Raw genomic sequence first — 144,179 nt, forward strand, 5'->3', positions numbered from 1 at the left:
CTTAAGGCTCAGATTTAAGAGTTATTGGATCGTGGGTTCATCCGCCCTAGTATGTCTCCGTGGGGAGTACCAGTACTATTTGTAAAGAAGAAGGATAGATCCATGCGGATGTGCATTGACAACCGACAACTGAACAAGATGACCATTAAGAACAAGTACCCCCTACCGAGTATAGGTGATCTGTTTGACCAATTTCAAGGAGCTTCGATTTTCTCCAAGATTGACCTACGATCTGGATATCATCAATTAAGGGTAAAGGAGGCTAATGTTCATAAGACGGCATTTAGGACTCGTTATGGTCACTACGAGTTCCTAGTGATGCCATTTGGACTGACTAATGCACCGACAGCTTTCATGGATTTAATAAATCTAGTGTTCCAGCCTTATCTGGATCGGTTTGTGGTGGTATTCATTGACGATATACTAGTTTACCCAAGGATTGAGGATAATCATGATGAACACCTTTGAGTCGTTCTTCAGACTTTGAGGGAAAAATAGCTCTATGCTAAGTTTAGTAAGTATGAGTTCTGGCTGCATGAGGAGACATTTCTTCGTCATGTAGTTTCGGCTAAGGGGATTCAAGTTGATCATCGAAAGATTGAGGCTGTGTTGAGGTGGAAGCAACCTAGGAACGTGTATGATCCGCAGTTTTCTGGGACTGGTGGGATATTATCAACGATTTGTAGAGGGGTTTTCATTGATTGCAGCACCCTTGACTAAGCTACTACATAATGGTGTGTCGTTTAACTAGACTGATACACAGCAAGAGAGCTTTGAGAAGCTCAAGACTGTACTGACTTAGTCCCCTGTTCTTATACAGTCAGAGCCTGGAAAGGATTTAATGTTTATAGTGATGCATCACATGTCGGTTTGGGATGTGTGTTGATGCAGGATGGTAAGGTGGTAGCCTATGCATCTCGTCAGCTTAAGACCCATGAGGCAAATTATCTAACGCATGACTTGGAGTTGGCCGCTGTGGTATTCGCACTGAAAATCTAGAGGCATTATTTGTATGGTGAGAAGTGTATCATCTACACTGATCATAAGAGCCTCAAGTATCTCCTCACTCGGAAGGAACTTAATCTTAGGCAGCGCAGATGGATTGAGCTACTTAAAGACTATGACTGCACCATTGAGTACCACCCTAGTAAGGCCAATGTGGTAGCTGATGCACTGAGCCATAAGGCTATGACTGATTTGAGGGCGATATTTTCTTGCCTAGGTTTATTTGATGATGGTAGTTTATTCACCGAGCTTCAGGTTAAGTCGCCATGGATTGAGTAGACTAAGGGTAAGCAGTTGGAGGATGAGTCATTGGGTCTTCAATTCTGGCATATTGAGGGTGGTAGTACTACAGATTTTAGACTGAACAGTGATAGGGTACTCTATTTCTGTAGGAGAATTTGTGTTCCAAATGATACTAATTTGAGATAGGCCATACTGAGAGAGGCGCATAGTAGCCCTTATGCTATGCATCCTGGCGAAAATAAAATGTACCGAGACCTCCGTGAGTTATATTGGTGGCCAGAGTTGAAACGTGAGGTTATTGATTTTGTGGGTAGATGTCTGACTTGCCAGCAGGTTCAGGCTAAGCATCAGTTACCTTTAGGTTTGCTGCAGCCAGCTAAGATTCCTCTTTGGAAATGGGAGCGCGTAACTATGGATTTCGTTAATGGGTTGCCTCTAACACCCACTATGAAGGATTCAATATGGGTCATTGTGGATCGATTGACCAAGTCCGCCCACTTCATATCGGTTCGTACTGATTATTCTCTGTAGAAGCTGGCGAAGCTTTATATTTTGAGATAATGAGACTGCATGGAGTACAGATTTCGATCACCTCTGATAGGGATCCTCGTTTTGCGTCTCAATTTTTGAAGAAGTTACATGAGGCCCTAGGTTCAAGGTTGGACTTCAGTACGGCATTCCATCCTCAGACCGATGGTCAGTCTGAGAGGGTGATTCAAATATTAGAGGACATGTTGAGGCTACCGCTCTGATCCTACTCATATTGTCCCTGTTGAAGAGATCGAGGTTAGGCCAGATTTGACCTTTGAGGAAGAGCCGATTCAGATTCCGGATCGCGACGTTAAGGTTCTGAGAAGGAAATCCATTCCACTAGTAAAGGTTCTATGGTGTAATAATAGCACTGAGAAGGCCACATGGGAGCCTGAGGATGCGATGTGTCAGCAATGTCCTCATCTGTTCTGATCAGGTAAATTTCGAGGACGAAATTTTCTTTAGGGGATAGAATTGTAACGCCCCAAAATTTTGATTTTGGGTATTATGAATGTGTGACATAAAATATCTATCTGTTTTAGTGGCTGTGTGTTTTGGGTGTGTTTGGGAGGTCTCAAGTTCAAGCCAGGGCTTGGGCAAATTTTGGTATTTTTATGAATAAGCCCTATCTTTGGTCAGTAGGCTTTTAAGTAAAAGTTGTCAAATAATTAACAGAATGGGCCTGCTGGTGTAACACCCCTAACCCGTATCCGGCGCCGGATTAGAGTCACGAGGCATTACTAAACATAAGTATAGATCTAATTATTCACACAAATAATAATCATATAATTAAAACAATTGACTAATTAAATATTAAAACATACGTTATTACTCATATTACATAAGAATGATAACTCAAAATTTAACTGAATCCGTACCATGTATGTAAACATATTTTCAAACAAATAAATATGCCTCAAAGCTATACCATATGTATACCTACTTTACAAATAAATAACTTAAATCATAAGCACATTACCTTAATAATATTCGAACACCTAATATAAGTTAAACACTTTACTTCATAATTCAATACATGCGTATACATGGCTTAATGTCTGTTAGCAAATGTGGCATTAACAACACCATAATATGATCAAATATATTTCATTAAACATAAAAAAAATTCTTATGCGCATTTTACCACATCGAATTAAACCACTCAAGCAAAATCATGTGCACTCATTGCCATTTATTCTATCCTATAATCGGCTAGCAATTACCATATAAAAACTATACCTAACTCATGCACAAATCATTTAACTAATATTAACCAACAATCCAAACATTAGCAACCATGACATATGTGCATATATATATACATTCAATTAACCTAACTTTAGCCGATTTTGCATGTGCATCATTTACTAACTCTAAACCTATTTCCAAGACAACTATACATCAATTTATAATACCAAAACATACCTATTTACTCATTACAAGTTTGTGTGTATATGTATACCTCAATTGAGCCATTTCCGAACACCCATACTAAACATATCACTTTACATATACTTTATAGTTCTATTAGCCGAAGATATTGAATAAATATTATAGCCTTTCCACTCCTATAATAAACATCAATCATGTTTCATTTTCATATGCATAACCAAATCAAATAACTCTATTTGCAATCATCAAACTTAACCTCCAAACATTTGTACCATTCCTAACTTGATCCGTACCTAAAGTCTCACTCATTCAATCATAATATATATGCATACTCTTTCATTTCCAAGCTGAATCAAAATTAACCAATATACAATCAAATATAAATTCATCATTTTATCTCATTTAAAGTCAAATTATAACCTAACCATAAATGCAAATCTAACCATGTAACAAGCATACTCGATGAGTTATTACAACGCATTCATGACATATGCTAACAAATCATATAACCAAATTACCATTCATGCAAGTTATGAAACATACTTACCATAATAAGATTAAACCATAATCAAACATAATCGGACTCAAGCATAATGATCAAGCCATTTTTGCATGGCTTATATATATATATACAATTTCAAACTCAAACACAATAAGACTAGCTTATACATGTATACACTTTCAAATCCAACCAAAACAAATGCTAGCCTATACATGTCATAAGTTCATAGTTCAAGCTTTTAAAATACCAAAATAGCATTCGATAGTGTGAAAAATTTCCTTGCTGATCCCTGAGCTCGTAACTAGCTTTCAAAAATCTATAAAACACCAAATGAACACACAAAGTAAGCATAGAAAGCTTAGTAAGTCATAAGCAAATATATCATCATATGAACATTAGCATTATAATATCACTTGGCCGAATATGAATAATCACATGTACCTATAAATCACCTTTTATAACATGCATAAATTATATGATTATTTCAAGTACTAAACTTACCTTATTTTCATGAACATTTCACTTCGCGCGTACCTGAACCATTTAGCTTGATTTCACATTTGATATTAACTTAACATTGCTCATTGAACCATTCGGAATTAATAAGGATACTCAGATAGCTCGAAAAGATCGTACAATGCTAACGTCCCAGACATGGTCTTACATGAAATTGAATATTGATTCCACTATCCCAGATAGGGTCTTACACGAAATCATATACGATACCAATGTCCCAGACATGATCTTTCACGAAAATCTCAAATCAATGCCAACGTCCTAGACGTGGTCTTACACAAAATCACATATCGAAAACCTATGTCATGACATATGTATCCTAACTATTCCTAACATTCGTACAGGGCTTTCGGACGTCATAATTCGATCGATTCAAACTCGTAGTTACTTCTCCCATACTTATATCAATTCGACATACACATATAAAGTTACTAAAATTCAATTAGGCATAATTAAATACATTTTCATGTCAATTTAACAACAATTATTTACTTATAAACTTACCTCGGACGAAGACAAACAGACCGGGACGACTATTCAACAACATTAGTTTTCCCCCGATCCAAATCTGATTTCCTCTTTTCTTGATCTAAATTAATATAAATTAAACTTATCTAATCACATATGTACTAAAAAAACCATAAGAGTGTGATTTTCACTTTAGCCCCTAACATTTCACATTTTTCACAATTTAGTCCTTAATTCACAAAACACAAAATATTCAAAATTTCACCACACCCAAGCTTGGCCGAATTTCACTAAGGTCCCTAGCAGCCCATTTCTTTCATTTATTTCACATTTTAACCCTTAAATTTATGAAATTCACAATTTAATCCTAAATAGTCATTTTTACTAAAAATCACTTAATTAAACTTGACAATCTAACAACATATATTTATTTTTCATCATCAAACACAAAAATCATCAAGCTATCAACAATGGCAAATCTCAAATTCATCATCCATTCAGAAAATTAAAGCATGGGCTAGCTAAAACACAAAGCAACAATCTCAAAAACGTAAAAATTATCAAAAACCGAGCAAAAACGAACCTTAAATCAAGCTTGGACCAAGGCCGAACGTAGCTAGCTTATTTTATTTATTTTTCCTTTGAAGTTTCGGTAAAGATGATGAACATAATGCATGGTTTTTATTTTATGTATTATTATATTAACATATTTAACTAATTTACAAAACTAACCTTGATTATTTTAATGATAAAACCTTATAATATAAGCCCATTACCATCCCTGCATAATTTCAATGGTTAAAATTCCATATAAGGACTCCACATTAAAAGAACACATCAATTTTGCACCTAATCAATTAAACCATAGCTTTTACATTTTTTGCGATTAAATCCTTTTTATAAAATCGAGCACACAAACGATAAAATTTTCATACGAAACTTTCACACATATTAATTCACATACTGTAAACGCCAAAAATAATATTAAAATATTTTTCTAACTCAGATTCGTGGTCTCGAAACCACTATCCGACTAGGGTCTAAACTGAGCTGTTACAGCTAGTCTGGTGGATAAGTGGAGTGTTAGGGTGAAGGAGGTCCTATGTTTGAATCTTGGCGTGGGAATTATTTTTACTCGTGCGTCCAGGAGAGTTGAAGATGGACTAAAAATCTGAGTACTGGATTTAGTGGGGAGTTTGATGGAGAGAAATAAAGGATTAGGGTGGTTATCAAATATTCTGTTCATCTTTTTTTTTCATTTTTTTTACTTTCCCAAAAATTCCTCCACCCTCTTGCCATTTTTCTCTTCATTGCTGCCGAATTTCTGCTCTCTTTCACCCTTCATCTTCTTGATTTTTCTTCTCCCACTCTGCCTCGTGTCGTTCCACGTTTGTCTGCGATCGTTCGGTAAGTTTTAGATAAGTGATTTGTCTCGGTTTGTTAACTTTCACCTGAAGTGTTTTGTTTATGCCAATTAGAGGAGGATTCAAGGGCTCGTAATCACCAATCAGAGTCTTAGTTTGTGTGGGCATTACTGTTCATCTGTTGAAGGTAAGGTTTAGTCGCTTATGGATTAAAACCTTGATACGAGTTCGATTTGGGATCACGTTATGCGAGATTAAATTAGTGTTATTTGTTCAATTATAGGCTTTGGAGCGCTCAGGGACTATTTTAGCATAAAAAAACTAGGTTTGTACCCGAAACGCAGAAAATGGGCTTCAGCGAAAAGCCGAAATTGCTTCCTATTTGGATAACAGCAGTAGGCTAAATTTGAAAAATTGCCATAAATTGTGAAAATCAAATTAGAGGATGAAAAAAAATATGGAATTAAATCTTATTGAGCCTAGTTTCTCATAGAAGAAACAGTGTAAGTAATGGAATTATAAATCGTGAGATATAATAAATTTTGTGAGACAAGGTAAGAATGAATTCGGGTTTTCCTGTTCTGACTTTGAAAAATCATAAAAAATTGAAGAAAAATAATTATGGGTTGAAATTTACATGTTTAAATTATTAATGAATCTATTTTCAATAGAAATAAATGGAAACATCATCCAAATTTTGTACTAACAGATAATTAATTTTTAGTAAAGAAAGGTCGAAGCTGTCAGACAGAAGAACAGGGGCAAGATTGAATATTGTACTGTACTTATTGGCTAAACCAAAAATTCTAAAAATTTTATGGTAGAAATCTATTTGAGTCTAGTTTCAAAGACATCAAGCAGATCTTAATTTGGAACCTTTTAGCTCAAGATATAAATAATTTAGTAATAGTGACTCAAGTAGACTGCTTTGAAGGAACATATAAGTGAATAGTAAAAACATAGATGAATATTTAGCTGGCACGGGTTACATTAAAAATGGACCACGTGGCTAAGGCCAATTTGGGCCGAGTGGGCCACACAGGCGTGTGCGCCCACAAGGACAGACCACATGGGCGTGTGAGCCCATTTTAACTGAATTGATTGCTAAGGTTGCACAGGTCACCCAAGTCGACTGTGAACCTACTGTAGGGTCGGTAAGCATCACTTAGACCCCTAATTGTACGAATTGACTGTTTGGTTTATATATGTGTTGAGCATGATGATAATATGCTTGTATACTAAAATGGTTATATGTACTGATGTCCTGAGATAGCATGTCATGACTTCTATGTTGCATTGCATGGGGTTGGGTTGATTATATTTGGAGGAAGTGTACTGAAAGGCTCTTAAGCCTAACATACTGGCAGCTCAGTTGCAAATTACTGTTTTGTGCCGCATTCAGTCTTATCTAGAGTGTAGGGATAGGCGGGTTGATTTGATCCCCACATGGAGTGTAGGGTTGGACGGAGATGGTGTGTAGAGCCTGGTTGGGCAGGACTTTGTTACTGAATACTGCATGATTGCTACTAATACTGTGATGGGTAAGGCCCTACTACGTATTTGATATTGTACTGAGATGGGCTAAGGCCCAAACTATTACTGATACTGAAAAAGGGCTTAGGTCTAGGACTGCTTTAACTGTGCACTGTGATTTGCTATTGTTTATTTTCTGTGGGATTACACACTAAGTTTTCCTAAACTCACCCCTTTTGTTTAAATGTGCACAGGTAATCCCCAGATCTAGATGGATCGGTGTGGCGGAGGACTCAGCGGTGATCACATTTTTGGACTTTAATGGTTTTTAACCCATATTTACGACAATTGGTTTTATTTCTATTCTATTTTTACTAGCTAAGTTTTTGGGTTGTAATTGGAATTTCAGACTTTGGTTTTGAGTTTTAATTATCTTTACCTTGTGGATTACAACTGCTAGTAGTAGGAAACCTCGGTTTTCAAAAGAAACAACTGTTTTTCCTAAACGCACGATTGTTTAATCTGTTTTAAAAGCTTCCGCAAACAAATAACGTTTTGAAAATATCGATTAAATGAGCAACACAATTTTGGAACTAATAAGATATTAAGATAAGGAATTCAATGGAAATGGTTTAATGTGACAACAGGATTTTCAAACACCCTATCATGTGACATCGCTAGATCTGGCCACAATATCTGGGCCGGGTTTGGGGTGTTACACATTTGAAGTGGCCAACCTCATCCTCATCATATCACCAAAGGAGTTTGTGAAGAGTATGGAACTTAGATTTTTGGTTATATAATGGCATGTACATAGGGTTAGAATCATATAAATTTTTGTTGTAAATTAGTCATGTGGTTCTAAAACTATGTTATGCATGTTTAATCTTATTTTTTACTTTGGAATGATCTCCCTTAGATGGATATACTTATGAGTTAAATGATGTTTCTGAATGTTAAACTGACATAATTTGAGTTCTAAAAGTGTTTAGATATGATATAGAATGTTTGAAGGTTGTTTAGATTTAGTTTTGGTGTTTTAGGTAATATGTCTCCGATGTCACGAGATTCAATCTTTAGTGTTCTGACATTCGAAGCCAATGTCACGACATTCGAGTTTAGTGTTACGATATTGAGCACACTACTTTTAGTGTTGCGACACCCATTTTGCAGTGTCGTGACATTGACATTATTTATCTTGTTTTGATTCGAATAAGCCCCGAACGACACCTATTTGTAACCAAACTTTAAAGTAAGCTTAGAAATTACTTAAATAAGTCCAAATGAGTATAGTTATGTAAAATTGAATTCTTGAAATTGATGTTCGAATTAAGTTACCTTTTGTGTCCAAATGTGATATCTCCTGCTCGGGACGTATCAGTTCATTCCGGGTAAGAGGTGTTATAACAGAGGGGTTTTGTTAGCCAAAAATATGTTCATGAATAACTAGCTAACTAATCGAAACTACAGATGAGCCCCTGTAAGAGCAAAAAATACCACTTTTAGGCAATGTTGGAGAAATTCATGGAGAAGGCTTTGCTTTTAACTTCATCTGAGGCCGAAGTATGTTCTTATGTTTGTTGTAGTGGGCAAGATGGTCCTTCGGGTCTCCTATTCCACTGTAAGATAACTTAGAGAATTTAAAAGTGGCCAAAGGTTATGAACCAAGACCGACGAGGCCAAGGGTTCATTGGCATAAATCCATGAAGCTTTATAAGACTTAGAACCCTTGATCTAATGCAACAACTCCAACTTGAGAGCTACTATTTTTTCTTCAATAGAGGCTACTTTGTTGCGGACTTGACCGCGCCCCGGCGTGTATGCATCAAGGCTGAAAATCAACACAAAATATTCAATAATAGGGTGGTATACTGCAAGTGTGACAGGTCAAGTTGTAATATTTTTAATGTTAGAATGGAACACTTAAGCATTAAAAGGATCAAACCCAAGAGAGTTTGAGGACAAAGTGATTCCTAAGCAACAAGCATGCAAATCGAAAGTCCAGCTAACTATTAGCTAAGTATCATATTACAGCAATTCATAGTCAAGGGTAATTTATACTAATCGGCTACCCAACACTATGTAGAACCAAATTATAAAACAAGGAAAATTACATAATTAAAAATTCAAGAAACACAAGTGGTTGATTGACTTCGATGTTGTTGATTAGTCTTTGGATTAAGGATCTAAAAGGCTTAAACTTCTAATTGGTTCAATTTTACCTCCCAGTCACCATTTTACTAAATTAGACGATTTAGTCTATTCTATCTCTCAATCTCACCAAACTAACTCGGGCTAAACTTGTAACACCCCAAAATCGACCTAAACGTTATGGTCGAATCTGGCGATGTCAAATTAAACACCCCTTACCCGTATTCGATGCCGGAATAGGGTACGAGGCATTACCAGAACACATACACTTATAAACGTATTAAATCGAGTTATAAAATTTCATACAGATTCAAACTTTCAAATTATTGTCTTCGAATCACTAATTAGGGCTTACGAGGCCCAATATATACTCATTTGATCCAAGCCTTATAGCTACCACCATTGTAATATATTAAATATTCAATATCTCGTAACGAATCGCTAATCTATCCCATATACTTTCACACAGATTAATTCACAATTCACAAGTCTTATCATTTCAAAGCTTATAAGACACATGTACATATCAATACTAACTCGTATGAGTCTCATACTCATTCATATGCTCAATAAATCTGTTAAATCATTTCAACATCGAAGAATCCACATTATGTCGAAATAATACTAATAACAATCATAAATCTTTTCATATTAATTCCATGTATCATTTACGAACTTCAATTATCATTTCATAAATAGGTAATTCACTAATACATCTTGCCATATACAATATCCAATTGGTGAAATCACTTAATTGAATTCAACTTCAACAATCACAATAAATCTATCACTTGAATATGAGTCCATGTACCACTTACCAACTTTGTCAAATTAGTGAACTTCTTACGGAATTGAGTACTTATTTTCTTGATGCCATAGTCCAACTATGGTCTTACACGTAATCACATAACATATACCGATGCTATAGCCCAGCTATGGTCTTACACGGAATTACATATCACTTATTGCCATGGTCCATCCATGGTATTTTCCAATCAATTCGTCTTTATCAACGAAGCGAAAGTACTCAACCTGCGTTCTACTCAATTTGAACTTTCATTCCAATTTATCTATCTTTCTCAACAATCATAATTCAACCATGAATATATATATATAGAATAATAAATTATGTCATGCATAATACTAACAAATAATTGTTTGGTTTCAGCCAAATGAATTTACAATTCAATTCATAATAACTAATTGAAATGAAACATTATATCATTTCTAATTCAAGGTTTATCAAATATAATCGAAAATATGACCAACTTATATACAAATCATTCATATATTTTATTTTTCCTCCTCCTCCTCTCCATTCCACATCCTTAGTGTACATAACACTCTTACAAATAACATTTTCACTCATACGTATACTCAAAGTTGTCTATCCGAGTTAGAGTCACTAAATTATTTTTATTCAGAGCTACAGAGCTCCAAATTAAGATCTGTTAATTTTCCCTGAAACTAGATTCACATATATTCTTAACATAAAATTTTCAAAATTGTTGGATTAGCCAATAAGTACAGTTTATTCTTTAAAGTTTCCCCTATTACACTGCTTAACAGTTCTGACCTCTCTTCACTAAAAATTAATTATCTCACTGTACAAAATTAGGATGGTACTTACGTTTATTTCAATTGAAAATAGACTCATTCAGGGTTCTAAACATATAAATTTTAGCTCATAATTATTTTTGTACAATTTTTAAAAATTTTCCAAATTCAAAATAGGGGATTACAAACTCATTCTAACCCTGTCTCACTAAACTTAAAATATCTCAAAATATATAATTCTATTGCTTGATCTATTTCTTTTATGTAAAAATGGACTCATTAATCTTTCATTTCATATCTTATTCACTCTCTAATTCGATTTTCACCATTTTGGTGATTTTTCAAAGTCACACAACTATTTCTGTCCAAAACTATTTTGTTGCTAATTCTACTATTTCATAATTTCACTTTTTCACTTTCGATCACTATTCAATTCAATTCCATACATATATTCATCATTCAATTACACTTAGTCGTTACATGATCTCATGTATTTTCACTTAGTCAATTTCCCGTTGAACACTCGGAATATACACGGATACATAGAGAATTAGCATATAAGTGTCACACTGATATGTAGCCGAAGCTACCACTGATACGTAGTCGTAGCTACCACTGAAATGTAGTCGAAGCTACCACTGATAGGTAGCCGTAGCTACCACTGAAATGTAGTCGAAGCTACCACTGATTAATAACACTGAAAATGTCCACGGGCCTGCTCACATAAGTTGTTTGGTGTCTACAACACATGTTAGATCACTCAGCACCCGGGACTCACTGTAACACTGTAACACTGGTCTCTAGTGACATGTCACTTGTATCCACTTCTATTCCTAAGTTCAACCGGGAATTTACACTTAACACTTTATTTTAAACACTTTATCACTTGAATAATTCATGAACAACTTTCCTTCTAGATTCAATATTAATTCACATATCAAATATAATTCACAATTTATAAAAATATATTTCTATTATTTACACATAACTTACTTTGGTGCAACAATATAAAAATTTAGCAATTTAGTCTTTAATCTTTTTTTTTCTCCTATCAAGGTTGATTCCACTTCTTTATTGATCTATAATAACACATTTGACTTATTTAATACTCACATTTATCAAAACAGTCCTTGACTCAAAATTTGGAAAAATTACAATTTTGCCCCTAAACTTTTGCATATTTACACTTTTGCCCCAAAGCTCGTAAATTAAACTTCATCCCTTATTCTTATGTATTATAGCATGATGAACATTTTTCCCTTCTATGGCAACATCAAATTCCCACTCTAACACTTACTTATGAACATTATGTATTTTTACCGATTATATTGTTTTACTCGTTTTCACTTAAAATCACTTAGCAAAAGTTGTTTAACATAATTTTGAAGCTTCATATTATACCATAAAACATCAAAATAAACACATTTCACCTATGGGTATTTTTCCAAATCTAAACCCTAGGTTAAATTATTGCCAGAATAAGCTAAATCAAGTTACCAAGACTCTAAAAAACGTAAAGAACATTAAAAACAGGGCTTGGAATCACTTACTATAGAGCTCGGAAGCTTGAAAACCCTAAATATGGCTTTCCCCATGGTGAAATTTGGCCAAAGCTTGAAGATGGACAAATTTTTGGCTATTCTGCCCTTTTTAATTCTTTTAATTACTAAATGACCAAAATTCCCCCAACGTAAAAATATCCTATTTCACTTATCTCATGTCCATTTTTGTCCAACAAGTTAACCAATGGTCTAATTTCCATTTAAAGACCTCCAATTTAAAATTTCATAACAATTGGACACTTTTAACATGTAGAAATCAGCTTTTACACTTTTTACAATTTAGTCCTTTTTACTAAATTGAGTGGCCAAACGTCGAAATTTTCAAACTAAATTTTCAAAAAATAATTCCGTGAAATCGTAGACCATAAAAATATAATAAAAATAATTTTTTTTCTCATCAAATTTGTGGTCCCAAAACCACTGTTCCGACTAGCCCAAAATTGGGCTGTTACAAAAATTATCGATGTTCAAAAAGATCTCTCAATCTCACCTATCTATATGTTCCCTTAAAGGAATCAATTATAAGTTTTGAATTTTATTTAATTTATTCCAATTTTTACAATTTAATCCTTGTACCAAAAACTAACCAAACAACATTTCCATCAACCAGCCACCATAAATTTAGCTACTCACCATCATTCCAATATAAACAAAAACCCAATAAACATTCAAACCATACATTAGATCAAGCACAAAAGTAAGGTTTAAAAAATCTTAATGATTTCTTGATGGTTGTTTGGAGAAGATGAAGATGGCAACAATGGTGGTGAAAAATAACAGTAAAGTTCAGACTTTCATCTAAGAAAATGAAATGGAGCTAAGCTGAGCTATATTAATGGCTAAGGATTAAATTGAAAATACAAGTAGAGTTGGAGTGTTAAAGTGCAAATAAAACCAAACTATAGTAAAAGCTAACTAACTAACATCAAAACCAAAAAAAAAAAAAAAAGCTTAAACTAAACCCTAAAAAAAAGCTTAAACTAAACCTTAGAAGACAACTAGAAAGCTAAAAAGATGAAAGGAAAAGTAAAAAGTGAACAACCACTTTAGTTCTCAGCTAAAAGGGGCATTTAACATCTAATTACAACCCAAAATTTTAGACCAAAATGCCCCTAGACATAGTATTTTGATTGGTGTTGGTGTTGGACAAAAACTACCCTTGCAGTCAATTTTCTCCTCGTCAAGCAGTGATATCACAATACCTAAAATAGTATTGAAATTGGGAGTCTTAGGGGTCTCAGTGTCATGATACCTATCATTGGTATTGCGATATGATTGGAGTTGGCCTCAATTTTCTTCACTTCAACACTGTCAGGGTTATCACGACTTCTATGGCCTCAATGTCATGATACGCCCCTCTAAATGATGATTTCTTTGAGTTCGGGCCATTATCGACTTCCTACACTAACTCAATCATATTGTTAGGTCCCTATGGTGCCATTCGGCCAATTTGGATCTCAAAAGGACATAAAACTAACAAAAACCATTTATTAACAACAAAAGCTAAAAATTGAAAAAAAGTAAAGAAAAGACATTTAAATTGCATGAGAATAAGCTCCTCGAGTGTAATGAATAGCCTAATTTGATGTATCAAATTACGACAGATCAGTACTCCTTGGTCTGAATGGATAACTGGTCGAACATTTTCCATAATCTCATTAGTATTACCATCATTTTGCTTTCTACAGACAATTGATTGAGTAAAATCTTCTGGTGGATAGGATCAAACAAGATGGTCTCATTAGTAGTGTTTTTAGCTGCACACAACTCTGCGATCAATTAATCGTTGTAGGTATTCTAGAGGCCCAACAAGCGTTGACGCTCTTGCTATTCCTAAAATAGGTGTTGTTGGGCCAAGAGTTGGTTTTTCATAAGACACCTCTTCTCTTGCATCTTATTGACTTACTGTTGAGGGGCATATATTTGTTGTTGCTGGGATGTCTGATTTGGGGGCACAGTAGACACAGTGTCGTGAGATTGGAAAGTATCTAGACTGGAAAAATATTGGCGCAAGACCTAGTCATTAGGATCTCGAAGAGAAGTTTCAGGCAAGATTTGAGTGCTTGGGGCAATCAATGGTACAACTACGGCAGTATCAGGATCAATCAAATGAGTGGAAAGAGGGATGTTGAGGGAAGCCATGAGCTAAGTAAAAGCCTTAAGAAGAGTAAAAACTGGGTGGTTCATCGTCTAAGTGCTAGGAGGAAGAGTTTGGTTTGAAGGGAGCTTAGTGTTGGCAAGGTCTTTGTCGTTCCCTTAAAAGGAATTGGTAGGGTTAGCAGAGTTGGTAGGGTTAGAGAAGTTGAGAGTAACATCTTTTTGGGTCTAAGACATTGTTCAGTTCACACTCACTGACCGTGCCCCCGCGTGTGTGCACCGAGTCTGAGAATCAACACAAAAAAATTATAATATGGCGGTATACTGCAAGTGTGATAGGTCGAGTTGTAATAATTTTTTAGTGTTACAATTGACACTCGAGTTTTCCAATGATCAAACCCAAAGGAGTTCAAGGACAAAGTGATTCCTAAGCGACAAGCATGTAAATAAGAAGCCTAGCTAACTATTTGCTAAGTGCCACATTACGGTAATTTGTAACCAATGGTAAATTACACTAATCAACTACCTAACACTAAGAATGACCAAATTGTAAAACAAGAAAAACTACACAATTAACATTCAAGAAACACAAGTAGCCGGTTGACTTCCATGTTATTGATTAGTCTTTGGATTAGGGATCTAAAAGGCTTAAATTTCTAATTGGCTCAATTTTACCTCTCGGCCACCATTTTATAAAATTAGATGATTTAGTCCAATTGATCTCTCGACCTCACCAAACTAACTTGGGATAAAGAAATTGACACTCAATAGAATCTCCTTTAGGTCTCACCTATCTATATGTTCCCTTAGAGGCATCAATTCTAAGTTTTGAAATTTATTCAATTTAGTCCATGTACCAAAAATAAACCAAGCAACATTTCAATCAACAAACCATCATAAACTTAGTTACTAACATCATTTCCATACAAAACACAACCCAATAAACATTCAAATCATACATTAAAATAAGCATAAAGAAATCTTAAAATTTTCTTAATTATTGCTTGAAGAAGATGAATGTGGTAACAATGGTGGTTAAAAACAACACTAAAGTTCAATTTTTTATCAAAGAAAAGAAAATAGAGTTGAGCTATATTAATGACTAAGGATTAAACTGAAAATACAAAGAGAGTTGAAGTACTAAAACGCAAATAAAACCAAGCTATAGTGAAAACTAACAAACTAACATTATAACCAGAAAAAACTTAAAACTAAACCTTAGAAATGAAGAATAAGCTAAATAGAAAGCTAAAAAGATGATAATAAAGTAAAAGTGAACATCCTCCTAGTTCCTCATCCAAAAGTGGCTTTTAACATCTGATTACAATTCAAAATTTTTGACCAAAATACCCCTAGACGTCGTATTTTGATTGGTGTTGGTGTTGGAAAAAAACTACCCCTATAGTAAATTTTCTCCCCATCGGACAATGGTATTGTGACACCCAAGCTTCAGTGTCGCGATACCCAAGACAATATCGAACTAGGCGGTCTTTGGGGCTCGATGTCACAATACCCATCCTTAATGTCGCGATATCACTAGAGTTGGTCTCAATTTTCTTCGCTTCAGCACTTTCAAGGGTATCACAACTTTCATGGCCTCAATATCGTAATACCCACTTTGAATGAAGATTTCGAGCTCCGGCCATTATCGACTTCCTACACCAACTTAATCACATCATTAGGTCCCCCATGGCTCCATTTGGCTAATTTGGGTCTCAAAAGGGCATAAAACTAACAAAAAATCATTTATTAGTAACAAAAGCTAAAAATTAACAAAATTAAAGAAAAGACACCTAAATTGCTTGAGAATAAGCTCATCTAGTGTAATGGAAAACCTAATTTGATGTATCAAATTACAGTAGATCATTCACCGCACCAATTATTGATATTAAATACAACAAGGGAGGAGGTAACGAGAAGTTATTGGTGGTTCTGTGGAAGTCAATTCACCTAATGAGGCCAAGAGTCGAAAAGGAACAATAAGATAGGCTGACAGAGAGAAGAGGATTTGCTCAGAGTATATTTAGGGTTGAAAAGTTGATCCATTCTTCATCATTGAAGTGGTACTTATATGAGAGGTCCTCTTGTCCTCTAGCATGACATGGCAAGTTATTATAAGGAAAGTTGTCATAATGCATAGCGTGAAAGACGTGCACTATGAGACTCATTTCGTTATGCACTTAATTAGTACGAGGTTGTTATGTCTAAATGAGCCCATTGTTGAATTGAGAACATGTTCACACTTGAGGAGTGTTCATACCTAAAAGTGGGTGCCTCAAAAGCGAGTGCTCATCTCATTATCTAGGAGCAGTTGGGCTTGTCGAGAATGCTTATCTAGTGAATGGCCTTGAAAACAAAAAGGTGTCGCTCCTCTAGTCAAAATGGATAGTCAACCAAGACATCTCTTCGAGTGAAGTCAAAGGGGAAGCCAACACCTTCTGTCCCACTGACACATGTCCAAGTGGAAAAAGCAATTAATAAATAAAGTGAATAAATTTTAATGATAAATGGACATTTTTCAAACTTTAGGAATACTTTTTCTTTTCTTTTTTGCAAAATGAGATATAAGTCGATTGAATGGGTTGAAATTGAAACCTTGGTGGATTCAATAAATATATTAAAATTGAGTAGTAAAAAATTAGATTGGATAGATAAAAAATAATTTCATATATGTTTCCAAAATTTTATTTAAATTAATAGTTGATTTTAATTCTAGCCCCCTATTATTAACTTAAATTAACTATATAATAGGAAAACAAAATAAATATAAAAACAGCGTAGAAATGTTTTAAAATAAGAAATTAAAAATTAAGTAGTCTAAAATTAGCATGTTGCAGCGGGGATGGTGTTCTGGAAGCCGAAAATTGGATGATGAACTGAAAGGGAAGAAAGCCACTAACAAATGGATAAATTAAGACAAAAGTTGAGTTTCAGGGATAGCAACAACTTAAAATAACAAGGAGAAGAACATAGTTGGAAGTTGCTAATTTACAGACAAAATAAATAGACACCAATGTTGGTGTATGCATTAGATTAATTGAAGCAAAAAGGTCATAGGTTGTTGGGGGTGAAGGGATAGAGAGAAGAAGCAACCAAATGAGCCATAGCCAAGAATTCTATACCAAAGGAAAGTACAAGATAATCTATGGCATGAGAAACGAATTTACGATATGTTATAATGAAACCAAGCCTATTGTGAACAATTACTGGCAATCCGTGAACCCCATGATGAAAACGCTTCCCATCTTTTTGCTGCAACTAAGTGTGGTCATAGCCATTGGTCGTGTTTTTATGATCGTCCTCAGGCCTCTTCGCCAACCTCGCTTTCTTTCTCAGCTTCTTGTATGTATATGTATATATTTTGGATATTTTGTTTTGTGATTAAATTAAAAAATAGCTAATTACTTGGTTCATGCATGCATGTAGGCGGGGGTTCTGCTAGGCCCGGGTGCGCTGGGAATATCGGGCAGGGTAGCTAATGATCTTACTCCTTTTGAAGGGAGCATGTTTCTGGAGACAATGGCCAACCTTGGGGTAACATTCTATATGTTCCTCGTGGGGCTGGAGATGGACTTGACCCCAATTCAAAAAATGGGAAAAACGGCCTTGAGCGTTGCCATTTCTGGTATGCTTTTGCCCCTGGCTGCAGGAGTGGGATTACATTCCATGGCGCTGCAACGACAAACCGTACGCGCACCAGAGATGGGGGCATACTTCTGGTCCATTGCCCTTACCCTAACAAGCTTTCCCGACTTAGCTCGAATGCTTTCAGACCTGAAGCTCATGTATACGGATCTTGGTAAAACTGCCTTGACAGCAGCCGTTGTCAATGATCTCTCATGTTGGTGTCTTCTGGTGGTAGCTGTAAGTTTAATCAATGGGGAAAAGGAGTTGTATGTGGCGATCCCAGTGTTGGTGGGCATGACAATCTTCTGGTTTTCGTTGCGTCCGTTAATCCGTAAGATACTGAGATATATATCAGCAACCAGCAAAGAAGCAACAACTTCGGATAAGCACATATATTTCATTCTATCATTGGTGTTCCTGTCTGGATTTGTGACAGAATTATGTGGGGCGCATTCCATTTTTGGAGCTTTTATGTTTGGACTGATGATACCCGGAGGAGAGCTAGGGACGACCATCATGGACAAAGTTGAAGAGTTCGTAGTGGGGATTCTGCTGCCCCCTATATTCTTGATTACCGGCACCAGAACCAATATCCAGTACATTTTTGCTGACTATTCTGTTGGACTGGTCATCGCAGTTGTACTTCTGGCTTCCTCTGCCAAGATTATAAGTGCTCTTCTTGTCTGCCTCTACTTGAAGTGCCCTGTGCGGGATGGCTTGGCCCTTGGTGTCCTCATGAACACCAAAGGTGTTCTTGCCCTCATTATTCTTAATGAAGGACGAAACATGAAGGTGGTTATAATTTTTCCTCTTTTTCTTTTATCATCTAAGACAGTCATTAGTTTACTTATAGGATCCATCTCTCTCTCTCTCTCTATATATATATATAAAATATTATTTCAGGGTTTTGACCAACAAACATTCTCTTGGATCGTGGTTGCCATAGCGTTTATGACCGCCATTATTGGCCCGATTGTGAGTTACACTCACAAGTCTGAAAGGCATTTAAAGTACATGGATAGGCACTTAGAGAAATGTAAAACAGAAGCACCAATTCGAATCCTTGCATGCGTTCATTCCACCAGAAATTTGTCGGCCATGATTACCCTCTTGGAGATTTCAAATGCTACAAGAAAATCCCCGGTTACAGTGTTTGCTGTTCATTTGGTTGAGCTGGCAGGGCGGGCTTCTGCAATGCTGATTTTCCATGATAAGGATAAGACGGCTGAAACGGGACACACTTGCAGCCGAGAAAAAGCTGAGGCGGAGCAAATAGTGAGTGCCTTCGAATCCTTTGAGGACAACAACCATGGGGCCACTGTTAAGCCACTAACAGCAGTGTCCCCTTACGCCACCATGCACGAGGATGTCAACCATTTCGCACTAGACAAGATCGCCAATATCATTCTGATCCCATTTCACAGGCGATCCGATCCAGTCGGTGGATGGACGGAAGAAAATGTTCAGCACAAGCTAGTGAACCAAAATTTGTTGGCCACTTCACCCTGTTCCATCGGTTTGCTTGTGGATCGTGGTCTATCGAGTTTCGCGGAATCACAAAAAGACACGCAGCAGGAATGTCGAATTGCCATGTTGTTCGTTGAGGGAACTGATGATCGTGAAGCATTAGCTTATGCGTGGAGAATGGCAGGCACTCCAAGCGTAACGCTTTCCGTAATCCGATTCGTACCAGGAAAAGATGGTTCGGAGTTTATGGAGAACTCAGGAGACAATGAGGAGGAGCCAGATATTTTCACAGCTATGTTTGAGAGAGAGACGCAGAAGCAGCTTGATGATGATTACATAAACCAGTTCAGGTTCAAGACAATGCATGATCAATCTATAGCTTACGTTGAAATACAGGTTAATAGTGGAGACCAGATTGTATCGGCCATAAGTAGTGAGTTCTACGATTTCGATTTATACGTAGTAGGAAGAGGACATGGTAGCACATCCCAATTGACAGCAGGGCTATCAACCTGGAGTGAATTCCCTGAACTGGGAGTTATGGGCGAGACATTAATTTCAATGAATTTGGAAACTCCAGCCTCAGTTTTGGTAGTGCAGCAATCTCATCCTGTATCATCTGGATCAAAGAAGTTCACCTCCAACTCCACCAAGGATGTTTTTGGAAATAAGGGGGTACCAGCTTTCGTGAATCACAGAAAGTCGGTTGATGGTTTTTGATCAAAAATCATATGATGGAATGACACTCCACTCACTACCCATTATCTTCTTCCTTTTGCTGCTGATTATATGAAAATGAGAATTCATGCTTCACAAAGTTTCAATGGTGGATACTTCATACATTATTTCTTTTGCATTTAATAGTTCATACCAAAGATGAAACTAAACATTTCTGATTTCTTTCTTTGTTTCCTACTCTTGTACTCCCCCTGATGTATCCCTTTCTTTAATTTCCCACCCCTTCATATGTGTGTATATATATATATGTAGGTCCTGGTAAAACTTGGGTTATAAATAAATAGTTGGTTTTCTTTTATTAGAAAAACTTGTTGTTAAATGTGTAAGATGTGGCAGTGGCATGCATCATTAATTCATTACCGACAGCTTAAGAGTGAAGACAAAAGAACCCAAGACCAAACAAAAACACTGTGTTGAAAACATGATTGATATTTTAATGGTAGGCACTTTGGTTTGTAGTTTGGTCAGTGCTGTTTGCGTATGGATAATTATCTCTTCCGGGTAGGTTGCTCTGCGGCCGATAGTATCATCTTTTTACTACAACTAAAGAGGTGTCTCTTTAGCAGCCAATTCCATGTTAAATTTCTCATGAACGAGCGGTGAAAGTGTAGTTGCAGTATTCGTAGCTTTTCTTTTATTTTTTGTATATTGTTGGCATTTTATAAGAAGACGAAGCTTTGAAGCAACAAACTTTCTCTTCTTCTCTAAAGATTGTGCTGGAATCTCCTGAATTCGCCCAAATACTTTCAACCAAAGAACACTGCAAACCTCAATGACACTTTGTATTTAAGAATTGAAGGTAAAAATATCCCCCACTTCCATTTTTTATTATAAACCAGTCTTGTGTTTTTGCTGATTCATCAATTTTCTTCCATAGTTTATGGCTCTATTCATTTCTTGCATGAATTTAGCTCGTACTTGAAAAAGAAAAATAGACTGCTAGACAGTTTTGGATTATTGCTATTATTATGGTTTTTCATTGATGAAATAATTTGTTGCAAATCCTTGATTGAAACGATCAATCAATTTAGTAAACAGGCTCTAGCTAGAAAGTTTCTTTATCTGCTTTTTCTTCTTCTTTATTTGTAATTAAACTGTAGGTAAAGTGAAGCTTTTGCTAAGATGTTTCCTTTTGCTGATAATCAGAGAGCAAATTTTCTAAGCATGGAAGTAGTCTCGCAGCATTCCCCTCCATGCTGTCATTTAAACAGGAGATTATTAGTAAAGAAAAGATCAAGTAGACAGCAAGTAAAAATCCCTTTGTGTAGAAAACGAAGAATTTTGTGTAGCAAGGTTCATTACAGAACTGAGTCACGGGCATTATCTAATAAAGATCACTCTTTGCTGAATGGGAAAGTTACAAGGCCATCCAAGCCTGTTGAAGGGTTCAGTGGGGATTCTAATGGTTACGTGATTGGTAGTGAAGATGAAGTTGGAAGCATGTCAGAAACTGGGGATTCAATAACCATGGTTTTGATTCCAGGGCTGCCTGATGAGTCCAATGGTGAATGTGGTGCTCCAATCAGTAGTTGCTTCTGGGAGTGGAAACCTAAATTTAATGTGCATTATGAGATATCCGGTTCTCAAAATGTGAATTCTCCGCCGTTACTCTTTCTTCCTGGTTTTGGTGTTGGTTCTTTTCATTATGAAAAACAGCTCAAGGATTTGGGTCGTGATTATCGGGTATGGGCAATTGATTTTCTTGGGCAAGGCATGTCATTGCCTACTGAGAATCCCACATCCTCCTCCAAGGAGGAGGATCTTGTGTGGGGATTTGGGGATAAAACTGAACCATGGGCTACTGATCTGGTTTACTCTATGGACTTATGGCGGGATCAAGTTCTCTATTTCGTAGAAGAGGTACTAATAGACTTGCATTGTAACTTTAACCCGCTCTTCTTTTGTAACGCATAGCTTGTCAAGCATACAGATCATATATCTTTGTTGCATGCATCTTTATTTAGATCATAGTACTGGTGCATTTGAGACTTCATGCTACATTTGCTTATTGCCATGACTTTTTGTTTGTGCATTTTCTCAAGGTTACACCAGTTTAAGGGGAAGTCGTCCTTCAGTTCATGTTTACAAAAATCTCGTTTTATCGTAAGGCTGTTTTAGTTTGTGAGTGTGCTAATTATTGCATTGCATGGCGATTCAAGTCTTTTTCTACTTTCTCACTTTCAAGAGAACTGATTGATGGTTGTGAAAAATACTATTAATCCAGGAGCACGTTAGTTGCAGGAAGAGATCCACATCCTCGTATTTATATCTGAGATTGTGAGCAATCTGCAATGGCACTTGAACATCTCACCTTAAACAAAAAGACTAGTCTAGGGATAAATTCTCGCATTCTAGCTAAAGTGGCTTTAGGATTTTGATATAGTAATCAAGTAACTTTCTGGTTCAAATAAACGAATGCATTGATATAAAATAAAAGCTGCAATATTGACCTTAGCTTCTCTCTCACAGGTCATAGGTGAACCAGTTTACCTCGTAGGGAACTCACTAGGAGGATTTGTTGCTCTATACTTTGCAGCACGTAATCCTCAATTAGTGAAGGGTGTTACACTACTTAATGCAACTCCTTTTTGGGGATTTCTACCTAATCCAATAAAATCTCCTAGACTAGCAAGGATATTTTCATGGTCTGGAACATTTCCTCTACCAGAAAGTATCAGAAAGCTGACGGAATTTGTGTAAGTTCCTTATTCTTTGGTATTAGATTATATGGAGCTCTCATCATGTAACCACCATATTCCATCAGAGTTTAAACCTAGCAAGTTCATTTTAAACCCCATAGATGGAGCTCCCCACCCCCCTCCCCCAAACCCAAACCATGTTCCTAAGATTTTATAATACTTGTGTAGAGTTCGATTGTATATAAGTTTAGATAAGCACAGAAGTATAACTTCCCTAAAGTGGAAGATCCTGGTTTGGTTATGTTATTGAGGTTTTCACTTGGAAAAGAGGTGAAGTTATTTTGCAGTAGTTTCCTTCATTTTGAGAGAAAATTTATGGGAGTCTCAGAAAGGTTGTATTTGATATCTTTTAGTACTCCAGTCTAGAAGCAAGTTGCTGCACTTTACTTACTTCAAATCTCTTATTGCTCTTACTGGGCTTCTTCTCCCACTTTTTGATTTCAGCTGGCAAAGGATAAGTGACCCTGAATGTATAGCAGATGTACTTAGACAGGTATATGCGGATCATTCTTTAAATGTTGACAACGTGTTTCATTGTATTCTTGAGACAACACAGCATCCTGCTGCTGCTGCATCATTTGCTTCAATCATGTTTGCTCCTCAAGCAGAGCTTTCCTTCAGGGAGGCTTTATCAAGGTATGTGATATGAGTAGCTTTGAACTCTTGTATGGAGAAATCATGTGCATTCTATGTCGAAAAGGTAGCTATCAGCTTCAAATGATGAGCTTTGAGTATCTTGTTACTTTTAGGTGTGATATGAACGGTGTGCCTATATGTCTCATGTATGGAAAAGAAGACCCCTGGGTGAAGCCTGTGTGGGGTCTTGAGGTGAAAAAGCATGTTCCTGAAGCTCCGTACTATGAGATCAGCCCGGCAGGGCATTGCCCTCATGACGAAGTTCCTGAGGTATGTTGTCACTGGTTCACCGCCTGCTTTTCACATCTAATCCCTGATAATAGAATCTTGTAGCATTCTTTTCTTTCAGCGGTAGTCCATAGGTAATAAGGTGGTGATTGATACTTGGTTGTTGGAAAGAGCAAATGGAATCTCAGCGCTTGTTATGTTTTACCATTTTGGTTAATACAGGTGGTAAATTATTTGCTACGTGGATGGATCAAAAGCCTGGAGTCTCAGGGTGCAGCTGCATTACCCTTGCTAGATGACATGCAATCTGAAAATATTCAGAGTAGCATTGCCAAGGACTTGGAATTTGTGAGGCAAGGATCAAACAAATCTGTGATTGTGCGATTTATGGGATCCAGCTTCTCACTTTGGAACAGGATGGAATCCTACTTTACATCTTGCTTTGCCAAGTTGGAAACCAAATAGCAATAACAGACTAGTTCATTCTTTTTCTCTCTCTTTTACTTTTATCCATGAGATCATGTAAATTTCATATACATTCTAACGTGGTTGTATGTGTGATTTCATATATGATGGGTTCCGAATGAACCCTGAATACGGATTTTGGGTTCCCTGTGTGTGTGTGCACGGGCTTGAAAATATAACAAATCACGGTTTACTTCAAGTTTCATGGCAATTGGAAAAGAATTGCAGCAAAGGCTTTCGGAAGATGACGTACTTGAGAAGAAAAACACGTGCGTTGCTAATGTTATCCCTTCATTAAGATCCAAATGAAGCAGCCACCAATGGGTTCTCCGGCCAAAGGCTTTGATCGTTTGGTTCCTAGGCAAAAAATTAAATGGCCAATAATAGTATAAAGTTTTAGCTTGAACTTTCCCATTATTTCCTCCCCTTTTTTATCCCTTTTCAACACTATTTCTCTACAAATGGGGGCAAATAGTCCGGGAGAAACCAACTACCAAAAGTAAAGAATCTACCAGGTTAAAAAGAGGTAATAATAATAATAATAATAATAATAATACCTTAAGAATAGTGTGTAGTTGTCTTAAAGCAGAAAAGCAAAATTATTACTTATACCAGTGCATGTTTATTTAGTTTGAATACCATTTGTAGGTGATAAATGGATTTAATATCCCGTGCAAAGATGTAAAGGTATTTAAACTTCAGTTAAAATTGAATTAACTGACCAAATCAATCTAATTTGATTAATTGATCTAGTTCGATCGGAGGTCAGTTAAAAGTTTGTTAAAATATCGTTAACAGTTAATTCAGTTAAAAATCAGATAATTAACCAAACTTAATAAATAATATTATATATTATTTGTTTTGGACTATTATTAGTTCAATTAATTGATTAATTCGATCAAATGAACATTATAATTTTTTTTACATGCTTTATACTTGGTTTAACAAAGAAAACACAAAATATATAAATTTCAATTAATTCGATTAACCGACCGAATTAACCAAATTATTTCAATTCAGTTAAATTTTTTTGAAAAAATTTTGATTCGGTTAACAATTAAAGAATTAAAAAATTCGATCAATTCTGTTAATACTAATTCTATTCGGTTAAATTGGTTAACCGTTTGAACACCCCTATAAAGATGGGCCATGATTTTTGTCTTTCCCACGAGCAAGCACTCTAAGGCTTAAAAGAAATGCCACAAAAGAAAATGCAGAAGAGAGTGCTTAAATACAAATCAAAGAAAAGGAGTGACACTATGGAAACACTTAAAAGTTTCAAAAATGCAGATCACTTTCAATGAAATTATAAGATATTAAAACTCTGTTTTGCGTATTAATAATTAAAAAAAAAAGAAGAAAAAGAAAGGAAAAAGAGCATATAGGTTGTACAACTAATGGCCATGCAGAGACCATCCCACCCACCCCCCACCCCCCAAAAAATAAATAGCAACAACAACAGGAAGTCAAATCCAATTCAGTCATAAATGGAATTTTTGGCTCCGAAAAAAGGGGTTAAAAACTGAAAACTGAACTAAGCAAACTCTGCTTTTCAATACTACCAAAATGTCTAATGAATATAATCAACAGTATCCTGAAAACTATTTCAATACTACCAAAACAATGTGTCAGGCAAGTCAATATTTAGCAGGACGGATGTAAAAGGACCAAAAGAACTGAAGTCCTGCAGCATCAATTAGGAGGAAACCATTCTTGTGTACATCAAAGGGTGCATCAGTTTCTCCAGTGTGTCACCAGAAAAGGAAAACATAAGCAGACTCGGGATTCCATACTTGGAGATTTTTTGCCTTTCTATAACTTACCTTACATTCTGCCTTGTCTTAATCATCCGCTTTAGAGTTGCAAGCCAAAAGTTGCACTCATCCCACTCACTAGTAGTAAGAAGAACCTATTCCAAGGAAGAGGTTAAAAAAAAAAATTTTGAAGCACTTTGAATTGCCAGCAATCATGAGGAAATCAGCATAATATTATTTTCCCAACCATACCTGGATTTGTAGAGCTGTACCAAAATCATTATTGTCCAAAGCCTGGCAGAGTTGAATAAGCTTATCGGAAGCATTTTTTGAAATGTCTCCACTGTTGAGCTTGGCAAACAAGGCACCGATTTTTTTTGAATTGTCTTCCATTTCACGCTTCTTAGCTGGGTTTGCTCGTGAGCCTCCCAGTGCTTGAGATGTTTCATTGAAAAGTCTGGTTAAGGTTGTGATTACAGGTTTCTGGTGTGCTGAAAAGCAAACAAGGTAGTCATTACCAACAGCACTTTGTATCAGCATAAATATGTGTGTGTATATCTTCATCAAAAAGTTGCTGCCAACCATGAATAGATATTTATTATATTTCTTAGTTATTCTTCTTCTGAAGGTTAATTATGTAAAGTCATCATTACTCAATTTTTTGGATAGTAAATCCTCAGTCTTGAATAACCTATATAATGTGGTGGATGGATCACATGCCTAGCAGAGTATTTGATAAACCAATAAAAATGTATGAAGTATGATATTAACATTAGCAACTAAGAAACTAGCAAATACCAGGGACATTTGAAGTATCAACAGTCTGCATGGTTGGTGGAGGAGCAGCAGGTGCTGGAGCTGGTTGTAGTAATGCTGGCTGTGTAGGGCTGGATGGTTGCATTGGGCTCATCCCAGGTCTTTGAACAACAGATGCATTAGTTACTGGCATAAATCCTGTAGATGCTGGGGGGGGAGCAACAACTTGGGGCATTTTGGGGCCAGGAACTGATCCCATTTGTGATGGGACAGATGCAAGTGAACCAGAAGCAAGGGGTGCAGGATAAGTAGGGTTGGCACTACCCTGGAAGGCAAGCAAAAATAATTCATTATACCAGTCTCAAAAAAATAACTGGTATTAAACATGAAACTAAATGTAGTTATACAGACAGGATATAACTGAGAAGCCAAGGTAGTTGGCTGCTGGTATTGATCTGCATTTCGTAGAACAGGAGGATTAGAAGGAATAAAGGGTCTAACAGCAGGCTGAGTGGTGCCAGATGAAGGAGCGAAATTTGCCTGGAAGGACAGCAGAAACTATTTAGTCAAGCATGAAGCAGATAATAAATGCAAAGAACATCATGCACATATGAAATTAGAAAGTCAAAACAGAGTGCTCATTTGGACAGCAGAGAGCCTCGTCTACCAAATGTCTTATCTTTTTTCTAAATTTGTTTGTACTGCTGCTTGGGTCGTTGATCAAACCAAGGTATGGATAAAATTAAATCCAAGCAAACAGATGAAGCTGGTTTAGTTCGGATTTTATTTTGTCTAGTTTTCTCCACTCCCAGTGGGTCTCAGAGAAAACTAAAGGCTCTTTGTAAGTTGAAAACAGTCAGGATAATGAATACCAATTGAAAACTAAAACCCCCAATATTCCATGACATACCAATCCCATGGTGTCCTAGTTAAATGCAACCTTTCACTCCAAAAATCTCCAAACAAAATTCCCTTTTTCCTCAGGAAACATACAATTGGATGGTATGACAGATAGAGAACAACCCAAAATATCCATTTGAACTAAATTATCTATAGGTGTTGAGATCACATATATATCAGGATAAAAATAAAATCAGAAGAAAAGTATCATCAGAACTTAGAAATTGCTTAAAGTCTACCATCAAATAGAATGCCATGCACCAAAAAGAAACTCAATATAACATACCTGGGATGCATGAGGAGGAGCAGGGGTTGGAACAAAGATATTGGCAGGAGCTTGATACGAGGCAGGAGGAGCATATCCTCCATATGATGGAAAAGAACGCTGATAACTTTCATCATAGGTAGTAGGAACATTTGGCTGAATTTGCGATGTGGCTGACTCCTAAGCAATGAGAGAAAGTAAACAAAAATACGAAAATCATTCACAGCACCAAAATAGATTATCTAGGAGCAAAACAGATATCAAAGACCATTATAAAAAAGAAAAGGACAAGAAAAAGCACCGGATATAAATGTCGCGAAGGGTCAAAGACTGGTCCACTTGTTGGATGAGAATTACCAAAACTAGCAGATTTAGTTTCTTTCTCTGCAATAGTAAAAGTACATATAAATATAAATACATATTACTTACCAGCATGACCTTTTTCATATGAACTATTTGCATAAATATAAAATAGCAGTGGTAGATAAAAAATGCAAATGTACCAGCACTATAGCAGTAACATACCAGGTTCCATAGAGAGTGCTATACGATCTTTTAAGATCTCGAGTTCGGGTGACAGCTCATAAGACCCCAAGAGTTTCAGGTACTCCATTGCTACCATTAGAAGCCCCTGACTAGCCAAAATTTCAGCATATTTCTCAACAAGCTTGCATAGAGATGCACTAAATTGTTTCTGTCCAGTTGCCAAAGCCAAGACAATGGTCTTTTCCATCATATCCTAGAAAACAAAAATTTAATGTCAAATTACTAGACAAACTTAATTTTGAAATGCATTGGTTCTTCAAATTGCTAACTAACCTGGAGAAGATCAATGTAAGATTTCCCATCATGTTCAGTTGTCAGGCACCTTGACCAAATCTCTACTGTTTTATCAATGTTTCCAGCGCATATATAACAAAGAGTTGCTGCCAGAGTATTACCAGAGGCCATTAGTTTTGAAGCAAGCGAATCACAAAGTACAGTCCACTCCTCTCTCTGGGCAAACTGCTCATCAAATATGATAAATAAGTCCATAATAATAGCAACAACAACTTAAATATTTTGTTGCTACACCACTACACATCCACTAACAAATAGAAACTTACTGTACAGAAGAGAGCTAATGTTTCTTTCCAGAATTTCAAAGGTCTGGTCTTGACAAGGCTCATGAGATCATTGTTCACCATTGCAGAGACAACCTAAAGACAAACAGAATATTTAATACACTAAGAAGAACATGGAGTTAATAGAATATAATCAGCAGAAATAGTTCATATCTTGGTTCCTTTTTTATCAAGATAAGTGATAAAATCCTTCAGTAAGCAAGTATATAAACTTAATTCACCTTCAGGTATGGTGAATGGCTAATCTTTAGATATTGGTCACATGTGCTCTCCCATAATGAAGCACCACCAACATGAGCAATAACTAAAGCATCAGACATTTTATTTGCTGCAATGCACTGATTAACAGCCCCTTTATAGTCACCCACCACCAAAGCGCGTTGAACAGAATCATTAAATGATTGATCTACACTTTCCTCCAGTCCATCTGATTCTTGAGGTATTAACTCTTCGCTAGGAACTCCACTCTCAATGGCAAAATTATCACCAGATGGAGAAACAGGCGTATCAGTTTTGGGACTTGGAAGATTATTGAAGAAATCTTCGCCATTATCAGCTGCAAAGAGAGTAGCTTCTTTCTCAACTTCATGGCCTACTTTTTCTGCAACTTTATCCTCAAGTGTAATATCATTCAGACTACATGAGAGGTCATCTTGTACAGTATCTTTTTCTTCTGCAGGTAGACTAAAGCCAAGATGCATAAGCAACTTTGTCCTAGCTGTTCCATCATCTTCAAACATCACCTTCAAGAAGCCCCATGTTTCTCGATCATCCTGAGATCTGCAGATGATTTTTCAAAAGAACCATCAAAAGTATTCATTGGAGGAAGTAGAACAAATTATTTGAAGGAAATGAAAGAAAGTAACTACAATTTCTTAATTCAGACAACATACTCAGACTCTTGAGATTTCTTTTCGCATAAAACCCTTAGAGAAGACCTCTCCCCATTCTGTATCGCAGATTCAAATTCAGATGAACGGCTGACCAGGCTTTCTTCGGTAACTAAGTAATGCACGAAAACCTAAAAATAATACATAGGACCAGAAGATCCCAATAAGAAGAATGTTGGTGGCATTTAAATAAAAGAGAAGAAAAAATAAATAACCTTGCTGATATATTACCTCTGATGATGCAGAAGTACCTACACCAGATGCCCGAGGGCAAAAAGAGACCATTTTTCCTCCAAAACCAAAAGAAGCCCCAACAGGACGTTTATACCATTTTGGAGCTCTCAAAGACACTAAACAAAAAGACATCAAAACTAATTAGAAAAAGGAGTACCAATGAGAACATATATTATCCCAGAAACTTGGTTTAACAGAGATAAATGGTATAGACTCTTTAAGCAGAGTTGGTCCATGCCTGTCTATCTTCCCCAACTTATATTGGCAGTCATAAACCATGTCTCCTTGAATGCCAAAGCTTAGTTCTACTAAGGTCAAATTATGACAAAGGAGGGAGGAAAGATAGCCTAAGCTCAATCCAAGCCTATCCAACCCAGTCTACAATAATACATGGAGAACATCTACTTCTACCAGAAGCAAATTGAAGGCAACCAAACCAACTGCTGTGTTCGAACATATAATTATGTTTCAGGAGTTACCTGCACCAAAATCACCCTCCCCAACACCATATCGGCAGCAACCCTGCAGAATAAAGGTAAAAAATTACCCAAAAGAAGTGCTAAACCTAAGGTTCAAGGAGGAAAGCTGAGAGATCTGACAAGTATCATTTTCTTAGACAAACAAGCAATAATAATAGGCTTCAAACATTTGCCAGACTAAACTACAAAATAAACACTTCTCTCAAAAAGCTACATAAAATCCCATCCATAAACAAATAAATGATAATCATAGGCAGAAAGCAATTGATCGATCATATAAATGTTAAATTTCTTAGAAATTTCTTAACATTAACAGTGATAGGAAAGATAAACTGAGCAAGGTTGCACCTCAATATTGTAAATTCCAATCTTGCCATCAAAGGAAGATGCTGATATCACTCCAGGTATCTTTGGATACCAGTGAACATCAAAGTTCCAGTTCGTACCAGCAGGCAGTTCACAGACAATCTATGTCAAAAAAAAAAATTAAAAGAAAAACTCATATTCTAGAAATAACTTTTTTGATAAGGAATAGCCAGAAAAAAAAAAAAAACTGAACCAAGTCAATAATTAACTCATTCCCCCACCTCTCCAGTAACTGTATCCCAACAAATAGTCCTATTATCTTTGGCACATGTCAGCAAATAAGAGCTATCAGAGGGACACCATGCCATTGCAATTACACCTGCAACAATACATGCAGTCAAATATAAGAGTTTAAATAAAACAACTGTGATTTAACATACGAAAAAAAACTACCTAGAAAAATAATGCATAAACCTATATATGAATAGGGGAGGGATAACTATCAGAAAAATTAAACAACAGAAGACCTATACCAAGAAAGAGACCCAAAAGCAAAGAGGTAATTTGCAAGCTTAAGCAACACATCAAGCATGGTTACCTTTTGTGTGCCCTACAAACTCCTTCACTGGTGACATTATGTTCCGCATGTCCCAAAGCTGCTCACAGAAATACCAGAAGTCAACAAATTCTGAACATATAGTAACCTAAATAGAAGCCCTATTAACAAGATCATTACCCTAAGTGCAGGGGAACCATCTTCATCAGATGCAACAATAAGTTGAGTGGCAACATCAGGATGCCACTGCAAAACAGAACTTCTTCTTCTAACTGAATCTGCAAAGCTGTCAATTAAAAAAACAAAAGATAGAGATTAGATCAAATGAAGTGTCAAGGTCATAATGCAGATAACATGCTGACAAAATATTCACTAGGTAGATAACATGAATTTACCTTATCACTGGTTTTTGCTTCTTCAAGTCCCAAACAACTGGATAAATAAAAGCATACATATTACCTTCCCTGATAAACTTAAATGACAAGACAAATAGACAAGTTCATTTCCTCACCAGTCGTTCCATTGTATGAAGTTGATGCCAATATATGTTGAACCTTGCTATTCCAAGAGAGAAATGAAATTTCACCTTGAACAGCAGAACCGCTACCCTGCACCATGACCACAAGAACTGTGTAAAATCGGGTATTTTTTATAGATTGTTTCCTAAATGAACCACAAAAATATATATATGGAAAAAGCAAGCTTCCCATTTTAATGATAAGGCAGATACATGGAAGGAAAAAGCATTTAGTAGAACACTGGCAGCATAATAGACTCATGACATTGTTTCCAATTCAAAAAGTTATGGATGATTGGTGCACACCCTAAGAGGCGGAAAATGAGAGGGTTGTGCAGGTGTTGCCAAATCCCAGATGCAGATTTCACCATCATCTGCCCCAGACGCTAGTAAGTTTGGAGCAAAGGCATTGAACTCAAGACCACGAACCTAAAATATGGCAAAACAAAATGAAGTAAACAGACTATGCAATCCTCAAATGCTTGATGGAAGTATCAAATATGTAAAAAGATATCAAACATTTATTAGAGAAAAGGGAAACTCACAGGCCCTTTGTGCCTTGAAAGATGTCCAATCAGAGCTTGTTCACTTGTCTCGGAGCTGGGGAAAGAAAGCAAGAACAAATTACTATAACGTTATCATATATAGTAAAATATCTAAGATGATGTCAATTGTTTTCAAACCGTGAAAAAACAAAGCTAATAAGGAAATCAATGTCCCAAGACATGATAAGATTGTTAAAGAAACCACAGTAGCAAAAAAGTACTAGTACTTATTAACAAAAATAAAAGAAAAAAAATCTTAAAAGTGAAATGTGAAAGTTATCAAATCCAATAATCTAGAAAACAAAGTCCATAAGCGAGGAGATGAAAAAGTCAAAAGGTTACTCTTCCCAGTCAAAGGGTCCCAATCAAGAACCATTTTAGGAAAAAAGAAATCCCAAAAGATGAAGATATTCGTTTAATTTTTTGATAAATGCAACATGACACATTGTAACCAGCAAGACCAGGGAACAAAAAATTTCCAGTGATTTAACAAATATTCTTTATTTTTCTATAAATCATCCAGTCATAACCAGGCACAAAAGAACCAGCCTGACTTACGATTCAAATACTGAACAATGAACCTCCAAGTTTCATTCACTCTCGCTACTAATTCCTAACAGCAAAACAGTACCATTGACAAATCAGACCAAATGCAAACCACTCCTCTTGACTACTCAAAGACAGTGCAAAGATCAGACACGGCAAACTAACATTCATTTAACTTATAACAGCTCAACACAAACAAGGCAATAGAAATTTACTTGGGAACTGAATTTCAAAATATTTCAGCCAGAATTAATTCCGTCCAACCATTCATCAAATAATGTAATAATAAATAATCTAAAGCTCATAAATTGTGGGCGCATTATTACTAAATCAAATCATAAAAATTCTAGCCTTAAATTAAACAAGCTCAACAGCTTAAATACCAATTTTTATAGACCATATGAAACACGAAATTCCCTTCGGTACCCAATTGATCCACTCCAAAGAACCAGGCAATTCAATGTAAATAAGTACCAAAAAGTATAGAAAGCTGAGATAGAAAGTGTATAAATGCGCAACAAATAACTCCATAGTATATAGCAACTTGCTAGAAGGCAGTCACCCTTTTACACAGACATTATATACAATTAAAACCCGCAATATACCCAATTACCTTAAAGATTAAGAAAACTGCCTTGCAATTTACCACATTTCCAATTCAACTGAAAATTAAGGTGAATTAGATAAAGCAAACTAGATGCATATTATAGAGAGAGCTTATAAAAATCCAATTTACCCAAGCAGGGTTAAGGGATTCCAAAGATCGATGTTGCCATCAACGAGGCCACCAGCAATGAGCCCGGGTGAAAACTCATCGGAAGCGGATCCGTTCTTGGCCCAAGTGAGGCGGTTAAAGCGCTCTGAGCTGGGATACTCGCCTACGACGGTAAGCTCACGATCGTCATTCTGGAAATCAAGCTTAAAGATCTCTAGACTCGCCGATGAGCTGAATGATAGATCCACTGCTCCAGCCATGGTCCCCGCTGCCATATATGGCGCGTCCGGCGCCAGTGCCACTGACGCCGATCTATTCACCCCTTTTATACACGCCATTTGATTAAAGGCAAATTTTTTACGTTTCCTTATCCCAAAAATGCCTATTGTTTTATCTTTCGGTACTAGTGGAAAAACAAACAAAGAGTGATAGTAAGTATCGGCGGATATATGAACTGAAACAGAAGAACTCCAACGACAGATCTGATTTGGATTAAAATGGTGATAATTTGGACAATTAGGCTTGATCTAATTTTGGGAAATTATTAAGGGAAGAAACAAAAAGAAAGAGCTCGATCAACGGGCCAAACAGAGGAAGATTTTGTGTTCGAAACACAGTGGAGTGAGGGCTTTTTTTTCTTCCTCTCTTCTTTTTCTGCTGGCGATGGAGGAGGAGACAGGAGAGTGGTAAACCGGTAATTTTATTTTATGTTTTGTTTTTCAATGATGAGAGACTTGGAGTTTTATCAGCACATCGAATCAAAATATGACAGGTGGATCCAAGAACCAACCAACTTAAAAAGACCCTTCATTTTGTAAACCGTTAATGCGAGGGAAACGCATCCTTATTTGGTTTGGGCTATGAATCTATCACACCCACAAAAGTGGGCATAATGAAATCATCCAAAAGCACCCATGGATAGAGTCCAATCCAATTGGACAAGGAAAATTTAAAAGTGCTTTTAATTTTAGGGCTAGTTTAATATTATTTTTGAAAAATGCTTTAAAAAAACAGTATAATTGAAAAGTATTTTTAAAAAGTTTGTTTAAAATTTAAGTGTTTAGTATTGCTGTCAAAGAGTACTTTTGAGAAATAAAATATCTATTTTAAACATGGTATTATACAATAACAAATATGCATTTAATTAATGTTTAAATTAATTAATATTATGATATTTGAGTATGAATATAAAAATAATTTATTATAACTTGCTGTTAACATTTTAATATATGAAATATAAATTTTAAATATTTTTAATCAATTAATATTAATTATTTATAAAATTTAATTAGAATATATAAACTATACTTTAAATATTTAAATATAATCATTAAATATTTGTAATTATATATTAACATATTTGTATTATTTTAAAAATAATATTGTGAAATAACGAGTTTCTTCCTTCTCTGCAGCCAAAAAAAAGAAGGGAAAAGGATGAGGGATGAAAAAGTAATTAAGCCAAAAGTTAAAAATTTTAACTTCTCCATTTGGTCAAAAATGATTTTAAAAAGTTAAAAATTTCATCCAAAAATTATTTGTTCAGCACAATTTTTCGTTTAAAAGTGATTTTCAAGTTAAAAATGCTTCTCCATAGCATTGCTAAACACAGCCTTATTAGGCTAACATAACATTTTAGTGGTTGCTTCAAAATAGATATATAAAGGCCCAGCATTTATAAAAAAAAGTTCTCAAATGAAGGTTAAACATTTCAAAGTTATCAAATAATGTCTAAATATTTTCAAAAGTGCTCAAATAAAGGTCAAACATTTTTATAGTGCTCAAATAAAAGTTTTTAAATGTTGTATATTAGGTTTCAAATAATGTTTTTATTATTTGATTTTCTTTTCAAGCAATATATGATTCAATTATTATATGTTTTATTCTAAACACAATATTCATCATTTTTATTACAAAACTACATTGACGTGCATAAAATCTTTTATTTGAGCACTTTTATAAAGGTTAAGCCCTTATATAACCATTTTAAAATATTTGACCCTTATTTGAACATTTGGCCATTTTATTTTCCTTTTACTAGTATTTGAGACAAACATGTCTGAAAAATATTTATCTATACTTATATTTTAAACTCTTGGGCCCTTAAACAGTTGAAAATTTATTTAAAAAACATTCATTTTATAAAATAAGTTTGAAGATAGTTTTTGCATTTTATATTTTTATAAGTTAATAAAATTACATGTGATGATATTTAAATATAAAACATAATGAATCTTAAATTTTAATTTTATTCTTTTAACCAAAACTTTATTTATTTTTACATGAATTTTAATAAGTATATTGATTTTTCTAGAAAAAACCCAAAAGAGATTTTACTTCAAATAACCAAAAGGCTATCAGCTATACATATAAACCAAAGCAGTAACAATATAAACACAGACAGAAAGAAAACTAGCCAATGAGAAAACAATAAGTGCTTAAAGTAACAACCTAAACAAACAAATAAATAAACAAAAAGATAACAACTAAATCCAATTGATTCCATTGTAGCAAACTTGATAGTAGTAGCAGCGATAATGTCAAAAACTGTCTTAACCATATTAGACATCAATTAAAGTTAACCCCCTCCTTTGGTTGAAGAACCCAATTAACCTTCACCACATAGAGGGGTCTTTTAACTCATTTTGAATCTTCTCATACATTATTAATGTCGAGTAAATTTAAATATAACAGGACCCCTTGTGTTACAGGTCACATAAAGGAGCTTGTCATCAAGGCACACTTGGATGATTCATCTTGTTTACAATGGTTCATTTGGCCCAACAAGATTGGCCGTTGCTTGAAAAAATTAAAGGTATCATCTACTTATTCTGATGAATATGTAAAGTAACTTCTATTTTACCATGGTTAATATTTATAATCCTCAAGGATAAGATTGTATAGAGTTTAAATTTTTTAGGATTCTCATCTTGTAGATAAACTTTAATCTTGACCGTCAATGTAATTTAAATTATACTATTGGATCTTGGGGAGCTCAAATGTAAATAGAGGTATTCTTCATTATTTTTAATCATCAAATTCATAGTTATTAAATACATTTGAGAGCATTTACTTAAACACCTTGTACGCATTGCATTTTTGTGGCTTTTTTGTTCAATTCGTGCTCCTTTGTTTTTTGTGTTTGCTTTCGCTTTATTTCCTTTGTGAATTCTCACTTTCGAGAGTAAAGCTAACTTAGGTAGACTTGAAGTTAAGGAATCGCCTAAGGCCGCACAGTTTGTGAATCTAAAGTTGTAGCCCTGTGACAGTTGGTATCAAAGCTAAGGTTCAAAGGCACCGGTCGAGATAGCGAAAGGAGAAAATGAGCAAATTGAGCCTAGGAAAACCTGTGGTGGGGGCAAGAAAGTTAATAAATCAAGAGATATCAAGAGATATGCTATCAACTTTAGAAATTCAAGTGGTTAAGCTTGAGGAATCCATGAGGGATGTGAAGGAAATACTCAAGGTAATTAAAGGACGCACCACAGAGTTGGACCCAATAAAAGAGCAACTTAAGGAATTGTTAGAAAATATTCATTCAAAAGCAGTTTTTTTTGCCCAAAGAAAAAATAAGATTTTGAAAACCGAGCTAGTTTGTGATATTTATAGTAATAATTTTTTTTACCAAAACTGTACCTGTGTTTTGCGTTAGACGGATCATTGTCGTTCCTGGCTTTCAACCGAATGATTTCTCTGTTATTCTCATATCATGAACTACTTCAAATGTGAGATTGAATAAATCAGTAGAACTATTATTCTCGGAAAATAGAATTTATAGTTAAAATTAAATTCTCACTATTTTCGGACAGAATAACAATATCTCAAATTGTTATTCCTAGACTTTTAACCTAACACTTTATAATTTAATCCAACCCAGTACATGTTTTTCTATTTCTCAAAATAGACATTGTTTATTAAATTAACTTAAATTAATTAATTTTCTACTTAAATAATTTTCTCAACCAATTCTAATTTCGTTAAAATCATGATAACTTTACCATAAAAGACTTTATGATAAAATATATTTAATTTACGCACTCAACGAATTTCACAATGACCAATTAATTTAATTACATTTTTGAACTTCAAAAAATTAATTAATAATTCAAAAAACCATAAATTAATTTTCTAGGTCATTTTCATTTAGTGAGAAAACCACATTCATTTCCAAATGTTTATCATTTCTCCAAATTTACCATTTATGTTCATTTAATTCAACATGCAATTCACTTCTGGTTCCATGAGCTAGTGGAGGGACCGATTGGACATGTGTGATTAGTGCTCATATTATTTATAATTAAATTCCAAGTTTTCACCAATTAGTTATAAACTCATTTAGTCACGAAATTATTTCACTATAGTATCGTGACTGAGCTCTCACTAATGGCATACCATTACGAAAGCAATTGGATTAATGTTCGTCCAATTACCTTGTCATAAGTGTGTTACCCTCATAGGATATCCTTAATTTCTTTAGGATAAATTCGCTTTCCTAATATGATCATATTTTATCTCATGATAATCATTACATTTTCCTTCATGAAAAGTCAATTACCATCAAATAGTAATCAAGTCATTCATCACAAAGATGAACAACCCGTAACCACATTTACTTTCATCTATAATGTAATGCCGATGAGAGTATATCATCTACCCGTGTCTTGGGCTATGAATTCCATCATTGTGAATGATGCTACATACTACAGAAGTTGTATACCCAACGCACTAGCTTTCAGTTCATTATCTATTTGAACTCAGGTTTTTACTTACACTAAAGTATACGAGTCACGCATACATAGTCCATCAACTACTCAAGATTATGGTATGCCACACTTTAAACGTCACAAGTGAATAAATCCATAAAACGGATTTAGGATATATTTTTCTTGGTCGAGTCCAATGTACTGTCAGTTTATTCAGCCACATTTATGTTTCTATCTTCTGGGAGTCATCCGCTCCGATGCCCTAGACAAGGCATCTCCCCAATTGGACTTGATAGACGACATATTAGTCATTCAATCAGTTTTCTCATTTCCATTTAAACTAAGGACATATTTAGATTCGTCTTGTAATACCCTCAACCCGATCTGATTAACCAGATCCATATCTTGGATATTACCACACAAATACAGACACAAGCTTAATTTTCTTATACGTTTTACAGATAATGGCAACTTACTTAACTACAAAATTTCAAACTAAAATACATAAGTAAATACAACTACAACACGAGGTAATTAACTTGCAATAATATCTAATTTAAAAACCTAATCTATTACAGATACCCTCAAAGTATGGATTTCTAACTAGCAATTTAGACTTTAAATGCGCTATTAACTCGCTTTGTATGCATAATGACCCGATACGCTGCTTCTTGGTGTAATCCTGGCATCGTCCCTCCTGGTGCAGACTCGGATCAATTTACCTATAACATATCACACACAGAGGTAAGTTTGTAAGAACTTAGTGATGAAAACATCATTTACCTGAGTTATATTTACGCATCGCAACTAGCAACTTATACAAATGATCTCATCGTTCTTATCCTTCAACTTAGTCTCTTGCGAATACTTCCTCAATTACTATTCTTTTGTACTCATCCATTACCATACCTTACTCTGAGGCTATTTCCTTCTCTTCAATGTCCTCAATACTTTATTTACATTCTTCAATATTCAAGCCATCACCTCATCATGGTTCAAGAAGAAACACATACGCAGGTGACAGACACTTCCTTCGATCATACAAATTTTACGTCCTTATTCAGAATACATTTTCAATACTAACTCATTACTTCATTGTATCTCTTCAATTCACTATCTCCGACTGAGTCTTAGTATTATAAAATACCTTACCATATATCCCATACATACATATCATACTTATTGATTTCACTGTTTATGTTTAAGAGCCATACCAAATACGCTAATTACTTAATACAGAGCCCGTACAAAGGGCGTCCTTCATAGTTAACCACTAAGAGCCTTATTAAAACACGTATCAAGAGCAACCTATCCGAAGTGCGCCACAAAATTTTTTCTTGTAGGACCCGCCGTAGAGGCTGTTCCTTCATAATCCGCCACAAAGGGTATTTCCTTTCATAATTCGCCACGAAGGCTGTTCTTTTCAAGATTCAGCACAAAGGTTTTCATTTCATGATTCGCCACAAAGACTTTTCTTTCTTGACATGTTTACGATATGGATTTTCCTAACCTCACGTTATGTGAGGTTTACCCATCATTGTCTGGGACACGCAAAGAACTCCATTGGGTAATCACCGTCCTTTAGTTCCTTACGGAAGGTGCCATGGCCATGTGCTTTTCCTTCAAGATTTATATCAGATATCGTGTTTTTAGTCCCGACAGAACCCTTTAAACTTCACCGCAGTGAACAGACATAGACTCACTTAATAGACTCTACATACACTGACATCGTTTAGGACTTATTGCTCTAATGCATTAACATACCCACAAACTAATTCACATCTCTTCGCATATTTACCAGATATACCCATACGACCATGCTTCAACTTTATAATACTTATCACATACTAAAACTTGACAGATTCTATACAACTTATACATGTTATTCCCAACAAACATTCTTACTGTACTTTTTTCTAGTTTCTATTTCATAGTACAATCAATTTCCACAAAGTATCTCATATGAACAATATACATGCAAGATTCAACTTAGGGACTCACCTGATTCTCACCTACTGTATTCTAAAACTCCAAACTACTACTTAACATGGAGTAATAACTGGTGAAGATCCAGATTTACAACTCCAAATTGAAGGAGAAAGAAATATTGTAAGTTCTTTAATATTCAGGTAACAATACTTCTTAAGGAATGAAGAAGAAAAACTCTATCGTTTCTAACTTGAATATCTATAAAAATAACCCAAGCCCTTATTGGAAGTTGACACGTGTCTCAAAATTTTAAGGCTGCCTTTATAAATGGTTTACAGATGTAAATGGAAATCCAATATTTTAAAAAATTTTGGTTCATCCCTTCGTCCCTTCCTAACTACCTCGTTAGAACGTAACTAGCATAATAATTCAATAAATTGGGCGTACGATACCATTAGTGATAATCCAATTCACCCAAAAATCTTAAGTACTCTTATCAATCCCTTCTTCTTTACAACTCAACACATTCAAAGAAAAATTCTTACATAATACTCTGCTATCAACTTTGTGTTTGACCTATGTGTCGAAAGTATCAATTGGGCGAATAAGACTACGTCTCACAGATTTCTCTCATTCTACTTGCTCGTATCTAGGACTCGCTAAAATTAGGTGTTACACATCTACTAATATTATTTGTCTTTTTGTATTACGATTCGACCACATAATACCGTTTTGTTGGAAAAATTTTGGTTAGAAAATAATTTTCTTGCACAACAGAAAATTAAAATTTTGGAAATCGACCCGGTTTGTGACATTTATAACAATAAACCTTAACTAAATTCATACTTGTGTTTTCGGCTTAGCGGACGTTCGTTGTTTTTGGCTTTCAACCAAACGATCTTCTTTATTATTCTCATACCACGAATTGCTTCAAGTGTAGGCTCGAACCAATTGAATCGAAACACAGAACTAGAAAAACTCTTCTCTTTTATTTAGGGTGAAAACAAAAATTCTCTCTTCTTTAATAGAAACCGGTAGAATTGTTGTTTTGGAAAAATATATTTGATAGTTGAGAATTCTCTTTATTTTTTGATAGAGTAACAATCTCTCAAAGTTGAATGTAATACCCTACCGGTGTCATCTATTTGTAAGAAGAGAAGGTAGAACCCTTATTGAATTGTAGTGGTTTATTTAAAATGGAAAAACAACTTCCTACTTAGAGTAGAATTAGGGTGGACATCACACCCTAGTATTCCTGCTAGGGCTGCCGTCCCTTTCATGTTATATGAAGGGTTTTGGGCCTCTCTCACATTGGGCCTTATTACGAGTACTTCCTAGGCTTTTTGAACCAAAACTCTGTAATATGATCCAACTTAAATCGATTTTTCTATTTCCCAAAATAAACTTTAATATTCTATATTAAATAATTTTCTCATCCCTATTTTACTCCTAGTAAAATTTTGATAATTTTACCCCCGATAAAATTTTTAACGATTTTATCCCAGGTAAAATTTCGAAAAAATATGTCCAATATTACATAACTCAACATGTTCACTGTAACCGAATGATTTATTTTCATTTTTGGGCTTCAAAACAGCTCAAAAACATTAACTCATTCTTTCGATCATTTTTAAGTAATTCATATAGAATTGCAAATGGATCATTTCCATTTCCATTTTTGTAAATCTACATTCACTTCCAAATGATTCAATTTATTCATTTAAAAACAACCATAATCATTCCTCAATGTTTTCTATTTCTTTTTTCCTATTCATTCTGTTTATTTATTTTCAAAATCCCAATTCATTTCTGGTTTCAACGAGCTAGCGGAGAGACCGATTGGATATATGTAATTAGGGATCAAATGATTTATACTTAAGTTTCAACTTTTCGCTTATTAATTATAAACTCATTTAGTCATAAAGTCATTCCACTATAGTATCATAACTGAGCTCTCCCTAATGACATACCATTACGAAAGTAACAACTCAGTGCTCATCCAATGACCTTGTCATAAGCGTGTTACCCTCATAGGATATCCTTGATCTCTTTGAGATAAAATTTGTTCTCCTAATATAATCCTATTTTATCTCTTGGTAACCATTACATCTTCCTTCATGAAAAGTCAATTACTATCGAATAGTAATTAAGTCATTCATCACAAAGATAAAAGATCCATAACCATGTTTACTTTTCATCAACAATGTAATGCCAATGAGAGGATATCGTTTACCTATGTCTCGATCTATGAATTCCACTATTGTAAATGATGCTATATATTTTAGAAGTCGTACACCCAACACACTAGCTTTCAGGTTCCTTATATATTCGAACCCATTCTTTTACTTACATCAAAGTGTATGATCACACATATGCTTTTACTTACATCAAAGTGTATGATCACACATACATAATCTGTCACCCACTTAGGATTTAGGAATGTCATACTATGAACATCATAGGTGAATAAATCCATAAATAGATTCAGGATCTATTTTGCTTGGGTCATGTTCGAAGTACTGTCAGCCTAATCAATCACATCTATGTCTCTATCTTCCGGGAGTCATTCGCTCTGATGTCTAAGGTAAGACATCTCCCAAATTGTACTTGATAGATGACATATTAGTCTTTCAATCGGATTGCTCATTTCTGATTAGAGTAAGGACATGTTTAGGTTTGTCTACTAATATAAGTTGTCTTTTTATGAATAATTTTATTAACCAATCTGTTCGAAAAATTACAAGTGTACTTAGACGAAAATACTTCACTTAGGGCACCAAATTCAACAGTCTCCCACTTGTTTTAGTGAAGTAGATGAGTCATGTTTCGAATTCTTGTGCCCTTCCATATGTTTCCCAAAGAGCTCTCTAGCTCGTAGAGTCTTGGCAAAACATATCCCTAGGGTTTACCCCCATATGCGATCTTTGACTATATCCAATATTTTGTCAAACACGGTCATCTCCCTTATACGTTTTGTCCTTATGTGGTTTCTTTTAGGTTTAGCTATATTCGCACTATTATGGTGTCATAGCTTTTCCATACCTCATATTTTTCCATCTATAGTGAAGTTAGCAATGCAATCCTGCTTGACACTTATTCACACTATCGACCTGCCATTTAAGACAAAAGCATAGTCCGATGTCGATTTTCTTAAATCCTGATACGTTTGGAAGTCAGAATCAATATATCCAATAGGAGTGAGATCTCCTCTGGAGTACATAAGGATATAATCCATCATTCTCCGTAAATACTTGAGTATATGCTTACCTATTTGCCAATGTCTTGGTTTTGGATTCGCCTGATATCAACTCACTAACCCCACTGCAAAATAAATATCTGGGCGTGTGTAACACCCATAACCCATTTCTGTCGCCAAAATAGGGTTATAGAGTATTACCGTATAGTTTAGAACATTTTATAACAATTAGCATCAATTTATCAGTCAATTAACAATATTCATAAATAATTTAGAATGAATTAAAACATTCATTTACTGGACTTAAATTGAGCCTACGAGGCCTCAAAATAGTTTAGGAACAATCAGAGACTAATTCGAAACAAAACATGAGATTTGGGACAAAAATAAAAATTTTCAAAATAAGGGTCACATGGTCGTATGTCCAGGTCGTGTGACAAAACTAGACATCTGGCTCTGGACATGGTCGTGTGGTTACTCCACACGCCCGTGTGGTTACTCCACACTCTCATGTGGTTACTCCACACGCCTGTGTGGTTACTCCATACGCTCGTATGCACACCCGTGTGTCCATCCGTGTAACTCACTAACTTGGGTCACACAGTCGTGTTATAGGCCGTGTGAACCTTGCACCTAACACATTTGGGATACATGCCATGTGGGTTACCCGTGTGTGACACACGGCCATGTGACAGCTCGTGCCTCAGGCCATATATGCCCAAAAATGACCCAAAACATGCCCATTTCACATCCAAATGCTTAGGTACCTAAACACATCAAAAGTACAAGCATACAAGCCCTCAAAGCACATTCAAAAGCATTCAAAGCATGCTAAAACAATCAATCTATGTGCCTAGACAATATGCCATCATTAACACCACAATTAAAATGCATACATTTCATTATCTTAGTTAAAATGCACAAGCCACAACACACTCAAATTGATTTACATTTAAACCCAAAAATACCATACCTAACTCATACCAACTTACCATTTCATGTTCACCCACTTATGCTTAAACTTAGAATTAGGCTTGCATATAACCATTAGTTATTCAAATCATTTAAACTAGATTCACAATTCACAAGTATAGAACCTAGTGATTAGCAATCACACAAATATCATACCATATTTAATGTTAAGACTTACACTTTCCTATTTCCAATCAACCACAACTTGCATCATGCATGCACATATCAATAGCTATTTAACTAAACAACATAATAAACACACTAAGCTATATAACATGAGTACTTGTGAACTATTACAAAACAAACTCAAATCCTATCAATCACAGCTCACAACATGTGAGTAATGCTTAGTACAATAGTACAAATCAGTTCCACATTTCAATAATTTTCAAAGATCAATAAACATAGCCCGATGAACGATAAGTGGATGCGAGTACACGGTTAACCATCCAACACACCAAATGCTCATAAGAGCCAGTACCATCCAGCACACTAGATAACACTGTAATATAACATGATAGCCCGCAAAAAATGTAGGACCTCGGCATATCCAGTAAACGGAGAATATACAAAAATCATCTTCACTACTTAGATCAATCCCGTACCATACGCATAATAACCTATTGGCATGCCAATTGTACTTTATCCTACGTTCATTGGTTCAGAGACAACATATTTTGGGACTAAAATAAAAAACTTAGCAAAATTCTTTTTCAATAATTGAGAGTGAAAATAGATTTTTTTAAGATTAAATTTAAATTCTCATACCTCACAATACAATATTTTCTTGCCATTAACTTAAAAAGGATTTTATCCTTAATGAGATCCCTTAAATATTAAATATACAAAAATACGTGATAAATAAAATTACTCAACGGACTACTATTCACCTTTTTTTTTGAAAATAACACCTGATGCAACCTTATTAGGAAAGTTTAAAGGTTTAAATACAAAGGAAACAACAAAAATGAAAAAAAAAAACAAAATAAAAGCCTCAGCACCATTTTACCATGCCAGCCATTTGTCAGCGTAATAATCGCTGCAATGGGCGGTGCCTCGAGAATCCCTAAAGAATGTTTACCTAGACTCTTAAACAAAAAGGAAAAACCAAAACAAAACCATTTTCCACAACAAACCATATCAAATCCTAAGGAAAAAAAAAATCTAATTCCCTAAGACCTTTAGTCTACCCATTCATCTCGTCCGCTCCGATGCATTGGAAAATCCATCTATGGGAGTGGAAATCCCTTAGATTTCTCGATTAGTTCTCTTTTCATTTCCCCACTCCTCCGATTCACTAAGCTCCTCAAAGTTTCTCTTGAAAACAGAGACCATACCCTCCGGACTCAAAACAAAAACCCCAACTTACCTTCGTAACTCGTTTAAGATGATAGCCTCAACTTCTGGAGGGGCTTCTTCCACCCAGTATCTCGGGCTTTCACATTGTCTCCCCCATCTCACCATCTCGTGAGCCATTATTCACCTCGTTAAGAGAAAAGGAAAAGTGTTAGATAGAAAACTTATATTTAAATCATACATTGACTTATTTAAAATAGCAATTACTTAAAATTGAAACATTGTAGTTTCAATCATTATGAATAACTTAAACTAACCAACGTCCCACGCATAAACCTCAATCAAGGCCGACGTTTGCTATTAAGACCACGTGGATCGAAACTTTAATATCATATGGTATATGAAAATGGGATGAATCTTCGAGCAAAATTCAAAGATGTCCTTATTCAATGAATAATAATTAAAAATAATTGTAGAGGCACACTTAAAATACGTACTCGGAGTCCCAATTTCTTAATCTCTTCTCACGTTTTTTTATTTAAACATAATAATTCATTTAGCAGTTTAATTTTATATAAAAATTATTTTAGTTCATTTTAATTTTATTTTCATTTTAATTTTTTAAATTTATGTTATTTATCAAATTATTGTAAAATAAGTGGAAAAATTATTTTCCACTTTGCTTAATAAATTATTATACCTTTGATTTAAGACTTAAGTGCTGTTGATAAACTAAAACAAATTAAGTATTGAAAATTTAAATATTAAAATATTAGATAGTAAATTTAAGTTGTGAATTATATTTGACATATTTTTAAAATTAAATATAATCATAAAATGAAATATAAAGAATTAAAAAATAATATTAAAAGAAATAAAATGAAATATAAAGAATTAAAAATTATATTAAATAATAAGTAACTCTTTATCTATTATAACTTTCCACAAATTTTCATTGAAAAAGTTAACTTAATTTTTTTATTTTGAATTATTAAATATGCTTAAAAAACTAAATCACTACAAATTATTTAACATGAATAGGTTATAGTATATGATGCATACGTATACATTAACAAATTAAGAGTCTTTTGAATGATGATACATTTAGTTATAGATAGTGAAATTAAGTACTGTAATATGAGAAAAAGCTAAACAAGTCACCATTTAAATGACTTAGATTTGACACTGCTTAATTACTTGCAATAGTCATAATTCAAGAATAAGTAGTTACGTAGCAAGTAGTGGAAAAGGAAAGAAACAATCTGGTATTAAAGCTGCAATTAAATTACAATCACTGGACGATGTATTCGTAATTAATTAATATGAGTAGCTAGGGTTGGAATTTGCATCCAAATCCAGCGGCGGATTGTGACGATCAAATGGAAGCTTTATCCTTCCCATAGATCCAGCAGGAACAAGCTTAAGATTCTCGCAATTACATATTTCAACCATGAATCCATCTGGGTCGTTGAAAAACAGCTGGTCGATCTTAGTTCCACTTTCGTCCTCCATTGTCCTCTTTATGTACTCGGTGTTGAACTCTTTCAATCTTTGCTCCATTTCTTCCATATCTTCACACTGCCATACATGCCATATATGGTTTAATTAAAATTTTAAATTACACATATATATATATATATATATATATATATAGATTCCAAGGACAAAAACTAGCAGCAGTTAGCATGTAAGTAAACCTGGAAAGAAATATGGTTGTCCATGGGATCCAAATGGTGGGAGTCGGAAGGCAACTTATCATCGTCCTTGGACTGCACCAAGTGAATCCCTACCCCATAATTGAACAACCAAGCACCATCAAAGTCTAAAGCTGGAGGTCTTTCAACTAACACAAAACCAAGAACCTTGGTATAGAAATCAATGGACTTCTTCACGTTTCTACACAGCCTAGACACATGATTCAGTGCCAATAGAGGAGGTGCTGCTGCACCGCTCTCTTCTTTTCCTTCTTGCATTATCCTCCCCTGGCTTGCGCGCGGCAACTGTTGGACCTTTCGGCCCAATGGGGGTATTAAATAAAATGGCGCCTGGGTAACGGCGGATACACGTGGTGTAACCATGAAGTAGAAACGAATGTGTACTGTACGTGTGAACAGCTGCAGGTGACGCCTGCGCTATGCCTATATGTCAATGTCTGGTACGTAACCGATGCGGTCTATGAAAGCCCAAACTAATAACTAACAAGATTCGTCTAGCGTTTTTAGCCCAATAGGCTTTTTGTTGATTTCAAAATTAAATTTGAAGATTAACAAATGGTTTGGTGTGTGTGGGTTTACCAAATCCAAACCATTTGTAATAAAATTCAAGTGCAGCAAGCAATTCATTTATCATCAATTTTAAGCTTTGGAAATTATTTTGTATTGCAACTCGTCCGACGGAAAAGTAAAGAGTGGAAACAGTGAGCAACCTTCTCTATCCCAAATCCGGTAAGAGGGTTAAAAAGGTTTTACCAAAAACAAATGGACTTATAATGTAAGTAGAAGAGAAGATTTGGAAACTCAATAAGTGCATTGCATTGGATTGCATTTATAGCAAATACCCCTCAGTAAACAATGGTTTACCCAATGTAGCTGGTATTAAATAAATAGTACTAAATGTAGAATGGCATGGCATGAGAAAGCCATTTTCAACTTATCCCACCCATCTCCAATATTAGGAAGCAGGGCGTCAGTCAATATAGCAACCGACGCCAAGAGCTACCAAATCTAGCAATTACCCATTAAAAATAGGGGTCTATTATGCTTAGTATATAAATAAATAAAATGTTAGGCGATTCCCTCCCCAATTTTAGCACTCCCATTTCCATTTCCTTCATTATCTAAAATCTAGCTCAAAAACAAGCCTTCTTTGGTGGACCCTACAAACACCCAGCAAGGAAAAGAGAAGAGCAAAGAGCCGGAGGAGGCTTCCTTTTTTTTTTTTTTATCGTTTAATTTTATTATATATATTACCAAATAATAATAATAAAAATAAAAAAGGAGAAGGAGAAGGAGAGGGAAATATGAAACTCCTAAAGTGGGATCCACCAGGGGTGGGGTGGGGCCCACAGGTAGACCCCGATGACCACCAAATAAACTCTCCAAATGTGGCAAAGGAATCATGCAAAAGCAAAGCAAACTCTCTAAATTGAATGCAGAGGCAGAGGGATCAGCCATGCAAGCAAACTTTGCCGTTTCCTTTCCAGTCTCCAAAACGCCTACCCTTTTTTTATCTCCCCAACCCCATTCTCCATATTTAGCAATCCTTTCTTTTTCCAAGTCTTTTCCAAATTAAGTTCCTTTCTCTTAATAAACAAATCATATATTTATTCAAATTCCTATGAAAATAGTTGTTGCTCTTTGTTTTGTTGTCATCAAAGATTGATTTACCTGCTTATTCTTGTTTTCTGGGTTTTGGGGGTTGCCAGAGAAGCCAACTTGTGAGAATATGGGTAGGGGGAAAATAGAGATTAAGAGAATAGAGAATGCTAATAGCAGGCAAGTCACATTCTCCAAGAGACGTGCTGGCTTGCTCAAGAAGGCTAAGGAACTCGCCATTCTCTGTGATGCTGAGGTTGCTGTCATCATTTTCTCCAATACCGGCAAGCTCTTTGAGTTTTCCAGCTCTGGGTATGCAATGCACAACTTTTTATCTTCAACAAAAACCTCTTCTTCTTTTTTTCTATCATTGCATGAACAATTTTTTTCCCCTTGATTATTTCTGAGAATTTTCTATTTATCATCCATGAACTTTATTGGCCTTTCTTGTTTTTCTATCTTTTTTTTTTTTTGGTTGAGGACTAAAGAGTGACTCTTTTCCTTTTTTTTTTTAATAGAATAGGCTAAGGGTAACTTTTATTTATTTTGATGAACAGAATGTTGTTTACCAGGATCATCGACTATGAACTTTAGAGGGATTAGGTGGGTCTTAAGAATTTTTGTTTGTATTCTTGCATGTTTGTTTGGATTTTATCTGCTGATAATTTTGATGTCTGGTCTACTTTCTGTCATTTTATTATGAACTTCACCCTGCTGATCTTCCCCGGCCCTTTTTCAAAAATTGCTACATTAACTTCTTTTTAATGGTGGAGAACAATTACTTTTATTATCAAGGGAAGAAAAGGCTAATTTTTGGTCGATTTATATTGACTTCAGCAGAAACTTTTTGGTAATAGAAAAAAGTTTGATGGTAAATAACTTTTGTACCGTGTATGTTATCTTTTGTCTCTTAAATTGTTCCATGTTTTTTTGGATAGCATACGTCCATGAAAATTTGAAAATTTATTGGGGTTTCTTTTTTTCCTTAAAAAAAAATTTCTCTGCGTTATATAATATTTTATTGTTTGGATTTGCAAAGATAGAATTATTCTCAAATTCTCAATATTTGTTTGCTTGTGTTTACACCTACTTGAATTGAAAAGCCATATTCTTTTCATATCCTATCTGAGTTTCTCACTAGAGTTTCATTAGAAACTTGGTTTCAATTGATGTAAAAACGATTGATTTATCTTTTGGATAGTACTATATTTTGAAGTATTGGTGAGAAACTGGTGGCACTCCTGCTGTAGGAGATGTGAGATGCTCTGCTTTCGTAAGAATAGTTTGTTTCTGTGGGTTGATAGGTCCATAATCTAATTTTATGAGATTGAGAGTTTAAGTTAGAAACAGCTATAGATTGTACAAAAATGGAAGCGATTGTATTTAAGGAGTGGTAAACTAAAGAGAATGAAGTGCTGGGATGGCTGGAAACATGTATAAAATACAAAGATTTGCAGCAAGAAAATTTATTTTGGAGGAAACCACAAATATTGGAATGTATGTAATTGATAGAGGAAATCAGAATTATAGGAACGAGTATCTGAAAGAGAGACAGAATAAGTACAAAAACTCATAAGCTTAAAATTGCAGGGAGAGGTGCCTATCATTGTGTATTCTAGCATATTGAGGTTGCTCCTTGTTTCTGCATGCTATAATATTGAAGTGAGCTAAATGCTCTAATAGAAAGAATATGTGCCAAATTTCTCTCTGTGAAAGAGTATTGTCTTAATCATTTGTTCATTTTAGCAGCATGAATAAAACAATTTCTAGATACAAGTCTGCTCAAGGTTCTCCAGCGATTGCTCAAGTGGAACATAAAGCAGAGGTGATCAGCAATTTATGCTTACATAATACATTCACAAATCTGGTTTTTCTTTTCCATTGAAACAATATATTTCAATTTCTTCTTCTGCATTTTGGCTTAATGTTGAACCTCAAGATAATGGTTAGAACCTAATTTAGATTTTAGCATGCATGACATGTGTGTACTACCAGTTGAAACATAAATTTGCTATTGGTAAAACATGTTGATAAAAGTTTATTTCCCGAATATGTTTCTGTTTCATTTATTTTTCCTTACAATGTCGTACACTGAAAGTATACATTTGGATGATATCATGTACACTTTTGTTTTCAGAAGCAAGACTCTAAGGAGGCAGACCATCTGAAGGATGAAATCGCAAAGCTACAAATGAAACAGTTGTATGCCATCTTAATTGTCAGATATGGTTTATGTATTACATTCTTCTCCAATGCAGACTTTTTACTTTTCCTTGAACTAATTCTTGTTCTGATTTTATAGACAGCTGCTGGGTAAGAACTTGACCAGCATGAGCTTGAAAGAGCTTCAGCTCCTAGAACAGCAACTTAATGAAGGGTTGTTATCAGTGAAGGAGAAGAAGGTTGAATGACATTTTGTCCAATTCATCTAATCTCTTAGCTTAAATTAGGATTCTTGTTTCTAGAAATAATTATTTAACTTGAGGCCTTAATAGGAATCATACCATTGCAGGAACAATTGCTCATGCAACAATTAGAGCAATCAAGATTACAGGTATGCTTGGTCCTACCTGCATGTCATAGTTTTGTACTTTGTTTTGCCAGTGTCGTTCTTTTGTCTAAAAGCGCATCTTGAAAAAAGAGGATGAATGTTACAGTTATCTTTGTCTCCAATAATAAGATAATTTTGATAGGAAATAAAGCATCTTGATAAGGAGACATGTCACAAACTAGAATTACATTTGGTTAGACTTGAATGGTGGAGGTGAGGTCTCAATAACTTTCAACAGATTGGTTATAAACGCTTGAAATTAAGAATAGCTAGCAACTACGTGTAGTAGATTGAAAATGGTGGGAAATGGAATTCGTATGGGAAGTCATTTGACATTTGAAATATTGCACCTAGAGATTCCATAAGGTTCAAGTTTCTCATGCATGTTTCTTGTTATATCAAGGAGGTCACATGATCTAAAAAAAGAACAATTAAGGAAAAAAAAGGATACCTTTGAGGTAATTAATTCATTTTAATTTCTGTTTGCAGGAGCAGCGAGCTATGCTTGAGAATGAAACTTTACGCAGACAGGCAAGTTACGTTTTTCTTGATAAAACTGAGTATATTATTATGATTTGGGTAACAGACAACTTGTTTTATTTGTCTACCCATGCAGGTTGAGGAGCTACGAGGTTTCTTTCCAACAACTGATCACCCGATCCAACCCTATCTTGAATGCTATCCAGTTGAAAGGAAGAATTCTCTCATGAGCCACAGCATTCCCAGTCCAGATTTGACCTGTAATTGCACTGTTGAAAAGGGAGATTCAGACACTACCTTGTATTTGGGGTATGTATTTTTTTATATTTTGGTTAGTCTGCTCTGGAAATGCCCCAACTTGACTAATTTTTTTTTATATTTAATCATTTGTTATTAGAAAGGATAAATCAAGGTTGTGTCTTTGGCTTTGAACTTAATTCTACACTCATTTCAAAAACTTCCGACCACCCTTGTAAAAGGCAGAATCCTATAACAGTGGCACTGCTTCCTTTGGTCCCTGTTAAGTGATTTACCCTTGTTGGCTTATCTTGACAAATGATTTACTCTGGCTGCATTAATGTAATTCTACCCACTATTTCAAGGCCTTCAACAGCATCAGAAATAGTAGAACTAATCAATACTTCATTCAGTTCTTCATCTCTGTTGCCCTTGCAGGCCAAAATGAAGTCCCTCATTATGCTATTATGTCCAAATTTTTTGTTTTTCTTTTTTTAATATTTTGTCAGCTCTCACATATGCTCTCTCTATATACTTATCAGGTTGCCAAGTGATTATCACAAGAGAAAGAAACCTGAAATAGAAAGCCACTCCAATGAGTCAGAGAGCCAGTTGGGGCTGCTGTGACCCTTTCCTTCAAGGTATTTGCTTTGCCTTCAATAGGGAATGGCAGAAACTGAGATATGGTACAGTTGAGTCTAGTTTGGTAGTTTCTCAAAGCACCAGCTGTCCAAATCAATGAAGGCAACACAGTGAAAGTATAGATGTTTCTTTGCAGGATGAAGAGCTAAGTTTTCTGCTGATGGATATAGTTTAGTCGTGACAGTTATTGGGAAAAAGGGTGAGGGTATTGCAAAAATAGGCTTTAGTTTTTCTTCTTCTTCTTCTTCTTCTTCTTCTTCTTCTTCTTCTTCTTCTTTTTTTTTCTTGTTTGTATTAAAATGGGCGTAGCTTTGCTTTCCCTTGCAACTTTCTTTACCTATTAAATTAGTGAGGTTGCAGTTCATGTTTCATTTGGTGACCGAGTGAATCTTGTTGTTGACATATCTTTTTTTTCTTCTTTCTGCTACTTAGAAAGTTGTAAAATTTTCCTTGGTTCCTGCAAGTTTTGTGATACTTGATTGCAAGATCAATTCATTAGCCGGTCGCAAACTGAATCCTAGATTCAGTTAAAATTTGAATGATACTAAAATACTTTGGTTTGTTAAAATTTGAATATAGACAATTCAAAACTTGAAACTGACATGATGCAGTTCTATTTCCATGGTTAGTTTTGAAGATACAAATACAATTACTGTCATCAAACGAATGTTGTCCAAAAAACCATTTAAAAGTTGATCAGAAATTAAGGTTATTTCCTGCATTGTCGAACACTAAGAAGCAGTTCTTTTCGGGCTGCGAATACTTTGGAGAACAAATAATGGACCTGCTTCTCCAAAGCTTCCTGCTGCTTCCCAAAAACACCCAACCTTGTCTCCAAATCCTTGGCTGCATCACTGCTTTTCCCAGAGACTATGGCTGATGCTAGGGAAGCTGCTGCATTATCTCACCTTTCTCTACTATAACGTCAGAAATACATGAATCTACTAGGTTTAACGAAGCACTATTGGAGGTGGCAATCAATTGCTTGATCTCCAAGTATGGTTTAGCCTATCCGACAGGGTAGCCAAAACAACGCCACATACCCAAAAGCCAATCTTCTTTATTTCCATTAAAGCTTGATTACTAGCTTTTCCTTCCAGGGGAAGGAGCTGAAGTTGCTGTACTTGTCACCGTCTTCCCTGTCTTGCTGTCCTCTATAGTCCTTGCTTGAACCTTGAGGCTGAATTGCTTTGAGATGCTTGATTGCCAAAGAAGGTGAATTCTGGAGGAGAGTGAGAGCGAGAACAAAGGAAAGGCGAGCGTGCGTCAGATGAGAAAGGGAGGAACTAACAGATTTTAGAAGCTCCAGCAAATGGAAGCTGTAATTGAGATACTGGTGAAGAGAAGTAACTTCCCAGCAGTTGACGGGGTTGTAACAACCCGGTTTTGACCCTAATTGGAATAGTGATTTCGGGACCACAAATCCGAATCAGAAAAATATTTTAATATTATTTTTAGTGTCTATTATATGTTAAGTTATAGGTGTGAAAAATTCGTGTGGAAATTTAATCGTTTGAATGTTCAATTCGATAAAAATGGCTTAATCGCGTAAAATGAAAATTTGATGGTTAAATAAGAAAGTACTTAATTGTTGTTGACTTTATAAAATGGAGGCTTTATGTGGCAATTAGACCATTTTATTGGTAGTGGGTGACAATGGTCAAGAAAGACCTTGAATTATATGTTATATATATATATATATATTATATTAAAGGTTAAGTTAGTAAACTAATAAATTGTTAATATATATGTTATAATAAAATTAAACAAAGCCATGGTTATTATTTTTCTTCCTTAGCCGAAACTAAACAAGAGAAAAAGAAAGAAAACATAGTTATATTCGGCAATATTGAAGCTTAATTGAGGTTAGTTCTTTGTTCGGTTTTTGATAATTTTTACGTTTTTGGAATCGTTACTTTGTGTCCTTCAAAACCCATTTTTCAATTTTGTGAATTGATGATGATTTTGGAATATGCCATTGATGAATGTTTGAGTTTTATGATATTAGTTGATGAAATATGAAATATAGGTGTTAGATTAATATGTTTTGTCTTTAAATTTTTGGTGAAATTGAATATATAGGGTTAAATTGTGAAAATAAATTTTTGAGGGACTAAAATGTGAAATAAAAGAAATGTGTGGACTTGTATGAAGTATAGGAACATTCGGCCCTAGCTTAGTGTGGGCAAATTTTGTGTATTTTGTGTTTTGTGCAAAAAGGACTAAATTGCAAAAAGTGTAAAATATCAGGGGCAAAATAGTAATTTGCTCATTTATGTATTTTTGGATTTAATTGGATGTTTTGATGAATAAAAAGGTTAAATTTGAATATGTTTAGATCGAGAAACGAAGAAAACGGATTTGGATCGGGGAAAAACGAAAGTAGTTGAATAGTCGATCGTGTCCGCTGATATCCGAGGTAAGTCTATTAGCTATTTAATTTTATTAAATTAGTATATGTGTATGTATATCAATTTTATTTTTGTTGAGTTAAATTTAAAAGTATAAAATTCGAATTGAAAGTATGAAATTATATATATATATATATATATATGTGTGTGTGATAAGTTCGAATGACTATGAATATGCAAATATGCATATAAATGTCCTTGTAATAAATTTAGGTATGAATATATATATATATATATATATATATGTATAAATTATATTCGAATATACGTGTGTATACATGTAAGTTTTGTTGTATTGAATTTAGGTATGAAATTACAAAGGTATGAGATATATTCGAACATATGCATGTATGTGTGAATAAGGTGTGAATTTAGTATAAAATATTTGTATAAGTTGGAGCAAATAAGCATGTATACTTATGAATAAATATTTATATTGAGTATAAGTTGAAATTATATTTATACATATATATATATATGTTAAATTTGAATATGTATGAGTATATAGGTATATATTCTTGTTTGAATATAAGCATAGAGTAATATATATTTGTTAGATTGAATATGTATATATGTACATGTATAAGATCTTGTATTGAAATGGTATATGAAATTATATAGATATATATGGAATTCAAATGTTAAAAGTACATAGTATATTATAAGTTAAATCTTATGATATTAGTAGTGGAATCTAAAGTATGAGGTTATATATATATAAATGTGTTTCGGTTGAATTATTGAATTATTTAAGTTAGATTTGATGATTGGGATTTATATATATCCATGTGTTTTAAAGATATAAGTTATGAATATTGAACTGAATTTTATGTGGATTTTATATACAAATATGAAATACAACTTCTGTGAATTGAGATTCTTTTGTTAAAGCTCAGTACCAATCGAATTTATTGCCAGTGAAATTATTCAGACTACACGTCTAGCAGGCTAAGTGCCGGTGATCTGAATCAGGTTATAAACCTAGCAGGCTAAGTGCTGGTGATCTGAATCAGGTTATAAACCTAGCAGGCTAAGTGCCGGTGATCTGAATCAGGCTATAAGCCTAGCAGGCTAAGCGCCGGTGAATCTATTAAATTAAGTGATTATATGCATTTGATATATATATATATATGATTTTGGTTATATGTATAGGCTAGATAATATTTTGGGAGTCGTACTTTAATGTACTGTATATATATATATATATATATAATTAATAGCCATACGAAATTAGCTTATTTTTCTTATGGTTTAACTGAACAGAAATGTTATGTTTTGTTATAAAAGGTTAAAGTAGAATTTATAATTATACTTACTTAATATTTGACTAATTTAACATAGATGTAAAATTTTTGAATTCTACTGAATGTCTGTGTTAAGTTGTGTTTTGTCAGGTAACGCCTCGTAACCCTAATTTATCGACGTATACAGGTTAGGGGTGTTACAGGGGTAGTCTATGTCCACAACTAGCTTTACAAATGCGGTGTTGATAAGTGATAGGAGCTCATAACATTGTTGAATCCATAAGAAGGACGAGATTTCTAATCCAGGTTTTAAATTCAAGGCAATTGGAAACATCAGATCGAAAAGCCCGTACAGCAGCTGACAAAACATCTGCCTCTGATTGTTGGCGGTGGTTCTTAGAGGTGCTCATGGGCCGGGCGGCTCGGCCCGGCCCGACGGCCCGCCCGAAATATGGGAGGGTTTGGGTAAAAATATAGGCCCGAAATATGGGCTTGGGCAAAAAAACGAGGCCCGTTTAGAAAGCAGGCAGGCCTCGGCACCACTTTTTGCCCGGCCCGACCCGCCCAATTTCAACCCGATATAATAAATATATTTATTTTTTAAATTTTTTTAAATTTTTAAATATTTTTAAAATAATTTTTTATTATTTTTTAATTTTAAAATATTTTTAAAATACTTTTTAAAATTTTTTAATTTTAAAATATTTTTTTTAATTTTTAAAATAAATTTTTGGTATTTATTAAAAAAATGAGCCGGACAGGGCTGGGTCCGGGCTTATGATTTTTTCCCGGGCCGGGTCTGGGCAAAATTTTAGGCCCATATTTCGGGCCGGGCTGAAATTTTTTATGGGCGCGGCCCGAACCCGGCCTGGCCCATAAGCACCTCTAGCGGTTCTCCAGCTTGGAGTATAATTTGGTAAGCTTTTCAACCAAGAGTAGCATTGCCTAACACAAAAACAACTTGTCCTGATGAGCTAAGAGGGTGGTAAGCTTTTATTTATTAACGCAAGAGAAGGGGTTTTGCTTAATTGCATTAGCTGGACAGAAGAGGCGTGTGCTGCACTGCTTTCTGTACCATTGAAAATTCGAACCCAAGAAGAAGGTATCAATTTTGGCGACGACGTAATCAATGTGCTTAGAGTTCAATAAATATAAATGTTTATCCAACGCGGCTTTTGGGGTTGGAAGCAATCCTGGCTGAGGCTGGAAGGATGGAGGAAAGTGCAGTGCCAGCGCTATCAAGTATGCTTCTGAGATGCACTTTTCTGCGTATCTGGCTTCACCTTATGATTTTATATTATGGTGTTCGTCGGCTAAAAGATGGTTGTGATTGGTTGAAGAAGGCCCATATTGACCCATGTTGAAGCTTCTGATCTGAATAAAGGCTTTAGAATAGTATTCAAATTGAATTTCCATGGAGTGAAGGCAGCCCAATAACATGGTACGGGTGGGTGGCTACACTCCTAAGTCTGCTCTAATTTTTCACTCGTATATGGGAACAATCCTTTAGCCCATTTCCGAAGATATTATCGAATCAAACCAATTGTTAGCTTAGATTGACATATGAATATTGCTTGGTATTGTTTCTATGAGGTGGGGATGGTCATTGTAGACACACTGGATATGTTTTAGGACAGTTTGGACTTAAGAAAATCAAATACAAAAACAAAACAAAGCAACTCTGAACAATATTGCAAGTGGGCAATTGGCAAAGAAGGATTTGAAGTAGTACCAGCGAATCTGACTACTTTCGAATTCACCCGGATTTTTCTTTTTGAAAAATTGGGCTCGAGGTGCGTCGAATTTTAGGTAAATTCGTCCCATTCCATTGTGGGATATTTATAAAAATACTCTTTAACTTTCAATAAATAAATATATTAAATTTTAAGTTTAAACTAAAAAAAAATTAAATTTCATATGTTTCAAAAGAAAAACAAGGAAATTATTTTTTTCTAACTGTAGGTTTGAATGGGCGATTGGGTGCGGTGCGGTGCGTTTAGTTTACTTTTTGTCTCATGCTACAGTATCTAATCTCACCGCCACCGCTGTTTTTACACTAACCGCAGGTAAACGCACTGCCCATCCAAACTCACCCTAAGTCAGGATCATATCGGCTGCCCCACCACGTTGTGATCCCTAAATAGGACGGTGTGTAGCTGTACAAAGAGGAGCTGCGATTGTAGAGAGGGGTTTCAGCGGATGCTGCAATTTCATGCCCTTATTGCTACTGTCGACTCACTTTTGTTTTGCATATTATAAGAACAAGTAGCAAAGTTAGAGAAGTAATTAGATAAAATCTCAAGTTTCCTAGTAACTAGAGAAGAATATGTCGAAACCATTTTTTTAAAAGTTTTAGGTTGTCGACTTTAAAAAAATGAAAATTGGGAGTCGCCACCAATCTTTTATTAGGGTGTGATTGGATCACCTAAAAACAGCTTTGGTCTACGAGTTTAGAAAACGGGTTTGGGAGTCAATTACGTACGAGGAAGGATTAGCACCCTCGTAACGCCCAAAAATTGGTACCTAGTTAATTAATTAATGTCTTAATGTCGAAAATTTGAAAATATAATCTTTAAAAAAAACTTAAAACGTTGCGTATTAAGACCCTTCTCAATTTAGAGAAGCAAAAATGCCACACCCAATGCGTTAAGGCATAACATTCTAATTTCCTCCAAAATGAATTGGGCCAAAATACTAGTGCAATAAAACTTTAAAAGAACATCCACTTATCCAAGATTTAAGAAATCACATCCAATACGTTAGGGCACGATTCCTCTAAAATCCCAAACTCAGAATATTTCCTTTACTTTAAAAGAACATCCACTTATCCAAGATTTAAGAAATCACACCCAATACGTTAGGGCACGATTCCTCTAAAATCCCAAACTCGGAATATTTCCTTTATTATTTTTAGAAAAAAAAGAATCTTCATTTCGAGAAATCAATGCGTCACATCCAATACGTTAGGACACAACGTGTTGAATTCCCAATAATGAACTCTTATTCTTGATTAAAGAAGAATGCTCGAATGTTAGATTTAACGAAGAAAATCGGAACCCAATACGTTAGGGCTCAATTTTCTTGAAAACCCTAAATACAAGCATTATCCCTATTTTGAAAAAGTTTGATTTTAAAGATCGAGTAAAAAAATGTAATGTTATGCTACATTAAATATATATTGCAATAATAAATACTAAGATAGCATAGAAATAATGCAAATATATGAACAAATAAATAAAATAATAGCATGCAAAATATCAAATAAATGGGCAAGATAATAATAAAAATATGTAATCCTAAATTAATAGACAAATGATTGAAATAAACAAAAAATGTATACATGTACCCATAAAAATATATAAATTTAAAATAATATCAAAATTAATTAAATAAAACATGTGTCTATAAAAATATACGAAAAATATTAGTTTTTTAAGGTATAAATACCTACAAAAGAAACATATTTATATATATAAATAATAATTTCAAAAAAAATCAGAAATACTGATTTTAAGAAAATATGGAAAAAAGGACTAAATTGGGTCGCAAGTAAAAAAACAGGGGTGAATCCGCAAATAAATAAAGTCTGGAGGACCAAATTGAACGCTCGAATTACATAGAGGGGCTGGACGGGTAATTTTCCCTTCTCCTCTAAAACGGCGCCGTTCCAAAAGGATTAAATTGGAATTTAAAATAAATTAAAGGTCGAATTTAAAAAAATAATAAAAAAAACCTACTTGAAAATATGTTAAAAGGCGAAGGGCTAAAAGCGCAATTTGCCCTCCGCATAAAAACACGCGGACCCTAAAGTGGATCGGGTCGGACTTGGGTCGGGCACTCAAACGACGACGTTGCGTGTCCGAGGCTTTCAAAACGGCACCGCTTTTGGTACCGTATATATGCCTCCTTCCTCCAAAAAATCATTTCGAACATTTTCAAAAAAAAAACAAAAACCTTTAAAACTCTCTCAACCCCTCGTCCTTCTCGCCATTGGTCATCATCTGATATTATCGACCATCACCCTTGCCGCCGATCTCGGCCAAGACCACCGTCTCGGTGGTGGCGAGAAAAGGGAAAATCTCCTTTTTAGCCTTCTCAACACCCTTATGCCCGAATCCGGACTTAAATCTTGCGAAACAATAAAGAAAGAGCCCCTAAAAGCAGAGAAACCTTTCGGCTTCCGGTCGTCAATCTTCGGTGACGACTTACTCGGCCATCCACGGCGGTTAGGGCTCGAAAACAGGTTTTTTCCTTCCTTTTATATTTATATTATTTATATAAATAATAAAATAAATAGATATAATCGGAAAAATAAAATAGAAACGCAAGTATTAACCTTTATTCGCTTATGTCTCCGTTTGTGTTGTAAAAATAGGGCCCTTTTTATTGATTTCGAAAAAAATCCGATCCCGTTACAGTGTGTTTATGGCTTTTTATAGCCGAAATAAGAATAAATCTAATCCAAAATCAAAAGAAAATCTGTTTGATCTGCAAATCTTTGATTTTCTTTCTTTTTGTTGTTTGTTTCCTTGCAGGTGAAGGCGAACGGGAGAGGCGGCTGCGGCGTAAGGCTTACCCCAGAAACCCTAGGGTTTCTGAAACTGCTTTGGGCCTGGGACTAATTTTGGGCCTCTGTTTACTTCATTTTGGGCCCTTATGGCCTGTTTGCAATTGGGCTCTGTATTTATTTTATTTATTTGGGGTTGGGTAAAAATTAGGCATTACAGCTGCCCCTCTTTGCTCGTTATCGTGTAACGGGAACAGAGCAAAGACTTTAAAACGCCCGATTTTGCCCGGTCATTCTGGATCTTGGTATTCTTCTTCTTCAAGTAACCTCATTCCTTCCTACTGCATCTTCAGAGGTATAGGAATTAGTGTTTCAATCTACTCCTCTGCAACTTTAGGGAGATAAGACTTGTAGTTTCAACCTTCTCCACTGCTGCTCAGGGAGACAAGGCTTGGTGGCTTTAATCTGCTTCCCACTATCTTGGAAAGATAAGATTTGCCATATTCGATCTGCTCCACTGCAACTTAGGAAGATAAGATCTATAATCTTCAACCTTCTCCACTGCTGCTCAGGGAGATAAGGCTTGGTGGCTTAAATCTGCTTCCCACTATCTTGGAAAGATAAGATTCGCCGTCTTCGATCTGCTTCACTACTGCTTAGGGAGATAAGATCTATAATCTTTAACCTTCTCCGCTATTGCTCAGGGAGATAAGGGAGATAAGGCTTGGTGACTTAAATCTGCTTCCCACTATCTTGGAAAGATAAGATTCGCCGTCTTCGATCTGCTCCACTGCAACTTAGGAAGATAAGATCTATAATCTTCAACCTTCTCCACTGCTGCTCAGGGAGATAAGGCTTGGTGGCTTAAATTTACTTCCCACTATCTTGGAAAGATAAGATTTGCCGTCTTCGATCTGCTCCACTACTGCTTAGGGAGATAAGATCTATAATCTTCAACCTTCTCCACTACTGCTCAGGGAGACAAGGCTTGGTGCTTAAATCTCCTTCCCACTATCTTGGAAAGATAAGATTCATCGTCTTCGATCTGCTCCACTACTGCTTAGGGAGATAAGATCTATAATCTTCAACCTTCTCCGCTACTACTCAGGGAGACAAGGCTTGGTGGCTTAAATCTGCTTCCCACTATCTTGGAAAGATAAGATTCGCCGTCTTCGATCTGCTCCACTACTGCTTAGAAAGATAAGATCTATAATCTTCAACCTTCTCCGCTACTGCTCAGGGAGACAAGGTTTGGTGGCTTAAATCTGCTTCCCACTATCTTGGAAAGATAAGATTCACCGTCTTCGATCTGCTCCACTACTGCTTAAGGAGATAAGATCTATAATCTTCAACATTCTCCGCTACTGCTCAGGGAGACAAGGCTTGGTGGCTTAAATCTGCTTCCCACTATCTTGGAAAGATAAGATTCGCCGTCTTTGATCTGCTCCACTGCAACTTCAGGGATATAAGACTACTGGTTACCGATCTGTTCTCTAGGGAACATGACCTGTAAAAATCTGTTCTATGAACTTAATTATGCCTAGAGATTAGGATGTCATGATCAGAATGAAACAAATGTTCCTAACTAGACGTGTATGAATGACATTTGAATGCATGCAAAATGACATTTTTCGAGAATTATCATTTCTGTTTTGTCGCTGACGTTTTTTGCTTGGCTGATATCTCCAAAGAAATACTTAATCAAATTGCCTCAATTGTGCACTTTTAAAGCACAACCCTTTAGAAGGCAGAATTTGTACTACATTCCTTCCGCCGTAACTTAAGAGTAGGAAAATTTGACTCTTCTCAATCTTCTCCTATCGTAATTCAAGGATATAGATTATGAAATTTGCTTACACCACTCTCAGGGTGTCTTATCAAATGCTCATGCCCAAATGAATAGCTTTCTTTCCATAAGGGATTTCTTCCTACCCCCCTTCAGACTTCCTGCTGTCTCATTCACTATCCAAATCTGAAAAGGCGGTCTTAATTTAGACTTTTGAATCTTGGGGCGTTTTAACCAATAGTCCTGTTTCAGGTTACTAAATTATTTAGAAATTCCCAAAGTAATATACAAAACTTCTTTTGTGAAAGTTTATTAGTCCATCAATCATTATTCTAATGCGACATGTTTGCGCAAAAATCAAAAATACTAAGTAAGAGATGAATTAATTTAAGAATTTATTGATAGTAAGTGTCCTAAAAGAAAAAAGTATTCAAGAACAGCGAATAATGAAGTTTTTACAAGAATCAACAATCTTGACACAAATATTATGAAGGCTAGGTGCTTTAGATATCGCCGCTTGAACTTCTCCCTGCAAGCCAAGAACCATTCTGAACTTAACATGTGTTTAGGGGATCTACAGTACTTTGTCAATGCCCCCAAGACGTCGTACATCTTTTTATTGTTGACTTTAGCGAAGCAAGATCACCATATGCCCCCAATCTGACAATGTTTGAGCCGCCCTTTTTAGGATTTCAACTCAAACCCCCTTTGGTCTCAAGGTGCCCTTTTCGAGTTTTCACCTTGGCCTCTCCTTTTTTTTTTGGAAATCAGTGCGCCCTTTGCGGGTTTTCACTTTGATTCCTCCCTTTCTTCAAGTGAAATATTTCTTAACTGAGTTTGAATTTACAAGATTCGGAAGATTTTTGCTATCCATTTCACTCAAAATCAAAGCGCATCCGGAAAAAGCCTTTTTTACAACATAAGGTCCTTCCCAGTTTGGCATCCATTTCCCTCTAAAATCCTTTTGTAAAGGGAGGATCTTTTTCAGAACCAAATCCCCTTCATGAAATTCTCTGGGACGAACCTTCTTATTATAAGCTCGCATATTCGCTTCTGATACATTTGGGCATGACGAATGGCTTTTAATCTTTTCTCTTCAATCAGGTTCAGTTGATCATACCGAGATTGGATCCATTCGGCCTCATCCAATTTTAATTCAGCCAAAACTCGGAGAGAAGGAATTTTAACCTCAATGGGTAATACTGCCTCCATTCCATAAACCAACGAAAAAGGTGTTGCCCCAGTAGAAGTCCTGATAGATGTTCGGTAAGTAAGAAGAGCGAAAGGTAACTTCTCATGCCAATCTTTGTAAGTTTCAGCCATTTTCGCCACGATTTTCTTGATATTTTTATTTGCCACTTCCACTGCACCATTCATTTTTGGGCGATACGGTGATGAATTATGGTGTCTAATGTTGAACTGATCACAGACTTCCGCTATCGTGCTATTATTCAGATTCAACGCATTGTCAGATATGATCCTTTCAGGCATTTTATATCGACATATGATCTCCTTCTTCAAAAACCTACTGACTGCTGACTTCTTGACATTAGCATATGAGGCTGCTTCTACCCACTTAGTGAAATAGTCAATAACCACAAAAATGAAACGATGTCCATTAGAAGCCTTCGGTGATATTGGTCCAATGACGTCCATACCCCATATGGAGAAAGGCCATGGAGAAGTCATAACATAAAGAGGAGAAGGAGGCGCGTGCATTTTATCCCCATAAATTTGGTATTTATAACATTTCTTGGCATGATTGATGCAATCTCCTTTCATAGTGGACCAGTAATACCCGAATCTCATAATCTGTCTAGCCATGGTGAATCCATTAGCGTGCGTTCCACAAATACCTTCATGGACTTCTTCTAAAATTTCCTTAGCCTCTATAGCGTCCACGCATCTTAACAGTACTCGATCCTTTCCCCTTTTGTATAGGATCTCCCCATCTAAGACATAGTCAATAGCTAGTCTCCTCAATGTCCTATTATCATTCTCCGTTGCCTGATCAGGATATTCGCGATTCTTTACATATAGCAAAATATCTTGGTACCAGGGACTTATCATTCTCCACTTCTTCAATGCTATAGCAGTGGGCTGGGATCTCATAAATACTAATTGGAATGGGCTTCATGTCCTCCAACTGATTCACTTTAATCATGGAAGCTAAAGTAGCAAGAGTATCAGCCATCTGATTTTCTTCTCGTGGGAGATAACAGAAGGTAATGTTGTCAAACTCTTTGATCAATCCCAAAACCAATCTCCGGTAACGAATAAATTTAGGATCCCTCGTCTCCCATTCCCCTCTTAGCTGGTATATTACCAATGCTGAGTCTTCGTACACCTTTAATGTCTTGATTTTTCGTTCTATGGCTACCCGTATACCCATGATGCAAGCTTCATACTTAGCCATGTTATTAGTGCAATCAAAGTCTAAGTTACTGGTGAAAGGATGATAATCTCTGTTCGGAAACACCAGGACTGCCCCAATCCCATTGCTTAATGCATTCGATGATCCGTCAAAGTTTAATCTCCAAAAATGATTCTCTTAGGGATCTTCTTCAGCATTCGCCACATACATCAAATCTTCATTCGGAAAATCAAAGTCTAGAGGCTCATATTCTTCCAGAGCCCTGCTAGCCAAGAAATCTGCTATCGTACTTCCCTTGACGGCCTTCTGACTTACGTATACGATATCAAACTCAGAGAGCAAGATTTGCCATCTAGCCATTCTTCCATTCAATGCTGTTGACTTCATCATATACTTCAAAGGGTCTAATTTTGAAATTACCAAAGTCGTATGATAGAGTAAGTATTGCCTCAACCTTTTGGTCGTCCAAATCAAGGCGCAACATAATTTTTCAATAGGCGAATATCTCATCTCACAATCAGTGAATTTCTTGCTGAGATAGTAAATCGCCTTTTCTTTCTTTCCAGTCGCATCATGTTGACCCAGCACGCATCCCAAGGAGTTGTTGAACACCGTTAAATACAAAATCAAGGGTCTATCTGGGCTGGGTGGTGACAGAATTGGGGTATTGGATAAGTATTGCTTTATCTTTTCAAAGGTTTTCTGACATTCTTCATTCCAGACATCAAGATTATGTTTCTTCAAAAGGCGAAATATGGGATCACATTTCTCGGTCAACTGTGAAATGAATCGAGCAATGTAATTCAGTCTTCCTAAGAAACCTTGAACTTCTTTCTGGGTACGTGGTGGTGATAGATCTCGTATTGCCTTGACCTTGTCTGGATCAATCTCAATTCCTTTTTCACTAACTATAAAGCCCAACAATTTTCCTGACCTGGCTCCGAAAGTGCACTTTGTCGAATTAAGCTTGAGTTGAAACTTCCTTAATCTTAAGAATAATTTTCTCAGGACCTGCACATGTTCCTCCTCTGTTCTGGATTTGGCAATCATATCATCAACATACACCTCAATTTCTTTATGCATCATGTCATGGAACAAGGCTACTATGGCTCTCTGATATGTTGCTCCTGCGGTCTTTAATCCGAATGGCATCACCTTATAGCAGAACGTTCCCCATAAAGTAATGAACGTAGTCTTTCCCATATCTTCCGGGTGCATATTTATCTGATTGTATCCTGAGAACCCATCCATAAAAGAAAACAGCAAAAATCCCGCCGTATTATCCACCAGCGTATCAATATGTGGCAATGGGAAATTGTCCTTTGGACTTACCTTGTTCAAATCCCTGTAATCCACGCACATTCGTAGTTTTCCATCTTTTTTAGGGACTGGGACGATATTGGCTACCCACTCAGAATATTTGACCTCCTGTAAAAACCAGCATCAAACTGTTTCTTAACCTCCTCTTTTATTTTGAGCACGATATCAGGCATCATTCTTCTGAGCTTCTGTTGAACTGGTTTGCAATCTTCTTTTATGGGTAAGTGATGATGCACTACAATATCAACACTCAATCCAGGCATATCCTGGTATGACCATGCGAAGACATCTTTGAATTCATGGGGTAATTCAATGAGGTCTCGTCTTGTCTTGGCGAGAATTTCAGTTCCAATTTTCACCTCATTCCCTTCTTTCAAGCTCACAACTTCTATTGACTCTTTGTGAGGTAGGATTTGCTTTTCCTCTTGTTCCACCATCCTCAACAAGTCTAAAGATAAACAGCCCTCTTCATCACCTTCAAAGTCACGCGATCCCTCTAAACACATGTTTCGTTCAAAAGGGCACTCTGAGCTCGTAGCAGTGTCATTCACGTCATTGATACACAGAGACCTATTATGGTTACAAAAGAATGTATGAATTTATCTACAATTATTTATGTAATGAAAGAATATATTTAGGCATATGTGAAGAATGAAAGAATATTTACTCGAAACAATTGCAAAGATGTATTTTATTAAAATAATGATTTTTAAACATAAGCCTATTTCACCAAAGAATTCTTGTTATTTCTAGGCTAAAACAACAAGTTTTTTCTGAATATTACTCTGAGATAGTTCTAAAGACTTTAGGTATTTCTTCCGCAGTCCAATTGTCTAGAACACTCCCAGGCTCATAAGGACGAATGTCTAGCAAATTTCTCTCTTCATTCTCATGCTTATAAATGGTATTAATGTGCATATTTCCCAACGTCTCCTCGATGCTTTCCTCAACCGATTTCCTACTCTCCTGATGAATAACTCCTCCAGATATGAAAGTTTTGGATATATGGGGAATTATCATTGGCTCCTACTTAGCTTCCTCCCCATTTAAACGCGCCCTTCTTCTTTCCTGCCTTTTCTCTATCTCCTTCATTTTCTATCCTCTATCTGGCTTGTATCCTAAGCCAAAGTTATCCTACTTTTTTTTAGCATCAGAACCTCAGTTTTCCCTTGAAGATATCTCTCTAGCCCTCTTCCGGGTAAAGCTCTTCTTCCCACCAACAACTGTAAACCCATCTCTGTAGTTTTGGATAATTTTGGCACCAAAATTTTACTCCCTTCAGGAACAAATGCCGCATTTACAAACTCTAAAGATCGAAATGAACACTCTATTAACTCGTCATTGGTTTCTACGTATGGCGTCTCATTGGATGCAGTTGCTATTATATCCTCTTCGGCTTTTATTGTCACTAGCCGACCATCTGACACTATCTTCAACATCTGGTGCAATAATGACGGTACTGCCCCTGCCGAATGTATCCATGGGCTTTCTAATAAACAGTTATAAGAAGGTTTGATGTCCATCACAATAAAATCTACCTCATAGATTGTTGGGCCAATCAGTAAGGGTATCTCAATTCTTCCCATGACCTTCCTTTCTGTACCGTCAAACGCCCTCACTACATTTTGACACGTTTTCATGTGCGAACTGTCTATGGGTAACCTGTTAAGCGTGAATAATGGCAGTAAGTTCAAAGCTGATCCATTGTCAATCAATACTCCTGGCAAAATATGCCCTTTACATCGTGCAGTAATATGCAAAGCTTTGGTAGATCCCATGCCCCTAGGAGGTATCTCATCATCGTTGAAAAATATGAAATTATCAGCACTAATATTATTGACCAACCGATCTAGCTTATTGACAAAAATATCCTTGGACACATAGGTCTCATTTAGCATCTTCATCAACGCGTTTTGATGTACTTCTGAATTCAAGAGTAAGGACAGTACAGATATGTGGGCTGGTTGTTGATGCAACTGCTCGATGACATTGTACTCACTATGCTTTAAAAATTTTAGGAATTCCACAGCTTCTTCCTCCTTCACTGGCTCAGCTAATTTCCCTTTTTGTTCCCCTATTATGGCCTCTTTCATAGATTCTGGATTGGCCCTCACACACTGGCTCTTTGCAGTCTCTTTTCCTAGGACATTTGTATTGCACTCGTAGCTCTATGGAACCTTCTTGCTGTCTTGGTAAGGAAAGGTTGCAGGTTTCTTTATTATGATCCTTGGCATTACTGGTATTCTCACCTCATCCTTTTTGGGTTGCGAGATAATGACCACAGGCTGCACTACTCTTGGAACCTTCGAAGACTCCGATGTGCAAATACTCCCCTCCTCTTTAACTTCTTCATAAAATTCCATCTCCTTATTATCCATCAGGTCTTGAACCAAGGCTCTGAATTCTGCGCATTCTTGGATTTCATGTCCCTCCTCGTGATGGAACTCATAGTAATTTTCCACTTTTCCGAAGCTTCTCTCTGAACTTGAGACGATCAATCCTCTTCTTACCATATTTTTCCAGACCCACCTCAAAGGAATTTTCACCTCTGATATGTCCTCCTTGATCTTTCTACCCATGCTTCCACCTATCATGTTTACTCCATTATCATTATGATTAGGTAACGGATTTTCTGTACTAGGCGAATCATCCAATTTAACCACGCCCATGCTTATAAGCCTTTCTACCAGCTTCTTGAACGCCGTACAATGTTCTATAGAATACCCCACAATTCTCGCGTGATAATCGCACTGTGCGCTCGCATTGTACCACTTGGGGTATGGAGGTTGCAGGGGTTTTAAGTGGTGAGGGGAAACCACGTATGCATTGAATAGATTCTGATATAGCTCCCTATACGACATTGGAATTGGAGTAAATTGAAGCTTTTTTGTGTTTTGTCTTGTGTCAGATCTCTGCTTTGATGATCCCTGCTGGTTAACAGCCATCTTTCCCGGTTGATTGATTGTAATCATTTTTGAATATGAACTTATGTTGTTAACCTCGTTCTCCTTATTTTTCGAAGCTGACCTTCTGCTACCTTCCCCAGCATCTATTTTCCCGCTTCTGATGGCATTTTCTATCATTTCCCCGTTCATAATTACGTCAAAAAAGCTTTTAGAAGAACTCCCTAACAGATGCTTAATAAATGGGGCCTTCAATGTATTAACAAAAAGCATCGTCATCTCTCTTTCTAGAAGAGATGGCTGAACTTGGACAACAACCTCCATCCATCTCTGTGCGTACTGACTGAAACTTTCACCAGGCTTCTTCTCCATGTTCTGCAGAGTAATTCTATCAGGTACCATGTTAGTCACATGGCTGTACTGTTTTAAGAATGCCTGTGCTAGATCTCTCTATGAATTAACCTAGGTACGACTCAGTTGATTGTACCATTTGGTTGCAGCCCCTGCGAGGCTATCCTAGAAGCAATGTATCAGCAACTAGTCATTATTAACATATCCAGTCATCCTCCTGCAGAACATAGTAATATGGGCTTTGGAGCTACTAGTCCCGTTGTACTTCTCGAACTCTGGCATTTTGATCTTGTAAGGAAGTACTAAACCTGGAACTAAGCTCAATTCTCTAGCATCAATTCCATGGTAGCTCTCAGTACCTTCCATCGCTCTAAGTTTTTCCTCCAGCCATTTATATTTTTCCTCGAGCTTTTTCGGCAATTCATCATTCATTTTCTCGATCGTCTCGTCGAAGTCTGGGATAACAGGATTAGCAAGATTGTCTCTAGCTTGGAAGTTTATTGGTGTTTCAGTATCGTCTTGAGGTTTAATAGTGACGGAGGATTTGCGCGGATATATCCCTGTTTGTTGAGAAGTAAGTCCTGAGGAATAAACAGGGCCCTCGTTGTCTTCAATGTTGGGCACCAAGCCCTTCTCTTTGTCAATTCCTCCAGTTAATAACTGAGTCAACTTAGCCATCATACTCCCCTGAGGTTCCATTATTTTATCCATCTTTTGTTGAATCTTCTCTAGTTGCTCATTCATTTGCTCTTGCATTTCTTTCTGGAACTGTTCTAGCCTTTGGTCCATGTCTCTAGTTTTCGATCGAAAGTCGTGAATTGTTCGTTGATTGGTTGGTTTCCAGATTAGCTGAGGAGTGATTTGAATTAATTAGAATCGTTTAATGTTTTTAAATGCATATGAAGTAATGCAATGCATGAATGCAAAAAGACGTCAATTTTGATTCAATTCCATATAAGAAAACCTTACTAGAAAGCAAATTCCTTTACATAAAGCGAATTACAAATAGGACTTTGCCCTAGTACCCAAAATTCTAATCTTCCTAGGTAACAAAGCTAATTCCTGCCCCCGATCCGATTCTAATTCATACTTCACACTCAGCGTGTCAGCCTATACTGCTAAAGTCTGTATATGATCAGCTACTTTTCGAATCTGGACCACAACTTCCACGATAAGATGATCTCTACTCCTAACTTGACTCTGAAAGTGGTGAAGCTGTTCATTATTACGATTTTCGTTTACTTTCAAGTGCTTGATCTGGATCTCACAATTTTGCAGCACCGTTTCTAGCTCTTCGATTCTTTTCTTCATTTCGTCAATCTTGCTTAAGCTTGCTTTTAACTCTATTGTAGAGTTTTAGCTTCGATACTGACAAAGAGATATTTCCAACACAATCACTCTATCCTTTAATTCGCCATTTTCCTTCTGGCTTTCTGACAAACTCTTTTCTAAAGCCTCATTTCGCATTTGCATCTCTTGAAATCTTTGTTCCCACCTATCGGCCTTATCCTTTTCTTCTTGGATTTTTGCTCGCCACTGTTCTGATGTCTTTCCCAGCACAGCAGTTCTTATTGACAAACGCAACTTTTTATAATCCGTCTTTAGACTGCCTAGTTCCTCATCAGCCTTGTTTTTCTCTTTCTTCAACTTCTCATTCTCAAGCTTCTGAACATCTATGTCCAATCTCAAGTTCGTCTTTTCCACCTCCATTTGCTCTATCCTTTTCTCCAAATCCGCGTTCTTTCTCTCAAAATCTCGTCTTATAATTTCCAATTCCGAAGGGATGACTCGCAAATGTTCTTCTATTAACTGGCCGTCCTCATGATTTAACTTAGGTGTGTTATCATTAATCCTCCTAGCCCACCATCTATAGTACTCAGGAGTTGTCATCGGCCCCACAGCTAACCTCTTCATTCGGCGAGTCTGTTTCCACGCATTGGACATTTCTTGAATCTTCTTTCTATAACCATCATCTTTGTATGAAAATTCACAATCAGCTATCCCTTGTGTCGCAGGTATAAACTGCCTTGACCTATATTGCCTTAGCACCAATAATGGGGTATATCCGACAGCTCCCCAAATACCCAATAAAGGTACCTAATCGAAATTACCACACTTATATAGGATCTCATCTGGAAGCAACCAATGAGCTCTCCACAACATCTTCCTCTTGAAGATTTTGAAGGATTGCCATGCATTTTTCCTCCGAAATGTCATCCCTCCTCGGCGTAGCAACTATCTCTTTTAGTGGTGAATAATTTTCAGAGAAGACCCGATACGAAACTTTATCCACCTTCCAAAAGTGACTGTGAAACCATATGAGTAGAAGCTGCGCACATCCGATAAATCTACCCTCACCCGTCCTTCGGCATGCACTCAATGACCTAAAGGTTTCTGCCAAAATTGCCGGAATCGATGAAACCTTCTTATCAAGCTGATCAAATAAATCGGTGACTGCTTCGTCCACATGCCCCAAGGCTTTAGGGAAGATAATCAAGCCGTATATACTTAAAGCGAAGATATCTAACCTCTTTCTTACGTCTGGGTGAGTGAGAAATGCATCCTTCAAGCTCCTCCAAGGAATGCACTTGCTGTCCCCCTTTTGCTTAACTCTTGCAGCGACCCACTGCTCACTCATCCCTGTTATTCCTATCAGCTTCTTTAAAAAGGTTGGCACATTCACCGCTCTCGAGTAGACCCTATCCACTTGAAACTTTGAACATTGGAGTAAAGCCACATACTCCTCTATCGTAGGTACCAAATCAAGATTTCCAAATGTGAAGCAACTGTAAGCAGGATTCCAAAACTGGGCGAGGGCTCGAAACAAATGTTTGTCTACCTTCACATCAAGCAAATAAGACAAGTCCCTGAAATTGTCGTAAAATAACTGCCTAACATCATTGTTCCACTGATCCCAAATTTCTTTCAACTCCTGCAAATTGTTTTGAGCCACACTGATGCAAGTAAAATCCCATAATTCCGATACATACCCATAGGCCAGGCTATCACCCTTTTCTTGCCGCATTGTTTCAGACCAAGTTCAGACAGCCGCATTGTCCTCCACTTTATCAAGAAATCCTTTTTCCATGTTAAGCTTTCTATCTAGCAACCGAATCTGAACTGACGCCTTCTATGATGAAATGAAATGCCATGTCATGCAAACAAAATAAAGCACAAGAGTCAGTATAATACAAGCATATAATCAAGGAAGAGTAAAACGTTTATTAGGGCATCTATTAGGGTTTAGTGTAGTTCTACCTAAGGCAAGCTTCTAAGGCTCATTATATGCGGTTTGGCTCTAAAGTAAAGGTACCCAAACCAGCAGATTCCTTGATCCTCACCCATTATAGGCTCATATAGATCAAGTTCGGTTCAGCGGGACACATTTTCCCTATGACTATACGGAGATGAAAATCTCACGAAGGCATAGGTACCGATGTATCCCGAAAGCGATCCACTATCCTATACGGAGGTAAAAACCTCACGAAGGCATAGCTTCTCACTCCCACTTAAAAGGGTAAAAACGTTCAACTCATGAAATGTAGAATGCAAACAATATTTAAACAAGAAGATAATGAATGCAAAAGGATGTCATGAGTTTTTTTTTAAATATTTTCTCGACCATAAGACAAAAATTAATCAACTTTGCGGCTCGACTCTCTTATTTAAAAAAAAATCCCCAGTGGAGTTGCCAAGCTGTCGAAACCATTTTTTAAAAGTTTTAGGTTGTCGACTTTAAAAAAATGAAAATTGAGAGTCGCCACCAATCTTTTATTAGGGTGTGATTGGATCACCTAAAAACAGCTTTGGTCTACGAGTTTAGAAAACGGGTTCGGGAGTCAGTTATATACGAGGAAGGATTAGCACCCTCGTGACGCCCAAAAATTGGTACCTAGTTAATTAATTAATGTCTTAATGTCGAAAATTTGAAAATATAATCTTTAAAAAAAAACTTAAAACGTTGCGTATTAAGACCCTCTCAATTTAGAGAAGCAAAAATGCCACACCCAATGCGTTAAGGCACAACATTCTAATTTCCTCCAAAATGAATTGGGTCAAAATACTAGTGCAATAAAACTTTAAAAGAACATCCACTTATCCAAGATTTAAGAAATCACATCCAATACGTTAGGGCACGATTCCTCTAAAATCCCAAACTCGGAATATTTCCTTTACTTTAAAAGAACATCCACTTATCCAAGATTTAAGAAATCACACCCAATACGTTAGGGCACGATTCCTCTAAAATCCCAAACTCGGAATATTTCCTTTATTATTTTTAGAAAAAAAAGAATCTTCATTTCGAGAAATCAATGCGTCACATCCAATACGTTAGGACACAACGTGTTGAATTCCCAATAATGAACTCTTATTCTTGATTAAAGAAGAATGCTCCAATGTTAGATTTAACGAAGAAAATCAGAACCCAATACGTTAGGGCTCAATTTTCTTGAAAACCCTAAATACAAGCATTATCCACATTTTGAAAAAGTTTGATTTTAAAGATCGAGTAAAAAAATGTAATGTTATGCTACATTAAATATATATTGCAATAATAAATACTACGATAGCATAGAAATAATGCAAATATATGAACAAATAAATAAAATAATAGCATGCAAAATATCAAATAAATGGGCAAGATAATAATAAAAATATGTAATCCTAAATTAATAGACAAATGATTGAAATAAACAAAAAAATGTATACATGTACCCATAAAATATATAAATTTAAAATAATATCAAAATTAATTAAATAAAACATGTGTCTATAAATATACGAAAAATATTAGTTTTTAAGGTATAAATACCTACAAAATAAACATATTTATATATATATATAAATAATAATTTCAAAAAAAAATCAGAAATACTGATTTTAAGAAAATATGGAAAAAAGGACTAAATTGGGTCGCAAGTAAAAAAACAGGGGTGAATCCGCAAATAAATAAAGTCTGGAGGACCAAATTGAACGCTCGAATTACATAGAGGGGCTGGACGGGTAATTTTCCCTTCTCCTCTAAAACGGCGCCGTTCCAAAAGGATTAAATTGGAATTTAAAATAAATTAAAGGTCGAATTTAAAAAAATAATAAAAAAACCTAATTGAAAATATGTTAAAAGGCGAAGGGGCTAAAAGCGCAATTTGCCCCTCCGCATAAAAACACGCGGATCCTAAAGTGGATCGGGTCGGACTTGGGTCGGGCACTCAAAACGACGACGTTTTGTGTGTCTGGAGGCTTTCCAAAACGGCACCGTTTTGGTACCGTATATATGCCTCCCTTCCTCCAAAAAAATCATTTCAGAACATTTTCAAAAAAAAAAAAAACTTTTAAAACTCTCTCAACCCCTCTGTCCTCTGGCCATTGGCCGGTCATCGGACGGTTACCGACCACCGCACCGGCCGCCGATCTCCAGCGCCGGCACCACCGTCTGCGGTGGCCGGGAAAAGGGAAAATCTCCCTTTTAGCGTTCTCAACACTCTTATGCCCGAATCTATGCTTAAGTCTTACGAAACAATAAAGAAAGAGCCTCTAAAAGCAGAGAAACCTTTCAGCTTCCGGTCGTCAATCCTCGGTGACGACTTCCTCGGCCATCCACAGCGGTTAGGGCTCGAAAACAGGTTATTTCCTTCCTTTTATATTTATATTATTTATATAAATAATAAAATAAATAGATATAATCGGAAAAATAAAATAGAAACACAAGTATCAACCTTTATTCGCTTATGTCTCCGTTTGTGTTGTAAAAATAGGGCCCTTTTTATTGATTTCGAAAAAAATCCGATCCCGTTACAGTGTGTTTATGGCTTTTTATAGCCGAAATAAGAATAAATTCTAATCCAAAATCAAAAGAAAATCTGTTTGATCTGCAAATCTTTGATTTTCTTTCCTTTTGTTGTTTGTTTCCTTGCAGGTGAAGGCGAACGGGAGAGGCGGCTGCGGCGCAAGGCTTACCCCAGAAACCCTAGGGTTTTTGAAACTGCTTTGGGCCTGGGACTAATTTTGGGCCTCTATTTACTTCATTTTGGGCCCTTATGGCCTATTTGCAATCGGGCTCTGTATTTATTTTATTTATTTGGGGCCGGGTAAAAATTAGGCATTACAGAATATATATTTTTTTGTTGAATTATAATAATAAGGTAAAAGTTTCGAACAACAAATACGATTATCGTAACTCGAATTCAAGACACACCTGAAACAATAAACACTCTTAACCATCAGGTCATCACATATAGTTCAAAGAGAAAAAGAATTTTAATAGCAAGGTTAATATCAAAATTAATTACTATTATAGTTGTAATGTATAACATCTATTACTTTATAATAAAAGAATATATATGCATGGCCGGCTTTGATTTACATTGTCTCATTTATAATTATATTCTTCATCTACCTACAATTCTCTCTCTATTTCCTTTTACTGTGTAAATTAATTAATAAATAAAATAAAGCAAATCATATCTACAAATTGTAACCCAAATTAACCTATATTAATTTTTGTAGAGGGTGCTTAACTAGAATTGCAATTACCAATAGATTATTATTTAATTAGTTTTTATTATGGATCACATTTATTCAACTTAATCATGTGAACAAGTCTCAATCATGCTGCTCTTCCATGTTCATTGATCGATTGACCAAATTTTATTTTATTTTGTAATTACCCTCACATGGCATAACATGATTGTATGTATTGTTGCCTAAGCATCATGCCATAGTTTGGATGAGATTACTATTTCTTTGAAAAAAAAAAAACCCTCAAACCTTGCTGGTTGTTGAAATCTTATTCATTAAAAACAATTATTCTTGGGCATTTGATATGATATAAAAATACCCACTTTTGGATCTGAAAAAATGAGAGCCCCGTCCTTGTCTTTCCAACAGAAAGTAAGCAATGGAGAAGAAATGTTATGTTGTTGTCCTTGTTGCTTTCTTCCTCATTGTTTCATGTATGGTAGCTCCAAGCCATGGGAAGAAGCAAACAGAAGCTCTTGGCCATCTTTACGAGATCAAAATGAAGGGAAGTCATGTTCTTAATAAGAGTCCTTTCAAGGCAATTCACCACATAAACAAGAGCAGGATTCATGGACAAGAAGAAATGAAAGAGAAAGATAGAATTCCAAAGTTGCCTGGTCAACCTCATGTCCGATTTTCACAGTACGGTGGGTACGTAACAGTTGATAAAAAAGCAGGTCGTGCACTGTACTATTATTTCGTTGAGGCCCAGCAGTCTAAGGAGTCTTTGCCTCTTCTTCTTTGGCTTAATGGAGGTAGGCTCTGCATTGTCTTTTTATTTTGTTTAAAGCCCCCAATCATCTCTTCTTCAATTAATCTAGTGTTTTGGTTATCAACTTCTCCTACATCTTATTTTTATGTCTCCATTAAATCAAATTACCTGCCTTTTTCTTTGTCACTCTCTTTAGTTCCTTGCTATAATGAGGCCACATTCCTTATGTTGGAGCTAATTATTAATAACCATAGGCTACTATTAATTAATCATGGAATGTGAAAATAAAAATAAAAATAAAAATAAAAATTGCATGGTTCCTATTATAAAAGTAATATCTACATCTTCCTGGCCTGTTAACTACCAAGTTTTTCGGGGATGGCCGTGTACTGCAGTACCTGTGGAGGATTTCTCGGCATGCATGTTTTACCAATTGTGGAATTAAATAAAAAGTTGAGTGTTCTAACAACATATCACACGGATCGATGTTGACATGACAACATGTATATATATTATTACCATATGTTGTCTTTTTTTTTCTTTATTATGATAGTACAGTTTTTATGGAACCCCAAGTTGGCAGAATAAGTGATGGCCATGTTCTGATTAAATTATTAGATTTTACTGTTGTTCATCAGCTCTGAAGCACTTTGCTTGTAATTAAAACTAGATTTCAAAACTCTGGCATTTTAGAAAGAAAGAAGAAAAAAAGGTTTCAGTTTGACTTTATTCTATATGAAACAAGAGCAGTTTGATGATTAATATGAATATATTTGTTATATATATTGTGATCAGGGCCCGGGTGTTCATCTCTAGCCTACGGGGCAATGGAAGAGATTGGACCCTTTCGTGTTCATAGCGATGGAAAAACACTTTACAGAAATAGATACTCATGGAACCATGGTATAACCTTCTATTAGCAGTTCAGTTTCAGGCATTAAAAAGAAAAAGAAAAAAGAGTTGATTTTCTTAATAATTGCATGCAGCTGCAAATGTTTTGTTTCTGGAGTCGCCTGCTGGAGTAGGATTTTCATACTCCAACACAACATCTGATTATGATAGAAGTGGTGACAGTAAAACAGTTGTTGATAATTATGTGTTCTTGATAAACTGGTTGGAGAGGTTTCCTGAATACAAAGAAAGGGATTTTTATATCTCTGGTGAAAGCTATGCGGGGCATTATGTTCCTCAACTTGCACATACCATTCTCCTACACAACAAAAAGGCTAACACCACCCTTATAAATCTCAAAGGGATCATAGTATGTCATTGCTTGTCCTTTTCCTTCTCTTTCAAATTTTTCTTTTTTTTATATTCGAGCCTAATTGTGTTGAACATGAATTTCAGATTGGGAATGCTGTGATCAATGATGAAACTGATGTTAAAGGAATGTATGACTTCTTTAAGAGTCATGCTCTCATTTCAGATGAAACTGCGTACAGGATTTCAAAATACTGTAATCTTGAATCCGAGAATAACATGGACGCGGAGTCCAGTACCGAATGCAATGCAGCCACTGATGAGGTTAACAGGGATACTTATAACATTGATATTTACAATATCTACGCCCCCTTATGCCACGATTCAAGCCTCACAGTCCAGCCCAAGGAGCCTTCTGTAAGTTGACTAAAACAACCCACACAACAGTTGGAATAAGCTTTTGCAGTCTAATTTCTGTCAGTCTCACTAGGTTTTTGAGTAACTATTGTTCATATGTGGCCATGTCGGCCAAGTTCAAAATTTTATTTTTAGACCATTTAGAAGCTTGGGTTAAGGACAAGTCAAAGTTGATAGAAAATGCATCTACATGATCATTCCTGAACTGCTAGTCCTAAAAGCCCGAGGGGTTCCTTTCTAATTTTAGTGCAGTATTTGCATTTATAAGCTTTTCTACATCTAGCCAACAGGTAGTATAACTGAAATAGTTTTTCGTGGTTGGTCTAGGTGGTGAATTTTGATCCATGCAGCGACAATTACGTATACGCTTATCTAAACAGGGCTGATGTGCAAGAGGCCATCCATGCCAATGTAACAAAACTCGACCATGGTTGGGAACCCTGCAGCAACATCATCACGACATGGGGAGATAGCCCATCAACAGTCATTCCCCTTCTACGGGAGTTACTGGCTAACAGACTGAGAGTGTGGATATTTAGGTAATGATCGATGATCAATTTTCACTAATCAGATACTGACCAGAATGCCGCAATTAACACATTCAATTATAGGCTTATATTACGTATGTCTTTGATTTTGTTGCATGTAATGCAGTGGTGATATAGATGGAAGGATACCAGTAACCTCAACCAAGTACTCTATCCAGAAGATGAATCTTCCAATTAAAACTAAGTGGCATCCTTGGTACCTTGATGGAGAGGTAAAAAAATTTACAATCTTGTGTTTTGCCATAGACCAGCTCTAGTTCCTGTTAACGTGAGCTTGATTCCTTTACAAAGTCATTAACATTTGTCTTTGCTGCTATTTATATGGCAGGTTGGAGGGTACACTCAGGTATACAAGGGAGATTTAACACTTGCTACCGTAAGAGGGGCGGGGCACCAAGTGCCAAGCTACCAACCAAAGAGGGCACTTTCACTGATCAAACACTTTCTTGCTGGCACACCTCTTCCAGACACGTCAAGATATATCTGATTTCCTCTCCCCATTAGTCTAGTTTCTTGATTAGGTTTAAGAAAAGTAGTTTCTTTATTATATCCCATTGTTGTTTCCTTCTTAATTATTCAATGAATAGCAATTAGTTTTCGGCTTAACCAAACAACTATTAAAAGCTGGAAATGCTCGTTTTTTAAGGATAAAGTAAAAGGATTTTAAAATTTGGTGATTGCATCAGCTATAATATGCATATACACGTATGTTTGGTCATAAAGTGGTAACAGCTTTCGCCAGGTTACCAAAATTTAGCATTTGCTGATCTATAGGTTGACCTTGCCTGCCTGTTTTCAGTGAAACCCTATGCCTAGGCCTAGATGTGTAAGCTCAGGCAATATCTTTTTAAATAAAATGGAATCGAAAATATTGAACACACAGTTTATTTGAAAAAACTAATCAAAAGAGAATAAATTACGGGTAAAAAGAGATTTCACTGTAATAAAGACGAGTACGAAAAAGGAGAAAATTAAATGAAAACCCGAAGCCCAAAAAACAAAATCCCTTTCTCTGAATCTAAATATTTCTGTATGTTAAACCTAAAGTAACTAAGGTCTATTATAAGCTGAAATTCCTTGAAGTGCACGTCGCTCAATCTAAATATTTCTGTTATGTTAAACCTAAAGTAACTAAGGCCTATTTATAAGCTGAAATTCTTTGAAGTGCACGTCGTCATGCGTCATTAGGACAAGGGCTTTCTTCTCGTTGCGAAGTCACGGACACCGTTTGGTCGAAAATGCGAAGCATAACTCCACAAATCTAGAAAGAGATGGGAAAGCTACGGATGAACCTTCTGATCTTCAGAAACGATGAACTCCGAGCTTCATGAGCAAGTAAACAGCTGCTTACCTAGAATCTTGCAACTTTCAATTCTCTTTTGTGACTTTCTTTGGTGAGATTACAAATGGGAGATAGAAGCTTCATTTAGAACCTTTTGAGCCTTGGAATTCTCTCTGAAATTATTCCAACCACCATATTTTTCACCTCCCTCGACCACTTTTTTCCATCATCACCACACTTGTTCTTTAAAGTACGGACCAACCTTCTTGATTGTAGATTTAATTCAATCAGCTTCTTAATCTTCCAACCTGCATGCCAAGAGAGAAAGTCCATCATCATTGAAAGGAAAAGCTTTAGGTTGATAGCAACAGTCTTGTATCAGAAATCAACTTACCGCAGACACATTGTTGCAATTCTATAAATGAAAAATACAAACTACAACATCCAACCATTAATCATCAGGAGTTTCTATTTCCAGACAAGGAATGTGAGCTATCATAGGCCAATATGCCCCTTTATCCTTCAAACAACGTTGTTTTAGAAGTTGACAGTCCCTGATACAAAATCTTCCAAGTTCTGCAGGTAAGCCTGCCTTTGGTAACCGTTGAAGCTTAGGACAATCACAGATTTCCAGCTCTTTAATCATGGTCAGATTATGGAGCCCCTCAGACAGAGATTGCAAATTATGAAGGCTTGATATATATATATACATTAGACTTGTGGGAAGCGGACGCATTTCATCTGGAAAGGAAACCATATCTGGTGCACCAGCAATGGTCAAATCCCTGAGAGAGACTAGATTGTGCAGGTTCCACTCTGAGATGGGCTGCTCAAGATTTTTACAGTTCCAGATCACAAGAGCCAATAGGTTCAAAGGCAAGCCACCTTTTGGAAAGGACAAAAGACAAGGGCACTCACTAATTGTTAGATATTGAAGAGAGGTCAGCCTTAGCATCTGAGAAGGAAGGGACCGGAGACTACTGCACTCACAGACTTCAAATTTTCGGAGGTTGGGAAGTTGCAGGCCCATTTCTGGGAAGCATTTTAGAGCAGGACAGCTTTGTAAGTTTAATTCCGTCAGATGAGTGAGACTGTTTAGGCACTCAGGCATGCTTTCCATGGTCGTGCAATCAATGATACTAATGAACTCAAGCGATGAATTTTTGGGCAGCATCCAATCTGAAAGGGATTCCAAATGAAATATTTTCCATATCTTAAGTATTTTAAGGCTGCTGGGAAATTTGCCTTTTGGAAATGAAATGAGAGAAGGGCAATCAATGATCTCCAAGTTCTCAAGATGAGATATGCTGCTCGAGCTGTTATCAGTCTGCATCAGTCCCTTTGGTAGAGAAATTAGAGCTTGACAGAACCTGATTTTTAAACGTCTAAGTGTGGTAGGTAACCTGCCACTTGGAAAGCATGTGAGAGCGGGACAACTTTCAATCTCCAATTCTTCGAGAGGACAATTATGTATCATAATTGTACTTGGCAGAGACTTTAGACCCCGACAATCTTTGAGCTTAAGATGTTTTAACTTGGGAAGGAAACCTGTCTGGGGAAAGCATGCAAGATTTGGACATGCCTCAATTTGCAAATCCTTAAGAGATGTAAAGACACACTCATTTTCAGCCAATGGCACAAACTGTGAACATCCCTTAATTTTCAGACGCTCAAGAGCAGCAATATTCCACAAAATAGCACCCTTTTTCCATAATGATGTTAATCCAATGCAGTTGGAACTGAAACCTGGAAACTGCACAGCCCCGTTTTGAGGATGCTGAAGAATGCTACCCCGCAACTCTTCATTGGAATCTTCCACATTTAACTCATTAAGAGACGGGGAATTCATCGGTGAAGCTTTTAAATTTGGGCAACGCTTAATTACAAGTTTCACAAGAGAAAGAAAACGAGGAGGTAACATTCCACCCAAGTTGGGACAATTCTCTACCACCAGCTCACGGAGACAAGGAAATTCTTCCAAGGCTTCATTAGCTTGACTAGGAGAAGACCAGTATATCCATTCCAACATATCCTTAAACCGTAGAAATTCCAGTGATGGAAAAGGCTTAATACATGGGGAACCATGTCCATAAAACATAGCATCCACCTTCTGCAATCTATACATTCCAATTATGGACAATTTTTTTAGTGAGGGCAGTCTCCCAAGTGATGGAAGTGATGTGCTCCTTCTGCAGTTATAGAGTTCTAAGAATGCTATGTTAGTCGATGAAGGATCACCCAACCAAGAAGGGAACATTCTACCACCATAGAACCGAATTCTCAGCTTCTCCAGATTTTTATGAGGTAGCAGCCTTTCAAGAACGTGCATTTGACCTTCCTCATTTTGGGAGTTAAGGGACTCATCGCTCCATTGCAAATTCAACTCAGTTAAACCATCCTTGTCCTTGAGATATGCATTGCTAACATCTTGGAAATCTGTAACATTTTCCAACCCCAAAATGGAGAGCTCCCCCCGTAGATGTAACAAGCCCCTCAATTCACTAACAGCAGATCCAATGCCCTTGTCTACAATTAATTTGGACAAAATCTGAAGATTCTTCAAATTTCCAACCTTAAATGGCATCTCCTGTAAATTACTAGTACCGGTAAGATCAAGAACATGAAGTCTCACCAGATTTTGGATAACCGGTGGCAACTTGGTAAGTTCCTCGCACCCTTGCAATTTCAAGGTTTGCAAGTTGAGAAGAAAACCCACAGATTGAGGTAACTGTTTAATTCTACTGCGAGACAAATTCAGGTAGCGCAATTGCTTGAAATCACCAATGGAATGGGGTAGCTCAGTGATGGAATAACCACTCAAGGATAGCACTCTTAAGCATCTCAACCTATGCAGCATATTCTGCAAGACATCACCACTTAAATAGCAACATGCAGCCCAAGTAGGCATACAAGTTGGTAATGCAATCAACGTTCTTAATTTCTTCATTCGACAAAGGACTTCAAATCTTTTTGTGATGTCGTACTGTTCACGAGTGAAGGCTAAATAGCGAAACTTTTCAACAGCTCTGCATAACTCATCACTCTTAAGCATATCCATATCCTCAAAATTAAAGCATATTTCTCTAGAAACAGATTTAGCTAAATCATTTATGAGGTCATGCATCACAAATCGTGTTTGGCTGCTGTTTGACTGCTGGAAAAATGATCGCGAGAGTAACTCATTAAAACATTTCAAACCTAAATCCTCCATTTGTGTCCCTCCTTTAGGTTGTTGTAAGAAACCCTCCGCCACCCACAATTGAACCAGCTCATCCTTGTCAAATTCATAGTCCTTTGGAAATATAGCGCAATAAACAAAGCATCGTTTCAAATGGGAAGGAAGATGAAGATAGCTTAGCCTCAAAGCTGGCATTATGTCAATTTTTTCTTCAGGCAAATCCCATATCTTGCTCATCAATATGTCCTTCCATTCACCCTCATTAACTTTAGTGCGAAGCAGACCTCCCAAGGCCTTAGCTACAAGTGGCAACCCTTTGCATCTCTTCACTATTTGTTCGCCAACCAATCTTAAATTCGGGTATTCATCGAAATTTTTGGCTCCTAAAGCATGAGAAGTTAATATTGAGAGACAATCATCATACGACAGTTCCTTCAAAGCGTATCCCCTGCAGTTAGCTACAACTGCTGCAACTGGTTCATTCCGAGTTGTGACCAGTATTTTACTTCCAGCAGCCCCTGCTGCAAAGGGTCTGCATAGAATATCCCAAAGTTCATAATTCTCATTCCACATGTCATCTAAAATGATCAAAAACGTTCTTCCCAGCAGCTTCTTCTCTAGCTGCTCTTGAAGTGAATTTAAATCCCTTAACTCGCCAATATCAGAAGCAATAGCATGAAGCAAGGTCTTTGTCACCCTCAGCAAATCAAATTCCTCAGAGACACAAACCCAAGCTCTCAACTCAAATGAAGTCTTAATTCTCACGTCCTTATAAACTAACTGAGCAAGAGTAGTTTTACCTACTCCTCCCATACCTACAATGGAAACCACACCAATATCACCTTTATTCATCTCTCTGCCATCTATCAACAAGTTTACAATGGCATCTTTATCACTTTTCCTACCATAAACACGAGACTCGTCAACAAGAGAAGTGGTGCAACTCTGAAATACTTTCTCAGACCTCCCTCTACCAATCTCTTCTAAACTGAAATCATTCTTTCGTGCCACTAACTCATCAAACTTTGCAGTAATTTCTTGTATTCGGGACTTCATCTTCCCATCAAACTTAATAGCATGTGGATTGATAGCACGGAAACAAGATGGAAAGAAGTTCCATACCTTAGTGGTGCTTGGTGAAGACAGAGTGTGCTTCATTTGTTTCCGCCGCAAAGCCTCGGTGGCAAGTTCGTCAACAACATCTTCGGCATCAAAGGCAACATCCTGTAAGTCCCCGAGCCAAAGTTTGACAGATCGAGTTGTGATTTGCTTTTCTTCGGCATCCTCAAGCGAGGCGTTCAGTTTAAGCAGCAAATTCTGCCACTTATTCAATTCGGCTACAAGTTGCTCCTCCCGTGAGAATTTATGGAAGTCGGGGGACAACAGAGTTTCACAGAGGGAGCGGAAGCAAGCAGAGAGCAGAGCATCAGCAACACCAGACACAATAACTTCCATCTGAGTGAAACCGAGAAATGGAAGAGGATTATCTTAAGCTTCCTTTGTCTTGAATATCATCATCATCATCATCATCATCATCATCATCAAGTATCAAGTCATGCACTCTTCAGACAACATCAAGTGATGATCACTAGAGAGTAGGGATGAGATGTGCACTGTGCAGAGTCCAGTTGCCTTTGGCGTCCAACCAAATACTTGGAATAATAGTTAAAACCCCAACCTGAGTTGAAATATGTCAAGGAAAGGAAATAGAAAACACACTCGGACAGTCCAACAAAAATACTGACATTGATATTATCTTTGGTTATTATTTAACCCATATGTTTTGTAATATTCTTTCATAAAATAAAATAAAAATAGTATAATTAAAAAATGAATAAAAATCATTGTAAAAAATAAAAATTCTTCAAAATAAATGAAAAAAAAAAAGACTAAATAATAATTAGTCCACCACCGACATCATCTTCTTGTTGGTGTCTTTTGTCTAAATAATAATTAGTGCACCACCGACATCATCTCCTTAATGTTATTGGTGTCTTTTGTCTATGATATTATGAGCAATTTATTTTATACATACTTTAATAAATTTACGCATTTTAACCTTTTGGTTGAGTCCAAATCACAAGTTGTACCAAAAATAACTAAATTCGTGTATTATTGTTTAAAGATAATATAGTTTTTAACTGTTAGAAAATATAATTTTTTATTTCAAAACTTCGATATCTGTACTTTCTTTTTATTATTTATTTTGATCTTTAGATTGAGACTTATAACTAGGTCTATTTTGATATTTGAATTTGAATTGATCGAAATTTGATAATATAAAACCGAATCGAGTGAACCAAGAATTGATCGATATAAAAGTCCAAACAAAAGATTGAACTAATTGTCTTAAAATTTATTTGAAATTGGTAAAATTGAAAATAAAGACAAAAATCAATAATTGAACAAATTTAGTAAAAAATTATTTTTAGATTTTTATGATTTTAAAACAATTAATTTAATTATTGTTAGTTTGATGATTGAATTAATTAAACTAGTCAAATAAAAATTAATAGTTTGATTTATTCAACCGATCGATTATTAAAACATTAAATGTAACACTTTAAAATTGTACTATATTATCACTTAAAATTTATTAATTTTTAAGTTCATAGATCAAAATAAACTTAATTGTTAAATTCAAATACCAAAATAGACCAATAAAACATACAACTACCAAAGTGAACTTAATTACCAAATTCAAAAGTCAAAATCATATTAACCCTCATTTTAACTTCCATATAAATCTAAATTCATATTCTAGTTCTGAATACCAGTATTTTCCTCTAATTATGATTTCAAATTTAAGGCTTAAATAAAACTGAGGCGTTATTATTGAGCTTAATTGTAAATCCTGTAATAATAGTGGTTTATATTGCTCCCAGATGAACTTTTGGGATAAAAAGCGCTTTTGAGATAAATACTTTACTAAACAAAATGTTTTTGAACTTTTTAGAAGTACTTTCGGGACAAAATAATGCTTTGCAAAAACACTTTTTTTTTACCAAATGCAGAAGCAGAAAATTTTAACTTTTACACAAAAGTGCATTTTGACCCAAAAGTACTTCTGAGAAGCAATGCTAAACTGGTCCTAAGATACCACCTTCATTCCCATTTCTCGACCTAGCCTGCTAGCTTCTTGGTTAGCTGAACATGTTGACTTCCCTTTCATTATTATCCTCAATTGAGTTATTATACCCAAGCATTTTAGTTAAATATCCATAGTAACTAGTAGCATATCTATCCATGGAAGCGCAAAAAGATAAACACTATATTTTATCAAAAACACATTTCACAACAGAATTGATCTTCAAACAAAAAGGCTGGTTTAGGTTGCATTACTTGGGGAAAAAATCTCCTCTAATCCATGCTGAAGGTTCTTGGGTTAGAACTTGGAGCCCTATTTGACAAAGCATCATTACTATTCCTTCACATTACCAGAAGATTCTGGAGGTGGCTTCACAATACTTAGTTGGCCTCCATCCTTGTTAGCAACGGTGGCTGCTTTTATCTCATTGCAGTGATTTATGAACTTGGTCAACTCCTGCTCTCATCAAGTAAAGAAGAGACTCTGTTACTGTTAGCAAACTCTGTCACTGTTATTCACAGTGCCAAGAAATACACGTATATCCGGTGGAAAGAAAAGAAAATATATCTCTGCATGTAGCTTCATGAATCAATAATTATGATGTGCAATGCCAGTTTTCCATTGGAAAAAAGAAATATAGCTCAAATGACCCCCATATACTCTTTAAATTCTTAAAATCTTCAACTAACACAAATACTGGTAACAAACTCCAGCTTATATTCTATTTAGGCTAAGCTCAGCATAAGTCAAAGACTAAATAACAAACCTACATGTATGCACAGAACCGGACACTCAGTCAAGCAAGCGAGATAAAGAACTACACATGTAGATAGCGAAATTAAAAAGATTTTATGTGATACAGTGGGTAGATCCAGCATCAAAATGAAACAATTATAAGGCCCCATAGATAAGCTGAAGTAAGCAAATAGTTGTCAAAACCTTCCAATTCCAGTGGCCAACAGTTTTACTACTACGGAACCAAAACACAGTGAACAAGTGAGAGATCAAGGTGAATTCAAGCTCACAGTTTTTCTTTAATACAAGTGAATTTGATCCAGAGTGCCATAGGATTGGTAATTTAACCACAAAATCGTTGCTAATATTTAATAATTGTGACCTGATGCACCTAAAATCAGCAAAACAAAATAAATCTCAGCTAGCAAATTGAACCTCGACGACTAAACAAAAGCACTATAAGCAACTACTAATTCAATCTCAATTAAATTTAATCAAACAGCTCATAAAACTGCAAAACAACAGAAACAAGCAATAGATTCAAAGAAAATGAGCAAGGAAAGAGAGGCAATTGAATCTTTACTCGATCAGCGTCCATCTCTTTTGTCATCTTCGATGGTTTGACCACTCTCTTACCTGCAAAGAATGGATTTTTTTTTTAAAAAAATATATAGAACCGAAACATTTTAAAAACAAAAGCTAAGAGTGTTATATAAGTAAACAAGAAACCTTTGCGAATGTGAGGAACTTTTCCATGGCGATTGGGAGGGATTGTTTTCTGCTTTTTTTGCCCCTTGAACAGATTTCCTTTCTGCGTCATCTTTCTCCCTCTCTACCTCACTTGATTGTTAGGGTTTTGGGTGGACAGGTTGTTTTTTTCTCTTAAGCGGGTGCGTCTTAAGGTTGAGGTTTTGTCATTTGGAGTGGAAAGGCCCATTGACCCATTTTATATAGCCTCAAACCACCCCCTTTTGGGCCTAGTGGCTTCTCCTATTTAAAAAGATTATATAAGTTTGGAGCTCATGCTAAAATTTTCCCCATTAACATCCAATTGAAATAATCTTCTAAAAAATTTAAGGGGTTTCTTTTTCAAATTAATTATTTTCCAAGAACATCTAAATAGTTTCTAGTAAGTCTTACTAACGTTGAGATAAAATCAATCTCGAATTGAAATAACATCCATCTGCGTAAAATTACGGACTAAATGATCAATCTAACAATTCAAAATGTTGATATATTGGTATTGTTTCACTCCACCATGTGATGACAATGCTTAAACTCTTTTGGAGTGAAACCCTCTGTTGGAACCGCGTTACTTGGTTTGCAACAAGTTGACCTCATTCGCTAGTGATGTCATCTTCAACTACCTCTAATATCAAGCAAGAGATTGCTTATTCTATCTTTCTAACTTGCACTTTTGTATTTGGACTCGATGGCATGTGCAAGTATTTATCATTACTACCACAACTTCAATTCTATTAAACTTTTGATCCATTCTCAATATTTATTATCCAATTCAATTTTGAAATAAAAAATATTATTTATAACGTCTTAAAATATTTTTTTCATATAATATACTATAAGGAATTTTTTTAGATTTTATATTAAATTTTATCTTATCTGACAAATCAAATCAAAAGATCAAGTTAGAAAAATGTCAAACTCAATTGAATAAAATGTCAATATCCACACTTTTTTTGTCATAGCTATACATTTCTCTTAGATCTTGATTGAGTCTTCCCTTTGCATTATCCATCTCCTTATATTGTGCTAGATTTCTTATGTTGTTTGTGCCTGAAATGAGCTTCCAATTCACTTTAGAACTTCCTAAGATAATATTGATCTATTCTTACCTATGTTCAGGAGACATCATTTGTTAACTCTTTCGTCCCACATATACATGAGAATCAATCTCAGATAAGAACCCTTGATTGGAGATGTGACTTTGCAGGTTTTTTTATAAAATTAACTCAAAAAATTAATTAATTACGTAAATGACCTATTTTTGTTAAAATATGTAAATAACTTAAAGTTTACAGTATAAGTTGGTGGAGCCAAAGTGTTTGGCGCCACTAACATGCCACATCAGCAATCGAAAAAAAAATCAATTTTTTGGTGGAGCCATGTAAAATGGCGCCACCTGTATAAATATTAGGAAAATATTGTAATTTTTGAAAACATGGAGGGAGCTTTAAACAAATTTTTCTTTTTCTGGTGGAGTTAAATAATTTGGTGCAGGTTCCAACGCCTCTGCTACCTTTTGTCCTTTTTTTGTTTTTTATTTGTTTTTCTTTATTTGTTTATTATTTGTTTTTTAAAATTGTTTTTTATTTGTTTTATAATATTTTAAATTTATATTTTAAATGTTTTATAATCTTTGTTTATTCAAACTTTTTTTAAAATTTTATTTATTTTAAAGTGTTTATTATTTGTTTTATAATATTTTAAATATTTTCTAGTATAATTTTTCTTTTTCTGGTGGAGCTAAATAATTTGCCGCCACCAGATTCCAACCCCTCTGTTATCTTTTGTCTTTTTTCTGTTTTTTTATTTGTTTTTCTTTATTTGTTTATTATTTGTTTTATAATGTTTTATGTATACTTTTTAGGTGGATCCATTCTAAATGGCGTCACCAATACGTTTTTTTAAATTTATTTTTTATATTTAAAATTTTTAAAAAATAATATTTTATTTGGTGGAGCCATTCTATTTGGCGTGACCAAATTTATATATATAAGCCTCTCAATGACACATGAATCTAAGTTGAAAGAGAAAAATTTACTTTACTTTGTTAGAGGATGAATGTGATGAAAAGGGGGGCTTTAAACAAATTTTCCTTTTTCTGGTGGAGCCAAATACTTTGGCGCCACCAGATTCCAACACCTCTGCTACCTTTGTCCTTTTTCTGTTTTTTATTTGTTTTTCTTTATTTGTTTATTATTTTTTTATAATATTTTATGTATTTTTTTTTTGGGTGGAGCCATTCTAAATGGCACCACCAATATATTTTTTAATTTATTTTTTATATTTAAAATTTTTAAAATATAATATTTTATTTGGTAGAGCCATTCTATTTGGCATGACCAAATTTATATATATAAGCCTCTCAATGACACATGAATCTGAGTTGAAAAAAAAATACTTATACTTTGTTAGAGGATGAATAGGATGAAAAAATGGGGAGTTTTAAACAAATATTCCTTTTTCTAGTAGAGCCAAATAATTTGGCGCCACCAAATTCCAATGCCTCTGCTACCTTTTGTCATTTTTCTATTTTTTATTTGTTTTTCTTTATTTTTTTATTATTTGTTTTATAATATTTTATGTATTTTTTTTGGTGGAGCCATTTTAAATGGCGACACCAATGCGTTCTTTTTTAATTTATTTTTTTATATTTAAAATTTTTAAAAATAATATTTTATTTGGTGGAGCCATTCTATTTGGCGTGACTAAATTTGTATATATAAGTCTCTCAATGACACATGAATCTGAGTCGAAAGTATACTTTGTCAAAGGATGAATGGGAGAGATATGATAAGTTTTTTTTATGTATTTGTGTTTTTTTTTTAATTTGAAGGTATGTTTTGTTTAACGATAATCCGGTGGAGCTTTGACACCGGTAAATTTAATAGTTATTTTCGGATGCCAATTATTTATTTGGTAACGGGTTCAAATTGGTTATACAAACAACGTGTGGATTATTTGGGATTCCCTAGGTCAATGGGATGTTTGAAGGTTAAAAGGAATCACAAATCGAAGCGCATGGGTGAGATAATCAATATCGGCAACATTCAAGCTACAATTTAATAACATCGAGAAAGTCGCTTTTGTTATGGTTAAACAATTTATTTTTCAATTTGTAAGATAGAATGATGTCAGTTTTGAACAAAAATGTTTAATTATGTTTTGTTTGTAAGACACAATATTGTCAGTCTTGAAAAAATCATTTATTTATTTTAGTATTGAGAAAATTGTTCGTGTTGTAAAATGATATATTGTAAGTTAAGTGAAACTATTTAGAATGTTTGAAATGTAAAATCATATTTTATAGAATATATTTTTGAATAATGTAAATTGATAGTTATTTTGTGAAATATAATTTTCATGTAAATAATTTATGTAATATGAAATCAAGAAAATTAAAGGGACATTTTTAATAGAAATAAAAACGGAGGATCAAAAATAAAAATAAAAAGGAAAAAAAGTGAAAGTTGAATTGATTAAAAACTTTTAAAAAGGATTTACTTGTTAAAAAACTATAACTTTTTTAAATATATATATTAAAGAATTAAAATATATATCATGATTGGTCATATTGTGTCAGTGACATCAACAATGTGACTGGTCAATAGGTTTATAATGTTTATAATTGTTAGTTTTAAAAGGAAAAGAAATAGAAGAGGAGAAGAACAACCAACATCTCTATTTAAGAAGGGAGTTTTGGTCTCCTTCAAATATTTTGTATTTTGTAGAAGAGAAGGAAGAAAGAGAAAAAAAAACTCGTAAGGTATTTATAGTTTATATTTTGTATTTTATAGTTACTGTAATATAATAATTAATTATATTTAATTTATGTGATTTTTAAAAAAAATTTTGCATATATCAAAATGTCTTTTCGAGTAAATACAGATCACACTTCATTGACGATCAACGAAACAGTAAAATTAATTATAAATTAAATAAAAAAAGTTTCTTTTTAGTTTCTCGTTTTTTCTTACCCGCGCTACTTTACTCAACGTGTTTTGATTACATGAAACTGATCTCTATTTGGTTGTTATTAACCCTTTTTAACTTTTTTTTGCATGAAACTTATCTCTTCGTGTTAATAATAAAATTTGTAATTTATGACACATTCATAAATTTATATTTTAATTTTTTTAATATGACGACCTTTCTCCTTAATTTGGCATTGTTTTTGTGCTTGGTACCATTTGTGGGGTACAAAAAGTTACATTTGTCTTCCATTAATTTGACCCCACCTAAATAAAAATTAAAAATTGCATTCACATGAGGAAACTAGGAATATATATTAATTTGGCTTCAATTAATCTATATATCATATTATAAGTGTTCAAATCAGATTGAATCAAGCTCAAATAATTAGAGTTACGATAAAATTTATCTTTAACGAATGAATATATTTTTATAAAAGTTCTTGTATGTAAGATAAATTTTCGAGTTTGAATATGCCCGGTTTATATTATATGTAAAACTCCATGTATTATTATAGATATTGATTCAATAAAATAAGTCTTTTTTTATTTTTATATTTACCCATACCACTTACGTTTTTAAGGACATTTTTTTTCTATTTGATGTACTTATTGTAGTTATATGGTTGCCTTTTGTTTTAATGCTTAACTATGATTAGGACATAATAATGAAAGAGAATTAATGATACTTAAACTTCAAAGAGATTTGGAAATCACATTTGATATCTACGTGTTATTATTAATATTTATGACAAATATTCATTCTATTATTAATATTTTATTACTCATTTAATTTAACTTAAATAAAAAATACTCGTAATGGTTACGTTGGTATAATATAAGTGTAATGTTTTTGTTTTCTCAAGCTTTAAATTTTACTCTTCAATATATAATTTTATGTTTAAATTATATAGATAATTGATTTATCATATTTTTATAAAAATTTTACCATACAGGATGGGTATCGGGTTTTGAGGTCGCGGTTTCATTTTCCAAAGTACGATTCGGACGAGCGGATCATGCCATACTTACTATTGACGAGATTTGGGGATGTCGCATTGATCTGAAGGTTTGACCTGAGGGCGAACTTAATATCCACCTTGGTTGAGCGGTGGTGTACGGAGACCCACATCTTTATTATGCCGTGCGGCGAGTGCACAATTACATTGGAAGACGTCGCTATGCAACTTAGTTTACGAGTTGACGGTGCTGTGATCACGGGCCGAAGTAAAGTGTTGGAACCTTCAGTACTATGACACAGATTGCTTGGACGGTCCCCTAGTGACGGGGAACAAAATTTCACATGCTTGACATTGGCATGGTTGAAAGCAAATTTTAAGGAGTTATCAAGCACCGCCACTGAGCACGAGGTGATGTGTGCTGCTTCAGCCTATATTATGCAACTGATCGGGGGGTACTTATGCCGGACAACACATTTAATAGGGTCTACTTAAAGTACTCGCCTCTATTAGAGGATTTCTCTCATCCTGGGGATCATCAATGTTGGTCATATTGTACCGTGAGCTTTGCCGAGCAACAAAACATGGGGCTAGTAACATGGCTGGTTGTTTGGGTCTACTGCAGTCCTGGGCTCTATATAGGATGCCATTTCTAGCGGCTATTAGGCACCAACCATATTTATGACCACTTATAAATAGGTAAAAACAAAATTATACTTAACATTTAACGAATCATAAGTATGGATAATATTTTCCCAATTTTAAGTGCTAACGTGTTTGTTTCGATTTCAGATGGGCCATGTCTCCAGGAATTGGTGCGAGCTAGAAATTAATCATTTACCGCCAAATGATAGAGAGGTCCGCCGGAGAGAAAGTAATATATATTAATATGGTTTAAGTAACGTTGATTTAAATTATCCACTTGCAGTATGTGATGTGACTTGACTCATTATGTTATATTGTGCAGTTCTTGTGGATGTCGTATTCTGCACCGAGCATTGAAACATCTCGAACACAAGCGGTTGCATTTCTCATGTCGATATATCCCTTAATACGAGGAACTCGCTACCCCAAATATGCAATATACGTTCAGACATGTACACATCGTCAATATACTGCTTGACATTCAAATTGTAGATAGCACATGCTGTAACCACATGCGCACACGGGTAACGTAGTGTTTGGAATATCCGCACTCACACCGCTTGTTTTCGAGATCAACTCCGTAGGACCGTGGAGGGATCCCTGACTGACGATCGATGTACTCTATCACTCTAAAAGTTTTCAAGTTTTGGGAATATAGTTCTGTATTCATCGACCTGACCCTTTGAGCATTCTCTTTCAAGGCATCCTTGATATCTTCGACGTGTATGTGTCCTGCCTCTAACTGTTTTGCTTGTTTCAACCCCATTTTTGGCATTAAGGTTGTCGGCCTGTAAAATGTGGCTGAAAAAACCACTGAAATTGGCAAGTGATATATACACCTCAAGACGGGGTTAACGGTCTCAACGAGGTTGGTAGTCATATGACTGTATCGGTACCCCTCGTCAAAAGATTGAGCCCATTGTCATGGCTCCATGCTACCCAACCATTGTCTGAGAGAAGGTTTGGACCCTGCCATATCATTCTCTAACCTCGCCAACTTATGTCTGAATCGGTGTGCTTCCAGCTCATATCCTACATATGTATTCCAATAAAACACGTTACCATCCCAATCAGGAAATTGACTCGAAATATTTAAAAATACAAATTTAAATATGATATTTTTACCCATTTTCACGATTTTTTTGCGTCAGTTTTTGTTCTTGTACTCATTGCGGAAGTTGACAGTGATGTGATAAATATAGTTGACGAACCTCCACGGAACCTCAGATTACCGAATCTTAGCAACAAGGCCCTTCGATCTGTCAAAGATAATGCAAATGTTGTCTTGCCTAACAACATGCCTTCGCAAGTTCTGAATGAAATATGCCCACGATTCGGAGTTATCCGACTCCACGATGGCGAAAGCGATCTGTAGTACATTTTCATTACCGTCTTGTGCAACTGCAATCAGAATTATCTGCGTGTATTTTCCATAAAGCCACATGGCATCAACCCGCACTAGCGGTTTGCAATGGGAGAATTCCCTAACTATGGATCGAAGGTCCAGAACAATCGACGGAAAACTCTTCTCCCCAATTCCAATTGTCCATTCAGGCCTCTATAAGGCAATGTTTGCAAGCCCACGACAGTTCCTAGGATGTACTCCACAATCATTGATATCTAACCCTGAAGTTCATTGCATGACTCATCCCAGAATGACCATTTATTTCGCCCACCATGCTTTCCTGTACGACACTCTATATTGGAATCGAGCTTGCATTTCACAATTAATGTCAACACATGAATGATTGTTGCAAATACTTTTGACATTTAATTTCCGGTGGTCTTGAGACATACATGCAATAGTACATGTATAACGCCCTTTTAATTTTCGTATTTGCCACTATTGAGTCCTTTGTATAAATACAGCCCAAACTCGCCAGCCACACCTATCGTCGACTCTTGAACATTCCCCAACATATAATGTTGGTGTAGACTTGGAAAACTTATAATCAATTGACAACTTTATGTTGTACTGTTTGATGGTAAACACACAGTCTGCCTTGTTCCCAAACCGTTGCCCAACTGCGAACTCTTCCAACTGCAAATTTGACGTCAATCTATGAGCATGTACTATATCAACGTACTCAGGGAACTTGGATACATGCGTTGTATTTGGATCTACGTTCAACATGTCGCCCCTAGGCTCATTTCGTAAAATAATGCCACGATTCGGGTTACTGAATGAAGGGCCGTGAGCATCTTCAATCTACTTCGGGCCTTCATCGTCGATATCGTCTGGAACCTCATCAACATCGGGGTCACTAAAATCTTCAACGTCCTAATCAGAATCTTTACCATTATTGGTCCTTTCTCCGGCGTCTACCTCTGGGCTTATTAACACCTCTGAATGTATTTGTAGACGGGGACTAGGGGTAGGGTTGTTATACTAACTCCCACCATAATTTGGATTTTCGGGTATCTGTGATGTCCCTCTACATTCTAACCGGTCTGTCCATCCGACATTAAGATCAAAGTCAAATCCACGATGTTTACTTATTGGACTAACATTCTCAATAAGCTCTAAGTCCGCTAACTCGGCAAATAACTCAATTGGTTGAGGGCTTTCACTCCTAGTCGACCACCATATTTCCATCATAGTGCCCAAGTTATCATTTAACAGTTGCGTCTCGTAAAATTTCAACTGATCTGTAGAGATTGGAAACTTGTAAAATAATCTGAACGTTTCCCTTCCACAACGGATAGTTATTTTCGCACTGATCTTACTTTTCATTTCTGCCAGCTTCACATTTTTTTGAATTGCAACCCTACTCTTTGCCGACCTTGAAATGCACAACCAGCATCACTTTCTACAATTTCACCATAAAAAAGAACGTACACCAAAAACACCTCGTTATTCATCTTCAATAGAACTTTTGAACTCTCATACTAAACACAACAATTTCACCATTCTATATATGTTAGAGAACCAAGTGGTGGAGCCATAAAGAATGGCTCCACCAAAATAAAATATCAAATTTTAAATTTTTATATTAAAAAACACATTTAAAAAAAATACACTTGTAATAAAGTGGTATAAAATATTTTAAAAAAATTTAAATATAATTAAAAATGTTTGAATAAACAAATATTATAAAACATTTAAAATATTATAAAACAAATAATAAACAAATTAAGAAAACGTTTGAATAGAAAAATATTATAAAACATTTAAAATATGCATTTAAAATATTATAAAACAAATAATAAGCAATTTTAAAAAAATAAATTTTCAAAAAAAATGTTTGAATAAACAATGTTTAATGCCCCGCCATTTTTTCAAAAATCGCAGTATTTCCCTAATATTTATATAGGTGACGCCATTCTACATGGCTCCACCAAAAAATTAATTTTTTTATCGAGATTACTGGCGTGGCATGTTAGTGGTGCCAAACACTTTGGCTCCACCAACTTTTACTGTAGATTTTAGATTATTTACATATTTTATCAAAAAAATAAGTCATTTACGTAATTATGTAATTTTTTTGGGTTAGTTTTATAAAAAAGCCTGACTTTGCATAAAACCTTTCACAATAGAAAATCATATGGCTGTTACTATCTTTCACCATGATCTTGCACCAAAAGCTATCAAGTTCTTTTTCTTTTTTAGTCATTAGAGACAAGTTCCAATGAATTCTATTGCCATATTCTTCTACCAGCTTTCTAACTTTACTTGAGTTATCATAACTATCATTTATTCTCCTTGCTAAATTTTCTCCTATGAACATCTCCATTATATAACCATAGTAGCACCTAGTAAAACAAATAGTATATGTCTCGTACCACGAACTATTTCGAGTTTAGGCTCGAACGAATTCGAATCAAATACATAACCAAAAATTAATTACATTACTTTCAGTGGGAAAACAAATCTCTTTTCAATAGAAACTGGTAGAATTGTTATTCTGGAAATTAGAATTTATAATTAGAAAATAAATCTCACTATTTTCGACGAAGTCATTATACAACCCAGACAAAACAAATTCCAGATAACTCTAATTCAACCATTTCATAACACAATCAAACCCACATTGTCCATTTCTTACGTCATACATAGCTACTAATATATCAATGTCCAATATTATCATACCATCATGACAGATACCTTTATTAACACATAGATACACAGTTCTTTTCAAAACTTTTTCATTTATTTTACAGATCTTACTCCACCCTTAACCTTGAGCATATCACTACCTTATCATAGCCATACATTATTTCACAATCAACAGAATTTATCCATATTTTACCTTAAAAACGGATATATACAACTTACGAGACGTACATGACAGATCACGCCACAAAGGCCAAACAAAATGTGCCATAAAGGCATCATACAAAACCTCATGTTTATTGTCCTGGCAGACTTCACAAAGGATACCATGATTTTCTCCTTCATTAACTTATACAAAATTTCATATATCGTAATCTGCCATTTCGATTTACACATTATCAAAGGCTTCACCATGAACAATACATGCAGACATATCATATCATACCATGGGTCTTAAACACATGGTCTTATACACATTCATGTATCATGTTTTTCCATTCCAGTTCTATCTTACTGAAGGTTACACCATAAATGGTTCCAATTCATACAAAGCCATGGATCATAACCACATGGTCTTTCATTACTTTTCGTATTGTGACTTGCCAATCTGGTTAGCAAAATTGTTGCCATACCAGAGGCATCATAAAGGGACCTTCACATAATTTCTTTTCGTATCGACGACATATTGATCTACTTCAAAAGTGAGTCTCATCATGAAGAGCACCTGAGGATAGTTTTGGGAATATTGCGAGAACATCGATTGTACGCAAAGTTTATCAAATGCGAATTCTAACTTAAGGAAATGCAATTTCCAGCGCATGTGATTTCAGTAGGCAAAATTAAAGTGGATCTCGCCAAGATAAGGGCAGTTCTTGAATGGAACCTACCCAAGAATGTCACGGAAGCCTGTAGTTTTTTGGGACTAGCAGGATATTACAGAGGGTTCATGAAGGGCTTCTCAATAATAGCTTCGCCACTCATTAAGCTACTAAAAAAGAAAGACTGATTCAAATGGAGTGACGATTTCCAGCAAAGTTGTAACACCCCTAACCCGTATCTGTCGTCGAAATAGAGTTACGGAGCATTATCAGAATTTACAAATCAACTAAAAAAATATTCCACATCATATAGTATTCAGAAGTCAATCATAAAGTCCTTTATATGAGCCTTTGAGGCCCAAAATACATATTAGAAATAAGTTGAGACTAAACCGAGTACTCAGAGAATTTTTTGAAAAACATAAAAATTATTTTTCCAAGGTGCAGGGGACACAAGCCCGTGTGGTCAGACCGTGTAGGCATTCGAAATAGGGGCACACAGCCGTGTCCTAGCCCATGTCCAAACTTGGAAGCTCTCTGACTTAGGTCACACGGTCAAGCCACACGGCCGTGTCACCTGGCCGTGTGTCACACATAGCTAAGACACACACCCGTGTCTCTGCCCGTGTAGACAGAAATAGGCTATTTTATAAGTCATTTTTCTCACCCAGCAAGGCATGTACCTATAATTATCATCATACATACAAACAAGCCATATTATGACATCCAAAACAAGTAAAAATCAAGTCTTAAATATATAATATCTTAACATACAACCAATATTCCTTTAGGCAGCTCAGATGACAAATTATAACATGTGTGTTCATGTATTCAATATATTCATATGTACAACTAACGTATATGCATAATTGTACTCAAGGTTTACCAAGCTAATTTGTATTATTTCAAACTAAGTCACTTACCTACCAAAACATACCATCTGGTGCCAAAATGTGTTTTATATACTAATATATTTAAATATATTTATACATTATATATATTAAGGTATTGATTCCTGATCAATTCATCACATCCCAAAACACATGTATATAATTGCACTTTTAGCTAACATTTTACCCTTTTACCATACAATCATAAACCAAATCACACATCAATCGTATAAGGCAAATATGCATCAAACCAAAATGTGCCAACACACAAGCCAAATAAGTGACTAATTTTAACAAAACACATATAGGCCAACATTAACCAGAATACCTATACATGTCATTATAACCAAAATCAAAACATCCTAAAGTACCGATAGAACTGATGGATAGTGTGATATATCTCTGACAAGCTTCCAACCCGATTGAGCTTTCGATAATATGGAAAGTAAAGGACAACAACTACGTAAGCAATGAATGCTTAGTAAGCTCGTATAAACTTTAAACATATCAATTCATTTCAAATATGAAATTTATACATATCAAGAATAATCCAATATTGACACGGCAATACTCGTGAATACACGGCAATACTCGTGAATAACTCACAAGGTGAATAAATCCACAGTATCACTTATACATATTATTCCTAGCATAGTAGGATTTTAAAAAATTTTAACTCTTCCAAATTTCTTTATTTTCATTTGCATTTCTTTACTTTCTACACTCATTCCATATGCATAACACACCAGTCACAAACATATCATTCAACCATAGCTACAAGCTAGTGCATTTAAACATAGCCTTTTTTTAATTAATCATATGATAAGTAATTTCATAAGAAATTGCAGAACTTAAACCTTACCACTCTTTCATGAGCACTAACATATTTTCATTTGAGTACTTACACTTTAAATGCATCATATAAATAAACATATTACCATTTAACCAATAGCTTGGCACTTGCCTAAGCATCAAACAACAACACTTGTTAATGTATTTAAACATATTTCATATAAATTCAACATTGATGATTTTCTCAACATGTCACACTTGAGTTTATTACTTGTCTCAACTTATATAAATTCTTTGTATCGTCATATAAAAATATTCATATATGTACATATCGTGATACATATCATTCTCTTACCGCTTCTTCTTAATCATATATCATTCATTTTATTATATCAATATATCATGTACCACCTTTTCCATGTATTTCATATAAATATCAAGAAATATGTATGAGCTCTATAATAATCAAATTTCCAAGTTCATAAACTTTCCACATCTTGTATTCATATATCAATTCCATATATTTCGAGTATATACCGGTATAGTACATTTCAATTTCATGTTGTCTCATGTCAGAACTTTGCCCGTTGAATCATTTAAAATATCGATGGATACACTGGTAGTACACACGAAGTGTACAAATCTGAAATTCGTCAATTCATATTTGAGAATGCTCATACGAGCACATAAACGGGAAACTCTTTAGAGCCATATAACGAGAAGCTCATGTGAGCTAAATAACGGGAAGCTCTAGAGAGCCATATTTTAGGAAGCTCGTAAAAGAACCTTTAATCGAGAAGCTCCAAAAAGCCATATATCGGGACGCTCATAAGAGTTGTAGTGTGTCTACAACACATGCAGGATCACAACCAATTCGGATGCTCCGAAGAGCTATTAACGGGAAGCTCGCAAGAACCATATAACGGGAAACTCATAAGAGCTAATAACAGGACGCTTTTTCGAGCTGTGGTGTGTCCGCAACACATGCAGTACCATAACCAATTCGGGAACCCGATATCCATCGAATTTCATTTATTCAAACGAGACTTAATATTTGTCGATCATCGTCAGTTATGTGATTAATTTCATACATGGAAATTTACACAAATCACATACACAAAATTCAATTTAAAATATATAAATATACAATTTAATTACACGAACTTACCTGGCTAAATTGCATAAATACCAAAGTTCAGGGGCATTTTGAAAATTTTATATTTTTCTTGATTTTTCACTCGATCTTGATCTAAATTAATAATTTTATTTAGTCATTTTAATTTTCTTTAATCTATAACTCAACTTTCGCCTTTATGCAATTTAGTCCTTATACCTAATTACTCTTAATTCACTATCAAAACGTTAAAATTTCTCAACAAAACTTTAATAACATATTAATGACACTTCATAAATATATATAAAAATATTTACGATTTGGTTTATAGAAACGAGGTCCCGATACGTTATTTTCCAAAACCACTTGAACTAGGGTTTTATCATTCGAATCTAATAATTCATTATAAGACATAAATTATTAATTCAAAAATCTTTTTAAAACCATATTTGACTCGTAAATATTAAATAATAAAATTTACGAGCTTATTCGCCGAATTTGATGGTCTCAAACTACTGTTTCTGACATTACTGAAAATTGGGCCATTACAAAAGTTTTGAGAAGTTAAAACGGTTCTGACTGAGGCACCTATGTTGGCACAAGCGGAACCTGGAAATGAGTATGCAGTAAATATTGGTGCATCACTAAATAATTAGGGTGCGTCCTTATGCAAAATGGAAGGGTAATAGCGTATGCATCACGCCAGTTGAAGCCTCATGAAAAAAACTACACCACGCATGACCTTGGGCTAGCAATGGTAGTTTTGACACTAAAGTTGTGGAGACATTATTTATACAGGGAAAAGTGTCACATTTTCTCCAATCATAAGAGTCTGAAATACTTAATGACTCAAAGAGACTTGAATCTACATCAAAGAAGGTGGCTCAAACTGCTGAAATATTATGACTTAGTTATCGGATACCATCCTGGAAAAGCGAATGTCATGAAAAATGATTTGAGTAGAAAGACTGTCACAACTTTATTGTCCATTCGACCTAAACTTACTATGTATAACGCTAGAGCCTTACTAGAAAAGTTAGTTTTGAAGCTAACTTATCCCTCCCAAATTTTGAAGGAACAGTCAAAAGACACCCTAGGTACTTAGTTCAAGCAAAAGATGATAGCTGGTGAAACGACAAACTTTAGTGTCGACAAGGATGGCGAGCTTGTTGGAACATTTTCAAATATTTATAGTATTCCAATAACTATAAATGAATAGGTGTAATTAATCAAAATTTATATTATTTAATTTTTTAAAAAAGAATTATAACTATTTAAATAATATTATTTGAATAGTTATAATATTAAATGAATAATTATGTGTTTATTTTAAAGACATTATTATTCAGAAAGACACCTATTGAAAGATGTCTCTATGAAGAGACATGAAAATTCCTATAAATAGGAATAATATTTCATTTGGAAGACACACCAACAAATTCTAATATTCTTTCTTTCCTTCCTTCATTTTCTAATATTATTAGATTATTCTATAAAGTATTACTGTAGAAATCCTTTGTAGAAATTGAGTTTCTTGTTATACATTATTCAGTGTGTAGTGGACTATTCTCGTCAGTGCAAAACGCAAATAGTCATTGGCTCCATTGTATCCTCGAGGTTAATTTGCTTGGAACTCATTGCACACCGAAGATAGGTGGGGCGAATATAACCTTAAAGATAGTAACTTGATACACGCCTTGGAGCCTTGTCCTATTTCTTCTTTTTCTGTTCGAGTTCCGTTCGTGTGTTCGAGATTTTTCTCACCGGAGATTTGGACTACCAATTTTAAGGTTATAATTCATTATGACTACCATAACACATGAAAGTGGAACACTAAGGGAGTTGGCTTCCAACTTTGTCAAACTTGATCAGTTTGATGGTGGCAATTTTCGACAATGGCAGAAAAAGATGCACTTCTTATTATCAACTTTGAAGATTGCTTATATTTTGGATACTCCAAGACCTAAAGAGAATGAAAATGAATCTGTTGCTACAACCCGAGAAAGAAAAAAATAGGACAATGCTGATTACATGTGCATAGGCCACATATTAAATGGTTTATCTGATGGTTTGTTCGACACCTACCAAAACGAGGTCACCGCTAAAGAATTATGGGACAAATTGGAGACAAAATACATGACTGAAGATGTTACAAGTAAGAAATTTCTTGTCAGTTGTTTTAATAATTATCAGATAGTTGATGGTTGTTCCGTTATGGAACAATTCCGTGATATTGAAAAGATGTTGAATCAATTCAAGCAATATGATATGAAAATGGATGAAATGATTGTTGTATCCTCCATAATAGACAAACTTCTTCTATCTTGGAAAGACTTTAAAAGAAGTCTAAAACATAAGAAAGAGGAAATATCTCTTGAGGCTTTAGCAAATCATCTTCGTATTGAAAAAGAATATAGAAAGCAAGACCAGAACCTAAATTCTGAAAATGCCAAAGTGCATGTTACGGAGGAAGTACAAACTACTAAACCATTTAAAAGAAAGTTCAAACAGACTGATAGAGCACTTAAGTTCAAAAAGAAACGAAATGGCTCATGCTATCATTGTGGTAAGCCGAGACATTTCAAGAATGAATGTTGATTTTTAAAGAAGAAATCATCTTCTAAGGCTGATAATAATGAAAAGTTTGTTGCAATGATATTTGAAATTAATATGGCACAAGATGATAATACATGGTGGATTGATACCGGAGCAACCAAACATGTGTGCAAAGAAAAAAGCATGTTCACAAAGTTCACACAATGCGAAAATGACAATGTCTTGTACATGGGAAATTCTTCCACCGCAGCAACCAAAGGCAAAGGGTCTGTTGAACTACAATTCACTTCTGGGAAGGTTTTAACCTTAAATGATGTATATTATGTGCCAGAAGTTAGGAAGAATCTAGTGTCTGGAAGTCTATTAAATAAGTTTGGTTTCAAACTTATTTTTGAGGCAGATAAGTTTATTTTGTCTAAGGGAGGAATTTTTGTAAGGAAAGAGTATATGTATAAGAGTATGTTCAAACTCAATATTATTAATAAGACTAAAAATATTATATCCGCTTATATGGTTGAATCTTTTGTTTGTGGCATTATAGATTAGGTCATTTGAATTATAGAAAATTGAATGACATGTATAAGTTAGTTTTAATTCTGCTTTTAATAATAATATTGAAAATGCAATACATGTATGTTGACTAAAATTACAAGAAACCCTTTCCCTAAGGTTAAAAGGAAAACAAAATTGCTTAATTTGATACATAGCGATTTATGTGACATGCATAACACTCCTACATTAGGTGGAAAGAAACATTTTGTTACTTTTATTGATGATTGTTCTAGATATTGTTATGTATATTTATTGCATTCAAAAGATGAAGCGCTTGATAAATTTAAAGTTTATAAATCTAAAATTGAACTTTAGTGTGAATTATTTATCAAGTGCTTAAGATCGGATGGAGGTGGAGAATACTATAATCCAAGTTATTTTGAATCAAGTTCCAGCCCCTTACACACCACAACAAAATGGTATAGCTGAAAGGAAAAATAGAGTCTTTACTGAAATGGTAAATTTAATGTTATCATATTTAGGTATTGGACGAGGTTTTAGGGGAGAGGCTATTCTAACAACTTGTCATATATTGAATAGAGTTCCTAATAAGGAAACTAAAATAACCCCCTATGAACAATGGAAGAAAAGGAAACCAAACCTTAATTATTTGAAGGTTTGGGGTTGTAGAGCTATTGTCAAAATTCCAACATCTAAACGTAAAAAGTTAGGTGAAAAAGGAATTGAATGCATATTTATAGGATATGCACATAATAGCAAGGCATATAGGTTCATGGTAATTGAACCAAATGATTCAATTTCAATTAATACTATTATTGAATCAAGATCAAGATATGCTATTTTTGATAAAAATATATTTAATTCTATATCAAGACAATTATAGCCACAACAATTGATTCATTCTTCAAATGAGAATGAGATTCTATTGGAACAAATTGATAATAATGATGAATCTTGTTAAGAATTAAGAAGAAGTAAGAGGATTAAAAGGTCAAAGATTTTGGATCAGATTTCATTATGTTTCTTATAGAAGGAAAAGGTGAAAGTATATGCAATAAGATACATTATTGTTATAATACAAAATTTGATCCTATTACATTTGAAAAGGTAATGATATCTCAATACTCTACTTTTTAGGAAGAAGCAATAAATGATAAGATGGATTCAATAATGGGAAATCAAACTTGGATCTTACTTGATCTTCCACCGGGTTCCAAACCAATAGGCTGTAAATGGATCTTCAAAAAGAAAATAAAGGTCGATGGAACCATTGATAAATTTAAAACAAGGTTGGTATCCAAAGGTTTTACACTAAAACAAGGTATTGATTACTTTGATACCTATGCTCCAGTAGCAAGAATTACTACAATTAGACTCTTAATATCACTTACCTCTATATATAATTTGGTTGTTCACCAAATGGATGTTAAAACTGTATTTTTAAATGGTGAATTGGAAGAGGAAGTGTACATGGAACAACCGAAAGGATTTGTTATTCCAGGACAGGAGCATAAGGTATGTAAGCTTGTTAAATCTTTATATGGACTTAAACAAGCACCAAAACAATGGCACCAAAAGTTTGACAAGATTGTTTTAGCTAATGACTATAAAATAAATGAATCCGATAAGTACATATATAGCAAATTTGAAAATGGAAAATGTGTCATATTTTGCTTATATGTAGATGATATGTTCATTTTTGGCACGAATTTGGAACAAATAGAAAACACAAAGAAATTCTTGTCAAACAACTTTTCTATGAAAGATATGGGTGTAGCAGATGTTATTCTTGGGATTAAAATAACCAGAGATGAAAGCACTATAGCTTTATCACAATCACATTACATTGAAAAGGTACTTAAAAAGTTTGATCTTTTCAATTGTATACCAGCACCTACACCCATGGATCCTCAAATAAAATTAGTATCTAATGCTGGTAGGAAAATTGATCAATTCAAATATGATAGTCTAATTGGTTGTCTTATGTACATAATGACTTGTATAAGACCAGATATTGCATATGCTGTTGGGAAATTGAGTAGGTACACAAGTAATCTAAGTAGTTTGCATTGGCAAGCTTTGAATAGAGTACTTAGGTACTTAAAGAAAACTATTAACTATGGATTGTGTTATAATGGATATCCTTCAGTTTTAGAAGGGTATTCGGATGCTAGTTGGATTACAAGTTTGGAAGATCATGCATCTACTAGTGGATGGATCTTCATTCTTGGTGAAGGAGCCATTTTTTGGGGTTCCAAGAAACAAACATGTATTACTGATTCCACCATGGCAGTAGAATTTATTGCATTAGCCGCTGCATCGAAAGAAGTAGAATGGTTAATAAATTTGCTTTATGATATACCTTTATGGCCTAAGCCAATTTCAACTATTTCTATCCGTTGTGATAGTGAGGCTACTCTAGCAAAGGCATATAGTCAAGTATATAATGGAAAGTCTAGACACATTAGATTAAAACATAGTTATGTCCGACAATTAATCTCTGATGGAGTGATCACTATTAATTATGTGAGGTCAAGTGAAAATTTGGCAGATCCTTTGACAAAAAGTCTTGCTAGAGATGCAGTAAAAAGGACATCAAAAGGGATGGGACTCAAGCCCATTAATTAAAGTCACCCATGATGAAAACTCGACTCAACGCTTGGTATAACGTCAAGTCTTGATTTCAATGAGACAAAGTACATCATTAGTATGTGACTGTTATTAGAGTGTTATAATTACGGGAACACTTTTGATGGGATCTACCTTTGTGAGTGGAAGTGCGGCCGCTTCTAGGAGCTCAAGGGTTTGGCTCTGACAGCACTCATGAAAAGAGGACATAGACACATGGTCATAATAGTGTCCCTAGATACTATGCAATGACCGATGTTGAAATCATTATGTGAGGCATGTTCGGTTAATCAAATGGAATAGTTGGTTTAAAGCTTAATCTACCATGCAATTTCGATTAACTTTAACATGTTTTCACTAAGTGAAGGTTCAACTGTAAGATACCTTCATTTATGCAAATTGATTTCCAAGAATATCAAAATCTAAAATATTTTGAAAATGGGGGGAGATTGTTGAAACATTTTCAAATATTTATAGTGTTCCAATAACTATAAATGAATGGGTGTAATTAATCAAAATTTATATTATTTGATTTTTGAAAGAATTATAACTATTTAAATAATATTATTTAAATAGTTATAATATTAAATGAATAATTATGTGTTTATTTTAAAGACATTATTATTCAGAAAGATACCTATTGAAAGATGTCTCTATGAAGAGACATGAAAATTCCTATAAATAGGAATGAGATTTCATTTGGAAGACACACCAACAAATTCTAATATTCTTTCTTTCTTTCCTTCATTTTCTAATATTATTAGATTATTCTATATAGTATTACTGTAGAAATCCTTTGTAGAAATTGAGTTTCTTATTATACATTACTCAGTGTGTAGTGGACTATTCTCGCCAGTGCAAAACGCAAATAATCATTGGCTCTATTGTATCCTCGAGGTTAATTTGCTTGGAACTCATTTGCACACCGAAGATAGGTGGAGGCGAATATAACCTTAAAGATAGTGGCTTGATACACGCCTTGGAGCCTTGTCCTATTTCTTCTTTTTCTATTCGAGTTTCGTTCGTGTGTTCAAGATTTTCCTCACCGAAGATTTGGAGTAACAGAGCTTAGGTACAGGCACAGAACGGTGGTACCAGTCAAAAATAAGTTAAGGGAAGAAATTATAAGAGAAGCTCACCATGGGCCATTTACACTTCACCCAAGTAGCGTTAAGATGTATTGCGCTTTGAGAAACTTGTATTGGTGGCCAGACATGAAAAGGGAAATTTCAAAATATGTCACATCCCAAAAACTAGGTTAGTTAAATTGAGTTAGTGAACCGAGAGCGGTCACGGCCCAAATTTTTTTTAAGGTTATCTTCACGCTTTTGATAAATAAAAATAAATTATAGTAATTGAGTAGTGGTGGAGCTACCCTTAGTGATATGTGTTCGAATCCCTTCCCTCGTACTAATTTCTATTTGGTGCAAATTTTTTCTAAACCTTTAGCAAAAATCGTCCTATGTTTTTAAATATTTTCTGTTAAAATGATAATAAGCAAGTGAGTTAGTCTAGTGGTTAAGTGCTTAATTAGTTTTTTAAAGGTCCTAGGTTCAAGTTCCACACTCTTCATCTTTTTATTTAATATTTTTTCCAACTTTAGTGGTCAACACCCCCTAAAACCGTCCATGCTAGTTGCCATGCATGGGGAAAGATTATTTCCTTGTGTGTGAGTCAACCTTCCCTCATTATGCCCCATTTTCACTCTCATGATCCCCCTTTTGTGTAACACCCCTTACCCAAGACCGTTTCCGAAGTCGAGCATGAGACGTTACTTGACTTAACTTAAAAGTTCGCGGCATAAAATTTTACTTTTGAAATTAATTTCACTATTCACAACAAAGCTGTCCACCTGCGCAGCAGTTACTAAATTAATTATAACTTGATCTACGAAACTTAAAATTTAGATATGTAAATTTTATATAAAACTAGACTCATATATATTTTTACCATAAAATTTTCAGAATTTTTGGTTTAGCAAATTAGTATAGTTTATTAGTTAAATTCTTCCCTGTTTCACTGATTGACTGTCCTGACCTTTCGTCACTAAAATTTAATCATCTCATTTTACAGACTTCATATGGTGTTCTCACTTGTTTCTAAAGAAAATAGACTCAATAATTAATCTATACATATAAATTACAACTCATACCCATTTTTTTACAATTTTTAATGATTTTCCAAAGTCAGAACAGGGGATTCCGAAAACTAATTTGACCTTGTCTAACTAAAAGGCAAATATCGCAGAATACATAATTTCTTTGTCTACACTGTTATTTTTATATGAAAATAAACTCAATAAGATTTAATTCTATATCTCATACACCCTCTAATTCATTTTCTACTATTCTTGGTGATTTTTCAAAATCATGTCACTACTGCTGTCTCAAAACTGATTCACTACCAATTTTTACTTTTTCATGATTTCTATGCATAATTTATCACCTAGACTTTTATAACAACAAACACCTTCATACTTAGCTATTTTAATAACTATTCATCATAAAATATTTACATATCATCTTTTGGTCATAATTTAAAAATATACAATCGAAATGACTAAGTCCCTATACATGCCATAGCTCGAAACATTTATCGTCTTAAAATACCAAGTTGTGGTGGTTGATAGTGTGAACACTCTCCGACGTCTTCAAGATCCCGACTATGCTTGATAATACTATATGAAAGAAAAAGAAATAAAAGAAGTAAGCATAAAGCTTAGTAAGTTTACAAGCAAATAAATAACAACATTTAACACAAATAAATATACTCAAGTGTCATGATCTCTAATTTCCTCTTTACTTAATCTCTTACTCGTTCACTTACTTGTTTACTTAGATAACTCATGATTATAACTTACTCTTCTCTTGGTGAAATGTTGGTTCTCAATTGATAACATAATATGTTCTTAACTCTTATAACTCACATGAATTTGCTATTTATGCTTTTACCTGAACTTTCATGGAACATAATTTGTTTACTAGCCCGTTGAGCCACATTGGAATAATAAGGATACTTGGGTCTCTTTTTTGATAATAACATGCCAAAGCCATGTCCCAGACATGGTCTTACATGGGATATTTCTTGTACTGCCAATGACATATCCCAGACATGGTCTTACATAGGAGTTCTCATATCGGTGCCAACGCCATGTCCCAGACATGGTCTTACATGGGACCTCTCATAATCTCAATGATGCCAATGCCATGTTCCAAACATGGTCTTACATGGGATCTCATCACCTAAATGTCATGACATTTGTATCTGATACATTCCAAAAGTTTCAACGGGACTTTTTAACACTAATTCTCTGTCATCTCATACTTGAGTTAACATTAGATATTTTCATGAAATAAATACATAATTGTTGAAAAATAACAACATTAATAATAATTATCAAAATATTGCATTTATTTACCGTAAACTTACCTCAGTACAAAAATGTGATCAAATTTAACACTTTAGTCCTCAATCTTTTCTTTCCCCAGTCTAGCTCCAGATTTCATTCTTCATGATCTATAATTGCAAATTTAGCTTATTTAATACTCACATTCATCAATACAATCCTTGACTCGAACTTTGGAAAATTTACGATTTTGCCCCTAAACTTTTGCATAATTACACTTTTGCCCTAAAGCTCGGAAATTAAACTTCATCTCTTATTCTTATGTTTTATAACATGCTGAAAAGTTTTCCCTTCTATGACAACATTAAATTCTTACTCTAACACTTACTTATGAACATTAGGTATTTTTGCCGATTATGTCAATATACTCGTTTTCACTTAAAATCGACTAGCAAAAGCTGTTTAACATAATTTCTAGCTTCATATTCTACCATAAAACATCAAAATAAACATATTTCACCTATGGGTATTTTTTCCAAATATGAACCCTAGGTAAATTATTGCTAGAATAAGCTAAATTAAGCTACCGGGATTCTAAAAATGTAAAGAACATTAAAAACGGGGCTAGAACAGACTTACAATCGAAATTGGAAGCTTGAAAAACCCTAACCATGGTTTCCCCTTGTGAAATTCGGCCATGGGGTTGAAGATGGACAAAAATTGACTTTTAATTTTGTTTTTAATTCATTTTAATAACTAAATGACCAAAATGCCCTTAATGAAAAACTTTGGAAACATGCCTAACCATGTCCGTTTTTGTCTACCAAATTAACCAATAGTCTAATTACCATATAAAGACCTCAAATTTAAAATTTCATAACAATTGGACACCACTAACATGTAGAACTCAACTTTTGCACTTTTTACAATTTAGTCCTTTTGACTAAATTGAGTGCCCAAACTCGAAATTTTTGAACAAAATTTTCTCAAATTCATTTTTTGAAATCGTAGACCATAAAAATATAATAAAATAATTTTTTTCTCATCGGATTTGTGGTCCCGAAACTACTGTTCCGACTAGACCCAAAATCAGGATGTTACATTTTTCTCCTTTGTCCCCTCCACATCCCTATTTTCTTCACCCTTACCTTGTGTGTCATACATTGAACCTGGATAAGATGAATGACACCTTTTTTTGTTCATCTTTTATTTTCCTATTCATTTTTCTCATTCCCCTCAGTTGCTCCTCTTTTTTTTTTCTCCTCCTCCCCTTTTACACCACCTTAAACCACCATTATTTTGATTTTGGCCTCCTTTCCTCCAGCGTTAGTCACCACCATTCGACCTAAACACCACCATTTTATCACCCATCCTCCTCTTCTCTTCTTCTTTCTATTCCACCGCGCACCACTGCAACCACCACTCTTTATCTTTCTTTTTCTTTTCTCCTTACCCTCTCTAGTGCTGCAACACTTTTCTTCTTCCTCCTCCACTGTAGCACCGCCACCTCTGTCGTCGAACCTCTACCACCACCGCCGCCTATCGCGTGTGAAATAATATGCGAATTGTGCAAGTATACATGTTGAATCAAGTAATAAATTGATAAGTGAGATCGTCTCCACAAGGATCGATTAGGTATAAAATGGTCGAATTATTATAATGAAGTATGATTAATGTTATGACAAAAATAATGATAAGAATGCAGTGGTAATTTGAAGGAATAATGATGTGTGCAAAATGTGTAACTGATAAACAATGGAAAATGCTATGATAAGACAAAAGTAAGAATGCAATGACAAATTCGAGAGTAATTACGTGAATAATATGCAAACAAACAAGTAAACAACTAAAAATGCTATGACGAAAATATTATGACAAATGATAGAGGGTCTATGATGTTGATTTGGAAGGTCGGGATTACTAAGAATCTGATTAGCTTCTATACATTTCTTCCGCAAATAATGCTAGGGGTGTTTTATTGGTTGAGTGGTAAGCGATTGGGTAAATTTTTTATGGTTAGGACGCAGGTTTAGGTCATTGGCTAGGTTATGAAAATATTTTTTTTTTCGTAATAGAAAAATAAAACCTGGAAAAAAGTGTTGATAACGTTTTAAGAAATAAAAGAGTAAATGATTGATGAATAGAATTATTAATAATATTTTTCAATTTTATTTTTATTTTGATGGAAATCAAATTAATAATAAAATTTTATTAAAAATAATAATATCAATATTTTAAAAAGAATTAATTGATATTTTTAAATTTATTACTAATGCCTTTTGATCATTTAACCTTTTACTTTTAATAAAAGACTAGGTATCAAATTGAAAAAGCTGATTTGCCCATTCATCTAAGATATATATAGGGGTTAATTTGTTTATTTTTCACTAAAAAGTTAAAATGAAGATTTTGTTATTGATAAGCGAAAATATATAATCATATTAATAATTGATAAGATAACAAGCACAAGTTTTTGTTTTAGTATAAATAATGTAAGAAGGTACCGAAGCAATACCGCGTAATGGAGCAAGCATGGCGATTTGATTTCAATTTTTAAGTAATGGTGACAGAGAGGAAGTAAAACAAATAGAAAATAAATAATAATAATGGCATGCCCTATCCATCATTTTCAGCCAAAGACAACAGGACAAGTGGATCTACTTGGGTTGTGCTTGATGTCAACAGTGTGCTATTTATCTAATAATAAATAATTTACAATGCAACATCTCAGATAATTCCACACACATCCCCCTCTGCACCCTAAGTCTCGTCATTTTACTTGGTTTAAAGAACAAGTTAGTGAACCTTTTTCATTGGGTCGTTACGCTCTTGGCCAGATTCCGAGGTTGGTCTACGTTGTAACCCCGCAGCACTGTAAGGTGATACGCCAACAACTGCAGCCAAAACCATAACATTTCAAAAATGCGTCCAACGACAAACATACAAAGCCCATCCATGATTATGAATAACAAGCAAAGGGTAACTTAAAACTCCAACTTGCTGCTAACAAGGACAAGGGTTTTGAAGACAAAGTTAAGAGCCTGACACCAAGGGCAACCTCTATCTCGTCAAATCCCCCTTCTCATATGCACACCTAGGGAGATTCATTATTCTCTAATTGTAGATGTGTAGTAGAGTATAACTTACACGTCACCAGAGTCAATTTGAAATTTGCAAAAATTGTACTAACCTGCAAAGGAATAATATTAACCACAGGTTGAAGACAATCTTCAACCTGAGGAACTTCAATCACTCGACAAGATGAAGATCCACCAGGACATACAGCAGCTGCATCTCCTTTCGAACACACCACTATTAGGCGACCTTTACGGGCATGAAGTTGCTGAATAACTGACTGCTGCTTACTGTAAAAAGTTTAGTAATGTTAATCATCAATTAAAACTGAAACACCACCATATCACTTCTTGGAAGCATTATATAACTGACCTGAAGCATGCATCACGGGTAGCAATAACAATAATGGGGAGATTCTCATCAACTAGTGCCAAAGGGCCATGTTTCATTTCACCTGCAAGCATTCCTTCACTGTGCATAAGAGAAACCTCTTTTACTTTTAAAGCGCCCTCTAAAGCTGTTGCAAAGTTATATCCTCTTCCAAATACAAGAAGCGACTGCTCAGCAATCAACAATTTTGCCAGTTCCTTCATTTCCTGGTCAAGCTTGAGTACCTCTCTAACTTTATCTGCAAAAATGCAAGGTAGAAACATATTGCTTTTTCCTAAATGTACAACAGTGCAATAAAACAAGTCTTTATAATCCAGTGATCTGTTAAAAGAGAAAGCGAGATGAAGCATACTTGGTAAATCAAATAGACCATCTATAATAGCCTCTCGTCTGGCTTGACTGGATATTGCATCATCTCCGATAGCCAAAGCTAGCATTGCCATCACAACAATTTGACTAGTGTATGCCTAAAAATGACGGTGAAGGTTTTGTTAACCCATAACACAATAAATGGAACAGCATGTACAAACCAATGAAACTTACCTTGGTACTTGCCACCCCTATCTCACAGCCAGCATTTATGTGAATCCCACAATGTGTGTTCCTAGCTATTGCACTACCAACAGTATTTGTTATGCCAACACATAATGCACCATTTTCAAGGGCATACTCTAAGGCAAGCAGAGTATCTGCAGTTTCACCAGATTGACTAACAAAAACTGCAGTATCTTCTCTATAAATTGGACCCTGCCGGTCCACCAGATCACTAGCAATCTCCATAGTAACTGGGACACCTATATTTGTTACAGATGATAAACAAAAAAAAAAAATTTTAATCAGCAAACTGAACATTAAAAAAGTTTCAAAGGAGCATCAGAAATCAAAGAGTAAGTACCAGAAAGCTCTTCAATGATAGGTCTAGCAGCTAAAGCAGCATTATAGCTTGTACCACATCCAATAAAAACAATACGTCTGCTCCGTCGAATAGATTTAATGTGATCTTTCAGTCCACCTAAAAGCACAGTCTTGGCTTTGGTAGAACCTCCACGTTTAAGTCTCCCCCGCATTGTGGTTGTAAGAGATTCAGGTTGCTCGTGAATTTCTTTCTGCATATAATGCTCATATTTGCCCTTATTTATCTGCTCAACCTCCATCTCAAGAAAAGATAATGCACGTTGCACTGATGATGGTCGAGAAAGTGCATTGCCACATATTCCTTTTTCATTCTCAAATTTAAGAATAGAAACACCTCCATCCTGAATTTTACTAGTGTTAGTAAGAAGATTTCAATGCAAAAAGTTTGTAGGTCACCCTCAGTAACATGCCAAAGAGTTCACTTAAAAGTCATTACAAAGGTACCTTAAGGTGAACTACTTCACCATCTTCAATCACCAGAACCTTTTTTGTATGTTCAACTATAGCACTAGCATCACTAGATAGAAATAATTCTTTTGGATGCCTATTTTCTGAAATGAACTTAAGATCAAGAAATGGAGCTCCACTATGCATGTCTTCACTTAATTCCTGCACATGATACATTAATGAGACCAAGATTTAATCAAATAACCAATCAAAGCCTGTACATGAGATCAAAAGATTTTCAAATGATAAAAAAGGTTTCAGCAAACATCACCAATCTGGCTCATTCCAGAAAAAAAGATAAGATGTGCAGTAAATCAGTCTGAAAAGCATTATTGAACAGGAAGAGATATAACAAGTATCTTAAAGTAGGCAACACTTATACTTTTCATATAACTTACTTTCACACCTAAGAGCAACGGACTACCACGTTTACAAGCAATCAACTCATTTGGGTAATGGTGACTTTTGAATATAAGGGCATAGGCTCCTTCAAGATGCCTCATAACTTCAAGCACAACTAGACTGAATGTGACAGACTGGTCACCTGCAGAATAACCAAAAAAACACTTCAAACTAAAACCAAAGGAGTACTGGTATTCTAAAGCTTATGGGGAAGAGAAGCACAAAAATTGATCAACAAAGACTAGTAGAACTTTTTTTTCCAACAAAACAACATATGAGGGTTTTAGCCCAGACTCCCAAGCCATAAGGAAATTTGGTGATTGTCTCAACATTTATTCCTAACTTGATGCCAGATAGACGTAACAAGACTGACCTATCTAGGAATACATGTCCAGAACATCTCCAACCGTATATATATTATGAAAGTGCCAGAGCCAAGGACTAATATTGCATCAATTAACACCCATATATGCAGTAATTAGTAGAAACAATGTAAATTCAAATATAGAAAGAAAATAATTGCAATTCATATCTTTCTTATACACAAGTTAAGAATGTTACCTTCTTCAGTTGCCTTGTCAAAAACATATTTAGCAAGCTTTGGAATAACTTCTGTGTCAGTGTCGGATTCAAAGTTGAACCCGTGCCGCGTTAGTGTTTCCTTCAACACCTGAAAATGTTTAATAACCCAGATGACTGGTAAGCATGTGCATAATTATCAACGTATATGCAAGGAACGGGAGAGAGTGGGAAGGAAAGAGAAGAAATTAGTATGACTAATTAAAGAAACACAAGCAACCTCATAGTTTGTAATAACTCCATTATGAACAACCAAGAATTCGTTTCCAGCACCAGATGTCTGAGGATGGCTATTTTTTGGAGATGGCTCTCCATGAGTTGCCCACCGGGTATGTGCTATTCCAGCATGAACACAGAAAAGCTCCTCCAAATTCAACTTAATCGATGCGACATCTGAAGTACCAATATCATCATATGAAGTTCAATTTCTCAAACAAATAGAATGTTATACAAAATTGATTTTCCGCCAGTTCCTCTAAACCCAAATACAGAGACAATAGCATAATCATGTTAAATAAAAAATGCTATTCCAAATTCCAAGTCACGTTAATCTAAAACAAAGAAAAGACTTGAGCGAAGTTTGCCAAATCTAAAGCCATTCTCTTTGGATCCGCAGTAGTCGAAATTTCAAAGGAAAGAAATTACCTTTGTAGACGGATTTAACGAGTGAATCGATGTTGCCTTCTTGGCGGAAGACGAGAGGAGAAAAGGAAAGCTGTCCATTTGGATCCGAAGAAGAAGAAGAATCAATGGAAATCCCGGCAGAATCATAGCCTCTGTACTCTAACCTCCTCAAGCCGTTGAAGAGGATCTCCAGAATAAAACGTCTGTCACGCTTGACGTTGTAGTTCAGATAAGCGAAGATCCCGCACATTGTTGCTGAATTCCGAATGTATGAATCTAGACGCTGTTACTCACCATCGGGTGTTGCAGAAGAAAGTTAAAAGCGGGGGAAATTGAGGGAGGAGGGAGAGCTTTTCTCTGTGTTTGACTTTTGATATTCCATTGGATTAGACTCTTTAAAACATCAAGGCTAGGCAAGGAGGGAGGGAGGGAGGGAGGGAAGTGAAAATCAACATCAGCTTGGAATGGTCGACAGTTTTGACGCGCCACAGCTTTGATTTGGGGAGGGCGTTTTTGTCTTTTCCAACCTCCAATGATGTTGGTTGACGCAGAAGGAAGCATGCTATTGGATGGAGCGTGCTTAGTTGGCCAATTTATCTGTGATGGAAGCATACTAAACGAGTTTGTACTTGAGTTGGAAAGGTAGTTTCGTCTGCTTCAACTATTACCCTTCAACATTCTCATTTTTACATCCTTACGTGGCATTAAGGGGAAGTTTCTCTCTCCTTGCATTTCAAACACAAAAAAAAAATAAAAAATATTGGTCCACAATTCAATAGGACGCGCTATTTCAATGATTGTTATACACATGTAAGGAGGCTTTTATCTTTAGCACTTTTATAAATTATTCAAAATTTTATATTGGGATTTTAGCTAATAATAATAATCTTTAAATCTTTAAATTTATCCTTTCATTTAATATTTTATTTAGTTCTTAATAAATAAATTTATTATATGATAATTTTATTCATCCACATCATAATTGTTATAGTGTTAGCCTTTACCGACTCGCTACCCGAATAGGACCGACCTAATTCTTTTTACTTTAGTAGTGACAACCTGTACAGTTTGCTTGTATGAGTTCGCATGTGGTGGATTCGAATCATCATACAAGCAAACCCATACTTAGGGGGCACGTGTTGACCTTAGAATAAGATACGTGTTGGCATGCATAAGGGCCTGCCTAGTACGTCACATCCAAGACCATGTCATATAAATAAGAAAGTTGCCCTCCATGAAGGAGAGATTCACAAAAACTTTCAACAATTTGGTGCGGTTAGCGTGGACAGATTTCTGACCATCATAAAAATCAGAGAATAAAAACGACTCACCCTAATGAGAATTTCCCTAGCAACTTTCCATCGGACCAAGTTGGAGGTTTTGACATCGGCAATCAACCCTGAGAAATAGACCTCTTCATTGGATGTTTTGCTGATCGACCAGAAAATTTGGGTAATTCTGGTCAGGAAAGTGTCTCTAATTCTTTTGATCTTAATGTCCCTTCTGATTAGGGGCCATCATTTCCCTCTAACTAAGAGGCATCACCGCAGCAGTTAGTCAATTTACAGGAGCAGCTACGACTAATGAAAGAGCAGATGGCACATCAAAGTACCAAGTTAGAACAACATGAACTGTTTCACCAGAAGTTGCTTAGGCAGAATGAGGAAGTGAGGAGAAAGATGCAATCCGATCATTCCGTCTCCAAGACAATGTTGTGCCTCTCCAAGAGGAAGTTGTTGAAGTACATACAAGGCCATGACAAAGTGCGATGGATGCTTTACGTAGGGATGTACAGGCATTGCCTCATGATGTACATAACATGGATCAGTTGTTTTGTTCTAACAACCCTTTGTCTCTAAAGGTCGCAGCTGTGAGCCTGCCGTAGGATTCAAAGTATCGAAAGAGATGTTTGAAGGTAGAAGGGACCCAAGAGCACATCTCATGCAATATAAGATTACATGAATGTGTTAGGAGCTTCTGACGTGGCGAAGTGTAAGGCTTTCTTGACGACTCTTAGAGGAAGCGCAAAGGATTGGTATTTATCTTTGCCACAGGGTTCCATTCAAAGCTTCTCACAGTTGGGCTAGATTTTTTTGGGTAGGTTTCATGCCCATTGGACGATCAATAAGCACCTTAATGGGTTTAATGTCAGAGAAGAAAAGAGATGGAGAATCTTTACAGGATTATGTTAAGTGGTTTCATGCAACCATGTTGAACATGAAGAATTTAGAGGACCAATGAGCTATTGATGCCTTCACTATGAGAGTTCAAAATGAGCATGTTCAATACTCATTTAATGATAATAGACCGCAGAGTTTGGCAAACAAGTTTTATATTTTATTCAATTTGGTTCCTAAAACCGAAACAGTCATAACTTTCAAATTTGAGTTTTGGTTTGAAAACTGATTTCAATTACATTCTTTAGGGACCCTCTACTCCCTATTATTACTAAAATTTCACATCAATTTCGTAATTTATTCACTTTAGTCCTTTTGTACAAAACTAATAATTAAACTTTACAATCTAGTCCTTTTACACATCTAAGCCTAAAATCTATCAATTTGACATCAATTTCTTCAAGAATTCATCAACGAAAACTTTCAGAAACTTTAACAGTTTTGCAAATTGGTACATTGGCTAGCTAAATCAAACTCTCATGATTTCAAAAACATAAAAATTACAAGAAAATGACTTAATTGCACTAACCAATTTATAGTCGAAAGTTTGAAAGCTTCCAAAGGTTTCTTTCTTTCTTTCTTTCTCACGACATGAAAATGAAGATGAAGATGGAGAGAAAATGATCTTTTCTTCTTTAATTTAGCTTATATAGTTGGATTATTAGTTAATTAACTAGGATTGCTTAACTTAAACATGTTTTAATTAGTTTAATCTAACATTAATCAATTTTAGTGGATGACACCATCATAATCTACTTATTTCTATTAAAATGGTATAATTACCATTTTAGACCTTTGGCTAATTGTAATTTAAGTCCCTAAATCTTTGGCCAATTAAAACATATAGCGATAAAATTTTACAATTTAGTCCGTATACCTTAATTACGCAATTAATAGACAAGACTTAAATGACCAAACTTTAATAAACTACTATACCAACTTTGTAAATATTTTAATTTAATATTTATGGATCCAATTTACAAAAATAAGGTTCCAAAATCACCCTTTTCGGCACCATTAAAAATCGGACTGGTACAGCATGCCTATTGGAACTCCATAAAATTAGGTACAAAGGGAGAAAAGAAAAACATAAAGTAAGGGGTAGGGAGAAGGGAAAAAAGTGATATAAAAATAATCCCCAATCCCCTAAGAGAAAAACTAGAAAGAATACCCACCAAATAAAGAATATGATAAAGGAAAGGGAGAAAAAAGAAAGATTTTTAAACTGTACCTTAAGAAAATAAGTGAGTAGAAGAAACATGAAATAGATTTAAAAAAAAGGCTTTGACTAGAAAACAACATTGATCAAGGCTAAAAAATGCTTAGGGATAAACCCTAAGAAAGATACTCTACTCAGAGAAGTATATAATCTTCTTTATTTTTATCTTAGAGCCTCAAATGATGTTAATAAAATGTTGAAATAACATTATTTTTAATATTATAAATGATACAATGATAGGATAGAAAAATATTTTGATAGGTATTTTGATAAATACATATCGGTGTTGCCTAATATAGTAGCAACATCAATAATTTTTTTTTTAAGTCCTGATGATTGCTAAAAAAAGGAGGTGGTGCCACCGGTGTGTCAGGCGATATTGGCGGGCACTGTAGCAAACAACTCATTCCTATAAATGATTTCTCCTCCAACCCATTTTCATAATTAATTATTTTTTATATTATTTTTATAAAAAATCCTCTTCCGGTTAGTGCAATTAATGGAAATAGACCATAAAGAAAACAATCTCGATTAGTTGGGTGACAAAAAAAAGAAACAAATCCATAACTGGATGACCAATTTAAAAATTTTATAATTAAATGACCAAAAGGTAAAGTGGCCCATAGTTGGGGGACTTGTGGTGTAGCTTACCCTTATTAATAATAAATGTTAAAAAAACAAAAATTGAACATTATAAAAGAAAAATTAGAAATTCCAACAAAGGAAATTCACGTGGTGGTCTTCAGTGGAACAAAATTAATCATTACAAACTACAACAAACCAGTTACTATTTTGGCAGGTGATCTATAACTTTTGTATTCCTAATTCAGACATTAATAATTTGAATTTGGTATGGTTTTATTGTATCATAAAAAAGTTATAATTTTAACCCATTTAATTCAAATTTGGAGATATTCAAACTTTGAACTTGAAACTGTTAGTGCAGGATTTCAATGAGAAAAATCTTCAACAATGCTCTAAAGTATGTATCAAGTTATTACCTTTAAGGTTTTATTTGATCCCATTTATAATCGGTGTGCATGTGAGTTTCAAGCAAATGAACATCAAAGATACAATCAAATCCGATGACTATTTGTGTTTAGCATTGACTAAAATAATCCACTAAACACTGAGCAGGGTGTAACAAGAAAATCAATTTCTATAAAGAATTTCTGCAGTAAGTCTTTATAGAACAATCTAAGTATAGTAGAAGATAGAGGAAGATAGAAAGGACCTTTTTTTTAGAATTTCTTGTTACACCATTAAATGTAATTTCACTGCTATTTGTAGGAATTCTCAACTTTCAATAGATGTCTTTCTGAATAATCACATCTTTTAAATAGTCATAATTATTCAACTAATATCTCTTAAATAAATATAACTATTTAAAGTAAAATATTTTAAATAAACATAATATTACTTGAATAGTTATAATTTTTGTTAAAAATCAAGTGATATAACTCTTCATCTTTAAGAGACATAACTTATTGTTATGAATAGTTATAACTTTTAATCAATAACAAAAAATTTAAACTTTTTTTACTTACACCATTTCATTTATAGTTATTGGAACACTATAAATATTTAAAAATGTTCCAACAAAAGCTGATTGAATTTGAAACGATCCGAACTGAAAAAGGTCAAAACTCAAAACAATTTGAACATGCAAAGACTCAAATAAGTAACTTGAATATTCAAACTACTAATGACTTGATCTAAAAACCCAAATGATCCAAATCTAAAATAACTCTAAACTAAATACGTAATTATCTCGAACCAATAAGAAAAAAAATCTGAATTCATTCAATCCAAAACTAATCCACCGTTTTATCATCTCCATTTTCTTAGACTAAAATATGTTATAAGTATTTGTACCCTTCATAAATCAGAATTTCAAGACGGCATGTGAACTTGAACAATGTCCCGTATGCTAGCCATGTTTACTCTTTGGGTTAATTGCAACTAACATTTTTAAATTATCATTTCAATTTTAATTGCTTTTTAAATTTTTGAATGCTTTAATTGAGTTCTTAAAGATAGTTATTGTATCAATCACGCTTTTTGTCTACTTACCTGTCAATTTAGGTGTAAAATATCAATTCATATTGATCATAGATACGAAATATGTGTTGAGTATAACTCATATTTCAGTCAAATTTGAGAGATAATCTCCCAGTTAAACTCTGATTATTTGTTTCAAGTCGAATTCTGATTAGTTTAGATTATTTTATTATTATTTGACCTACAAATTTAGCTTATAAATAGGCTCTTTTACAACCTTGGAAAATACTCCTATTAAAGATTAGAACTCAGAACACTTTTGGAGAATTTTTATGTTTATATTTTGAGGGTTCTTTATTTTCGGGTTTCGGGGTTTAGTTTTTATCTCCATCTTTTGTACTCTTCATTCTTTTGCCATTATAGTAAAATTATCTTTGCCCATGGTTTTTTATCCTCTTTGGAGAGGTTTTTCTACATTAAATTTGTGTGTTCAATTTCTCAATTTCTTCCTCTATTTTTATTTATTTGTTGCTTAATCGGGTTAATCCCCAACAAGTGGTATCAAAAGCTAGTTCAATTTTCGCAGATCAACCTGTTCAGAGGTGGTAGCAACAAGACTTGACATTGAGAAGTTCAATGGTGTCACAAATTTTAATATGTGGCAAGTTTGAATGATGGCAATTCTAGTTTAAACTGACTTAAAAAAGGTCGTTACCGAGAAAAAGTCTGAGAATTTAGATAAGACAGAATGTGAAGAGCTTGATGAAAAGGCCCTGTCTGTTTTATGCCTCACAAATAGGGTATTGCAGGAGGTATTGATGGAGAAAACCTCATCCGTTTTATGTAAAAGGTTAGAAACTCTTTATGTGACTAAGTCTCTGGCTAACCGTTTTGTGTTGAAACAACGTCTATTTACGTTTCGCATGAACGAATGTGAGCTTCTTAGAGATCACATTAGTCAATTTGTTACTCTTTTAAATTATTTAAATAATGTTAAGGTTAAGATTGATGATGAAGATCAGGATATGCTATTATTGTGTTCTTTACCCTCTTCATACAAGTCTTTCAGGGAAACTCTGATTTATAGCAAAGACAAACTCTCGTCCGAGGATGTGAATGGTCATTTGTTGAGTAAAGATAAACTCGACAATGAGTTTGGTTCGGATAATAATGTAGATAAGCAAGCTTCCATTTTGGTAGTATCAAAGAAGCGAGACAAAAGGTGTCGCTATTGTAAGAAATTAGGTCAGATTGTTATAAACTGCGAAATAAAAAGGCTACTGAGAGTAACAAGGAAGATGTGGCTGGTGCTAATTTGACCACAAAAGCGGTGATGATTTGTTGTTAGTGTCAATGAGCAATAGCTCCAAGCTTACATTCGGGTGGATCTTAGATTCGAGATATTCTTTCCACATGTGTCCCAACAGAGAATGGTTCTCCACATACAGTTCAGTTGAAGGTGGAGTTGTGCGCATGGGAAATGATTCATCCAGTAAGGTAATTGGTATTTGATACTGTTAAAATTAGGATGCACGATGGGATGATTATGACACTCTCAGATGTCAGATATGTACATGATTTACAAAAGAATCTCATCTCCTTGAGTATTTTAAACTCAAAAGGTTGCAGAATCAATATCGAGTCAAGCAACATTAAGGTGCCTCGTAAGGCTCTCATTTTGTTAAAAGGTAAAATGATCGACAGTCTTTATATTTTGGAAGGTTCTACAGTGAGCGGTGAAACTGGACCTCCCTTGTCCGGTACGGAGTCGAAGTTAACTCCTTTGGAGCGGAGGCAACTTGGTCATATGAGGGAAAAATGTATGATCGTTTCTTTGAAGAAAAGTTCTCTTTTGGATGTAGGTTTTGAAAAGTCAGGGCACTGTATTTGTAACACCCCCAACCCGTATCCCTCGCCGGAATCGGGTTACGGAGCATTACCGGAGATTACAGATCAAACAGACAGAAATCTCAAACATTTTATATCATCAAAGCAAGTCATCAAAGAATCATTTTAATCCAAATTATAAACTCTCCAAAATAGCTCTTATAACTTCATTTACAATCAAACCACAAAATAACTAATATTTAGACACTCTACGTATATGCCGACACAAAGAAATAAACATCACCATATTTGAGTTCGAGATCGTTGTTGGATGTTGAATCAACGATCAAACTTAAGTACTTAACCTGCGCACAGAAAACAAAACCGTACGCTGAGTAAAAACTTAGTGGTATTTCTATAATCCAAATTTTTTTAAAAATAAAACAATAAAATATGTATAATAAAATGTTAAACACAATTGAACATTTAAAATTACAAAATACTCAATTGTCATCACTTGCTATATATAATACCTTTCCATAATTTATTCACGTATCATTTAAACAATGGCACTATCCATTCCACAATCAATTTATGAATATATAACTCGTGTATTCCATGTATTTACAACATATTTCACATTCTATTTTCAGTTTACTATCTCATATTCTTAGCCCAAAGTAGATTTTATAGAACATACCGAATATACAGAACAAATACAGAGGTGCATTATTATGCACTAATGAACAGAGAGCACTAAAGTGCTAAACAGAGAGCACATATGTACTAAACGGAGAACACTTCCTGCTAGAAATTAGAGAGCGCGCTAAAGTTCCTTAATGGCATGCCACTAATATCCCAGTAGTTCTAAATTCTGTCTACTTGGGCATTAAAACTGAATTTTATACATATCAAATATAATCCAATTATCATATTTGCACAATTTCATATTTACACATATATATTCATAATATATATTCCAATTCAATCCAACCAATATAATTTCATCACATACCAAAACAATCCATTTTAATTGTAAAACACAATAATTCTCACCTCAATCACTTACCATAACATTTAATTAAAATACAACAATTAATAATTAGATTTGGATTATACAAATACAAACTAGGAATTCCGAGCTATTTGACGTCGACTATATTTTTCCCCTTTTTAGTCGAGAATTCCGGTACGACGCTAGCTACGGAATTAAAACAATTAAATATCATCAATACAACACCATTCAATCTCACATTAAAAATTTCAATTTTTACTCAATATTTTTCCTAAATTCTAATTTAGTCCCTGAATCGTGACTAACTTTTATTCTCACAACTAATTCCATATTTTCATTTCATTCACACTTTAAACTAATTTAACTCTTTAATTTCACCATAAATCCCTAATTTTGAAATTCTCTCAATTTAGTCCCTACTATTCAAAACTTATGATTTATTTTACAAATCAATCCTTTACTATAACTCCTAACTTGAAATTCAATCAATTTAACCCTAATTTATCAATTAATTCAACATAACTCATGTCTAAAAATCTACTATCTTTCAAAATTTCAACATAAATCATGACTTATTTTGTTCTAGAACTCCAAAAACTCAAAAATTACAAGAATAGGGACTAAATTGACTTACCAATTGAGCTTGGAACTTCAAAACCCCAATTTTCCCTTTTCTTTCTTTCCATCTCTGTTTCGTTTTAAGCTTTATGTTTCTTTCTTATTTCTTTTCTTTCTTTTGTTTTATATATATAATAATATAATAATAATATTTTAATCTAAAATATCTTATAATTAAATAATAAGTAAATTATACATATTATTACAAATGTATGTATATATTTTATTACACATGTATTTTATTATTACCACACAAGTGTCACATTTTTGGTTTATTTACTAATTTAGTCCCTTGATTTTTTTCTATTTCATAATTAAGCTTTCACAATCAATTCAATTTAATCCTTTTATCTAATTAACCTAAATTAAGTCAAACTCACCTAATCAAAACCTAATTAACTGCACAACTAGCTTCGTCAATATTTATAATAAATATTTTCGAATCCGATTTACCGGAACAGAGTCCTGGGAATGCATTTTTTAAATCACATTTGACTCATAAATATTAAATAATAATATTTATGAACTTACTCGTCAGATTTTGTGGCCTCAAACCGCTATTTCCAACACCACTAAAAATCGGACTATTACAATATTAGTGTAAATCAGACCCAGGTTAGTTTTGATTTGGCAGTGCACAAGTCGAAGGCTAGAAGTCTTCCAGCTTCTAAGCACAGATTCAACTCAGTTAATTCCCTGCATAGTTCAAGATAGGCCAGTGGCGGGCTTTGGCAAAGATGACGTTGTGAAAATACAAGTCAAGGTGGAGATTTGTTGAGTATGACTCATATTTCAGATGACTCATATTTCAGTTAAATTTGAGAGATAATCTCTCAATTAAACTTCGTTTATTTGTTTCAAGTCGAACTTTGATTAGTTTAGATTATTTTATTATTTGACCTACAAATTTAGCTTATAAATAAGCTCTTTTACAACCTTAGAAAATACACCCATTAAAGATTAGAACTCATAACACTTTTGGAGAATTTTTGTGTTTATGTTTTGAGGGTTCTTTGTTTTCGGGTTTCGGGGTTTAATATTTATCTCCATCTTTTGTACTCTTCGTTCTTTTGCCATTATAGCAAAATTATCTTTGCATGTGATTTTTTATCCTTTTTGGAGGTGTTTTTTCACGTTAAATTTGTGTGTTCAATTTCTCAATTTCTTCCGCTATTTTTACTTGTCCGTTGTTTAATCAGGTCAATCCCCAACAATCTGACTATTTCTTTTTTTACACCTTAGGTCAATGTTGTTCATATTATAGATACATTCGACTTTATATTTTGATCTACATATTTCAAATATGCTTTGAATTAACATTTAACATCTTAACTAATAGCCGATTGATTAAAAAACTTAATTGATACCTTATTTAATATTTTATTGAATCAATTAAAATATTTTAAAATGAAAAGATGAATTTAAAATATGAAATATTGTTTGAATTATTTCAGTATAATAAACCATTACTGTTTGATATAGCAAAATGTAAAAAAACACAGTATTTTTTTGAAATCAAGTTGTAGTGTGGACCATTAACATACATGTGAGCTTATTTTGGATTAATATCAAGTTAGAATAATGCTGTTTAGTAGCAAAGAGTGTAACTCTGAACAACCCCTATAAAATTATCGATTGAATTATAAGTGAAGTGATAAAAATTTTATATTTTTATTTTATTTTTAATTAACTCTAATTTCGAATTTCATTCTTAGATAATTGTTACTCTTAAATCACTTACTAAAAAGATAATAAAAGCATAGAATCCATTATATAAGTCAAGATGAGGGATGATACAACAATTTATCTACTAAATAAAGAGAATTAATGGTTCAAACTCTGAAGATAATATTATTAAAACGAACCGTCATGAATTTTAAAAGGATTTTATGAACAGTAAAATGAAAATAAATCATACCTTAATAGAATTCTATGGACATGCAAAGCCTTGAGGGACCTTTTTCCCGCAAGCATTTATCAACAAGCTAATGGCAATAGGTATTTTAACCTTAGCACCAAGTGCATTGGCCTTAATTGCAGTACACAAACACAATGCGGCCTCGAGATCGGCTAAACCCGAAATCAACGTACAACACTCTTTACTCGGCGGAGTCCCGATGACCTCGTGAACCAACCCCAACCAGCTCCCACAAACACCGAACTTGAGTGTGTCTTTGGGACATTTGGCCGCAACTGAGGGAGGCATCGACGGTGTCGTTCTTGGAGGGCACGGAACGACATTATGAGATAAAACGCAAGTGAAAAACAACATGAAAATAGCTGCTGCGTTACAACAATTAAATGCCATTGCTTTTCACTGAAAATGGATCAAGTGGAAACACATGAGAAATTTTTTAGGGAAAATATATATTTAATGGATAAGTTTGTGAAAAATCTATGAATCAATGGTGTGGAAAGCTTGAATCAAGATATTTATTGATGTGTGATTGACATTATAAATTTCAAAAGCAAACATAATGGGTTTGTGGTTGTTATTAGTGTAGCAGTAAATCTAGTGCCTACATTAGCCATTTGCCAGCCAAGAATTAGATTCGGCTTATGGCATTATTCGGCCATCGGTGTAACCAAACGAGATATACTTCACTTGCCTGACCTAGCGATGTGGTGTTTTTTTTTTTTTTAGAGTTATTGTTCTATATATCTCTAAATTATTAGTTTCATTTTAAATTTGTTCACAAATTTTAAAACATTTTAATTATATTCTCAAACTATCTATGTTAAGTTAATAAGTTCTTTCTATTACTAAAATTGTTAATTTAACCATTAAATGAGACGTCAGATCTTATGTAGCATAATTTAATATAAGAATTTTTTTTAAATGACTATTGTACGGTTGTGTTACACCACCTCTTCGAGCCCCCTACACGTGTCTTTAGCAACGAAACCTAATGCCATACATGTGTCATGGTTAGGCGAACTTTAGACATCAGACAACACCATGGCGAACCCTCACTAAGCTTCTCCGCTAAGACCGTAAGGAACCTTGGACCCATTGATTGCTTGGTCGTCCTAAAATGTTGAATCACCAACCTAAAAGGTAACATCATTGCCACTACAAGGAGACAAGATGTGACCTGCCGCCAACGAGCCTAACACATGTGGCATCCATTGTCTCTTGTATATAAGCCTACTTACAACACCAAAGAGACCATTAAACACAAAACCAAACACTTAGTCTTCTTCTTCCGTCATCCCCCCCTCTCTCTCTCTCTCTCTCTCTCTCTCTCTCGACTTCCTTTAATTAAACCAAGTACAGCGGCTCTTTGCCCCAGCTAAGGGTGAACCATTGTCATAATGTTGCCTACATAAGGGTACGGGGGCCGAGTAAGCAAAGCTAGACGCGGAGGGCCTAAATTAACGTAGAGTTGCCACTAACCAATTAGGGCTAGGTTGGTTAGTCACCTATCGTCTAAAAGTTTAGAATTAATACTACGAAAAATCCTAAAAGTCTAGACTCGATCTCATCACCAAATTTCGGGTTCGGGAGTACGGTTACATGTGGGGAAGGTTATAGCACCCCTACAACGCCTATCCAAGGATAGTCCTACGGGGTCTTAGGAGCTAGGTTTTTTTTTATATTTTATTTAAGCATATTAATGTTTTAATCCAGGCTAAAATCTTATGGAAATCTTAAATAAAAACTCTAAAGAAAATGTCTTCGGTTTACTTGTAACTCGATTAAGATGTGTTCACCAAACTTATCTAATTTTAAACTTAAATTAGAGATTTTTACTTTTAACAGGAGGGCAAAATACCAAAAAAAACCCTATTTTTTAAAAATTTACCAAAATGGGCCCGATATTTTATTATTTATCGGAATGGGCCATTTTCTCCAAAATCGCGTCCACGTCAGCGCGATGTCAGAGGACGTGTCAGCAAATCGCGTCCACATCAGCGCGCTTTGCTTACGTGGACACAAATCGCGCCTACGAGGACGCGATTTTCTGACACATCAGCAAAACGCGCTGACGTCCACGCGATTTGCTGACACGTCCCCTGACATCGCGCTGACGTGGATGCGATTTTGGGAAAAATGGCTCATTCCGGTAAATAATAAAATACCGGGCCTATTTCGGTAAATTTTAAAAAAAATAGGGCTTTTATGTGTAATTTGCCCCCTTTTTTTGGTATTTTGCCCCTAATAATACATATTAATGTATTACTGTAATATGTAGCTCAAATTATGTATTGTAGTTAATATTCATAATATTGTAGCTCAAATTGTCAATTCGTTTATACTATTGTACTAATAATATATATTAATGTAATATTGAAGAGTTAATTGATTAAAAAATAAATGCAACAAGTACAAAAAGATTCAAAATTATATCAACAAGATTTGAACCAAGGTACTAAGAGAAAAAGCAAGCATCTTAACCAACTAAGCTAAACTAATTAATTGACATATTATAAAAATACTGTTATTATCTTAATTATATTACTTACGTTCTAATGATTTATCGGACCTATTCCATATACGTGTCAAATCAGAAAAAATAATACAACAATTCTGTAAAAAAAATCCGGTGTTTACTTCAAGTAAATAAGGAAAATAATGATTTGAATGTTTCAAAATTCAATTTTAAATCGAAAAAATCAAAATTTAGAGGCAAAAAAGGATCTTTTTCGATGAAAATAGCAGCAAACCACCTTCGACTATATGTCAGCGCGTAGATCTCAAAAAGTTATTCGAAATAAAAAAAAATCGTCTCAATCGGACAACCGAGCCAAAAGTTATGGCCTTTCAAAGTTTTCCAAGCTAAAAAACATAAACTGTTCATGAATTATTGCTTCCACGTCAGCAAATCGCGCTTACGTGGACGCGATTTGCTGACACATCCCCTGACATCGCACTGAAGTGGACGCGATTTCGGGAAAAATGACCCATTCGGGTAAATAATAAAATATCGGGCCCGTTTCGGTAAATTTTAAAAAAATAGGGCTTTTATGTGTAATTTGCCCTTAACAGGAACCCTAAAGGATACTTAAATAATTTACCTTCAATTCCTAAAATTAATTCTATCTTATAATTCTAAAAAAAAAGCCTAGAAATTATCAATGAATTAAGAGAAATATTAAAATTCATCTACAACTTATTAAATGTTTTATTATTATTTTAAAGATTTAATTAACAACGTTGAACCTATCAAGATCTTACGAAAGTATCATATATCGAGTTTATGATTTATCTTACTTTAAAATTCTTGGTCTAAGGTTTAAATTCATCAAAATCCTAAAATAATAAATCTTAAATAACATTTATTAGCTTTCTTAAAAAGTTTCTAAAATAAAATATTTAGAAAGACTTACTCATGATTTACAATACACCTACAAAAATCTTTAGTTTTAATCTTGAATAAAGCCCTAAAGAATATTTACATATTAATTTAAGATTCTAATCCTATACGATATTTAAAATTAGTTTAAAACCTTAAAAAATATCTTATATATTATTTATAATTTTCTAGGGTAAATGGTAGATAAGATCTTAAAGATTAACCTAAACCCGAATGTAAAAACTTTATGATTTCATTAAAATGTAAAAACCTTATGGTTTCATTAAAATGTAACACCTACTTAACTAACATCATGTCAACAATTATAGGATGGAAAAATGACCTAAAGTTTCTTCTTTTAAAACGAATAGTAGTAAAATAGGAAAATTAATTAAATTGGTTAAAGTTAATGAAAAGTTAAAACTCTTTCAAAATGACAATAATAAAAAGAAAACTTAAATAAATGAAATAAATAAGACATTGACATGATGATGATGATGATAATAAGAACAATAATACACCTAATTCATAATACAATAAAAGAATCAAAGTAACATAAATAAATAATATTAAAATGTATGTAAGGGAATGTAAAAAAACATAAATATAAATGAACATGAAAATAAATAAAGACAAAATAAGAATAAATAAAATTATACAAGTATAAATAAATATAAAACATTAAAATAAAGTGCATAATTGACATTAAATATATAAGGTATAAATGCAAATGAAAGGGAAGATATAAGTGTAAATAATTTATTAAAGATGGAAACAAAATGACACAGCTTGATTTTTGGACTAAAAGATAAAAATGTGAAAGAAAGAGGACTGATGTAGCAATTAATTTGCTTTTAATTTTGAATTTTTGAATTAAATCAAATGTTTGAATAAACAAAAGGGTTACGGGTGTAAATAGGCCAGAGAGTGAGGATGGTGCTGCAAAAAATAGGGTATTTTTTGTAAATTTAAAAAGTAAGGGGTGAGAATAAATTACCCATTTTTGGCACCTATAAATAAAAAAACTATTCATTATTTCATTTTAACCTCATTTTTTTCAAAAAAAAAAAAAAACCTCTTCCTCCTTCTATGTTGGCCGGCTCCATCACCGGAGAGCCCAACGGCTCTCTGGCCTCTGGTGGTGGAGTTGCCGCGTACGGTGGCCAAATTTTTTTTTTTACAAAATTAAAGTTTTCTTTAAAAAAAATACTACTTTTCTTAAAATTCAAAACTTTATTTCGATATTGTTGAAAAGATGAAAACTTTATTTTAAAAATTTAATTTTTCCTTTAAAATAACTAAAAAAGATTTTATTTTAAAATCTAAACTTTCTCTTTTAAAAGAGAAAAACACACTATTTTTTTTCTTAAAGATCAATGCTTTTATTTTGAAATAGTTGAAAAAAAAAATCAAAACTTTGTTTTAAAATTTTAAACTTTCCTTTAAAATGACTAAAAAAACATATTTTTGTTTTTAAAATCTAAACTTTCTTTTTTTTTTAAATCAAAATTTTTCCTAAGATTTTTGGGGGTTGCTAGGGGCGGAGGATCGACGGTCCAGTGACGTCCCCTTCATCGGAGCCCAAAATCCGATCCCTCATGACATGTCTATGGCATAAAAAAAGAGATAGAAATAGAAAAAAAGAAAAAAAATAGAATGATTGTTGTTGTTTTTTTTTTCCTTTTTTGTATAAGAACAAAAATATAAAAAACTTTTTTTTCATTTCATGTATATATATTGTTTTTTAATCTTGTTTATTTGTAAAAAATGATAATAATGATATTTAATAATAGTAATAGTGATGATAATAATAATAATTTGGGCATTTGACAAGCCCAAAAAGGGAAGAAGAAAAAAAAAGATCTTAAATAAACCAAAACTAGGTAGGCTTTGAACGTTTAAAGAGAGAACAAAAATTTTAATAGGCCTCCAAATGGGCTTAGACAAAATGGGTGTCTACAACCATTACTCCTTGTTGATTTCACTTGTCAACAGGATGTTGTAAAAATCTTAGTTTCTGAGGTTTTTGAAATTTTATCATTCGCTTTTTCTTCGATTTTACTTTATTTTTAGTTAAAATTTATACATCAATATTTTACTTTTCTTTAAAATTTACATTTAAAATTATGTTGCATAATATTTAACATGTTATTTAATAGTTAATTTTACAATTTTAATAATAAAAGGATCCGATTGATATATCATCGATAATTTAGGAATATTATTAAAATGTTTTGAAGTTTAGGGACCAATTAGAATTAAGGTCATAATTTGAGGATGTTTAGAACAATTAACTCTTTTCTAAAAAAATTCAACTAATTAATAAAAGCCCATGCTCGAGAGGATTATTCGCCTAAACTAAAATTATCACGTTAATCACTCTAAATAGGGTGATTCCTATTTTAATCACTAAATTATTTTTGGGTTTTTTTTTTTGCATCGCAGAAGCAATAACTTTCAAGAAGATTTTGGATTATAGCTGATAAAGTGCATAAACTTAAATTTATTTTTAATAATTTTACTTTTGAATTGTACTATTTAAGTTCTTAATTATTTTATTTTGGCTTATATTTTACTTTTTATAGATTAGGCGAAAGAATTGAAGAAAAGTAAGTTTAAAGATTAATTTTGACAAGTTTTACGCAACTTGACACTACTTGAGTGTTTTAGCCCTATCTTGAGCCCATATTATGTGGTTCTAAAGGGAATTGAAAAATGTATGCAGACTTGTTTCAAGACCCAAGGCCAAAAAATACGGGGAAAGTGCCAAAAAAAAAGCTTAGAAGTTCGAAATGCAAATATGATAAAAATCTAACAAATAATATTATTTTACTTTTGTGTTTTCTTTTCTCTGTAAGTTGTTAAACTCTTTTTCTACTAAAGAAATTTCAATGAATGTTTTTGATTATTCAAGTTTGTGATTTTTAATTTGCTCTTAACCTTTTTTATTCTTTGGTATTTGCATATCTTTTATTTTAATTACAACTATTTAGGTGTATTCGATTACTTGAAATATTTGTGATGAATAATGTAGTTATGTATGTTTAAGTATGCAATTCATTGTTATATAAATACGCGATTTAGTCTGAATGAGCTATGTTTGTTTGTTTGTTGAATTGAGTCTCTTTCATTTTTAATGCTATTAGTAAATTGAATCTTAGGCATTCGTTATAGGATTATTTGTCAATAACTAATTTATTGTAAAATATCAAAATTATATTTGTATCAATGATTAAACCCATTAATCAAAACTAATATTTTATTTTGATTAGGTTCTCATTATATTAATTTTGTTAAATTTTATTTGGCAATTTTACTTCACATAGTTTTAATTTTAATTTTAAATTCAACCCCTACTTTTTATTTTATTTTTATTAAAGAAGTAAAATAATCACTGAGATTTGTGAAGTGGACCATATTCATTACTATATACCATATTTATATTTTTAACTTCTTTCATCGATGCATATCATATCGTGTTTAAAATTATCGATTTAGTATGCTTAATAACAAAATTTTCTAGTTATATTGTTGATATAATTTAGTACAACCAACAAAATAAGCCAATAAAAATTTCAACAAAATGCAAAAATATGTAAAAGAAAAAAAAAGTTACTACTTTGGAATGCCTAAAAGGCTAAAACTGTTCCAAAAATAGAAGAAAAATCCAAAAGAAATCATGCAAAGAATTCCTATATTCTTTCCTTCTCTTCCTCTTTATTCGAACCCACCGAAGACAGCTGCCGGAACTCAGCAAGAGGTGATTGGCTGCCGCCACTGTTAGTGGGGACGATGCTGGATTCCGAGGATGTTGCATGTTGGGAGCAAGACAATGGAAAAAGTTGATTATTGTCGAAGATTGTGGTTCGAGGCTTTAAAACAATGGCCAAAAAGAGGATACAAATTGCTGAGGTTAACATCTATGCCGTTGGTATTGTGACTATTGTGGATGGGAGAAATTTTTAATGGAGGGTCTATTTCAATATAGAAAAGAAATTAAGCAGACGAGGAGGTGCACTAGGGTTTTATATATATTTGTTATAGGGATATTAATTTATATAATTAACCATGGTCCAAAAATAATTCTTCAGGTCAAGGTATTGTATAAGGTTCGAGTATCATTCAAGTAAAGTCCCTCAACCATAATAAAGAAGCTGATAATATTAGCATAAATAATAGCAAACTAATTATTTTTTTAATTTTAATGATACTTTTTTAATGTTGAAAAATACATTAAACATGTGTCTAAAACAAGGATAATTATTTGATACACTCAGTAAAAATTATTAGCTTTACAAAATCCCAATTACTTATGAAGTTAAAATTTACCAAATAATTACTCTTAAAATAAATATATATGCTTTCTTTTACCAAAAATATTGAACATTTCTTTATAATAAAGAAATTTAAAATTAGAGATGTTAAATTTTTTGAACAATCTCATTATAAGTTCTGATCATATCTGCTCTTTTTTGACACAATACTTAGAATTACGCGCTTCAACACACTTGAATTTATGCCCTCCCGTACTGACAACAATACCCATACCAATCGAACTAAAATTCTATCGATAAATTAGAAGTGTTAATTGATTGCTAATTACAAATATATCATCTAAGCAAAACTCATATTGATAAATAAGTTAGAAAGATATTTTATTTGCCATTATCTTGGAGAGAATGATAATATTAATTTTCAGATAGATAATAAATTAAGATTCAGATTCAAATGTCCAAATTCAATTGATTCAGGTTCAACCATTGAGCTCTTTCTTGTTCAACCAGAAACCGATCAGTGGAACAATGCTAAGAACCCTATCATCATCTTTATTCAAGCTGGCTAAAAATATAAATGGGTTAATATAATTTTTTACTCCCTAATTTTACATTACCTTTTTTGACTTTAGTACATAAAGTTAATAAGTTCATTTTTATTTCTAAACTTTAAAGGATATAAAAAATTGATAACGTGACACTTTGAGATTGTATCACATCATCACCTGAAAAAATAAACCTAATAAAGTAGCACAACCTTAGAGTATCACGTTGTCAAATTTTTATATTTTTATAAGTTCAAAGATCAAAATGAACTTAGTTGCAAAATTCAGATACCAAAATGGAAAAAAGAAAATGTTCCAGTACCAAAGTGTACCTAGTTGTCGAACTTTAGGGGTCAAAATTTTTATTAACCCAATATAAAACTATAATCCAACCAAAATGTTACCCGTTTGGCAGAGGAAAAAACTTGCAAAACGCAAATTCATTAACAATATCTTAGTTTACATAAGTTGGAGACTATCTAAACCACCATGGAATCAATTCACGTGATCAACTTCAACAATCAATCATTTTAACTATAAGCAACACATTTTTTTTATCAGGGCTACAATTTTTACACACTACAAGCAAAAGGACCTAAAAAAAAGTCATGAAAAACAAAACTTCAAAAAACAGCCGCTAATTACTACTTACTCCGACAATTTTTAATCCAAGTTGGTTCCGAATACAGTTCTTCCTAACCTCTCTTAACAAAATAGCCAACCAGGACACCAAGTAGACCAACTAGCATCACAAACATTAGAGAGAACCCACCGGCACGACTTTTGCTAATATCTTTTCTTATTTGTTCCTGCATGACAAATTTGATATGGTAAAGATGTAACAAACATGAATAGGAACAAACGATAATAAAAAGATTCTTTGGTTCAGAATAGTAAACTATGCCCATGTTATATGGAGAGATAATGTAGGAAATTTTGAGGGGAGAGGCGGAAAGCAGTAACAAAAGGCAATATTTCATACAGACCACTAACACGATTGGAGTAAAAGTACCATAGAGGCCCTTGTACTAGGGGTAGGATTACATTTTGCCCGCTCCACTTAAAAATAGGCAAATTAGTCCCTATATACTAGATCAAAGAGCAAACTGGCCCTACATATTCCATCCATTTCTACTATTAAAAATTGATCTTTGTACATCAAAATGAGATACACATGACACACCACATGCAATTGTCTTATTATTCTGTTAGCCACATCAGTTTTTAACGGTAAAAATAAATGAAATTTTAATAGAAAGGATCAATTTGCTCTTTGATCTAACGTACAAGGACTAATTTGCCAATTTTTTAAGCAAATGGGGTAAAATGCAATCTGAATCTTAGTACAAGGACCTTCATGGTACTTTTACCCATGATTGGGGTACCTAAGAAAAAATATTTAATGGGAAAGTGGTCATCACCGCCAATGGCAACATTCAAATTCTGCTTTAAACACTTCCCAATTTAAATTTCACCCCCTTTTAACTAAAGAGTTGAAATAAGACAAATGAGCATGAATGGAACTAATACTATTATAAGATAATGACAATACATAAGAGACCACGAAAGGGAACAAGAATTGATATTCTATGATGCATAAAACTAAGGTATCCGCTACTATAAGCTCATACCAGTTCCTGACGCAGCCTCTGATTTTGTTGCAAAGCAGAAGATTTCTCGTCTGTCAACTTCGAAATTGCAGACCACGCCTGGAGATAATCATACCAAACAACCAATGCTATAAGAAAATGGCACGCATAAGAGTAGAATACTTTCAAAATTACATCTAAAATGTGAAAGAGGGGAATGTTAGCAAATAGGGCAATCAATGTACCATCTAGATATAGCTTTTGCTATATGAAAAACAGGTTGACGCCATCTCTACGCAGAGCTACATCCCCGATTTTAGGTACATCTCATCCATAAGTATATAAAAACATCAATAACATACAATTCCATATCACTACGGCATTAATTATGAATCAGCAGTTGCAGATTCTTTTACTTAATACCCTTTTTATGCCTTTTCCAAGATTTTATTGTCATTTATCACTACACACTTTGAGCTTACCCTTGAGAAAATTCCAGAGTTACCACCAGGTTATTAAACATGCTATGCGCACAAACCAAATAGTAAAACAATAACAATTAGTCCCACACAATTGAAATGCATATTTCATATTCTAAAACAACGAGGAGATTGGACAAGAAGGAAAAGTTAAGGAGCCTACTCAGTAAAGATAGCAACCAGTAAGGTGGTAACCAGGAAAATGCCAGTACTATTAGTATTAAGATGAAAGACTCTTTCATAAAAAAAAAAAAAAAAAGTTGGAAATATTAACTAAGCAACAGAGAAATGGCATACCTCTGAGGACTTCTCTTTAGTATCCTCTAAAGATCTTGATACCTAAATTTTGCATTAAGTTGGGAAACAAGTGAAACACAAAGTATATCACTAGTGAGTAATAGCTTCTCCAGTAATAGTTGATAAAAGGGGAAAAACAAAGACAACATTTTCTAGTCAGCCAGCAAAAAAGGAAGAAACTTACCTCTTCAAAATTTTGATTCGCATTTTCTTGTGAAGATGCTCTGGGAGGGGTCCCCTCTTCAGATCCTTCAGGAACAGGAGAGGGCGGATTAGCAGGAATGTAAATGACTCGCATTTTGAACTCGTTCACAACCCGACCATCCTCTTTGTTAAACTGCATTCAAATCATACATCCATTAAATGCAACGCAGAAACCAATAAGTTGACAAAATAGACAATGGTGGCACTGCCATCATACCATTTCCGGGGTTATGTCTTTGCTGGTTGTACCATCAGGAGTAACAACACTCTGGACGAGGAACTTGTCCCTGCATGGCTCAGGAGGTGCCTCCTTTTGAGCTTGCATGGTAACTGCCAGAAAAAACTCGTGTCAAAAAACCGTAAACGCATAAGGTACTAAGGGAGAACAGAACAAAAAAAGAAGTAATGCCGATGGCTTAGCTGCCACAGAGATCAAAACCAGTAAATTACACAATACTTACCGGTGACATTGCATGAACTTCCAGGCAAAACAATACCAGAGTTGGGACGAACACAATATTTCTTCGGATTAGTTGTTTTAACCTATTAAAAGCATTAAAAGAGAAATTTTCACAGTATGATATAAGTGTATCAATATCAAATATTCAAATCCAATCACAGCTAAAATAAAGATATGAACGTTAAAATTACCTTAAACGCAACATATTTTTCCGTCTTGTTCGTCAATTGCATAGAACATGAACTTTGCCTCCTCAATTCAACTATGAAATTCCGTAAGAGAAAAAACATTTTTTAAAAAATCTAATTCTTTGTCCTTACACATATTAAAATCAAATTCGCATTCTATTTTCTTCTAGGTATCAAAACTCACTTGATTCTTTTCCTATCTATTTTTTTCACAGATCAGATTCAAATTTCAAATTTCAAACTTATGTTACCTAATTTTACATTCGCATTCCACTTTTTTAAAATTCAAAACAATAAAAAAGCTAAGGATGCAAATGAGAACTTACATGGGAATTTAAGCTCTGATGGATGAATACTGATGAGATCTCCCATACTCATGGATCTAAACCAGGATATTTACAGTTATTCAGATTGAATTTTTTTTTAATTCTCTGCTGATAAAATCAAAATATGAAGACAAATAAGCAAATCAAGAAAATGAAATTAGTAGAAATTTGTGAGATCGGGAAGAACGAAAGTGAGTCTGATACAAAGCGGTTTGATTTATTTTAATTCGTTTGACTCGTTAAAGGATGCTAATTCCACAGGTTTGTGATGTCTGTGACATTTTTGAACCGTTGATCTACAAAAGCGTGCGCCTGAGATTGGGATTCGATTTATGTGTAGAAATCCATTAATGTTTGGGTTATAGACCTAATGGGCAGTGACCGCTGGGTTGTTTCGACAATAAGATTCTTTTCTGGGTAAACTACAATCAATGTCACTAAAATATTAGTAATTTTACATTTTGGTCACTTCACTTCAAAAAGTTACAAAATGGTTATTGAATGGGTTATTAAAATCATCGTTGTATTGTATGACCTTCTCTGTTTGCACCGCTTGCACCAATTGAAATCTCTCATTCCCCATCCCTTCTACAGTTTAGTTTTTTTCTTTCATTAAATAGCTTTGAATGTCAAGAATTTGTGAACCAAAATTTCAATAGCTTTCTTCTTTTATCTTTGACGCTAATTGTCAGATCAATTTGGATCTAAAATATATTTTTCTACTTGTCGATGGGTGCTAATCCATTGTACTGACTGTCGAATCATCGTTTGGAGCTCACTACCCTTACAGTTTTTTTTTAAATTAACCCAGTGACTTAAATAAAATTTTCAAATAGTTCACTGGCTTAAATGAAAATTTTTGAATAATTTAATGATCATTTTGTAATTTTTTAAAGTCGAGTGACCAAAACATAAATCTACTAATAATTTAATGACCTTGAGTACGTTTCAACTTAACATTATTGATTTTTTTTTTTACAAATAATAGTTTGTTAAGGAAATAAATTGGGATATCAAAATCTAACTAGCATTTTAACTTTTAACTATGAATATTTTCTTTTTCTTTTGATAGAAACACTATGAGAATGAATGTTAGTGAGGCAATTTATGATAAGTGCCAATGAGCAATGTTCATTAGTGCTTGCACTACTCAAACTCATTACTTACTTTATTTGCTAATATGCTTCATCAAAATATTTTGATTATTTGTTTGTATTTTATTAAGGGTTTTGTGTAAATAATATTATGTTTATTATTGGTGAAGAGATCGAATTAAGCAAAGTTATTTTTCAAATATTTTTATGTGATCTATTTACCTTATATACAAGGTTATGCAATCCAAGAAGATATGAATTAACTTTGAGATTCTTTGTATCCTTATATGAAGAGTAATTAATTTGATGAGATTTAGACAAATCATGGTAGATTAAAGTTTGTTTAGTGAAGTCGGATTTGTGCTCTAAATATGATAGGCATGTTCAACCTTGATAAGGGTTTTATTGTTGAGGCAATTATGAAATGAATGCCTAAAGTCGTGCCACGACTAGTACCCACTAATGTCTCACACTAGTTAGCCTCATAACTTGCCTTATATGGAGTTGGCAATTCTTGTTAACAAAATCTTTAGGTTGTGATCTTTGTTGATTATATGGACATATGTAAGCTCATCTATGATATCCAATCCTATTATAACAACATATCTTTGTTGATTATTTTGAGGAGATTGGATTGGTTTGGGTAACTTGGTAACATATCCTAAAGATTTGAAAACTTATCCTGAACTTATTGAAGATATTTTATATGCTAATTATCTTGCTATTTTGATGAAAAGAAGGATGGTAATTGATTTTTATCTTAACAAGTCCTTAAACTCTTAAATATTTGAAGGTTTGTGTAGGTAAAAAGGATGGAGAATTTTAGCACTTATTCTATTAGTTAGAACTTGGTTTTTAGAGTGTATTTTGTAAGTAATCAATTGAGTCACTTGGTTCTTATCTTAAGTTTTTAGGGGGAAACTTAGAGGAGAGTGATCTAGGTCTTATGTGCAAAAGTGAAGTTGTTAATCTATGATGTTAGTGCTTATAATCACTTGTTGTACGAGGTGTTAAGATGGTGGATCACCTCTTTGGGCAAGGCCTCCGCTAATGTAGGGAAACCGAACTACGTAAATGTATCGAATGTTCATTGTTTTTCTGCCTTGCTCTTCAACAATGTCTCGAGCAATTGGCATTGGTCTTAAGCACTACTTTTACCTATTTACTTGCAATTATCTTTTTTTGTTCTTTCAAATAATATTAAGAAACAAGAGTAAATTACAAATATTATCACTAAACTACGATTAAATTTTTATTTTTGCTACCAACTTTCAAATAAATATAATAATGGATCAAATATCTAAAATTTATTTAAAACTCGAATTTGAAATTGCAAATATGTTTTAAATTTTGTTAGGATTTGGGAGCCGATAGCCCAAGTGACCGATAGGATCTGGACCTCCAAACCGGATGAAACCGACTTGGAAGAAGAATGTTCGCCTACAGGCATAGTCAGCTGAGGACATCGCGGGAATGCTAGATATTTGCAAAGATAGCTCACGCGAATAGCCCTCGGGGGAGCTCGCATAGACCTCGCATGAATGAGATCGCAAGAGGAGAGCTCGTGTGAGCTTCGCAAGGACGAGGTCGAGAGCCATGTCCGCGAAAATGACCCCCCGCTCATGACTGGTAGGTGCGAGGTTCGCTGGGAGAGTCAGTCCCTAGGTTAGAAAGGACCGCGTGCTCTGCAGGCAAACGTCCAATAAGCCGAATGAGGCCCAGAGAATGTCAGCACTAGGGACAGGGAATGTCAGTACCCTTGGGCCAAAGGTCAAGACAAATCAATGGGCCCTATTGTGAGCTGTAATAGTAGTAGTAGGAATGTGTATAAATACCCCCTATGTTTCCTTTAATACAGCACGAGAAAATATTACTCAACAAATTTTAAAGTCCTTTATAATCTAGATTAAATCTGAGTTTTACTATTTAAATCAAAGTTAATTAAATTATTTGTTAGAAGTCTAAATTTGCTAAATATTCGAATTTAGTAAATCCACCAAAATATTAAAGGTAAAGCAAGTGATGGATTTGGATATCCAAATACATTATTCGCCAAAAAAGAATATTTGGGTAATAAATATAAAAATTGATATCCACAATCTATTTACGAATAGTAATTAAAATATACGAATTTGCACCCCCCATTGCTATCATTGTTCTCGAATATGACATATTTTTAATTAGTTTCGAATTGAGATTTTATATCTTCCGTCAAAATAATTAATAGGGTTCGGGTGAGCAAAATCTGATTTGATTTAAAAAAACTCGATAAAAGATTTAAATTTTGAATTAAATAGTTCGAATTATTTGAGTTATTCGGATCAACTTGAATAAAAAATTAAGTTTTTGGGTTCAACTCGAATATGAATTACACAATTCGAGTTATCCGAAAATCTGAATAAGAAAAGGAAAAACTTTGTCGTTTAGATAAATGTTTACCTATTAAGTTAAAAGACAAAACCATTATATTGTTTATGTAGTTAAATAATATTGTCCTTCGTCTACTAGTTAAATAATCGGTCCATGCAAACACAACATTGAGTTTAAATAATAGGATTCATTAACTCGACTCGACTTGACTCGAAATTTTTTGACTCGATTAGTGTAACACCCCAAACCCGGCCTAGACGTTATGGCTGAATCTGGCGATGTCACATGGAAAGGGATTCGAAGACAAGATTGTCGAGTTTAAAAACCGTTACTGTAAGTTAGCTTTTATTTAATTCGAAACAAAACTAGTTGATTTGCTTTAAAACTTGTCTCTTAGCGGAAGCTTTTGTAACCAATTAATTTAGGGGAAATCGTTTGTATTTATGAAAAACCTTAGTTTTTAGAAAAAAAACCGTGTTTTGTGGAGTTGCAGTTTTAAAAAAATCCATAAAAAACAGTATAAAGTCTCAAATTTAA

General features: G+C 34.5%; 11 protein-coding genes and 2 long non-coding RNA genes across 15 annotated transcripts; 5 read left to right on the top strand and 8 right to left on the bottom strand.

Moving 5' to 3' along the window:
• Positions 1–17,933: 17,933 nt before the first annotated feature.
• On the top strand, positions 17,934–20,905 carry LOC105763775 (cation/H(+) antiporter 15). The gene is made up of 2 exons (XM_052625055.1): positions 17,934–18,203; positions 18,288–20,905. Exons 1-2 carry the CDS (start codon positions 17,958–17,960, stop codon positions 20,673–20,675), a joined length of 2,634 nt encoding a protein of 877 aa, XP_052481015.1. The 5' UTR covers positions 17,934–17,957; the 3' UTR covers positions 20,676–20,905.
• Positions 20,906–21,161: 256 nt separating this feature from the next.
• On the top strand, positions 21,162–24,920 carry LOC105763776 (pheophytinase, chloroplastic). The gene is made up of 6 exons (XM_012582125.2): positions 21,162–21,492; positions 21,840–22,553; positions 23,163–23,389; positions 23,837–24,028; positions 24,142–24,298; positions 24,479–24,920. Exons 2-6 carry the CDS (start codon positions 21,858–21,860, stop codon positions 24,719–24,721), a joined length of 1,515 nt encoding a protein of 504 aa, XP_012437579.1. The 5' UTR covers positions 21,162–21,492; positions 21,840–21,857; the 3' UTR covers positions 24,722–24,920.
• Positions 24,921–26,182: 1,262 nt separating this feature from the next.
• LOC105763774 (protein transport protein SEC31 homolog B) lies at positions 26,183–35,013 on the bottom strand. The gene is made up of 22 exons (XM_012582120.2): positions 34,330–35,013; positions 33,048–33,102; positions 32,809–32,931; positions 32,497–32,593; positions 32,381–32,417; positions 32,166–32,271; positions 32,028–32,085; positions 31,711–31,808; positions 31,472–31,591; positions 31,124–31,166; positions 30,642–30,760; positions 30,414–30,541; positions 29,742–30,300; positions 29,503–29,595; positions 29,216–29,401; positions 28,922–29,135; positions 28,698–28,780; positions 28,418–28,576; positions 27,643–27,771; positions 27,274–27,556; positions 26,728–26,966; positions 26,183–26,630 (listed from the first exon to the last, which is right to left on the bottom strand). The coding sequence occupies exons 1-22, from the start codon at positions 34,644–34,646 to the stop codon at positions 26,541–26,543; spliced, it is 3,336 nt and encodes a 1,111-aa protein (XP_012437574.1). The 5' UTR covers positions 34,647–35,013; the 3' UTR covers positions 26,183–26,540.
• Positions 35,014–47,646: 12,633 nt separating this feature from the next.
• On the bottom strand, positions 47,647–48,399 carry LOC105763778 (glyoxylase I 4). The gene is made up of 2 exons (XM_012582129.2): positions 48,102–48,399; positions 47,647–47,982 (listed from the first exon to the last, which is right to left on the bottom strand). Exons 1-2 carry the CDS (start codon positions 48,375–48,377, stop codon positions 47,722–47,724), a joined length of 537 nt encoding a protein of 178 aa, XP_012437583.2. The 5' UTR covers positions 48,378–48,399; the 3' UTR covers positions 47,647–47,721.
• Positions 48,400–49,559: 1,160 nt separating this feature from the next.
• On the top strand, positions 49,560–54,123 carry LOC105763777 (agamous-like MADS-box protein AGL15). Of its 3 annotated transcripts, XM_012582127.2 has the most exons (9): positions 49,560–50,030; positions 51,465–51,543; positions 51,856–51,920; positions 52,021–52,120; positions 52,231–52,272; positions 52,759–52,800; positions 52,886–53,058; positions 53,529–53,627; positions 53,765–54,123. In XM_012582127.2, the coding sequence occupies exons 1-8, from the start codon at positions 49,849–49,851 to the stop codon at positions 53,611–53,613; spliced, it is 768 nt and encodes a 255-aa protein (XP_012437581.1). In that variant the 5' UTR covers positions 49,560–49,848; the 3' UTR covers positions 53,614–53,627; positions 53,765–54,123. The 3 variants fall into 3 exon arrangements, with proteins under 3 accessions (XP_012437581.1, XP_012437580.1, XP_012437582.1); XM_012582126.2 differs by having other exon boundaries at positions 49,563–50,030; positions 53,529–54,123; XM_012582128.2 differs by having other exon boundaries at positions 49,564–50,030; positions 51,468–51,543; positions 53,529–54,123.
• Positions 54,124–55,420: 1,297 nt separating this feature from the next.
• Positions 55,421–57,783, top strand: LOC128035299 (uncharacterized). Its single transcript, XR_008191662.1, has 3 exons — positions 55,421–55,493; positions 55,967–56,047; positions 57,471–57,783. It is a non-coding gene; the product is annotated as an uncharacterized LOC128035299 (long non-coding RNA).
• A 19,615-nt stretch (positions 57,784–77,398) lies between these two features.
• Positions 77,399–80,589, top strand: LOC105763779 (serine carboxypeptidase-like 40). The gene is made up of 7 exons (XM_012582130.2): positions 77,399–77,798; positions 78,551–78,658; positions 78,742–79,016; positions 79,103–79,372; positions 79,700–79,911; positions 80,027–80,132; positions 80,249–80,589. Exons 1-7 carry the CDS (start codon positions 77,423–77,425, stop codon positions 80,405–80,407), a joined length of 1,506 nt encoding a protein of 501 aa, XP_012437584.1. The 5' UTR covers positions 77,399–77,422; the 3' UTR covers positions 80,408–80,589.
• Positions 80,590–80,803: 214 nt separating this feature from the next.
• On the bottom strand, positions 80,804–86,119 carry LOC105763781 (putative disease resistance RPP13-like protein 1). The gene is made up of 2 exons (XM_052625366.1): positions 81,597–86,119; positions 80,804–81,510 (listed from the first exon to the last, which is right to left on the bottom strand). The coding sequence occupies exon 1, from the start codon at positions 85,833–85,835 to the stop codon at positions 81,654–81,656; it is 4,182 nt and encodes a 1,393-aa protein (XP_052481326.1). The 5' UTR covers positions 85,836–86,119; the 3' UTR covers positions 80,804–81,510; positions 81,597–81,653.
• Positions 86,120–87,629: 1,510 nt separating this feature from the next.
• On the bottom strand, positions 87,630–89,100 carry LOC105763782 (uncharacterized). Its single transcript, XM_012582132.2, has 3 exons — positions 88,933–89,100; positions 88,787–88,839; positions 87,630–87,924 (listed from the first exon to the last, which is right to left on the bottom strand). Exons 1-3 carry the CDS (start codon positions 89,021–89,023, stop codon positions 87,802–87,804), a joined length of 267 nt encoding a protein of 88 aa, XP_012437586.1. The 5' UTR covers positions 89,024–89,100; the 3' UTR covers positions 87,630–87,801.
• Positions 89,101–110,354: 21,254 nt separating this feature from the next.
• LOC128035282 (uncharacterized) lies at positions 110,355–113,321 on the bottom strand. The gene is made up of 2 exons (XR_008191625.1): positions 111,314–113,321; positions 110,355–110,561 (listed from the first exon to the last, which is right to left on the bottom strand). It is a non-coding gene; the product is annotated as an uncharacterized LOC128035282 (long non-coding RNA).
• Positions 113,322–113,752: 431 nt separating this feature from the next.
• On the bottom strand, positions 113,753–118,102 carry LOC105763783 (glutamine--fructose-6-phosphate aminotransferase [isomerizing] 1). The gene is made up of 11 exons (XM_012582134.2): positions 117,684–118,102; positions 117,259–117,431; positions 117,021–117,129; positions 116,456–116,601; positions 116,055–116,219; positions 115,591–115,951; positions 115,239–115,489; positions 115,048–115,162; positions 114,678–114,933; positions 114,421–114,595; positions 113,753–114,124 (listed from the first exon to the last, which is right to left on the bottom strand). The coding sequence occupies exons 1-11, from the start codon at positions 117,910–117,912 to the stop codon at positions 114,041–114,043; spliced, it is 2,064 nt and encodes a 687-aa protein (XP_012437588.1). The 5' UTR covers positions 117,913–118,102; the 3' UTR covers positions 113,753–114,040.
• Positions 118,103–125,019: 6,917 nt separating this feature from the next.
• On the bottom strand, positions 125,020–128,913 carry LOC105763784 (putative lipid-binding protein At4g00165). The gene is made up of 2 exons (XM_012582135.2): positions 128,438–128,913; positions 125,020–125,251 (listed from the first exon to the last, which is right to left on the bottom strand). The coding sequence occupies exon 1, from the start codon at positions 128,825–128,827 to the stop codon at positions 128,450–128,452; it is 378 nt and encodes a 125-aa protein (XP_012437589.1). The 5' UTR covers positions 128,828–128,913; the 3' UTR covers positions 125,020–125,251; positions 128,438–128,449.
• An 8,147-nt stretch (positions 128,914–137,060) lies between these two features.
• Positions 137,061–140,391, bottom strand: LOC105763785 (vesicle-associated protein 1-3). Its single transcript, XM_012582136.2, has 8 exons — positions 140,179–140,391; positions 139,856–139,926; positions 139,666–139,747; positions 139,422–139,534; positions 139,185–139,337; positions 139,001–139,042; positions 138,267–138,344; positions 137,061–137,444 (listed from the first exon to the last, which is right to left on the bottom strand). The coding sequence occupies exons 1-8, from the start codon at positions 140,228–140,230 to the stop codon at positions 137,331–137,333; spliced, it is 705 nt and encodes a 234-aa protein (XP_012437590.1). The 5' UTR covers positions 140,231–140,391; the 3' UTR covers positions 137,061–137,330.
• Between the last annotated feature and the right edge of the window lie 3,788 nt (positions 140,392–144,179).

This window comes from Gossypium raimondii, chromosome 12 (assembly GCF_025698545.1).
Source record: "Gossypium raimondii isolate GPD5lz chromosome 12, ASM2569854v1, whole genome shotgun sequence".
NCBI classification, from domain to species: domain Eukaryota; kingdom Viridiplantae; phylum Streptophyta; class Magnoliopsida; order Malvales; family Malvaceae; genus Gossypium; species Gossypium raimondii.

Bases quoted from the DNA above. Each gene is read 5' to 3' on its own strand.
- LOC105763775 (XM_052625055.1), top strand. From the start codon at position 17,958: ATGAGCCATAGCCAAGAATTCTATACCAAAGGAAAGTACAAGATAATC. The intron at 18,204-18,287 runs GTATGTATATGT...GCATGCATGTAG, and splicing joins GCTTTCTTTCTCAGCTTCTT to GCGGGGGTTCTGCTAGGCCC.
- LOC105763785 (XM_012582136.2), bottom strand. From the start codon at position 140,230: ATGAGTATGGGAGATCTCATCAGTATTCATCCATCAGAGCTTAAATTC. The intron at 138,345-139,000 runs GTATGCCATTTC...GATTATCTCCAG, and splicing joins CTAAAGAGAAGTCCTCAGAG to GCGTGGTCTGCAATTTCGAA. The intron at 137,445-138,266 runs GTATGAGCTTAT...TTTGTCATGCAG, and splicing joins AGAGGCTGCGTCAGGAACTG to GAACAAATAAGAAAAGATAT.
- LOC105763783 (XM_012582134.2), bottom strand. From the start codon at position 117,912: ATGTGCGGGATCTTCGCTTATCTGAACTACAACGTCAAGCGTGACAGA. The intron at 117,432-117,683 runs GTAATTTCTTTC...TTGGTACTTCAG, and splicing joins CGTTAAATCCGTCTACAAAG to ATGTCGCATCGATTAAGTTG. The intron at 115,490-115,590 runs GTACTTACTCTT...TAACAAATATAG, and splicing joins TATCATTGAAGAGCTTTCTG to GTGTCCCAGTTACTATGGAG.
- LOC105763778 (XM_012582129.2), bottom strand. From the start codon at position 48,377: ATGCAAGAAGGAAAAGAAGAGAGCGGTGCAGCAGCACCTCCTCTATTG. The intron at 47,983-48,101 runs GTTTACTTACAT...CATGTATGGCAG, and splicing joins ACAACCATATTTCTTTCCAG to TGTGAAGATATGGAAGAAAT.
- LOC105763784 (XM_012582135.2), bottom strand. From the start codon at position 128,827: ATGGCATTTAATTGTTGTAACGCAGCAGCTATTTTCATGTTGTTTTTC.
- LOC105763776 (XM_012582125.2), top strand. From the start codon at position 21,858: ATGGAAGTAGTCTCGCAGCATTCCCCTCCATGCTGTCATTTAAACAGG. The intron at 24,029-24,141 runs GTATGTGATATG...TGTTACTTTTAG, and splicing joins TTCAGGGAGGCTTTATCAAG to GTGTGATATGAACGGTGTGC. The intron at 24,299-24,478 runs GTATGTTGTCAC...TGGTTAATACAG, and splicing joins CTCATGACGAAGTTCCTGAG to GTGGTAAATTATTTGCTACG.
- LOC105763779 (XM_012582130.2), top strand. From the start codon at position 77,423: ATGGAGAAGAAATGTTATGTTGTTGTCCTTGTTGCTTTCTTCCTCATT. The intron at 79,017-79,102 runs GTATGTCATTGC...CATGAATTTCAG, and splicing joins TAAATCTCAAAGGGATCATA to ATTGGGAATGCTGTGATCAA. The intron at 79,373-79,699 runs GTAAGTTGACTA...TGGTTGGTCTAG, and splicing joins TCCAGCCCAAGGAGCCTTCT to GTGGTGAATTTTGATCCATG.
- LOC105763781 (XM_052625366.1), bottom strand. From the start codon at position 85,835: ATGGAAGTTATTGTGTCTGGTGTTGCTGATGCTCTGCTCTCTGCTTGC.
- LOC105763774 (XM_012582120.2), bottom strand. From the start codon at position 34,646: ATGGCGTGTATAAAAGGGGTGAATAGATCGGCGTCAGTGGCACTGGCG. The intron at 31,592-31,710 runs GTGGGGGAATGA...TTTTTGACATAG, and splicing joins GGGATACAGTTACTGGAGAG to ATTGTCTGTGAACTGCCTGC. The intron at 29,596-29,741 runs GTGAATTAAGTT...GTTTGTCTTTAG, and splicing joins GCCATTCACCATACCTGAAG to GTTGTCTCTGCAATGGTGAA.
- LOC105763782 (XM_012582132.2), bottom strand. From the start codon at position 89,023: ATGACGCAGAAAGGAAATCTGTTCAAGGGGCAAAAAAAGCAGAAAACA. The intron at 88,840-88,932 runs GTTTCTTGTTTA...CATTCTTTGCAG, and splicing joins AGTTCCTCACATTCGCAAAG to GTAAGAGAGTGGTCAAACCA. The intron at 87,925-88,786 runs GTAAAGATTCAA...TGATGAGAGCAG, and splicing joins AAGAGATGGACGCTGATCGA to GAGTTGACCAAGTTCATAAA.
- LOC105763777 (XM_012582127.2), top strand. From the start codon at position 49,849: ATGGGTAGGGGGAAAATAGAGATTAAGAGAATAGAGAATGCTAATAGC. The intron at 50,031-51,464 runs GTATGCAATGCA...TGTTCATTTTAG, and splicing joins TTTGAGTTTTCCAGCTCTGG to CAGCATGAATAAAACAATTT. The intron at 53,059-53,528 runs GTATGTATTTTT...TATACTTATCAG, and splicing joins GACACTACCTTGTATTTGGG to GTTGCCAAGTGATTATCACA.